The sequence below is a fragment of the Macaca fascicularis genome, chromosome 17, assembly GCF_037993035.2.
Source record: "Macaca fascicularis isolate 582-1 chromosome 17, T2T-MFA8v1.1".
Taxonomy (NCBI): Eukaryota; Metazoa; Chordata; class Mammalia; order Primates; family Cercopithecidae; genus Macaca; species Macaca fascicularis.
The window spans coordinates 70,036,277-70,180,455 of record NC_088391.1 but is presented as its reverse complement, the minus strand read 5'-3'; the positions used below and the strand labels follow the sequence as shown (position 1 = coordinate 70,180,455).

General features: G+C 37.4%; 1 long non-coding RNA gene and 2 pseudogenes across 1 annotated transcript; 2 read left to right on the top strand and 1 right to left on the bottom strand.

The window, feature by feature from the left end:
* Positions 1-30,120: 30,120 nt before the first annotated feature.
* On the bottom strand, positions 30,121-38,252 carry LOC102144997 (magnesium transporter NIPA2-like; annotated as a pseudogene).
* An 18,319-nt stretch (positions 38,253-56,571) lies between these two features.
* On the top strand, positions 56,572-57,468 carry LOC102135887 (large ribosomal subunit protein eL8 pseudogene; annotated as a pseudogene).
* An 860-nt stretch (positions 57,469-58,328) lies between these two features.
* Positions 58,329-123,669, top strand: LOC135968031 (uncharacterized). The gene is made up of 3 exons (XR_010582455.1): positions 58,329-58,418; positions 77,132-77,212; positions 123,534-123,669. It is a non-coding gene; the product is annotated as an uncharacterized lncRNA (long non-coding RNA).
* The last annotated feature ends 20,510 nt before the right edge of the window (positions 123,670-144,179 follow it).

Here is a 144,179-nt window from a genome sequence, read left to right as displayed (position 1 = left end):
ATACCCAACTTTTCTCCTGCACTCCAGGTAGCAGGAAAGAGGGTAGAAAACTGACGAGGGGAAAGGATTGAGAGTACCCTATACCTCTCTTGGTTTTGGTAGGAGGGATGATAACTTAGCTCTATCATTTCCTTTAAGACTTCTGTATATGCTAACTGTATTTTTGATTATTAGGACTGTCACACATTGTCACACATTCAATGAAGTGTCATATGCACACCAAGCCACCAGTATTACATCAAATCAGTGATTTTCTATGCTCTTTGAGAACAGTCTTAACTGTACTGCAGTCTCATATAACATGCATTAGTCAAATCAGAAAAATACATTGCAATAAATAAAAAGGCAAATTGCAAAAATGGTAGTGTAATGGCGTGAAAAAGGAGAGAACAGTTGCTCATTCAGGTGTGGCAACAAATTTCAGAGTCTACCAATTGGCTTTTCTATCTTAAAATAATTTTGTTGCCTGGAACATTGCCTAATGTATTCAGGTGCTCAGTACATATTTGTTAAGTGAATAAATGCATTTTCAGGCACTGCCAGTACTCATTCTACACCCTTGTTGAAATTATAATTACTTCCTTGGAGTAATAATGGATTTACAAAAATGAATCCCAAACTTTCAAACCTGGTTTTAGGGCAATATGAGGCTTTCTCTTTAGGGTTAAGTAAGTGTTATCCTCAGGATGTTCTTTATTTAATCTTATTTTTATTTGATGGCATTGTTTGAAATTAGTCTAGGTATAGGAGTAGTAAGTTTAAATCCATAATATCAAAAAAAGTTACTTGAATGCATATATCTGGGCCATTAAGAGAAGAAACTGGAATCAGCTACTTCTTTTTTCTTGATTTTGTTTTTGTTTTTTGTTCTTTTTGAGATAGAGTCTTGCTCAGTTGCCTAGGCTGGAGTGCAGTGGTGCAATCAAGGCTTACCGTAGTCTTGAATTCCTGGGCTCAACCAATCCTCTCACCTCAGCCTTCCGAGTAGCTGGGACTAAAGGTATGCACCACCACACTTGGTTAATTTTTAATTTAATTTTTACCCTTCCTTCCTTCCTCCCTCCCTGCCTCCCTCCCTCCCTCTCTTTCTTTTCTTTCTTTTATTTTTCTTTCTTTGTCATGTTGGTCTCAAACACCTGGGCTTTGTTTCAAACTCCTGGGCTCAAGCGATCTTCCCATCTTGACTTCCCAATTAACTGAGATTACTGGCATGAGCCACCACACCTGTCCTTGGAATCAGCTACTTCTGATCCTGAACTAAAAACTGGATGGATGGTCTCACACTTTAGGCAAATGTCAGGCTAATTGGGCCTCCTTAATCCATACCCATATCTAATTGTAGGTAATTTCTAGGGTTCTTGCATGACCCAGGAGGAGCGAGGTTAGCTAGACAGGAAGATTCCCCACAGCTTGTCTCCCTTGCTATGTCCCAAAGGGAAATTCTAGGTAGGTTAGGGAATTTTTGTTTCACTATGTTGATGTAAACCTATACAGCCTATCCCACTCGCTGAGTACAACTAAAAACTCTGGATAAAATACAAAAAATATCTATCAAAGGCTCAGATATTACAGTAAACAAAGGTAGGCAGATTGTGAAGAGGCGACTCATATGGGGAAGGGACAGTGAGCCCTCGTTTTCTTTTTTCTCTCCTAGCTTTGCCCTGAGAGTGAATCTCAGTGTGGAGTTACTTGGCAGAGGTAGCTGAAACTTTGGAAAAATCTTACTTCTCTGTCTGGGAGAACTAGGGAAAGAAGCATCTGTGGGCCAGAGAGTATGAGAAGAATTTTGGAAAGGAGAGCCTAGGGAAAAAGACCCCTATTTCTCTGAGTGAATCCACAAAAGTATCAGACTAACCCCTAAGCTATACATGTATGGCTCAGTCGCAAATGAGGTAGCACAGCTTGGGAGACCTAACCTGAGATTTTAACTGCTGCTCTCAGACGATGAACCTAAATGGCTTGAATGTGTGCTAAAACAAAAACAACGCTTCTCAGATAATTACAGTAGGACTCAGAGTCTACAGAACATCACATTCATCAATCTAAAATTACTCAGATCAAACAAACATAGCAGAAAAAGAACTAATTTTCAAGGGAAAGAAGAAAGAACAGATGCCAAACCCTAGATGACTCACATGTTGAATTAATAGACAAAGATATTAAAGAAGCTATAATGTCTATGATCTATGAGGTAAGGAAAAACATACATTTCAGCAGAGAAAAATTATAAAGGACAACCAAATGGAAATTTTAGAATTGAAAGTTAAATATCTGAAATAAATATGTCACTGAGTGGGTTCGATAGCAGAATGGAGATGACAGAAGAAAGAGTCAGTGAATTTGAAGACTGATCAATAGAAATTATTCAGTCTGGTACACTGTTGTTGGGAATGTAAATCAGTATAGCTACCATGAAGAACAGCATAAAGGTTCCTCAAAAAAAAAAAAAAAAAAAAAAAAAAAAAAAAAAACTAAAAATAGAACTACGATATGATCCAGCAACCCCACTACTAGCATTTACCCAAAGGAAAGAAAATCAGTATAGCAAAGAGACATCTGCACTCCCGTGTTTACTGCAACACCATTCACAATAGCAAAGATATGGAATATGCCTAGGTGTCCAACAATAGATGAGTGGATAAGGAAAATGTGATATATATACACAATGGAATACTATTCAGCCATAAAAAGAATGAAATCCTGTCATTCACAGCAACATGGGTGGAACTAGAGGACATTATGTTAATTGAAACAAGCCAGGGGCAGAAAGACAAATATTTCATAATCTTATTTCTATGTAGGAGCTAAAAAAATTTAACTCATTGAGATAGGGAGTAGAATTATGGTTACTAGAAACTAGGAAAGGTAGTGACGAGGGAGGATTAAAGTGATTACTAGAGATGGGAAGGATTAAAGAGGGGCTGATTAATGGGTGCAAAAATAGTTAGATAGAAGGAATAAGATCCAGTATTTGATAACACAACAGAGCACTGTAGCCAACAATAATTGATTGTGTGTATATATCTATATGTGTATATATATACATAGAGAAGAATTGAGGTATTCCTAACACAAAGAAATGATACATACTTGAGGTGATGAGTATTTAATTACTCTGATTTAATAATGAAAAATGAAATATTTACATAAAAATATATTTACCTCGTAAGTATGCATGACTATTTTTTTTTAAAAAAAGAAATTATTCAAAATGAAGAGAACAATGAACAAAGCAGATTGAAACAAACAACAAAAAAACACAGAAATTCAGGCACCTGTGGGACAATATAACAAGGTCTAACATGTGAAAATTGAGTTCTGGGGAGAGGAGAAAGATTGAAACAATAAATATATTTGAAGAAATAATAGCCAAGCCCAATTTGGCGAACAGTAAAAATGTACAAAACAAAGCTCAGTGAAGAGGAAATAAGATGTATTTTAAAAAATCGGGCTTTGACACATTATAATTGTATCACTGAAAATCAAAAATAAATAAGATGGCAAGATGGCCGAATAGGAAGAGCTCCAGTCTCCAACTCCCAGCGCGAGCGACACAGAAGACCGGTGATTTCTGCATTTTCAACTGAGGTACTGGGTTCATCTCACTGGGGAGTGCCGGACGATTGGTGCTGGTCAGCTGCTGCAGCCCGACCAGCGAGAGCTGAAGCAGGGCGAGGCATTGCCTCACCTGGGAAGCGCAAGGGGGAAGGGAATCCCTTTTCCTAGCCAGGGGAACTGAGACACACAACACCTGGAAAATCGGGTAACTCCCACCCCAATACTGCGCTTTAAGCAAACAGGCACACCAGGAGATCATATCCCACACCTGGCCGGGAAGGTCCCACACCCACAGAGCCTCCCTCATTGCTAGCACAGCAGTCTGTGATCTACCGGCAAGGCAGTAGCGAGGCTGGGGGAGGGGCGCCCGCCATTGCTGAGGCTTAAGTAGGTAAACAAAGCTGCTGGGAAGCTCGAACTGGGTGGAGCTCACAGCAGCTCAAGGAAACCTGCCTGTCTCTGTAGACTCCACCTCTGGGGACAGGGCAATAACAAACACAGCCGAACCCTCTGCAGACGCAAACGACTCTGTCTGACAGCTTTGAAGAGAAAAGTGGATCTCCCAACATGGAGGTTGAGATCTGAGAAGGGACAGTCTCCCTGCTCAAGTGGGTCCCTGACCCCTGAGTAGCCTAACTGGGAGACATCCCCCACTAGGGGCAGTCTGACACCCCACACCTCACAGGGTGGAGTACACCCCTGAGAGGAAGCTTCCAAAGCAAGAATCAGACAGGTACACTCGCTGTTCAGAAATATTCTATCTTCTGCAGCCTCTGCTGCTGATACCCAGGCAAACAGGGTCTGGAGTGGACCTCAAGCAATCTCCAGCAGACCTACAGCTGAGGGTCCTGACTGTTAGAAGGAAAACTATCAAATAGGAAGGACACCTACACCAAAACCCCATCAGTACATCACCATCATCAAAGACCAGAGGCAGATAAAACCACAAAGATGGGGAAAAAGCAGGGCAGAAAAGCTGGAAATTCAAAAAATAAGAGCGCATCTCCCCCGGCAAAGGAGTGCAGCTCATCGCCAGCAACGGTTCAAAGCTGGACGGAGAATGACTTTGATGAGATGAGAGAAGAAGGCTTCAGTCCATCAAATTTCTCAGAGCTGAAGGAGGAATTATGTACCCAGCGCAAAGAAACTAAAAATCTTGAAAAAAAAGTGGAAGAATTGATGGCTAGAGTAATTAACGCAGAGAAGGTCCTAAATGAAATGAAAGAGATGAAAACCATGACACGAGAAATACGTGACAAATGCACAAGCTTCAGTAACCGACTTGATCAACTGGAAGAAAGAGTATCAGCGATTGAGGATCAAATGAATGAAATGAAGCGAGAAGAGAAACCAAAAGAAAAAAGAAGAAAAAGAAATGAACAAAGCCTGCAAGAAGTATGGGATTATGTAAAAAGACCAAATCTACGTCTGATTGGGGTGCCTGAAAGTGAGGGGGAAAATGGAACCAAGTTGGAAAACACTCTTCAGGATATCATCCAGGAGAACTTCCCCAACCTAGTAGGGCAGGCCAACATTCAAATCCAGGAAATACAGAGAACGCCACAAAGATACTCCTCGAGAAGAGCAACTCCAAGACACATAATTGCCAGATTCACCAAAGTTGAAATGAAGGAAAAAATCTTAAGGGCAGCCAGAGAGAAAGGTCAGGTTACCCACAAAGGGAGGCCCATCAGACTAACAGCAGATCTCTCGGCAGAAACTCTCCAAGCCAGAAGAGAGTGGGGGCCAATATTCAACATTCTTAAAGAAAAGAATTTTAAACCCAGAATTTCATATCCAGCCAAACTAAGTTTCATAAGTGAAGGAGAAATAAAATCCTTTACAGATAAGCAAATGCTTAGAGATTTTGTCACCACTAGGCCTGCCTTACAAGAGACCCTGAAGGAAGCACTCAACATGGAAAGGAACAACCGGTACCAGCCATTGCAAAAACATGCCAAAATGTAAAGACCATCGAGGCTAGGAAGAAACTGCATCAACTAACGAGCAAAATAACCAGTTAATATCATAATGGCAGGATCAAGTTCACACATAACAATCTTAACCTTAAATGTAAATGGACTAAATGCTCCAATTAAAAGACACAGACTGGCAAACTGGATAAAGAGTCAAGACCCATCAGTCTGCTGTATTCAGGAGACCCATCTCACACGCAGAGACATACATAGGCTCACAATAAAGGGATGGAGGAAGATTTACCAAGCAAATGGAGAACAAAAAAAAGCGGGGGTTGCAATACTAGTCTCTGATAAAACAGACTTTAAACCATCAAAGATCAAAAGAGACAAAGAAGGCCATTACATAATGGTAAAGGGATCAATTCAACAGGAAGAGCTAACTATCCTAAATATATATGCACCCAATACAGGAGCACCCAGATTCATAAAGCAAGTCCTTAGAGACTTACAAAGAGACTTAGACTCCCATACAATAATAATGGGAGACTTCAACACTCCACTGTCAACATTAGACAGATCAACGAGACAGAAAGTTAACAAGGATATCCAGGAATTGAACTCATCTCTGCAGCAAGCAGACCTAATAGACATCTATAGAACTCTCCACCCCAAATCAACAGAATATACATTCTTCTCAGCACCACATCATACTTACTCCAAAATTGACCACGTAATTGGAAGTAAAGCACTCCTCAGCAAATGTACAAGAACAGAAATTATAACAAACTGTCTCTCAGACCACAGTGCAATCAAACTAGAACTCAGGACTAAGAAACTCAATCAAAACCGCTCAACTACATGGAAACTGAACAACCTGCTCCTGAATGACTACTGGGTACATCACGAAATGAAGGCAGAAATAAAGATGTTCTTTGAAACCAATGAGAACAAAGATACAACATACCAGAATCTCTGAGACACATTTAAAGCAGTGTGTAGAGGGAAATTTATAGCACTAAATGCCCACAAGAGAAAGCAGGAAAGATCTAAAATTGACACTCTAACATCACAATTAAAAGAACTAGAGAAGCAAGAGCAAACACATTCGAAAGCTAGCAGAAGGCAAGAAATAACTAAGATCAGAGCAGAACTGAAGGAGATAGAGACACAAAAAACCCTCCAAAAAATCAATGAATCCAGGAGTTGGTTTTTTGAAAAGATCAACAAAATTGACAGACCACTAGCAAGACTAATAAAGAAGAAAAGAGAGAAGAATCAAATCGACGCAATTAAAAATGATAAAGGGGATATCACCACCGACCCCACAGAAATACAAACTACCATCAGAGAATACTATAAACACCTCTATGCAAATAAACTGGAAAATCTAGAAGAAATGGATAATTTCCTGGACACTTACACTCTTCCAAGACTAAACCAGAAAGAAGTTGAATCCCTGAATAGACCAATAGCAGGCTCTGAAATTGAGGCAATAATTAATAGCCTACCAACCAAAAAAAGTCCAGGACCAGATGGATTCATAGCTGAATTCTACCAGAGGTACAAGGAGGAGTTGGTACCATTCCTTCTGAAACTATTCCAATCAATAGAAAAAGAGGGAATCCTCCCTAACTCATTTTATGAGGCCAACATCATCCTGATACCAAAGCCTGGCAGAGACACAACAAAAAAAGAGAATTTTAGACCAATATCCCTGATGAACATTGATGCAAAAATCCTCAATAAAATACTGGCAAACCGGATTCAGCAACACATCAAAAAGCTAATCCACCATGATCAAGTGGGCTTCATCCCTGGGATGCAAGGCTGGTTCAACATTCGCAAATCAATAAACATAATCCAGCATATAAACAGAACCAAAGACAAGAACCACATGATTATCTCAATAGATGCAGAAAAGGCTTTTGACAAAATTCAACAGCCCTTCATGCTAAAAACGCTCAATAAATTCGGTATTGATGGAACGTACCTCAAAATAATAAGAGCTATTTATGACCAACCCACAGCCAATATCACACTGAATGGGCAAAAACTGGAAAAATTCCCTTTGAAAACTGGCACAAGACAGGGATGCCCTCTCTCACCACTCCTATTCAACATAGTGTTGGAAGTTCTGGCTAGGGCAATCAGGCAAGAGAAAGAAATCAAGGGTATTCAGTTAGGAAAAGAAGAAGTCAAATTGTCCCTCTTTGCAGATGACATGATTGTATATTTAGAAAACCCCATTGTCTCAGCCCAAAATCTCCTTAAGCTGATAAGCAACTTCAGCAAAGTCTCAGGATACAAAATTAATGTGCAAAAATCACAAGCATTCTTATACACCAGTAACAGACAAACAGAGAGCCAAATCAGGAATGAACTTCCATTCACAATTTTTTCAAAGAGAATCAAATACCTAGGGATCCAACTTACAAAGGATGTAAAGGACCTCTTCAAGGAGCATTACAAACCACTGCTCAGTGAAATAAAAGAGGACACAAACAAATGGAAGAACATACCATGCTCATGGATAGGAAGAATCAATATCGTGAAAATGGCCATACTGCCCAAGGTAATTTATAGATTCAATGCCATCCCCATCAAGCTACCAATGAGTTTCTTCACAGAATTGGAAAAAACTGCTTTAAAGTTCATATGGAACCAAAAAAGAGCCCGCATCTCCAAGACAATCCTAAGTCAAAAGAACAAAGCTGGAGGCATCACGCTACCTGACTTCAAAGTATACTACAAGGCTACAGTAACCAAAACAGCACGGTACTGGTACCAAAACAGAGATATAGACCAATGGAACAGAACAGAGTCCTCAGAAATAATACCACACATCTACAGCCATCTGATCTTTGACAAACCTGAGAGAAACAAGAAATGGGGAAAGGATTCCCTATTTAATAAATGGTGCTGGGAAAATTGGCTAGGCAGAAGTAGGAAGCTGAAACTGGATCCTTTCCTTACTCCTTATACGAAAATTAATTCAAGATGGATTAGAGACTTAAATGTTAGACCTAATGCCATAAAAATCCTAGAGGAAAACCTAGGTAGTACCATTCAGGACATAGGCATGGGCAAAGACTTCATGTCTAAAACACCAAAAGCAACTGCAGCAAAAGCCAAAATTGACAAATGGGATCTCATTAAACTAAAGAGCTTCTGCACAGCAAAAGAAACTACCATCAGAGTGAACAGGCAACCTACAGAATGGGAGAAAATTTTTGCAATCTACTCATCTGACAAAGGGCTAATATCCAGAACCTACAAAGAACTCAAACAAATTTACAAGAAAAAAACAAACAACCCCATCCAAAAGTGGGCAAAGGATATGAACAGACATTTCTCAAAAGAAGACATTCATACAGCCAACAGACACATGAAAAAATGCTCATCCTCACTGGCCATCAGAGAAATGCAAATCAAAACCACAATGAGATACCATCTCACACCAGTTAGAATGGCGATCATTAAAAAGTCAGGAAACAACAGGTGCTGGAGAGGATGTGGAGAAATAGGAACACTTTTACACTGTTGGTGGGATTGTAAACTAGTTCAACCATTATGGAAAACAGTATGGCGATTCCTCAAGGATCTAGAACTAGATGTACCATATGACCCAGCCATCCCATTACTGGGTGTATACCCAAAGGATTATAAATTATGCTGCTATAAAGACACATGCACACGTATGTTTATTGCAGCACTATTCACAATAGCAAAGACTTGGAATCAACCCAAATGTCCATCAGTGACAGACTGGATTAAGAAAATGTGGCACATATACACCATCGAATACTATGCAGCCATCAAAAACGATGAGTTTGTGTCCTTTGTAGGGACATGGATGCAGCTGGAAACCATCATTCTTAGCAAACGATCATAAGAACAGAAAACCAAACACCGCATGTTCTCACTCATAGGTGGGAACTGAACAATGAGATCACTTGGACTCAGGAAGGGGAACATCACACACCGGGGCCTATCATGGGGAGGGGGGAGGGGGGAGGGATTGCGTTGGGAGTTATACCTGATGTAAATGACGAGTTGATGGGTGCAGCACACCAACATGGCACAAGTATACATATGTAACAAACCTGCACGTTATGCACATGTACCCTACAACTTAAAGTATAATAATAATAAATAAATTAAAAAAATAAATAAATAAGATGTCCTAAAAGCAGTTACATGAAACAAAAGCTTGCATATAGGTGCACAATGATTTGAATTACTGTGGATTTCTCATCGGAATCTATGGAGGCCAGGAGACAATGAGACATCTTTAAAGTACTAAAAGAAAAGGGCTGTTAATTTATTAACAAAATTCTAAGTCCTGTGAGATATCTTTTGGAACTTTAAAGATATTTTTGGATGAAGGAGACAAGAAAATTTGTTTCTAGCATACCTGCTTTATAAGAAATGCTAAAGGATGCTTTTAAAATGAAGGGGAAAATGGTACTAGGGGTAAACCTGTCTTTAGGAATGTGAAAAGAACAACATGATGGTATATAGTTGGATAATTATAAAATACTACCATTTTCCTTTTTCAGTACTTTAAAATACATATGACCGATTGAAGCAAACAGTATAACATTGTTGGGTAAGGTTTTCAATATATGTAGATGTAATTCATGTAGCAACTATAACATAGACTTCAGCCAGAGGGGGACTATTTGATTTCAAGACTATTCTATTTTACAGGAAGTAGTACAGTATTAACTCTATGAAGACTGTGAAAGATAAGATACATACATTATAATCCCTAGAGAAACCCCTAAATATAATAAGAGATAGCTAAGAAAGTAACAGATAAATTAAAATTGAATACTAAAAATATTCAAGTAACCAAAGAGAAGGCATGAAAGAAACAGAAACAAAACACAGAGGGAACAACAGAAAACAAATTAAAAATGGTAGACCTAAATCCAGCCATATCAATAATTATATTAAATATTAATGGCTGAAACACTAAAATTAAAAGGCAGAGATTGATATAGTGGATAAAAAAGCAAGAATCTGGGACGTACTCCCTGTAAGAAATGCACGCTAAATATGAGGACATAAATACATACTTGAGGTGATGAGTATCTTAATTATGTAAATGTAATGTAAATAGATGGAACAATATATGGCATAAAAATTATAAACATATCAAGGTTGGAGTGACTTTTTAAAATTTTAGGTTAAGATGATTTCAAGACTCAAAGTATTAGAGATAAAGAGAGATATTTTATAAGGATTAAAAAGACAATTCCTTAGGAAGACAAAACAATTATAAATGTCTATGCATCTAATCATAGCTTTTTAAGTGTAATTTAATTTTTATTTTACTTTAAGTTCTGGGATACAGGTGCAGAACATGCAGGTTTGTTACATAGATATACATGGGCCATGGTGGTTTGCTGCACCTCTTAACCCATCATCTAGGTTTTAAGCCCTGCATGCATTAAATATTTGTTCTAATGCTCTCCCTCCCCTTGTCCCCCACCACCCAACAGGCCCCAGTGTGTGATCTTTCCTTCCCTGTCTATGTGTTCTTGTTGTTCAGCTCCCACTTATGAGTGAGAACATGTGGTGTTTGGTTTTCTGTTCCTGTGTGTGTTTTAAGAATGATAGCTTCTACTTCATCCATGTCCCTGCAAAGGACATGAACTCATTCTCTTTTATGGTTGCATAGTATTCCATGGTGTATATGTGCCACATTTTCTTTATACTATCATTGATGGGCATTTGGGTTGGTTCCAAGTCTTTGCTATTGTAAATAGTGCTGCAATAAACATATGTGTGCATGTGTCTTTAGAGTAGAATGATTTATAATCCTTTGGGTGTATACCCAGTGATGGGATTGCTGGGTCAAATGTATTTCTGGTTCTAGATCCTTGAGGAGTTACCACACTGTCTTCCACAATGGTTGAACTAATTTATACTCCCACCAACAGTGTAAAAGCGCTCCTATGTTTCCATAGCCTCACCAGCATCTGTTGTTCTCTGACTTTGTAGTAATCACCATTCTAACTGGCATGAGATGGTATCTCATTGTAGTTTTGATTTGCATTTCTCTAATGACCGGTGATGATGAGCTTTTTTTCATATGTTTATTGGCCACATAAATGTCTTCTTTTGAGAAGTGTCTGTTCATATCCTCTGCCCACTTTTTGATGGGATTGTTTGTTTTTTTCTTGTAAATTCGTTTAACTTCCTTGTGGATTCTGGATGTTTGTTAGATGGGTAAGTTGCAAACATTTTCTCCCATTCTGTAGGTTGCCTGTTCACTCTGATGATAGTTTCTTTCACTGTGCAGAAGCTCTTTAGTTGACTGGATCCCATTTGCCAATTTTTAACCATAGAGTTTTAAAGGTACTGTTCAGATCACCTGGTCACCTTGGGAAAGTCAATGCCAAGTCTGCTTTGTCTCTGTGAGGTATCCTCACTAGCATGGCTTCAGTGATACCTGATATATATGGGTCCTGAGTCACAGTTGAGTCTGGCATAGTTACAAAGGCTATGTCCTCTCACCATTAGCTAAATAGTAGTCAACTTTTCATTTTTAATTGTTCAGGTATTTTAAAGTGATGATCACAAATATAATACAATTTTTCAGAGAAATTCAAACTAAAGATAAAATATAAATGAAAATCTTAGCTTTTGAGTTCAGTCTACATAGTCTTAAAAATTTAACAGGCTTTTCTTGTTGACAAAATACCCTGCCAAGTGATATAGAGGCAGATAATATAACTGTATGTAACTGAAAAATAATCTCCGGGTGTTATTGGCTGATTTCTGTTCCACCAAAACTCATATGGTGAAGTCCTAACCCCCAGTTCCTCAGAATGTGCCTGTATTTGGAGACAGGGTCTTTCAGTAGATAATTAAGTTAAAACAAGGTGAAACAAGGTCGTTAAGGTAAGGCTTTAATCCGATATGACTGATATGTTCGTAGAAAGAGGATGTTGGGACACAGACATTCATACGCAGAGGGAGACCCATGTGAAGACGAGGGAGAAGGTGGCTAACTGTAAGTCAAGGGGAGAAACCTCAGAAAAAAACAGTTTTCCTGATGGCTTGATCTCAGACTTCTTGCCTCCAGAATTGTGAGAAAACAAAATTGCGGTTGTTGAAGCCACCCAATCTTTGGTACTTTGTTACGGCAACTCTAGCAAACTAATACACTAGGCAAATGCCAGGGAAGGAGCAGGAGTAAAGTGAGATCCTTTAGGGATTAAGCAACACCTAAACTGTCTGCAAGGGAAAGCATTTCCTGCTTTGCAAAGGTGGTCACTCATATCCCAGGATTTTATTATTAATACGTGTGAAGTTTCTCAATATGTATAAGTATATATACATGATTTTCTTGTGTAATGAGAATAATGGAAGTAAGTTATTACTTCCATAAAATGTTGGAGTGGATGTAATTGTAGCTGAAAGGATGATTTTATTATATAAGAAAGATACTGTTGGCTAAAGCCAATTCATTAGAATGGTACACCAGTCTGTTGTTATTATTTTTATTTCTAGTCCTTACAAGATTTCATTCTTTTAGATAAAAACATGCATATCAGCTTTGGAGTTTGATTGCCTTATGGGCATAAAGCTTTGCATATTTACTGCCCATGAATCATACCGGTATGTGAAATCCAGAGAAGATTCAATTTTTTCCTGCTAGATGCACCTCCAGCCGTTTAATTAAAATATGTATTATTAATAAAACTATATTTAAGTCATATTTTTTACAGATATGACTGAAACATTAAGTGCAAATTGTTTCATACTTTCATGGTAATTTGCTTTTAACGTTTTGTGCCTTAATCAAGGTAGTACACTAGTCAAAGGTTTGTGGTACTGCAGACTTCTTGATGGCAAAATTGAGAAAAACAAGTGGAAAGTCGTGATTAATGAAAGGACACATTTACTTTTCAGAAAGACTCTGGTTTTATTGCAAAAGGGTTCTGCACTAAATTGGAAAGAGCAATAAAAGAAAGAGCAGAAAAGAATATTTAATCTCTTTTAGTGCATAGCAATGCCATTTGCCATGTGCATGATAGCTTTGTGCATGTTTCCAACACTGTGTTTCAGCCTGGCTGTCTGCCTTTAGATGTCACAGTTGTTCTGCCATTGAACTGAACTGACTTCGTCTCTGTTTTCACAATTCTTCCACTTTCCAGAAAGCTTGTATAATCAGTAAGACTGATTAGAGGCGTTATAGCTCACTTACATAATTCTTAGCATGGAATTGATTCACAATAGTTTTATTAAATAGGTGATGAAGGTGATGGCTGGGTGGCTTTGTTAGACACTACGTAGCTTGCTCTAAGAATGTAGCCATGGTGAATGGAGTTTGTTATTACAGATGACAAAATTTCCAAACTCTTGAATTTGGTACAAGTGACGACGGTGGGGAGTGGTGCAGAGTTAGCAGAAAGGAAGAAAGTATGTAATGACTTCCTACTATGTGCCAGGTCCTGTGCTAATCCATTTGCCAGTTGTTATTTCATCCTCATGACATAACTTCAAGGAAGAAATGTACATCTCATGGGGTTCACATGAGAAAATGTAGGCCCTAGGAAGTTAAGTAACTGCCCCAGTTTCGTAGCTGGAAAATGACTGAGTCTGGGATCAAACTTTTGGCTTTTTAACTCCAAAGCTCCAGTGGGATCACTGTATAGTCTCTTGCATGTTGTGCCTCTACGAATCTATGCATCTTTTATGTCTGTTTCTAACTAACTGTATGAACATCACCGCCAAGCCCTCGCCCCACCATGAGGTCCCCAAAAAATCAACACTGCTCCTTCCTGTGCACTTTCCTACTCCTGTCCTTTCGTAATCCTGCAATCCTTCCTACTCTCTCACTGCTTTTCTCTCTACCCACACAAGAATGTTCTACATTACGTTAAACGGAGCGATGATGATCTTCCTACTTTGACATATTCTTTACCATAAGAATCATATATCTTCATGTTATTTAGCATTTTCAATTAAATTCTATTATGATAGTTTTTTGCTAAGTGACCTGGCTGCTAAAATTTAATTTTTAGAAGTAATTTATTTGTGATTCTAGACCTGTAATTATAGAGTTCAAATTAATGAAGCCCCCTCCTTTACTTTAAAATGAGCTAGATGGGAAGCCATTAGCTCAGCTAAAATGAAGACAACATTTTAGCAAGTTTTCTTTCGATAGATAGATAGAGATTCTGACTTTATGACATCTACTTAAATGGCGTCGGATTGGATAATTCTCCTTCGAGAAGAAGAAACAGCGTGGAGCTGACATAGGTCATAGAACAAAAACCCTTACTGAAATGTGTTTGCTGTAATACAGACATCTCTTTTAATACTGAATTCCCATTGCAGAGATACTTAAATATGACTTTTTGCTTTCAATTTTCCCATTTCTTTATGCTAACTATAGAAATTGAACTTAGCATCATGTTGCCACCAGAAACATGGATGCTTCTGTCTTTTCCCTAACCAGTGGGAGAGTTTACCTGTGTTTAAAGTAACAATGATGGCTGTATTAGTCAGGGTTCTCTAGAGGGACAGAACTCTCTCTCTCCCTATATATATGTGTGTATATATATAAAATAATACTTAAAAATGTAATACTTATAATATTTAATAAACTCATATATATGAGTTTATATATATACATATATATACACATATATATGTGTGTGTGTATATATATATAAGTTTATTAAGTATTAACTCACACTCACAAGGTCCCACAATAGGCCATCTGCAGTGAGGAGCAAGGAGAGCCAGTCCAAGTTCCAAAACTGAAGAACTTGGGGTCTGATGTTCAAGGGAAGGAAGCATCCAGCGCGGGAGAAAGACGCAGGCTGGGAGGCTAGGCCTGTCTCTCTTTTCACATTTTTCTGCCTACTTATATTCTAGCCATGCTGGGCAGCTGATTAGATTGTGCCCAGCCAGGTTAAGGGTGGGACTCCCTTCCCCAGTCCCCTGACTCAAATGTTAATCTCCTTTGGCAACACCTTCACAGACACACTCAGGATCAATACTTTGTATCCTTCAGTCCAATCAAGTTGACACTCAGTATCAACCATCACAACGACCATGCTTGAAAACAAAGGGAAGCTAAGCAAAATTAGGTCTGATTTTCGTTAATAGTAGAAGAATGTTTAGGCAAAGAAACAGAAAGCCCCCATAGCCCAGGGCAGCCTAAATTCCAAGAAACAAGTGGCAAATCCCGAGTCTGGTTTTGCAGGTGCTGGTGAGTTTCTGTGTTCTGTATATTTTTAAATTTTATCTTTCACTGAGCATCCGTGAAGAGAGTTCCATTGGTTTCACAGTGGGCGTGCTGCTTCTTGACTCCACAGAACTCTTGGCATGGAAATTAACCAAACTTCAGAAGTTCTTTGTGTTCTAGAAAACAAACAAAACACACTCTGAGGGACTTATTTGCAACACTAAAACACATGCACATGCACACACATACTTACACATATTTCAAAATGTGATGACCTATCTTGAAAATTTTGTAACTACCCACCCCCTGCCAAAAGCAGCATGATCTCTCAAGCCAGTTCAACCCATACAAAGTAGAAAATACCTAAAATAAATACAATTAACTGGGCACCACAGTTGCACAAACACAAATCTTCAAAGAAGAAAAACTGGAGAGGAAATAAACTAGAGCAAGCCAGCAACTCTGGCAGGAGTGGGTAATGGAGAAACCCTTTACAGAGTGGCAGCTGTTAAAACACTCATCATACCAGACGGTCCAGTTGAGCAAGGCTTGGCCTCTGAAAATATTGCTGGGTTAGGTGGTATTTTTTTCTAAGGTGCCACATACATTTTTAGAACTGAAAGTGACCCAGGAGGACCTCATGACAGCAAAGTGACTGAGATCTGTTAAACAATGTGTTATCTGGTGCTTTATTTGTAAATTTTCATTCTGGTTTTAGAGTCAGGGGAGGTTTAGTAAGTCTCGTTTATGGGCAGATACGGATGAGACCAGACATGGAAATTTTACTTGAGCGAATTTAATCAGTTTTGCTTTTAAACTTGCACATGGTTAAATAAAACATTTCAAATGTGGCAATCACTTTCTTTAGGCCTTGTGACAGTCAACCTTGTGAGGTTGGACCATGATCTTCTGATCAATCTGTCTGCCCCGTGTAAGTACCTACTGTTGTGCTTACACCCAGAGGGCAAGCAGCAAACAGGCATCATAATGCTTACCTGCGTCCTTGTCCTCTCTCCAGTCTGGTTTTTGGAATGCTAATTTTAAGACTGAAACTTAAAAAATGTAATATTTTTGTGCTGTTATATATTGGTGCTTACCCTAAACAGCTGTTTCCAAAAACTCTACGAAGTTTTAGGAAGGGCCTTGCAGGAGATGCCCCAGTGGAGTCCTTATTTCTGCTGATGACTCCTGAAACAAGTAACTATTTTTTTTTTCTTTCCCCTTTTTGGAATTGTCTTGAGCAATGCACTCGAAGTTGATAAATTACTTGTGAACTTGTTCTAGCTACTTCAGAAAAAATTCAGAGACATTAAAAAAATTTAGTACATTTTGCTTGAATTGTGAGGGTTAGGTCATGTATAGGAAAAGTGATTTGATGCTTTAGGAAACCTGCATAGCCTTTTCTTTCAAGAGCCATTCTTGAACCCCATGCTGAACTAAGTGTCCATCCTCTGTGGTCCCACAACACATAGGGCAAAGCTTTGCACTCCTCACACTTGATTCAATCCATACATTTTTAGGTGTATCTCTCTCAGTAGTCTAAAATCTCCTCGAAGACAGGCACTGTGTCTGATTCATCTGTGTGTTCCTATTACCTATTTTGGTGTTTACACATCTTAGCCCTTACGTATTTATTTAACAGAACTGAAATGGGGACAGAGGATATAGGTAACTACATTTCCCTGTAAGAACCTACATTCATTTAGAAGCATTCTTTATTTAAAAGCTGAGATAGATTTGGCTGCAAATACTTGATAAGTTTTTGCCAGACTTCTCCTATCTCTGGGCATTTGCTGTATCTATTGATTTTTTAAAAAAATTATCTGGTTGGACAATTTGTTGTACAATAATGATCCATCATGAAAATTAACTTCTAAATCCTGAAACATAAATTTATAAAGGATTCTTCCACTTAGAAGCACCTCTACTGTGTTCCCTAGGTGGTCTCTACCATCTTTTGAATCCAAGTATACTTACTTGTCATATTCACTTCTAAGTATTTTCCAATTTCTATTATTTTTGTAACCAGTAAATTATTTAGCATATTTTTCACTCTTCAAATGATTGTTTATTTAAGCAATATTTTACTATTGATATTGCTATTTATATTGTTGTTAGAGAATATCATCCAAGTGACATGGATTCCTTTTTTAACAGACTTTTAAAATAATTTTTACTTTAAGCTCTGGGATACATGTGCAGAATGTGCAGGTTTGTTGCATAGGTATACATGTGCCATGGTGGTTTGCTGCACCTATCAATCCATCATCTAGGTTTTAAGTCCCACATGCATTGGGTATTTGTCTTAATGCTCTCCCTGCCCTTGACCACCACCCCGCCACAGGCCCCTGTGTGTGATGTTCCCCTCCCTGTGTCCATGCATTCTCATCATTCAACTTCCACTTGAGAGTGAGAACATGTGGTGTTTGATTTTCTATTCCGGTGTTAGTGTGCTGAGAATGATGGTTTCTAGCTTCATCCATGTCCTTGCAAAGGACATGAACTCATCCTTTTTTATGGATGCATAGTATTCCATGGTATATATGTGCCACATTTTCTTTATCTAGTCTATAAATGATGGGCATTTGGGTTGGTTACACATCTTTGCTATTGTAAATAGTGCTGCAGTAAACATATATGTGCATATGTCTTTATAGTAGAATGATATATAATCCTTTGGATAAATACCCAGTAATGGGATTGCTGGGTCAAATGATATTTCTGGCTGTAGATCCTTGAGGAATCGTCACACTGTCTTCCACAATGGTTGAACTAATGTACACCCCCACGAACAGTGTAAACGTGTTCCTATTTCTCCACAGCCTCTCCAGCCTCTGTTGTTTCCTGACTTTTTTAGTAATTGCCATTCTAACTGGTATAAGATGGTATCTCACTGTGGTTTCAATTTGCATTTCTCTAATGACCAGTGATGATGAGCTTTTTTTCACGTTTATTGGCTGCATAAATGTAGTAGACTATTATTTTTTAAACAATTTTAGGTTCACAGCAAAATGTAATGGAAAGTACAGAGATATCCCATATATCCCTGTCCCCCAACATGCATAGCCTCTCCCGTTATCAACAACCCTACTGGAGTGGTTCATTTGTTAAAATCGATGAACCACACTGACACATCATTATCATCCAAAGACCATAGTTTATGTTAAGTTTCACTCTAAATGTTGTGCATTCTGTGCATTTAGATAAATGTATAATAACATGTGTTCACCACTGTAGTATCATACAGAGCAGTTTCACTGCCCTAAAAATCCTCTGTGCTCTGCCTATCTATTCCCCCTTCCCCTCTAACCTCTGGAAACCATTAATCTTTATACTGACTCCACAGTTTTGCCTTTTCTAGAGTGCCATGGAGTTGGAATCATGTAGTAGATAGCCTTTTCAGACTGACTTCACTTAGCAATATGCACTTAAGTTTCCTTCATATATTTTTGTGACTTGATAGTTCATTTCTTTTTAGCACTAAATGAATTCCATTGTCTGGATGTGTCACAGTTTATCTATTTACCTACTGAAAGATAATTTAGTTGCTTCCAAGTTTTGGCAGTTATGAAGAAAGCTGCTATAAACATCTGTGTACAGATATTTGTGTGAATGTAAGTTTCCAACTCCTTTTGGGAAATACCATAGAGTAAGATTGCTAGATTGTATAGTGTGAGTACGCTTAACTTTGTATGAAACTACTAAACCAATTTCCAAAGTAGCTGTATCATTTTATGTTCTGCCCAGCAGTGAATGAGAATTCCTGTTGCTCCACATCCTCATCAGCATTTGGTGTTGCCAGTGTTCTGGGTATTGGCCATTTTAATATATGTGTAGCTTTATCTTATTGTTGCCTCAATGTGCATTTCCCTGATGACCTATTTCGCTGATTTTCAAGTTTATACGAAGGGGAAAAACTCCCAGAATAGCCAACACAATATTGAAAGAGAAGAACAAAGTTGGAGGACTGACATTACCTGATTTCAAGACTTAACTATAAAGCAATAGCAGCCAAGACAGTGTAGTATTGAAGAAAGAATAGATGAATAGATAAATGGAACAGAATAAAAAGTCCAGAAATAGACTTACACAGATATAGTCAATTAATCTTTGACAAAAGACCAAAGGCAATACAGTGAAGCAAAGATACTCTTGACATCTACATACCAATATTAAGATGTACCTAGACACCGACCTCACCCTCTTCACGAAAATTAACTCAAACTGGATCACAGACCTAACTGTAAAACACAAAACTATAAAACTCCTAGAAAATAACATAGGAGAAAATCTCAATGGCCTTGGGTTTGCAAGGAGTTTTTAGATGCAACACTAAAGGCGTAATCCATGAGAGAAAAAGAGTCACTATAATGGAAAGTTTCTCTTCTACAAAAGACACTGCAAAGATAAGAAAAAGATAAGCCACAGACTAGAAGAAAATGTTTTCAAAAGACATATCTGATGAAGGACTGTTATATAAAATATCAAAATAACTCTTAAAATTCAACATAACAAACAATTGACTGAAAAAATGATGAGAGACCTTTACAGACTCCCCATCAAAGAAAAGGCATAGATGGTAAATAAGCATGTGAAAAGATGCTATACATCGTATGTCATCAAGAAAATCGATTCTTTTTTATTTGCTGATACTTCATACATGCTCCAGAACATAGCTGTCCACTGATTGTGAGATATGAGGTTCCATATACATCTAGTGTTGTTCAAATCTTTTCCACCTTTGTTGTTAAAGTATCTTTATTTTTGTTCCTTTAAAAATTATAGCTTTGCTGGCTATAGACTTTTAATTTGACAGTTATTTTTACCAACTATTTGAAGTTATTATTTCAATGTCTTTTGGCTTCTATCAGTATAATTTCTTTTCTGGCCTTTTTAATGGGTAATTTCCTCCTCCCTCTTTCCAGCTTGCAAGATTTTCTTCTAGAAATTCTACTTCATTAGTCGTATTTCATCATGGTTTCTCTTTGTTACATGCTTATTATATTAAGCATATTTTAAATTTTTTTCTTCAAATTATTTTTTTATAGTGCCATTTCTCATTTGTTCCATCTGCTGACCCTCCCTGTTTCCTTGTGTTTTATTGTGTTTGGCAGATAATTTTTTCTCTTTGTTTTCTTGGAAAGTTTCATGTGCCTTGGGTTGAATATATTTTCCTATGTTGCAACCGCACAATTTTTGCCAAGATATTAGAGATTTTAATTTCTCAGTTTGGGATTCCAACACCACAGGGATAGCATTTAGCCTTCCATAACCGTGCAAAGTGTAAGGTTGGAATTTTCATTTTTATGCATATTTTTTTCTCAATCTGCAATGATGTCAACACTGAGACTGAACTATTCTTTAAAAGAGAAAAGAAAGTTTGTGCATAATATTTTATTCAACTATATTAAGAAAAAATATCTGATCATTTGCTTCTGATTCCTTTTTTTCTTGTTCTTTACCCTTTTATTAATGTAAGCTATAAGAACAAACTGTAGTAGCATAATGAAACTTATTTATTGGTTTAGGATAATGGCATTGCACAGTTATGCACAATACATTCTCATTCCAGACCTGGTGAAAAATGAATGATAAGTATCAATATAAATTATGTCCTATGGTTAGCAGAAATTAGGTGAGAGGGTTATAAGACAAACACACACATATGCAATTTGTCTTCAAATACAGTTTACTGTTTTTGTTTTTCTTATCATAACTTCATTGGTAATTAAACTAAAGAACTTCTGCACAGAAAAAGAAACTATCAACAGAGTAAACAGACAACCTAAAGAATGAGAGAAAATTTTTGCGAATTATGTATCCGACAAAGGTCTAATATTCAGCATCTATAAAGACATTAAAATGACAAGAAAAAAACCAAACAACTGCACAAAACAAATGGGCTAAGGACATGAACAGACACTTTTCAAACAAAGGCATACATGAGAAAATAAAAACTCAACATAAATGATCATTAGAGAAATGCAAATCAAAACCACAGTGAGATACCATCTAACACCAGTCAGAATGGCTATTATTAGAAAGTCAAAAAATAACAGATGCTGGTGAGGTTGTGGAGAAAAAGATTCTTTTTTTTTTTTTTTTTTTTTTTTTTGAGACAAAGTCTCACTCTGTCACCAGACTGGAGTGCAGTAGCACAATCTCAGCTCACTGCAACCTCTGCCTCCCAGGTTCAAGTGATTCTCCTGCCTCAGCCTCCTCAGTGGCTGGGACTACAGGCACCTTCCACCACATCCAGGTAATTTTTTGTATTTTTAGTAGAGACAGGGTTTCACCATGTTGGCCAGGATGGTCTCGATCTATTGACCTCATGATCCACCCAACTTGGTCTCCCAAAGTCCTGATCACAGGCACGAGCCACTGTGCCTGGCCCCCTTAAAAAAAAAAAAAAAATTCAAGAATTCACCAGAAACAGGGACGTAGAGCAGTCTTAACTACATCTACAAGCCAATAGTTAGAATTTTAAAAAATTTCTTTTCAGTGACTAGGTGAGCTTTTAAGGATATTGGCTTTATTAAATGATCTTCATCCCACTTCTTCTCCCACGATAACATTTCTTGTCTTTGCATTGTCATTAAAACTGCAATCCTACAATTCTTATGATCATACCTGGCTTTAAAATGCATCCAGCATTTTGAATGAAACCGCTACCCTGGCTTTAAGTTCCCTCTTCACTCCTGCTTCTAGAGGTCTTACCTTCCTTTTCACCTTGGCTACATATTTAAACATAATTTTTAATATCATTAATCTAGTGTCTGGAATTTTATCGCATCTATAAGTTGTAACTGGAGGGTGTGCCTACTAACCCAATCTGATGTAAGGTTAGCATTGAGGCTAAACTATTATTTAAAGGAAAAAAGTTTATGGAAAATATTAAAATATTATATTATATATATGTAATAAGCTTATTAAACATATTAAGAATATACAAGAATAAGTTATTAAACATATTCATAAAAAAGTCTAGTTCTGATTCCATTAAAGAAATCAATTCACCTTGCTTTGAATATTTGCTAAAGTTGTTTGCTTTTCTTCACTGAGAACAACTATCCTCCTCAAGTTCACTTGAGAGGCAAAAAATATTTACCGTTTTCGAGGGGTACAAAGGAACTAATTGGGAGAAATTTGCTGTTATGTTACATTCTACACAAGAAGGAAGAAATAAATACGTTATAATTTTATATTTGTTTTCTCATTTTAAAATTGCTATCTGAAATCCTCAGTAGTATTTGCCGACAGGAACCATTGGAAGAATCTGTTTTCCAGCTGAAGCCAGTGATGCTAAATACATGCCTAGACTCAGGTTGTGCCCATTTGTTTACCACTCTAATTGCATAGGTGGTACAGTTCTAGCACATGGTAACTTCGAGAAATCTGTCTTAAATAAATACCATTGCATGAATGGATGAATATACCCACAGCAATTCTCCAAGTACAATAGCAAAAATGTGGTACATACGCGAGTTATTGCCAGAGAATTGCTGCTTAAGAAACTGTCCCCACAACTCAGTAGTATAAAGTGATATTTATTTTTATATTAGTGTGATTTTGCTAATCTAGACTATGTTCAGCTGGGCACACTTGTGTATCTGTGTGTTGAGGATTAAAAAAAATCTTGGCTGGGCTCACTGAAGGCAGCTTGTATGAACATTAAGTGTCTTTCTTGGAGCTTCAGTGACGAATTGGCTAGTCCATACATTTCTTTTAAGGTCAATGGCAGAGGCTAGGAGAGCAAGCTAATTGCTGGACTGTTAAGAGACTCTGTTTGCCTCATGTTTGCCGACATCCCATTGGCTGAAACAAGTCACATGGTCAGGTCCAATGCCAATGAAATGGGAAATACGACCCTCCTCTGAAAGTAAGGTGGAGGAAGAGAAAATTTCTGAATGATAATCCAGTCTACCTCATGTGGGAAGAGTTGAAAATATACTGAAGTCTGTTTCACCCAAAGTGCATTTTCTGTTTAAGGGGTCCCTGCTCTTATAGACATCTGTTTGCAATTGCAGGAAGTTGTGAAACTCTCCTTTTATAAATTTGCACTATCTTCTCTTATTATGATGAATGGCTACTCTTTTCTGAGTGCCTACCATGTGCCAAGTGATTTATATATACTTTCAAATTAAATTCTTTAACATTCCAACAAATTAACTATTTTATTCATTGCCATTTTTCATGTTTTTTATTTTTTTTAAAGTGGCTCAGAATACTTAGTAACTGGTATTAACAAGTAAATGGTAGAATAGGCATTCAAATTCAATTCTCTTTGAAATCAAAATCCATAATTTTAATCCATGCCATATCTTAACTTTTATAATCCTAAAACTGCCTCAGAGGAATGAGTTTTGAGCTCTGAGTGATAATGATTAAAAAAAAAAAAAACTAACATAAAGACGAGATTTGTTTTTTTAGAGGGCTTTGTTTTCTTAGCTCCCAAAGTAAGAATTTTAAAAGTGAAATATCTCTGACATATTATTGGTTAGAATAGAATCAATTACTGGCCTTTTCTATGGATTGTTCAAAGTAATATCAATTTGTTGTTTTAGTTCCTTTTAGCAATACTGTCATCTTATTGAGTATTTCTACTTGATTACTTTTTTTTTCCTGGAATCTTGACTTGCACTTTTAAATACAAATCTATTTTGGTTCAGGATGTCCTGGAAACTCAGGCCTTCATATGTTTTCAGATGTCAAAAATACAGCTATAATTTTTAAAAGTAATTTTCTGACCATTAAAACATAACATTATAAGTTTTTACTATTTTTCTTGTTGAAAATGTCTGCAGTAAACAAATGTTGCCTGACAGTTTACAACTCCAGGAAAAAATGAATGTAGAATTACCAGTGGGGAGATATCTGTCTGTCTGTCTGTCTGTCTATCTATCTATCTATCTATCTATCTATCTATCTATCTATCTATCTATCATCTATCCATCATATATCCATCTATCTATCTATCTGGATATTTACCAGTTTTTAAACGGTGAAAATATTAACATTTAATTGTTAATGTTTGAATTGATGATGGAGTGTGAGTAGAGATGTGTGAACTGATGATTGAACAGAGAGGTGAGTATAGAGCAGTAATTCTAGCTATTTTGGTTCTGCTACCAGTTTTGCTTCCAACTAACTCTACAATCTTAGAAAAGCAATGTCATTCCTTCAGTGAACTATCAGTTTACAGCCTCCCCTGTGATCAAGCCATCCTGTCATTTATTTTGAACTTGCTACTAGTTCCTTGCATTACTATTTTTGATGTGGAAAAACTTTACATGGAAAGTTTATCTTTTCTTTAGGCAGAAGGAGATAGAAAGGTCTAAATCAACAACTTAATCTCACATGTAGAGGAACTAGAAAAATAAGAACAAACTAAAGCCAAAGCTAGCATAAGAAAATAAATAACTAAAATCAGAGCAGAACTAAATGAAACTGAGACCTCAAAAAAAAATACAAAAAATAAATGAAATGAAAAGTTTGTTATTTTAAAGGATAAACAAGATAGATAAACCGCTAGCTAGATTAACGAAGAAAAAGAGAGAAGATCCAAATAAGCACAATCAGAAATAACAATGGTGACATCACAGTGAACCCCATGGAAATACAAATGATTCTCGGAGACTACTATGAACATCTCTATGCACACAAGCTAGAAAATCTAAAGGAAAGAGATAAATTCCTGGAAATACACAGAAGGAACTAGGTTGATGGATGGGAAAATTCTATTGAGGTTTTTCAAAGAGCCACGTGGGTTAAGGGGTTGTAGTGTCAGACATGAGGAATTTATTGATTTCAAATGTATGTTTGTGAGAACACTTAGAGTGCAGAGTATCCCTAGCCCCTGTGAGTCCTACTTTATAAGAGCCATTCCCTCTTCTTTCTTGCTAATAGAATTCCAATTTTGTTTGTGTAGCAATATAATAATTCCAGGCTTTTGTCCCACTCAGATCACTGCTCTCTGAGTGTGAGATTCTTGGAGGTGAAGCCGCTCTCCTTTTCCTGCAAGTGCAAGCCCCATAGCATGGATGCGGGCCCAGCTTCCTGACTTCGTTGAGCTCTTGAGCCAGTTCTGGAACCACTCACCTCCAGACTTCTTGTTATGTGAGGTAATCAAATGCTTTCCTTTATTTTAGCTTCTATCAGTTGGGCTTTCTGATATTTGCAGCTAAGTGCATCCTAAAACAAACTGTATGTGGGAAATCTTAATTTCATTGCTGAAGAAGTTTATGTGCGCTCTGTCTGGCCTTTTGAATGCATCATGATTCTTTTCATTTAAGTTCACCTTCTTACTTGTCTGTGAATTGGTGTAGGCAGTGGAAAACATTTGATGAGCAGTTTTGACTCCCCTATTCACCTGGCACTGGGTAGAGTGAAAGATGCTATCATCGTATCATAGTCTTTTTATCAAATACCATAATCATATCAAGAACTTCCAGAATGCATTGAGGACCTGGAATGAAATAATTTGGATAAGAATAAACTAAATTTTTATTTTCTATTTATTTTTTATCTTTTTTATTATTTATTTATTGAGATGGAGTTTGGCTCTTGTTGCTCAGGCTGGAGTGCAGTGGTGCGATCTTGGCTCCCTGCAACCTCTGCCTCCTGGGTTCAAGCGATTCTCCTGCCTCAACCTCCTGAGTAGCTGGGATTACAGGCACCCACCATTACACCCAGCTAATTTTTTGTATTTTTAGGAAAGATGGGGTTTCCCCATGTTGGCCAGGCTAGTCTCGAACTCCTGACCTCAGGTGATCCACCCTCCTCGGCCTCCCAAAGTGCTAGGATTACAGGTGTGAGCCATCACGCCTGACTAAATTTTGGTTTTTAAAATCTCAGTTGAAGGTGAATTTATTCTGGATATCCTCTACTATTTATTTATCTATTTTTTACTTTAGAGGATGTGTGATTCTTTTTTCCCCTACTATTTTTAAATATTTTAAGTAAAACTAATTGTTAAAATACACCCTACTCCAGAGACACAATTTCCAATCAATTGGAAATTGAGGTGTAGGGAGAATGCAGTCAATACCAGTTTGCCTTTGAGGCAGTAAGCCTGTTCATTTAAATCTATGTGGACCAAATCCCTCTCTTGAAGAAACCTGATTAGATAGATGAGCAATTGTGTTTGTCTGACAGCCATCTTTTGCAGTTGACTTAATGTGCCACCCAGCAGGTGAGGTTTGTGGAAGAAGACTAGATCTGAAAACAGTGGGAACTGGAATGATCTTTGTATAATGACACTGTACTTATTGCTAGTGTGTTCTCTATGCCTATATAAATGGTAATATTTTAAAAAATCCATGGCTTGAATGACACTCAGCGTTATGTCTTGGCTTAGTTGTGTCACCCCATGCCACACGTTCAGTGAAAATCCCCTGTAGGTTATATATGACAGTTATCAAGTAGTGACTCGGTCTTCCCCTCTCCCGGCAAGTTACCATAATTACATTCACCTTAACGAAAACTGTTTCTCCATCAATCCAAAAGTATTCCTTAAGCCACAGGTTACAACATCATCCTTGAAAAATGTAGTCACATTTTCTGCATCTTGCATATTAAAAGAAGCCTGAAATTTGAAGGCAGTGTTTACCTCAAAGTTGTTCCACCCTGTACCATTCAACAATCAGGTATGAAAAGAGTACAGTTTTGCAGGTGTGCTTATATTTGATGGTTCGTAAAGTTGATCATTAGATCTTTCTTTTTAAGTTGTGATTGGATCACCTACCAATATTAGGCATGAAATGGCTTCATGATAAAAGCTATCTGGCTGGGCACAGTGGCTCACCTCTGTAACATCAGCACTTTGGGAGGCTGAGGTGGGCAGATCATGTGAGGTCAGGAGTTGAAGACCAGCCTGACCAACATGGCAAAACCCCGTCTCTACTAAAAATACAAAAATTAACAGGGCATGGTGATAGGTGCCTGTAATCCCAACTATCCGGGAGGCTGAGTCAGGAGGCAGGAGAATCACCTGAACCCAGGAGGTGAGATTGCAGTGAGCCGAGATCATGCCATTGCACTCCAGCCTGGGTGACAGATCGAGACTTCGTTTCAAAAAAAAAAAAAAAAAAAAAAGCTATCTACCAGCTACTGCTTTTACCAAGGACCCCTCATCAGAGGTCCAATGCCAAGGATTTCAGCTCAGATCGTAAGCAGGAAATTACTCTTTCCATCAAAAAAGGTGTTAAAATTTTTCCTGTTCTGTAAGAAAGAATGCTGCTGGTAACTAGGAGGATGCAGGCTGCGCTGCACGCTCAGTCAATGAACGTGGGTTTAGACAGATGACTAGATAGCTCTGGCACCGTAGGGCTGTTCTTTAGACCTAGTAAGGCAGGTGCCAGCATTTTGCAAAGCACATGGGAGAAAATCAAAACTTATTGAAGAGAAGAAATCCTTTCTTGGTATCTGATTGATATAGGCTAAGTACTTAATGACATTGATTTGAACAAATGCATTAGCAAAGACTAGGGAATTTCTATAGTTAGAAATGAAGAGGCCAAAAGTAGATATCCCAGTGTAAGTCAGTGTGAAGTGCAAGAAGCAGTTTAGTACCCACAGAAGAGCATCTATACAGAACTAACACTAAGGGTCATCAACTATTCCTTGTGAGAATGAATAGGAAACTGTCATCAGAGCCCACCATATGTGCTTCATGTTCCGTGTATATACATTGTAGGTGAATTGTAATTATCATTAAAGGATGTGGTTTTACTTTGTAGTAAGATGAATGGAATCGTGACTATGTAGTGTATGTTCCATCATCTTATCATTCTCACATAGTACTAAGTGAAAAGGCTATAGTTTAGAGAATTATCTGTATTGCAGGTGATTTACTGGGGAATGACATATTAAATTTTAACAGAAGTCTTAAGACTTATTTTAAGTCCTATTGTATTTGCCTATGCTACATTTCTAGTTGCCTGCTACTATGCAATGGCATATAACAGCTGAGGGAAGTCCATTCAGCTGGCCTTGAGAAATGGGTAAGATTTGGATGGGCAGTGATGGAGAATGGGCAATTCAGCACTTGTGGGGGTGCACAGTGCAGGAGTCTCCATTATTCAGGGCAAAGCACTGAGCAAGGACATGGTAAGGGAAAAGGTGTATGGAGATGTATGTTATATGTTACACATATAACAGTAGCATTCCCTGCTACTACGCAATGGCATATAACAGCACTATTTTATTTATGCAATTAAACTTCTCCCTACTCAGTGTTACTATCCATTGATTAATGTAGCATTTATTTTTACTGCTAATTCATTTAACAAACATTTTTTGAGGTCCAATTATGAGTCTGAAATTTGGTTGTGGCTGTACATCCAAAGGATTCTATGGTCCAGTGTGGAGATAAAAATTCACAAATAATTATGCTTCAGAGTCATATATGCTGATTAACATATGAGCAGGGGCAGAGACACTTCTAAGAGGAAATGATAGTTAAACTTTACTGTGAGTGATGATGAGTTTTAAGGGGGACAAGACAGAGAAGGGGCATAAAGGAAGATGGAACAATAGTGGAGACACAAAAGGGGAGTTAGAAGTTGCTTATTCTGGCTGAGATGTTGGTTGCCTGTGGAGGAGGTGACACTGGAAAAAGGAAGCTTACCCCAGGCTCCTAAAATGTCAATCAACTTGTAGATGAGGCTGTGAGATTTGGGCTTTCTGTTGCAGGTGGAGAGTCCCTGAAGGCATTTGTACAGGGAAGAGATATATTTTGATTTGTGTTTTAGAAAGCTGTCTCTGAGGGTAGGATGAAGAATCAGACTTCTAGCAAGCAGATAGGATGAGAACTTAAATTAAGATGATGGAAATAAGGCTGTCCTAGTTGCATTGTTAGAATATTAGGCTGCAAATAATAAGTACTAAGCATTGGTCCTCCACTGGAACAAAGACTTTTTTAAATATGAGGACTGTATTTTATTCATCTTTGTGTGACCAATAATGGGCGATCCATGGCATGATGAAAAGAGTACAGCAGTTTTGAATCAGACAGGCTCAGGTTCAAATGCCACCTCTACAACTTAGTAGAGTATATTGTCTTAGCTAAGTCATTTTGCCTTCTCATCTATAAAGTGAGGATAATAATACTTTTGCAGAGTAAGGACATTATGTAAAATATAATATGCCCATATGTCATTCTTATTATGGCCATAACTATGGTACACTCCACAAGTAAAGGAAAATATCAGGTTGGTACAAAATTAATTACTGTTTTTGCCATTAAAACTAATATTAGAGAATTTATAGGAAAGCCATTTCCCTTTGATATACTTTGCTATTCACTAGAGCGCTCTTGTGTCCAATTTTCTATACAGAAAATGCCTTTTCTCTCCATCTCCACCTGTCCAAAACCTTCCTATCCCTCGTGTTCTTTTTTCCCCACAGATTCATCTTTTAATTACCTATTTCTTAAAAAGCTGTCAGATTTCCATTTCCTTGGGAGATATTTTCACCGGTTTGTTTTTTGATTCCACGGGTTAAGCTTCTTAAGAATTTCATACATATTAGAGAGATTGCCTTCATTGCTTTCTTGTCTTTTCAAAAGGACACAGGCAGACTTACTAGACTAAAGCCAATGTCTTTAAAGGCATGCAACAAGAATATCCCCACAATGATTGTGAAGAAGCCACTCAAAGTACCAATAGCATCATCAACAGGCATAACTTGCCACTCCTTAGAAAGGATAGCTGAACAAGTTCAAACCGATGTTGTAAAGATTGCATAATACATTGGAGTCACAATGGAAGTGTTGAATACATCCAGGGCCCTATTTAGGTGATTAAGCTGTGTGCTCACACAGACGATGATGCTCAGCAGCAGAACCCAGGCCAGGGGATGCCGCAGCACAGGCTTTCCAGCAAAAAGCTCCTTGCCTATCCCTCATTTTCAAATGCAAATGTCGCCTCCACCTTAGTGGCTTTAGAGCTTTCTTTTTTTTTTTTTTTTTTTAATTATTATACTTTAAGTTCTAGGGTACATGTGCATAACGTGCAGGTTTGTTACATATGTATACTTGTGCCATGTTGCTGTGCTGCACCCATCAACTCGTCAGCACCCAACTACCCTTAAGCCTCCGTGACTCTCAGAGCTCTTATGGTGCTTCTCACTTCCTACCTAATACCAGAAAGATATTTAAGAACCTAACTTGTATACCTCTGTAACTTTAAGAGGCTTTTCCAACTCTTTCCTTTTCATCTTCACTTGGCACCAAAAGTGGTATCATTCACATGGTAGACATTATGTCAATGTTACATGAATGCAAAGATAATCATTTCTGCGAAGAGAGAGGAAAAAGCTGCAGGAGGGGAGTCCATTCAGCTGGACTTGAGAAATGGGTAAGATTTGGATGGGCAGTGATGGAGAGGGGGCAGTTCAGCACTTGTGGGGGTGCACAGTGCAGGAGTCTCCATTATTCAGGGCAAAGCACTAAGCAAGGATATGGTGAGGGAAAAGGTGTATGATGAGGGAAAAGGGGTCCTGTGGAGAAAACTGGGAGGAAAACACTTTTGGTCAGTTGGGAAAAATGAGAGTCAAACATGAGGGTCTGGAATAAAGTTTGTAATCTATAGTCAAGTTCAAATCTTGGAGGCATGTGCAGGATAGACTGTGTGGAAGGAGAAAAGATTGGAGACCTATCTTGGTATATTATGTTTTTACGAAGTAACGTGGGCTGAACCACATTGGTGTGATAAAAATTAAAATGATAGGAAATGGGCTAGTGCTCGTGTGACATTTAATAGGAGTTGGTAGGTGATTGCTTGGGGGAAGAGAAAAGGCTGGAGAAGTTGAAGTGAGGATGATCGTGCCATTAGGAGAAATAGGAAATTTTCTGGAAGACATTTGTTCTGTGGAAGGTGATTTCTGTCTCCAATAGGTTGATTTTGAAGTCATCGTGGTAGAAATCAAAAAGGTAATGGGATATTGGGAGAGAAATCAGTGCTCAGGTGAAAGTTTTGAAAATCTTTTGTATTGACCTTATGGTTGAATGGCAGATAGTCTCAATTCAGACACCTGACTCTCATGGTGGGTGTGCCTGCGAGTGGATTGCCAGTCGGTGGAATAAAGTGGGAGAAGCTTAAACCATTTGTGATTATTCTTGGATCTTGTTCAAGCCTTTCTGTATTTCTTTAGCACCTATATGCTGAGGGTGCTAAACCTGGACTTACACATCTTTATAAAGTCCACATGAAAAAAAAAATCAGGAAAAAAGTTTCTTTCAACTTGGATGGAACTAACAGGGCTACCGAGAGTCAGAAATTATCCTCAATTCCCTTAAGCCTTAGCTTCCAGAACTTACGTCTTCCACATTTGAGGAAGATGTATTACTTTTGGGGTATTAGTATTAAACATTTATAATATAACTCTCAATTTAAAAACAAATTCCCTTTCTCACTTTGGTTTTCTCCAGGAAAATACTCCTTAGGCATATTCATGGGTGAAGTTCTCTTGATAAGCTGTTAGCTTAACCAGAAATTTGCCTGAGCAGTCCCCAACTCTAATATTGAATAGTTAGTCCCCGCTGACTCTTATCAATTATGCCTTTAATGCATAAAACTGTTTTTGGTGGTTTTGTTTTAACTTTGTATTCATAAATGAAATAGCACTCAAAATAAAGTCTAATAATAAAGAATGTGAATTGGGAACTAATGCTTGACTTTTGAGCAAGTATTCTTTTTATTAACGATTGAGAGAATGCTTAGTGATTTTAGTTTACCAACATTGAGGACAGTCATTAAAAGAAAAAAATGAAATACTGAGTTCATATTGTCCCAATTATGTTACTATGTCATTTTTTTCTGTTTTTGTTTTTTTGATGCATTCAAAAATTTTATTTTTCTCTAAGAAATGCCCTAATCAAATCTTTTTCTAGGACAAAAATAATTTTTAGATACTACCAAACACAAGTAGAATTTACATTTATTTTATTTTGTTGTAGAAAGGTTTTTATTTGCTTATTTATTTTCTTCAAAGAATTTTAGGCTACTAGGTCAAATTTAAAGACTTCTTTTCTTTTCTCTCTTCTCTCTCTCTCCCTCCTTTCTTTTTCTTTATTTTTTCTGAAGACTTGGGAGTGTCTGGACTATCTATGTGAGAAGTAGGACCAGATGCTTTTGGAGTTGCTCATATGCTCTGAGGGGAAGAGGGAAAGTTCTTCATTTGAATAATTTGGTCCTTGCTCCTTTAATCAATTCAACGTGTAATTGTAGGCTCACTTGAGAACAGTAGATTATTTATTTTGACAAAACAGTGGTCTGTAGGAAGCATACAGTACTTCCTCTGCCTTTTTAACACTTTAGGTCAAGAGATCTACAGTTTGGTAAGGTCCTTGACCTGGGAGTTAGTGACCTGGGGTCAGTTCTGACCTAGACACATCTGAAGACCCCAAGGAGAAGATTCTCTTTCTCTGCTTCTGTTCCCTCTTCTGTAAGTTGAAGTGGTGGGATTCAATGATCTATGATCCTTTTTGTTTTTACTTTTAAAGATTCTTTGAAGGTATGGTTTCCAGGATAGCTGGAACTTTTCAACATGATCCTCTTCCTTCCTCCCTCCCTCTTTCCCTCCCTTCCTTCCTTCCCCTTCCTTCTTTCTTTTCTTTTCTCTTTTCTTTTCCTTTCCTTTTCTATTCTTTTCTTTTTGATTAAAGCAACAGCTCAGAGCTCATTCTGAGGAAAGAGGAAAGACCCTGGCTAGATATTCCCAGGGAAAGCAAGTTTCAAAGTGTACTCAGAAATCTGTATAGACAAAGCAGCTTGACCCATGTCATTGTAAACCTTGCTAAAATGTATTACGAGAGGAAAATGATCAGCCAGGAAGATCCTTCTAGATTTACTTCTTAGTGCTTACATTAAAATGTGCATTTTAAACTTGATATTAACATTTAGAATCTAGATTCGTACCTGATAGAATATTGCCACAATTAGCTAGTTATTTCCATATTAGAGAGATGGAAAATTTCTTCTCTTAGGGTTTGCTGTTTTTACAGATGCAGCTACTGGAAATTTGAAATGGGTCAAACTGCTTTTAACCTGGCTACCATTGCTCAATTTTATCAATTCTTCATTTTGTATTAGCAGAAAATCTGTTTCATGACCTCAATATATAAAAGAACACAAAGCAGCCTGAAGCAGATAAATATTGAACTAGTCAAACACACATGCTGCTGAGAATTAGAATAACTTGTATTTTTGCTCTGGGACTAGGCCGGGAGAATATTGAGGCTATTCATACCTAACTCACCTTTCTCGATCTATTTCACCTGCTTCCATTTTTTTTTTTGTTTGTTTAGTAAACATCTGCTTTCTATTAGATTGTTTTATCCCCTTAACCTTCATAAATGACAATTAAGTCCATCTAGTCTGTCAATAGCATGTCATTTATTTGTTGCTACAGCTGAGCCTGACCTTCATTGATTTTATTGGAGTAATTTGCTGGAAATGATTTTTTAATGTTAGATTTATTGCCCAGGCACTTCATTGTCAGATAATTGAAGTAAATTGTATTTTTTTTCAAACCAAATGCAAGAAGTGCAGGAAAGAAATATACGTTATTTTGAATAATTGTTTCCTATTGGAAATATTATTATTGGGGTAGAGAGACATTAAATGTGATGTCATACACTTTTCAAGTTTGCAAACATAGATTGTTTTTGAGTCATGTACATTTCTCTCCCTTTTTGGCTTTTCCTTAAGGATAGCTGAGGTAGAAATAAGAGTTGGTAATGAATTACAATCAAAAATGATGTTGCAAATTAGATTTGATATATACATAAATCTATCAAGTAGCTACAACACCACCTCTTACATAAAGTGCCTTGCTATTTTGATTTAACTGCAGGTTAAATTATAAATATGCTGATGTTGCATAGTTAATCTTAGCTTTTACAAGGTATCATCTTATTCCCTCAGTATCAGTGTTAACAAGGCTTTTTTATGTTGTGCGTTTGGTTCTCCAAAAATTTTGATTGTCTGCCCAGATGATAATTGTATTTCAGTCCCTAAATGAGACTGTATTGGTATTTGTTTATTCTAGTGGTGTTGTACTATGTTTATACAGTAAAGGAGATACTGAGCGATGTATTTTACATTTGGAAAAGTGTTGTGAATATATGACTTTTTCCTTGCTGTGCTGTTGTGTCCCGGTGTTAGTAGGGACATGTCAGGAAAGGTTTGACAGCAAAGCTGCTGCTCTTGTTATTCAGAAAATGGACTTGGTTTGACATAAAGGAGATCAACCTTTGAACTCCACTTTAGATACTAGCAAATGAAACATGCTACTATTCACACTCTAAATGATGATGCATTTTTGAGTAAGAAGTTTTCCAACATATTGAAACTAGTTAAGGAAAAGTGGATAGAACTTGAGTCATATTGTTTAAATGAACTTGTTGGTTTTTCTTTTTTTCTCCCGTGTGAGCAGAATCAAAGAAAGTCATCGTGTAATCAAAAGCAGAAAGAACACTGGATCAAAATTCTCTAGAAATCTGTTCTAATGGCTGCAATTTCTCCATGTATTCATAATTGTTTTGAAGCCCCAAAAAAGTAAAAACTATAATTTTTAAGGGTTTAAAAAAACATTTTATATAGTTAAAAGATTTTTGGAAATAATAGCCCTGTTGTCAGTTTATAAGCTAAACTATAACAATATGAATGGACATTGGTGATGCAGTGGTTCTCACTCATGTTGCCAATAACTTCCTCTCCCGCTGTATTCTTTAACGTGAACTTCATATCAGTTTTAATGAAGAACAGATAGATTATCACATTCCCAGGTTTTTTAAAATTCAAACTTGCTGCATCTGGAAAGGCAGTTATACATAGGCTTAGGAATGATTGTTCCAAATAATATTCCTGGAATAAAGTTCAGTAAAAGTAGAATCTGCTTACAAATTAGGAGTCTGATGTAGTAATTTCAGAGTAAAGACAGTAAGCAGCCAACAGTGTCCTTCTCAATAGAGTGGACCCTGAGATTCAATTTGAACAGAAATTGTGGGGAGAAAGGGCTGCAAAGACTTGAGGGAAAAACTTCTTGCTTTTAAATTGTCACGTCTCTTTTCTGTCTCTGTTCCTGTCACTATTATTGATATAAAGAAGCCATCAACACATTTTTATGGGGTGATTAAGAAAGGCTGACCTTTCTTTTGCAGGTACAAATAGGTAGTTCTTCAGAGGCTGTTACTGAATGACAAGATAATTCTATCCATTTAATATTGAAGTGATGTTGATAGTATCATTCTTCTGGAGTTGGAAACAGGACAGTGTAGAGGCTTTTTCTGCTCCAGCCTGTTCTGCCCTGGGTGATGGATTTTTCCACTGACTAATCGCTGTCACATTAACCCGCACTATTTCATCCTTCAGAGCTGTCAAGATAATGACGATAATCCAAGTGGCTCATTGTAGGTAAAGGAAATTATATGAGCAAAGTAATATCATAAAACAGTGTTTAAATATTTTAATTTCATTTGTCAGGGCTGCCCCAACACTTCATTACACATATAACCATCTCTCATCAGTGGAATTAGTGCATTATTCATTACTGTTAATTATTTTCACATAATGGCTGCCCTGATATATTTAACCTCCACATTATATCTCAGATAATGGGTCTGTAAAATTGAATTGTGTGAAGAGTGGAGTTCTAAAGCTCATTTGCAGAACATCAAAGAACAAAGAAGTGGAAAAGAATTTTAAATGGGACGTTTTGCCCAGCTGGGGCCAAACATTTGTTTCTGTCTGATTTGCATACAGAAAATAGGTGGTGTAGAAGTAGCTTAACACTATATAGGCTGTCTGCTCCTATTACGCAACCAATTAGGATTTGTTAATATCACACATGTCAGAAGCAACTCGAGAATTATAATATGGAAAATGAAATAGTTCAGAGGATACATAATATATACAAAATGTAATTTCCTTTTTGAGACAATTGTAATGGGCAAAAAAGAAGAGAGAAAGAGAGAGAAGGAAAGGATACTATCAAATTTTAGATTAATTATTTATTTTTATGAATGACTTTAATAATAGACACTAAGTTTTGAAAAGTAGTAAAACCTAAGAATAACCGTAAAAGTCCATTTAGCTTTTAGTCACTCATTCTTATCATGGCTAGTACAAAATTTGCTGCTCATATTTATGATGATACTTTCTCAGTAACTTAAAGCCTTTCAACATTCATGCAAACAAAGCATCACTTAAGAATTACCAGCATCCTGTGCATACAGGCCAGGTTTTTGCAATTTAATTCTTCATGATTTTGGATTGCTATTCTTTTATAGAGCATTTGACAAGCTTAATGATCCGGTTAGCAATGTCTAAATATATCTGTATCCAGGTGTATTTTCCTTACAGTTTTAAGTGTAATTAAGTGAACCAAAACCAACTGAAATTGGTAGAATCTGAGTCAGAATCTCCTGAGGGTGAGACTTAGACATGCATATATTTTGAAAGCGCTGCAAGAAATTCTGAGGGACTTCCTACGTGCAGACTTTTGGTTTTAGAGGTTAGGGGAGTGTGAAGCTCATCGCAGGCTCGGAGCCTCCCTTTATTGTTTTTGAATGACTCCCTAATTTTTGTATTTTTAATAATCTTTTCCTTTAAATTTTTTAAAAAAATTATTTAATGTTTGTGGGTACATAGTACATGTATATATTTATGAGGTACATGAGATATTTTGATACAGTCATGCAATGTATAATAATCACATCAGGGAGAATGGGATATCCATTCCCTCAAGCATGTACCCTCTGGGTTACAAACAACTTTTGTGTTTTTAAAACATGCTTTAAAATTAGTTTTTAAAATAATAAATTTTATTATGCATATTTGAGGTTTATAACACGATACTATTGGATACATATAGGTAGTAAAATGTTCACTATAATGAAACAAAATAACATACTTCTCATCTCATACAGTTTTTTTGGCAAGAGCAGCTAAAATCTACTTATTTAACAAAAATTATTAATCCAATCCAATTTTATTTGATTATTCATAACTATAGTCTTCATGTTGTGTGTTAGATGGCTAGACTTGTTCATCCTACATATCTGCTACTTCATATACTTTGACTTACATCACCATCTCTGCTCCCCAACCTCCTAGCCCTGATTACCACCATTTTATTTTCTACCTTTATACATTTGACCTTTTTGTTTATTTGTTTGTTTCCACTGCTAAGTGAGATCATGCAATACTTTTGTTTCTTGCTTGGCTTATTTCACTTAGCATAATGTCTTACAGGTTCATCTGTGTTGTGGCAAATGGCAGGATCTTATTCTTTTAAAAGCTGACAGACTCTTAGTTTGTTTTCACATCTTGGCTATTGTGAATAATGCTGAAGTAAACAGGGCAGTGCAGCTGTCTTTACAAGGGAGTGATTTCATCTCCTTTGGATGTATACCTAGAAGAGGGATTGCTGGATCATATAGTAATTCTATTTAAAATTTCTTTAGGAACCTCCATACTGTTTACTATAATGGCAGCACCAATCTGCATTCCCAACAACAGTGTGCTAGGGTCCCGTTTTCTCCACACCCTTGCGGACATTTATCTCTTGTCTTTTTGATAATAGCTATCCTAATGGGTGTGAGGTGATATCTCACTGTGATTTTAACTTTCAGTTCTCTTAGTGATTAGTGATGTTGAACACCTTTTCATATACCTATCGGCTACTTTTATGTGTTCTTTATAGAAATGCCCATTCAGGTCCTTTGGCTATTTTTTTTTTTCTATTTTTCTTTTAATTTTTTTTTATATTTCCATTGGTTATTGGGAAACAGGTGGTGTTTCGTTACATGAGTAAGTTCTTTAGTGGTGATTTGTGAGATTTGGGTGCACCCGTCACCTGAGCAGTATACACTGTATTCAATTTGTAGTCTTTTATCCCTTACCCCCTTCCCACCCTTTCCCCCTGAGTCACCAAAGTCCATTGTGTCATTCTTATGCCTTTGCATCCTCATAGTTTAGCTCCCACTTATGAGTGAGAACATATGATGTTTGGTTTTCCATTCCTGAGTTACTTCACTTAGAGTAATAGTCTCCAATCTCATCCAGGTTGCTGTGAATGCCATTAATACATTCCTTTTTGTGGCTGAGTAGTATTGCATTTTATATGTATGTATACATACACACACACACATACACCACAGTTTCTTTATCCACTCATTGATTTGTGGGCATTTGGTTCCACATTTTTGCAATTGTGAATTGTGATGCTATAAACATGCATGTGCAAGTATCTTTTATGCATAATGACTTATTTTACTCTGGGTAGATACCCAGTAGTGGCATTGCTGTATCAAATGGTAGTTCCACTTTTAGTTCTTTAAGGAATCCCACACTGTTTTCCATAGTGGATGTACTGGTTTACATTCCCACCAGCAGTGTAAAAGTGTTCCCTGTTCATGACACTCATGCCAACATCTATTTATTTTTATTTATTTTTTATTATGGTCATTCTAGTAGGAGTAAGGTAGTATTGCATTGTGGTTGTGATTTGTGTTTCCCTAATCATTAGTGATGTTGAACATTTTTTCATATGTTTGTTAGCCATTTGTATATCTTTTTTTGAGACTTGTCTATTCATGTTCTTAGCCCACTTTTAATGGGATTGTTTGTTTTTCTCTTGCTAATTTGTTTGAGTTAGTTATAGATTCTGGATGTTAGTCATTTGTCAGATGTAAAGATTGTGAAGATTTCCTCCCATTCTGTGGGTTGTCTGTTTACTTTGCTGACTGTTCCCTTTGCTGTGCAAAAGCTCTTTAGTTTAATTAAGTCCCAGCTCTTTGTCTTCGTTTTATTTTATTTGCTTTTGGGTTCTTGATCATGAAATCCTTGCCTAAGCCAATGCCCAGAAAGGTTTTTTGAATGTTATCTTTTAGAATTTTTTTTTTTTTTTTTTGACATGGAGTTTTGCTCTGTTGCCCAGGCTGGAGTGCAGTCATGTGATCTTGGCTCACTGCAACCTCCACCTCTCATGCTCAAGCAATTCTTGTGCCTCAGCCTCCCAAGTAGCTGAGATTACAGGCTCAAGCCACCATGCTGGGCTAATTTTTGTATTTTTAGTACAGACGGGTTTCACCATGTTGGTCAGGCTGATCTGGAACTCCTGACCTCAAGTGATCCACCTGCCTCGGCCTCCCAAAGTTCTGGGATTACAGACGTGAGCCACTGTGCCCGGCCATCTTCTATAATTTTTATAGTTCTAGGTCTTAGATTTAAGTCTTTGATGAATCTTGAGTTGATTTTTGTATAAGGTGAGAGACAAGGATCCAATTTCATTCTCCTACATGTGGCTTTCCAATTATCCCAGCACCATTTGTTTAATAGGGTGTCCTTTCCCCACTTTATGTTTTTGTTTGCTTTGTCAAAGACCAGTTGGCTGTAAGTATTTGGGTTTATTTCTGCGTTTTCTATACTGTTCCATTGGTCTATGTGCCTATTTTTATAGCAGTTCTATGCTGTTTTGGTGACTATCGCCTTATAGTGTAGTTTGAAATCAGGTAATGTGATGCCTCCAGATTTGTTCTTTTTGCTTAGTCTTGCTTTGGCTATGTGGGCTCTTTTTTGGTTCCATATGAATTTTAGGATTTTTTTTTCTAGTTCTGTGATGACTGATGATGATATTTTTATGAGAATTGTGTTGAATTTATACATTGCTTTTGGTAGTTCGGTCATGTTCACAATATTGTTTCTACCCATCCATGAGCATCGGATGTGTTTCCATTTGTTTGTGTCATCTATGGTTTCTTTCAAAAGTGTTTTGAGTTTTCCTTGCAGAGGTATTTCACCTCCTTGGTTAGGTATATTCATAAGTATTTTATTTCATTTTTTGTAAATATTGTAAAACTATTGGGTTGAGTTCTTGATTTGATTCTCAGCTTGGTCGCTGTTGGTGTATAGCAGACCTACTGCTTTGTATACATATCCAAAAATTTAGCTGAATTATTTTATCAATTCTAGGAGTTTTTTGGAGGACTTTTTAGGGCTTACTGGGTATACAATTATATCATCAGCAAACAGCAACAGTTTGACTTCCTTTTCACTGATTTGGATGCCCTTTATTTCTTTCTCTTGTCTTATTGCTCTGGTTAGGACTTCCAGTACTATGTCGAAGAGAAGTGGTGAGAGTGGGCATGCTTGTCTTGTTCTAGTTCTGAGTAGGAAGGCTTTCAACTTTTCCACATTCAGTATAATGTTGGCTGTGGGTTAGTCATAGATGGCTTTTATTACATTGAGATATGTCCCTCGTATGCTGATTTTGCTGGGAGTTGTAATCATAAAGGGATACTGAATTTTGTTGAATGCTTTTTCTGTGTCTATTGAGATGATCATGTACTTTTTGTTTTTAATTCTGTTTATGTGGTGTATCACATTTATTGACTTGCATATGTTAAACCATCCCTGCATCCCTGGTATGAAACCCACTTGATCATGGTGGATTACATTTTGGATATGTTATTGGATTTGGTTGGCTAGTATTTTGTTAAGAATTTTTTCATCTATATTCATTAGGGATATTTGTTGGTTATTTATTTATTTATTTATTTTGGTTATGCACTTTCCTGGAGGGTGATACTGGCTTCTGTGGATAATTTAGGGAGGATTTCCTCTTTCTGTATCTTGTAGAATAGTGTGAGTAGGGTTGGTACCAATTCTTCTTTGAATATCTGGTAGAATTCATCTGTGAATCCGTCTGGTCTTGGACTTTTTTTTATTGGTAATTTTTAAATTACCATTTCAATCTCACTGCTTGTTATTGGTCTATTTGTGGTATCTAATTCTTCCTGATTTAAGCTAGCAGGGTTGTATCTTTTCAGGAGTTTAGTAATCTCTAGGTTTTCTAGTTTATGTATGTAAAGGTGTTCATAGTAGCCTTGAAAAATCTTTTGTATTTTTGTGATATCTGTTGTAATATCTCCCATTTTATTTCTAATTGAGCTTGTCTGGATTTTCTCTCTTCTTTTCTTGGTTGATCTTGCTAATGGTCTATCAATTTTATGTATCTTTTCAAAGAACCAGCTTTTTGTTTCCTTTATCTTTTGTATTTTTTTGTTTCAATTTCATTTATCCTGCTCTAATCTTGGTTATTACTTTCTTATGCTGGATTTGGGTTTGGTTTATTCTTGTTTCTCTAGTTTCTTCAGGTGTGACCTTAGGTTGTCTGTTTGTGCTATTTCGGTCTTTTTGATGTAGGCATTTGGGACTATGAACTTTCCTTTTAGCATCACCTTTGCTGTATCTCAGAAGTTTTGATAGGTTGTGTCACTATCGTCATTCAGTTCAAAGAATTTTTAAATTTTCATCTTGATTTCATTATTGACCCAATGATCATTCAGGAGCAGGTTATTTAATTTCCATGTATATGTTGGTTTTGAAGGTTCTTTTGGAGTTGATTTCCAGTTTTATTCTGCTGTGGTCTAAGAGAGTGCTTGATATAATTTCAATTTTCTTAAATATATTGAGGCTTATTTGTGGCCTATCATATGGCCTATTCTTGGAGAAAGTTCCATGCACTGATGAATAGAATGTATATTCTGTGGTTGTTGGGTAGAATGTTCTGTAAATATCTGTTAAGTCTGTTTGTTCTAGGGTGTAGTTTAAATCCATTGTTTCTTTGTTGACTTTCTGTCTTGATGACCTGTCTAGTACTGTCAGGGGAGTATTGAAGTCCCCCAGTATTATCTTGGTGCTGTCTATCTCATTGATTAGTTCTATTAGTAATTGTTTTATAAATTTGAGAGTTCCAGTGTTAGGTGCATATATATTTAGGATTGTGATATTTTCCTGTTGGACAAGGACTTTTATCATTATATAATGTCCCTCTTTGCCTCTTTTAATTGCTGTTGCTTTAAAGTTTGTTTTGTCTGATATAAGAATAGCTATTCTTGCTTGCTTTTGGTGTTCATTTGCATGGAATGTCTTTTCCCATCTTGCCTTAAGTTTATGTGAGTCCTTATGTGTTAGGCGAGTCTTTTGAAGGCAGCAGATAGTTGGTTGGTGAATTCCTATCCATTCTGTGATTCTGTATCTTTGAAGTGGAAGATTTATACCATTTACATTCAACATTAGTATTAAGATGTGAGGTACTATTCCATTCATCATGCTATTTGTTGCCTGCATATCTTTTTTATTTAATTTGTATTTTTGTTTTATGGGTCCTGCATGATTTATTCTTTAAAGAGTTTCTGTTTTGATGTGTTTCTAGGATTTAGAACTCCTTTTAGCAGTTCTTGCAGTGCTGACTTGGTAGTAGTGAACTCTCTCAGTATATGTTTGTCCGTAAAAGACTGTATCTTTCCTTCATTTATGAAGCTTAGTTTCACTGGATACAAAATTCTTGCCTGATAACGGTTTTATTTGAGGAGGCTGAAGATAGAGCCCCAATTCCTTCTAGCTTATAAAGTTTCTGCTGGGAAATCTGCTGTTAATCTGATAGGTCTTCCTTTATAGGTTACCTGGTGCATTTGTCTCATAGCTCTTAAGATTCTTTCCTTTGTCTTAACTTTAGATAACATGATGACAATGTGCCTAAGTGACAATCTTTTTGCAATGAATTTCCCAGGTGTTCTTTGAGCTTCTTGTATTTGGATGTCTAGTTTTCTAGCCAGGCCGGGGAAGTTTTCGTCAATTATTCCCCAAATATATCTTCCAAACTTTTAGACTTGTCTTCTTCCTCAGAAACACTGATTGCTCTTAGGTTTGGTAGTTTAACGCAATCCCAGACTTCTTGGAGGCTTTGTTTATATTTTCTTATTCTTTTTTCTTTGTCTTTGTAGGATTGGGTTAATTCAAAAATCTTGTCTTCAGGCTCTGAAATTCTTTCTTCTGTTTGTTTTATTCTATTGGTGAGACTTTCCAGAGCATTTTGTATTTCTATAAGTGCATCCCTTGTTTCCTGAAGTTTTGATTGTTTTTTACTTATGTTATCTATTTCACTGAAGATTTCACTCCTCATTTCTTGTATCATTTTTTATTTCCTTAAATTTCCTTTCTTTGGTGCCTTCCTGATTAGTTTAATAACTGACCTTCTGAAATCTTTTTTGGGTAAATCAGGGATTTCTTCCTGGCTTGGATCAATTTCTGGTGAGTTAGTGTGATTTTTTTTTCTTTTTCTTTTTTTGAATGTTAAAGAACCTTGTTTTTTCACATTACCAGAGTTGGTTTTCTGGTTCGTTTTCATTTGGGTAGGCTCTGTCAGAGGGAAGGTTTAGGGCTCAAGGCTGTTGTTCAGATCCTTTTGTCCCATGGGGTGTTCCCTTGATATGGTACTCTTCCCCTTTTCCTAGGGATGTGGCTTCCTGAGAGCTGAGCTATAGTGATTGTTATCTGTTTTCAGAATCTAGCCACCTATCAGGTCTCCCAGGCTCCAGGCTGTACTGGGGGTTGTCTGCACACAGTCCTGTGAGGCAAACTGTCTGTGGATCTCTTAGCCGTGGATACCAGCACCTGCTCCAATGGAGGTGGCAGGAGGGTGAAATGGACTCTGTGAGGGTCCTTAGTTTTGGTTGTTTAATGCACTATTTTTGTGCCAGTTGGCCTCCTGCCAGAAGGTGGCACTTTCAACAGAGCATCAGCTGTGGTAGTACGGGTAGAATCAGGTGGTGGACTGTGCTCTAGAACTCCCAAGAGGGTATGTCCTTTGTCTTCAGCTACCAGGGATGGTAGGGAAGGACCGTCAGATGGGGGCAGGGCTAGGCATATCTGAGCTCAATCTTGCCTTGGGTGGGTCTTCCTGTGGCTGCTCTGGTGGATGCAGGTGTGGTTCCAAGGTCAATGGAGTTACGTTCCTAAGAGGATTATGGCTGCCTCTGCTGTGTCATGCAGGTGTCAGGGAAGTGGGGGAAAGTTGGCAGTTACAGGCCTCACCCAGCTTCCACAAAACCCAGAAGGCAGTTATCACTCTCACCATGCCCCCTACAACAGGACTGAGTCTGTTTCCAGGCAGTGGGTGAGCAGGACTGAGAACTTGCCCCAGGCAACCAGCCTCCCAGCTGCAAAAGCAAGTGGGGCTTTTGTGCTTCCCCACCTGTGGAGTCTGCACACAAGATTTACAGCTTCCCCCGAGTTCTGGCCAGGAGACTTCTCATTCAGTTGGAATTGTTACAAAGCTCAGCTGGAAGTTTTCTTCTCTCTGTGTCCTTTTCCCAGTTCCACTGACAGCCCCCTCCAGGTAGCCCTGTAAGACAAGTCAGAAATGGTTTCCCTGGGAACCCAGAGATCCCACAGGACTTTTCCCACTGCTTCCTCTACTCCTGTATCTCACTCAGCTCTCTAAATTGACTCAGCTCCAGGTAAGGTCAGAATCCTCTCCCATGATCTAGACCTTGAAGTTCCCAAGTGAGGGTGTGTGTTTGGGGGCAGACAATCCCCCTTTCCCACTTCCACAGTTTGGGCACTCACAGTATTTGGCATGTCTCCCAGGTCCTGCAGGAGCAATCTTGTCTGTGGGTTCTCGGCTTTCCTGAATTATTCCTGCAGCAGTTCTGGAGCAAAAGTTCATGATGTGAGACTCCACGTGCTGCTCTCTCCATCTGAGTGGGAGCTGAAATCTAGTCCTGCCTGATCCTCCTTGTCTATTTTTTAATCGGGTTATTTGTTTTTCTGCTATTGAGTTGTAAGTGTTCTTCATAATATTTGCAAACCCCTCATTAGATATGTGGTTTGCAAATATTTTTTCCAGTTCATAGGTTGCCTTTTCATTTTGCTGATTGTTTCCTTTGTTATGCAGAAGTGTTTTAGTTTGATGTAGTCCCATTCATTTATTTTTTTCTTTTGTCACCTGAGCTTTTGTTGTAATAACCAAAAAATTATTGTCAAGGCCAATGTTAAGGAGTTTTCTCTCTGTTCCCTACTAGGAATTTTGTGGTTTCAGGTCTTACATTTAAGTCTTTTACCCATTTTGAGTTGATTTTTGTTTATAAGGTATGATAAGGGACCAATTTTATTATTTTGCATGCAGAAAAAGAATTTTTCTCCCAACACCATAGTTATGAAAGTGTCTATTCTCCATTGTGTCCTACTGGTGCTCTTGTCAAAAATTAGTTGACTGTATATGTTTGGACTTATATTGGGGCTCTCTATTCTGTTCCATTCATCCATGTTTCCATTTTTATGCCAGCATCAAACTGTTCTGATTATTATAGCTTTGTAGTATAATTTTAAATCAGGAAATGTGATGCCTTCAATTTTATCTTTCTCAGTATTGACTTCAGCTATTCCAGGTTTTTTGTGATTCCATATAAAGTTTAGGATTTTTTTCTATTTCTGTGAAAAATGCATTAGAGTTTTTAATGGTAAAGGATCATGGTTTACAATTTTTTAATTTAATTTTTAAATTGACAAATAATAATTGTGTATATTTGTGGGGTACAATGTGATGTTTTGATCTACATATACATTATAGAAACATTCAATCAAACAAATTAACATATCCATCATCTCACCAACTTATCGTTTTTGTGGTGAGAATATTAAAAATCTAGTCTTTTAATTATTTTGAAATATGTAATACATTATTATTAACTGTGGTCACCATGCAGTGCAATAGTTCCCCAAAATTTATTCCTCTAGTGTAACTGAAGCTTTGTCCCCTTTCATCAAGATCATCCCTTTGCCTTTCCTTTTGCCTCCTTCCACAAACCTCTGGTAACCACCTTCTATTCTCTGTTTCTATGAGGGCAACTGTTTTAGATTCCACACATAAGTGGCTAATACAATATTTGTCTTTCTGTACCTGGCTTATTTTACTTAGCATAATGTTTGCTGTATTCATCCATGTTGTTGTGAGTGACAGAATTTCCTTTTCTTTTTTTTTAAGACTGTGTAGTATCCCAAACACTATATATACATATATAGTATCCCAAACACTATATACACATATGTAAAATATTTTTTAGCCATTCATTTGTTTCTGAACACTTAGAATGCTTCCATAGCTCTGCTACTGTGAATAATGCTGAAATGAACACAGGAGTGCAGCTATCTCTTTTACATACTCATTTTAATTTCTTTGGATATATACCAAGAGGTGGAATTGCTGTATCACCCGGTAGTTCTATTTGTTTTCTGAGGAACTTTCATACTGTTTTTCATAATGGTTATACTAATTTACATTTCCACCAACAGTGTACAAGGGTTCCCTTTTTTCCGCATTCTTATCAACATTTGTTATTATTCATTTTTTTGTAACAGCCATTCTAACAGGTGTGAGGTGACATCTCATTGTGGTTTTAATTTACATTTCCCTGGTAGTTAGAGATGTTGAGCATTTTTTCATATATCTGTTGTCCATTTGTATTTCTTCTTTTGAGAAATGTCTGTTCAGATTCTTTGCCCATTTTTAAATTACGTTGTTTTCTTCCTGTTGAGTTGTTTGAGTTCTTTATTTATTTTGGATATGCCAGATATATGGTTTGGAAATATTTTCTCTCCTTTTGTGAGCTATCTCTTCACTTTATTGTTTTCTTTGTGATGCAGAAGCTTTTCAGTTTGATATAATTAGATATGGCTATTTTGCTTTTGTTGCCTGTGCTTTTGGAATCCTATTTGGAAAGTCATTACCGAGACAAATGTTGGGGAGATTTTCCCCTAAGTTTTCTTTTAGCAGCTGTAGTCTTAAGTCTTACACTTAAGTCTTTTATCCATTTTGAGTTGAGTTTTTATATGGTATTAGTTAAGGGTCTGGTTTTATTCTTTTGCATGTAGATGTCCAGTTTTCCAAACATTATTGAAGAGACTGTCTTTCCCCATTTTGTACTCTTGTTTTTCAAAAAATCAATGGACTGTAAATAGTTATGTTTAGTTTCCTGCTTTCCCTACTGTTTTGTTGGTTGAGATATGTGTGTTCTTATGCCAGTATTATGCTGTTGTGATTACAATAGATTTATAATCTATTTTAAATCCAGGTAGTGTGATGCTTCCCAGCTTTGTTCTTTTTGTTCAGGATTATTTTCGGCATTAAGGATCTCTTCTGGTTCCATATTACTTTTAGGATTTTCTTTTTCTATTTCTGTGAAAAATGCCATTGGAATTTTGATTCAAATTGTATTGAATTTTTAGATTGTGTTAGGTAATATGAACATCTTAACAATATTAATTATTTCAGTCCATAAACATGGAATATCTTTTTTTTATGTTTTTCAATTTTTTTCATTAATGTTTTATAGCTTTCAGTGTACAGATCTTTCAACTCCTTGGTTAACTTTACTCCTAGTACTTTATTTTATCTTTTTTTTTTTTTTTGATGCTATTGTAAATGGGATTGTTTTTCATTAATGTTTTATAGCTTTCAGTGTACAGATCTTTCAACTCCTTGGTTAACTTTACTCCTAGTGTTTTATTTTATTTTTTGATGCTATTGTAAATAGGATTGTTTTCTTAATTTATTTTTTTGGATTGTTCATTTTTGGTGTATAGAAATGTTACTGATTTTTGTATGTTGTTTTTATAACCTACAACTTTATTGAATTTATCTATCAATCTTAACTTTTTTGGGGGATGGAGTTTTTAGAATTTTCTGTATATAAGATGATATCATCAGCATCAAAGACAATTTTGCTTTTTTCATTTCCTACATGGATGTCTTTTATATTTTTTTCTTGCCTAATTCCTCTGGCTGGTACTTTCAGTACTATGCTGAATAAATGTGGTAAGAGTGGGCATCCCTACCTTGTAGTGGGTCTTAGTGGAAAAGCTTTCAGTTGTTTCCCGTTTGTTTGGATTTAAGCTGTATTTCAAAAATGAACTTCATTATGTTGGGAAATTTTCCTTCTATATGTGAACTGTTAAGTTTTTTTTTTAATCAAGAAAGGAGATTGAACTTTGTCCAATGCTTTTTCTGTGTCAGTTGAGATGATCCTGTGAATTTTATGTTATTCTCTTAATGTGACATATCACATTGATTGATCTACATATGTTAAATCAGACTTGCATACCTGGGATAAATCCCAGTTGGTCATGATATATACTATTTTTGATGTATTATTAAATTTGGTTTCATAGTATTTCATTGAGGATTTTTGCACCAATTTTCATCAGACATACTGGTCTGTAGTTTTCTCTTCTTGCAGTGTCTTAGTCTGGCTTAGGTGTTATCAAGGTGATCTTGGCCTTGTAAAACATGTTTATATATGTTCCCTTTAGCTCTATTTTTTAAGTAAAAGTTTATAAAGTATTGGTGATACTTCTTTTTAAATGTTTGGTAGAATTCAGCTATGAAGCCATCTAATATTGGGCTTTTCTTCTTTGGTAGGTTATTAATTACTACTTCAGTGCCTTTATTTTTTAATTGGTCTGTTCAAGCTTTCTATTTCTTCCTGATTCAATCTTTGTAGGTTATATTTTTCTAACAATGTATTCATTTCTTTTAGATTATTCATTTTTTTTGCTATATAATTGTTTATAACAGTCCTTTATGATCTTTTTAATTTCTGAGATATCTCTATTGTAATATCTCTACTTTTACTTCTGATTTTATTTGAGTCTTCATTATGTTTTATTTAGTCTAGCTGGAGGTTTGTCAATTTTGTTTATGTTTTAAAAAATAATCTCGCTTTTATTATGTTTTCTATTTTTTTGTTCTTTATTTTTGTTCTGACTTTTATTATTTTATTCCTTCTGCTACTCTGAATTTAGTTTGTTCTTATTATTTGAAAATGTCCTTGAGGCATAATTTTAGGATATTTACTTGGAAACATTCTTCTTTTTTAATGTAGGCATTTATTGCTATAAACTTCCTTTTTAGAAATGCTTTTGCTACATCCCATAGGTTTTGCTAAGTTGTGATTCCATTGTTATGTGTCTCAAGATATTTTTAAATTTCCCTTTTGATTTATTCCTTGACCAGTTGGTTGTTCAGGAGCATATTTAATTTCCACATATTTGTAAATTTTCTTAGATTCCTCCTGTGGTTATTGATTTCTAGTTTTATATCATTGTGATCAGAAACAATACCAGATGTGATTTGAATCTTTTTGAATTTTTAAAGACTAGTCTTATGATCTAACATATGGTATATCCTAGGGAATGTTCCATGTGAGGCAGAGAAGAATGTATATCCTACTGCTATCAGATGGCAAGTTCTATATATGTCCATTAGGTTCATTTAGTGTAAAATGCAGTTAATGTAAATATTTTGTTGTTAACTTTCTGTCTGGTTGATCTATCCATTTTTGAAAGTGGGGAAGTTTCATGCTACAATTATATTTGCTATCTATCTCTCCCCTTGTGTTCATTAATGTTTCCTTCTTATATTTAGTTGTTCTGATGTTGGATGCATATATATTTACAATTATTATGTCCTGTTGATAAGTTGACCCCTTTATCATTAAATAATGTCCTTCTTTGTCTCTTTTGCCAATTTTTGACTTAAAGTCTATTTTACCTGATATAACTACTCTTGCTCTTTTCGTTGCTATTTGCTTGGATTATCTTCTTCCATCCCTTCACTTATAGCCTATGTGTGTCCTTAAAGCTAAGCTAGATCTCTTGTAGGCAGTACATAGTTGGATATTATTATTTTTTTTCTTTATTCATTCCGTTTTGGTTGCAGAGTTTAATCTTTATGTGCTTTGGTTGCAGAGTTTAACCCATTTCCATTTAAGGTTATTATTTGTAGGTAAGAATTTACTCCTAACATTTTGTTGATTGTTTTCTAGTTGTTTTGTAAATCTTTTTATTCCTTTCTTTCTTTGTTATGCACATTTTGTGTTTGGTGTTTTGCTACAGTGCGAAGCTTTTGTTTCTTTCTCTTTCTTGTTCATGTATCCATTGTGGCTTTTTCTTTGTGATTACCATAAGGTTTATATGATGCTTAGTTTTGAACAAGAATAATAAGTGCTGCCTGATGGCAGTAGCTATGTATTCTTGGCTTCCTTTACTGCTATCATGCAGGGCAATATAGAAGGTCACCCGGTAACTGCTTGTTAAATCTACTTTGCCTTTTTCAGGTATTCACTGTTATAATTATATTGAAATTAATTTCAAATCTATACATTTTCTTTCTTTTGTATTAAAAAATTTTTTTGAGACAGGGTCTTGCCCTGTCACCCAGGCTGGAGGACAGTGGTGTGATCATAGTTCACTGCAGCCTCAACCTCCCAAGCTCAAGAAAATCTCCCACCTCAGCCTCCCAAGTAGCTGGGACCACAGGCACACACTACCATGCCCAACTAATTTATTGTTTTAGTTTTGATAGAGATGGGGTCTTGTTATGTTGCCCATGCTGGTCTCAAACTCCTGGGCTCAAGTGATCCTCCTGCCTCAGCCTCCCAAAGTGCTGGGATTACAGTCATGAGCCTTTATGCCCAGCCTGGATTTTTTTTGGTTTTGTTTTGTAGATAAAGTTCCATGAGTGGGATTTACCATTTTTATGACTCTTGGTACATTTCGTTAAGTAGATTTCTAAGAGTTGCATCACTACTCTAATAACAATGTATAAATATAATAATTTTATTGCACTCTTGGCAGAATTGGCTATTGACATTAAAGCATAGTTTTTGTTAGTTTAACACTGTCTGTAGAAAATGGCATTTTACTGTTTTAACATGTATTTTTTTTTTCTTACTACCCTGGTTTAACACTTCTCTTTTTTATTTATAATTTGTTTTCTGTGAATCATCTCTTAGTTATCTAAGACTTTTGGGTATTTATCTAATGATTTCTTAGTATTTTTCTTTTTTCTTTTTTTTTTTTTTTTTTGAGCTGGAGTCTTGCTCTGTCACCTAGGCTAGAGTGCAGTGGCATGATCTCGGCTCACTGCAAGCTCTGCCTCCTGGGTTCACACCATTCTCCTGCCTCAGCCTCCCGAGTAGCTGTGACCACAGGCACCCACCACCACACCCAGCTGATTTTTTTTTTTTTTTTTTTTTTTTTTTAGTAGAGACGGGGTTTCACCGTGTTAGACAGGATGGTCTCGGTCTCCTGACCTCATGATCTGCCCCCCTCAGCCTCCCAAAGTGCTGGGATTATAGGTGTGAGCCACTGCTCCCAGCCTCTTAGTATTTTTCTTAACAAGTTGAATGATTTCTTCGTATAATAAATGTAGTATAGGTTTTATTGCTCTTATTTACTACAAACATCTTTTACTGTATGTTGTTTGCATTCTTATTTAGCCTTTGTTTACTTGCATCAAAGTTTTCTCATTTTGTATATAGCCAAATACATTGATGTTTTTTCTAGTAAGTTTTGTCCCCATCTGTCTTCAAGACTTAAGACATAATCACAATCAGCTATTTTTAAAAATAAATTAGATTGAGTCCAGAGATGTTTGAAAATATAGTGGAGAAAGTCTAACAACATAGCTGAAAATTAAATTATGATAATTTACCTTTGTACATTACACCGTTCTTTTATTTTAATGAATTAGGTAAACTCCCTTCCTGAATACCCACTGTGAGGATAGACCGAGTTGGTGGGATATAAACAGAAGAGAAGTTCATCTCTTCCACTAACTTCCCTCTTGTTCTCATTCATTTTGTACCATATGGTTAAGTTGTCCTATAGTATCAATCTATCACATCATCACATAAAATAATATCTGAAATTTTGGCCTGGTCATTGAAATATTTCTTTTATTTGTTGCCTCTATGTGGTGTTTTAATTGTGTATCCATTGCCTAATGCCAAGTGAACATTGTCCAATATTTATTTATTAAACATTTATTGAGCTTTTACCATGAACCAGAAGTGTTGAAAATAAGCAAAAGCAATCCCTACCTTCAGGGAACTCGTAGTGCATTCAGCTCATTCCTCCTAGAATATTCTCTGTATTCTGCTTCTGGAAACTTGCTCCATTTTCTTAGTATACTTAAATATTCCTATACCTTAAATATTCCTTCACAGCAGTACCTATTTTTTTAAGGCTCCCATTCAAATCCTATTTTATCTAGTAAACTTTCTATGTTAACTACACCCATGTTGGCAAGAATGATGTTTTATCTACATTATAACATTTCATTTTTATGAGCTTCATAATAAAGTTACAGATATATACCTCTGTCTCCTCTGTAAGACTTTGACATTTATGACAATAGCAGTTTGATCTTATTCAACTTTGTATACCTCCTAATGCATAGCAAGGCTTGTGCTCATGGTAGGAAATGAGTAAATATTTGTAGTTTTTTTTTTTCTGTTCATTGAAAGGTCAAAATCCAAGATTATAATCAACTCCTCCAATATTGAGTCACAACGACCGCGATTTTTGCCATTCTTCAATTTGTGTGTTTATTGACACTGTAGAGATGCTGTGCTTTCCACAGGACTCAGATTTAGTATCCAGTAAGTGTTCAATAAGTTTTCTTGACTGACAAGCTGAAAGGGTGGCATTAAGTCTGTGTACAGAATCTGTAATAACATTTGCTATCCACTTATTTCTGTATTCTTGCAATTTAAAAAAAAAAGGGGCACAAAATTTAGTCAATGGATGTTTGATAAACCAGTTTTTTTTTTTTTGGTTGAAAATCTTGCTTTAGTACCATGCCAAGTGTTAATTTACATAACTTCCTGTTTTTGTCATTTGCTAAAAAGGTTTCTTTCACAACTGCCAAGTGGCAAAGGGGTTTCGGCTCTTTCCATTAAGTTTTAATAAAACATCCTGGAGTACAGATCCCCTTTACCTGGCTCATCTGGGAATTGTTTGGAAGAGATCCATTTATTTTACTTAAAGTTTGTTATATCCTTCCATTTCGGTAGCAAATCCCAGGGTGCTGTTATAGCCCAGAAAGGTTGGTGTTCATTTGTTTAGAGACTTATGAAAGATTACTCTTTGCGGTCAGTGTCAGAATGTGTCATAACAGGGGTCCTCCTTTTATTTTTACTTGGTAAACCCTGTGAATGAAGACAATCTGATGTTTCTAATGAAAGTGACTTTTATAAACAAGTCATCCCCCACCGATTGCTTGACAAAATACCAAGGCCAATCCTAGGGAAAATTGGGAAGCTGAGAAAGTTTGCTTTTATTCCTTGCCTGTCATTGTTCTCAGAGCTACTGGGTCCTTTTATCCAGACTTTATCTCTGACATTTATTCTAGAGACATCTCTCTATCCTCTCCCACTTTCCTCAGCTCCTGCCACCTTAATAGGAAGGTAAATAGGAAGTGTTTCTGATCTCTTACTATGACTCTGGCACTGCACTAAGCACCTGATATGTACTATCTCATCAATCCTTAAAGCTATCCCATGAGTTGACTATTATTATCACCATCATTTTTCAAATGAAATAACTGAATCTTAGTTTAAAAGATTTGCCCAAGGTGACACAGCTAGTGTGGCAGATAGTAATTTTTACAGATGACCACAGCACCATCTCTCATCCTGCATGTTCTTCCATAATGTGACCTTGCCACTCTGCCCATTAAGGGTTTGGGTCTGTGTCCTTTCCTTCTTTTGAATCTAGGTGAGTTTATGATGACTCCACCTAAAGGAATCTGGCTGATGTGATGTGGACTTCTGCACCTGGAAGATAAAAGGCACAGTAGCTTCTGCCTTGGTCACTGAAACACTCGTGCTTGAAGCTCTGAGCTGCAAAGTGAGAACTCTAATTACCCTGAGATGGCTACATCATTGTGACGAAGTCGAATCACATGGGGATGTCACATGTAGATGCTCTGACTGGCAATCCTAGCCTTTGAGTCATTTCATCGCCAGTGCCAAACATTGACCATGAATGAAGCTGTCTTGGACCTTCCATATCAGCTCACCTACCAGCTGAGAATCACCAAGTGACCTTAATCAGTGCTACAAAGGGCAAAAGTATCAATGAGATGAACACTTCCACAAATTCCTAACTCACAGAATCTGCAAGAAAACAAAAACAAACAAACAAAAAATCATTGAGTTTTGGAGTATTCTGTTACATAGCAAAAGTAACTGGAACAGCTAGTAAGTGGTAGAACCTGAATGGGAGCTGGGCATTCTGACTCCAGAGTTCTCACACTTCATCCCTAAAGATGAACAGTCCCACAATAATCTGTGACACCAATGTTTGCATATAACAGGATCTTGCTTTAACTGCAAGGGTTAAATTTCTAATGGCAAAATTTTTGGCACCAATGGAAAGGTTGGTGGTGTCCTCACATCAAATCAAGGTGCTCATTATCTATTTCACACTAGAAAGACAGTAGCCCTGATCATTGAATACGTAGTATAATTTATTTTATTTCCTACTTATTAGAAAACACATTTTCCAACTTTTTATTGGAATGTAACACACATATAGAAAAAAGCACAAATCATAGGCGTATCATTTAATAAATTATCATAAAGTTAATTCTCCCATGTAATCACCACCCAAGCAATAAATAGAAGGGAATAAGGAGTTGTCTCTTCATTGCTATAAGGGTTCCTGTATATAGCACCTTATTTGTTGCTTTACACTACCATGAATTTAGAAAATGAGTAACAAAATGTCATAGACATTTTTAGGTAAGAAACAAATGGACTATTATAGATTTAGCTTTGGCTTTGGTGACGTCTATTTGGCTCTGCCGGGACTTTTGTTCTTATTTCCAAGTTTACAGACATGTTGGCCCCCACTTAGTCCCCCTACCTATTTGGCTACTGGCTCTCCACAAAATGGTGTGCTCAAATAGAGCTAAGTTTGCACATACACCTTGTGTGTTTATGACCATCTGTGTCAATCATGATTTTCTGTCTTAGAACACCTTACTCCCCCTTCTTGGTCCTTGTAAGGCTACTCCTCCATTCCTACCTCTGGAAGATCTTCCCTGACCTTTCACTGCTCCCCACCCTAACCTTCACAGCTCCCAAGGACTCCGGGGTGATGTAGTACTGCTCTCCTCAGGACTTCTTGACCATATATGATTATCTCAGTTATGATGTTTTTCTCACTGTCTTGCAATTATTTGTACACATTTCTACCTGCCAAAGAAATTATGAGCTCCTAAAAGGCAGGACTTACGTAGCATATTTCTTGCCACATTGCAGGAATCAATACATATTTACTGAGCCACCTGGAAAACTATAGACGATTATATCCTTTAAATAAATAAACTACAGATTAAAGGATAAACATTAGGTAATGAGAACCTCAACTCAAGCAATTTTTTAAAGCTATTTTACAACTTTAAAGTCTGCTCAATCTAATCAATTAAAATATCAGACTAAATGTAACTTACAACACATAAATGCAAAACGACCATATATTTTCTTCTAACACAGGTCAAATATTAATTTGGTAAAAAGCTCTGTAACAATGAGAATATATTTTCCTTTGATATGTACCAGTGTATGTCTCAGTTTCATCAACTCTTCAGAATAAAAAATATATCTAAATGAGGTTATATTTCTTTTGGTATTGAAATTATAATGATTTTGAGTCTCCATTTCCCAGTATAGATAGCCAAGATATTTCTCCATGTCTCACAGTCTCCTCTGAAAACAATTCTTCCTTCAACCTTGGGCCCACAGATACAGATTTCCTGTCAGCTACTGATTCCCTCTTATTCTCCCTCTACCTCTATCTCTGTCTGTCTCTCTCTCTCTAACTCTCTGTCTCCCTCTATCTGTCTCTGTTTACCTCTGTCTCTCTGTTTTCTTCTGTTTCTCTCTGTCCCTGTCTGTCTGTCTGTCTGTCTGTCTTCCTTGCTCCCTTTCTTTCCCTATTGCTCCTTCCTTCCATTGCTACCTCCATCCCTCCCAGACTCCCAGAACAGGCACAGAGAAGACTCAATCCATAATGAGAAAAATAACATTTCTCTGAAGAAAGCATAACTTGCAGAGATCCAATGTTGTCTACACCAGAGGCAACTTTATATATAACACCCAGAGCAGTTTAGCTCTTTGTAACTGCTAGCCTCAAATAGTTCTACTTCAGAAGAGGGTCTTTATATTTAAAAACTCAAAGGGCTGCTCTCTCCTCCCGCCGCCCAAGATGCCGAAAGGAAAGAAGGCCAAGGGAAAGAAGGTGGCTCCGGACCCTGCTGTCGTGAAAAAGCAGGAGGCCAAGAAAGTGGTGAATCCCCTGTTTGAGAAAAGACCTAAGAATTTTGGCATTGGACAGGACATCCAGCCCAAAAGAGACCTCACCCGCTTTGTGAAATGGCCTCGCTATATCAGGTTGCAGCGGCAGAGAGCCATCCTCTATAAGCAGCTGAAAGTGCCTCCTGCTATTAACCAGTTCACCCAGGCCCTGGACCGCCAAACAGCTACTCAGCTGCTTAAGCTGGCCCACAAGTACAGACCAGAGACAAAGCAAGTGAAGAAGCAGAGGCTGTTGGCCCGGGCCGAGAAGAAAGCTGCTGGCAAAGGGGATGTCCCCACTAAGAGACCACCTGTCCTTCGAGCAGGAGTTAACACCGTCACCACCTTGGTGGAGAACAAGAAGGCTCAGCTGGTGGTGATTGCACATGACGTGGATCCCCTCGAGCTGGTTGTCTTCTTGCCTGCCCTGTGTCCTAAAATGGGGGTCCCTTACTGCATTATCAAGGGTAAGGCCAGACTGGGCCGTCTAGTCCACAGGAAGACCTGCACCACTGTCGCCTTCACACAGGTGAACTTGGAAGACAAAGGCGCTTTGGCTAAGCTGGTGGAAGCTATCAGGACCAATTACAACGACAGATACGATGAGATCCGCCGTCACTGGGGCGGCAATGTCCTGGGTCCCAAGTCTGTGGCTCTTATCGCCAAGCTCGAAAAGGCAAAGGCTAAAGAACTTGCCACTAAACTGGGTTAAATGTACACTGTTGAGTTTTCTGTACATAAAAATAATTAAAATACAAATTTTCCTTCAAAAAAAAAAAAAAAGGGCTATTAGGTTGATTTTCCCAGAACACAAGGAAAACTCTGCTCTCAAAACAGCATTCAAAGAGTATTAAATGTTGCTTTTAAAAGCAAAAATTTTCCAGATATTTTAATATTTAAACATCTTTTAGGGCTTAGTTTTAACAATAGCCCCCCAATTCCATGTGGGAGAAGAGTGAAATAGTGTATAACATGTCCATTCCTACGAGACTGTCTTCTCTTGTATAAAATTCTCTCTAGACTATCACCAGGACATATTAAAGGAAGAATATAAACAAATCCCTTTGATTTTTATCAGAAACCTGCATTGAATTAAAATTTTAGTAAATCCATTTTTTTTCTTGGCATGGAGAAGAAATTTCATCTACATGAAAAATGAAACATCAATCTACTGGGGAAATGTACATTACAAAATCAAATTAAGATCAAGAAGTTGTAAGACAGGTTCAGTGTCAACGCCCAGATCCCTGAGTGCATTTTGCCTGGACAGAAAACTTCTCAGAGTGGATCTTAGGATTCTTTCCAAATAAGCAGCCTTCTCCTCCCTAAATCTCTACATATGGTTGAGGATCAAAGTCAATGCTCAGCGGAGACTTGTGATCTGAATACCACCATTTTCTGGTAATAAATAATTCCTTATTTAGATCAGAAATATAATAGAACAAAAAGGTTAGAACTGCTGAGCTCTATAATCCGACACAAAGGAAAACCTCATTCTTCAAATTGTTGCTCACCCGTCTTTTAGATGAAGCTTGAAAGATTTTGTTTGCAAAAAGCTGTTGAGAGGTTAGAAGGTCATCCTTAGCTACAAAGCTCCTTAGGGTTTTCAAAGTACTTAACCATTCCCTGAAGGTGCCCTTTCCCTGGGCAGTGTTCAAAGCCTCTCTAGAAGATTCTTCAATATTTCTCTTTCCACAGTCAAACTAGGCTCATTGTTTAGAAGAAATGGATTCAGGTGAGTGTCTTTGAACTGCATTTTGAATGGACTATGAAGTCAAGTGGCCTTAAACAAACACATATGAGCAACTTGCGGCTAAAAAAAGGATTTTTAAAATGTTACCTATTTCTACGAGGGAAAGGTGGTTGAGGGAGAGGTGTTTTATGTCAGTTAAAAAGCAAACATGCCTTCTTAGTAGATCTGAATTTCAAGGTTCTATCTTGTATTTTTCATGTATAGTTTGATTTTGAGATATAGGCCAACACTGCCTTTTTGAAGTATTGCTATTTAATTTGTGGGAGATCTTTCATTCGAATAGCTACATGGACAGAGTAGAGGTTTAAAGCAGTATCAAGATTAATCAGGCCAAAAGATCCACTGCTATAAAGTAACTAATTAGTAAGTAATTAGTGAGCACAAACTATGTGTAAGGCAATAGTGTATTTTGTGACCTTGTTTCTCTAGATCAAAGTTTAATTCTATACTTTCCAAGGCTTGTTCTAAGAAACATATGCCTCATTTCTATAATTAGAAATGAATAAATGGTCCAATTTATTCATGAGTCAGTTTTCACAGGGTTGAGGCAGAGTCATGATTAGTGCTTATCCTGCAGCTCTTGTAGGTCACAAGGAATGCCTCTTCTGTGAAATGATATAATTCAGAAAAGCTTTGTCCTTCCCTCTGTTGCTCTAATTACAGTTGTCACATACACTTTAGAGTCTTAGGTGTTAGAAGTTAAAGGGATATATGTAATTGACAAAAAGTGAATTTTAAGTGAATTCCTATTTGTACTTTTAGCAATTGCAGAAAATGAAGGAAATTCTTTTACCATCCCAAGAGACCCAGATTATCATCTAAAAGTGCTTATTTAACTGTTTTCAACTTTTCCCATATTTCCAAGCAGATTTTACTTCACATATATAAAGTATGGGCAACATGTGTGCACACACACACGTTTGCACACACAAACACACATACACGCTTATTCTCAACGCTTGTCTTGGAGGCAGGAGATGGCAGGAAACATCAGGGACTGGTTGTAGACTTATCAAGTCAGAGATCATTTGTTTCAACTGTCATTTTGTTTAGGAAACTCAAGACTGATTTGTGCAAAAGCAGTTAGTTACCTCGGACAGAACTAAAACCAGAACCCAGATGCCCTGACTCCCTATTAAATTTTATTTTTCTCTACTTCTCATTAAAATCCAATTCACACAAAAGGTAAAGATCAAAGGCAAAGAAAAGCAAGAGTCTATTTATAGTTTTCTCCAACTTGAGATTTCAGCAGTACAATTTTGGATAAATTTACAAAAAATATTGATTCCACTTACCCTTCTTACCTGCTGGAAGCCAAAAGACTGATAAGCAACGTATTAACAGGTTGCACAGCTGAGCACTAACCAATCAGAATGAATGCTGACAGCTGGGAGGGAAGTCTTGGCAACCATTTAATCTGCAGATCCCATTATTCTTTACCTCCTACCATGTTGCTTTATATTCCTTGCCTAGAGTTCCAGATGACCTCTGGAGAGTTGCACTGAACCTGTAGCCTCTAGGACAAGGGCTATGAAATCCTTTCTCACTTTCCCTAGATCAACTTCCCCATGGTACTGGAGTTGGAAGTCACTGCCCCACACCTGAAGTTTCTGGTGTGGGTCTTATACTAAACTGCCCATCACACAGAACCATGGCACTGTCTTATCATAATACTATCTTGAGGACTTTGCTGTCTTATCACAATACTATCTATCATGAGTACTTCACTGAAGACTTTTTTCCATCTGTTTCATTGAACTTAATTTTCCCCACCTTCACCATGGCTACAAATCTACCTGTGACTGCAGCTCTTGAACCACCCTAGTACCCTCATGGGGACCTGCCGCTATCCCTCCCACTGTCAATCCTTCACCTGACAACCCTCATATTTCCCTCATGCCAAATCTTAGCGTCCTTCCGTCAGAATCTGCCTATGTTCCAACTCAGTGTGTAAGGACTTCATGTGCCTTTATTCTCATTTGTCTGTGAGAGATAAATGAGTGGACATTATATTTCATTTGGTGGTTATTCCTTACATGTTATGTCCATTCTGTATTTGTACCTTGACAGGAAAAAACTTTAAAAAACAATGTTGATATCTAACTCAAATGTCTATTATTTGCAGACTGGGTAAACAAAAAGTTAATTGTTACATATTTCTTCATGGAATACTATTAACAATAACCTAAGAATAAATGAGTTACAGCTGCCTGTAACAACAGGGATCAATTTCACAAACATAATAATGCTGGGTAGAAGAAGCCAGACTCAAGATAATACCCATTATGTTTTCACTTAAAGTTAAAAAGCAGACAAAACTAATCTATGGTGTTAGAAGTAAAGATAGTGGTTACCTTTCCAGGGAAGAGAAAAGGGATTAGGTGGTTGCTTAAGGGGGGATTCTTGGGGCTGGCAATGTTCTTTCTTGCCCTGGATAGTGATCACATGGGGGAGTTCACTTTATGATACTTTATCAAGTCAAACACTTAGGATTTATGCATTTTTGAATGTGATTTACACTTCCACAAAAAGTTGAGAAATGTGTATTTTCTAGTCAATGGGAAGTAAAAACAAAATGAATTATATTCATTATTCAGTGACCAGGGCTAATGTTTCTTAATTGTGAGACAAGTAATGAGTACTTTGATTTAATTTGAGGAACCTATCAGCACTTTCACTGGTGTTAGAAATTTCACTATTAGAAAGTTGTCCTCATGGTTAAAGCAAAATCCTGGTATATGCAAATAGTGGTAGAAAGCGTGTCACAGGTTATTGTGGGTTTGTTCATCCTTATAGTGTAGGGATGAAGTGTGAGAGCTCTGGAGTCAGAATGCCCAGTTCACATTTAGGTTCTACCACGTACTAGCTGTTCCAGTAGTTCCGACACACACTCTCTGATGATCCTTTGAGGAAGAGCCAATAAGATCGGATTTGTTCTTTGTCTGAAAATTTCCCCACATAAGCAAAATATCTGGGAGTAAGACCTATATTTTTGTTGTAGATGAGAAAAGAACCGTGATTTTATCTCACCTCCTTTTCCTGGTGGTTTGAGAAACCCTGTCAGTGAATTTTCATCATAACAATATGTACAAAAGTTCAATATTTATGTGGTTGAAGCTATAGTCAATAATCTGTCCATTTGTCCTGTGTCAAGTAGCAAGTATGACAAGGCAGAAACACCATTAAGTGCACCTCAGTTTTATAAAGAGACAAATTTCACCATGTCATGCATAATTTAAATAATAATAGTAACTAATCAAGGGTCACAAAATTGCACAGAGACTATCAACCCTGTATGAATTTTCCATGTGATAAAATACCTTCACGTATTTCTATTTAAAGCCTTTGCTCACTTTTTAAACTTAATGCCATGTTAAAACATGCGCAGGGATTTTGAAATATGCTTGGCTGGGCGTGATAGCTCACGCCTGTAATCCCAGCACTTTGGGAGGCCAAAGCGGGCGGATCACGAGGTCAGGAGATGGACACCATCCTGGTCAACATGGTGAAACCCCGTCTCTACTAAAATACAAAAAAATTAGCCAGGCCTGGTGGTACATGCCTGTAGCCCCAGCTACTCAGGAGGCCAAGGCAGGGGAATCGCTTGAACCCGGGAGGTGGAGGTTGTAGTCAGCCGAGATCGTACCACTGCACTCCAGCCTGGTGACAGAGTGAGACTCCATAAAGAAAAAATAGAAAAAGAAAAAGAAAAAGAAAAAAAAAAAGGAAAAGAAATATGCTTGAGTTTGTAGCTTGCTTTCTCTCAAAACAAAAACAAATCAAACCAAGTTTGTTAAAGTTATTGCTTAGAAATTGTCTTCTAAAACTTCCTCATGGTAAAAACAAAGGGTAGTACAATTTGTATCTGAAAGCAGTTTTTATAATTTTTTATTTCTATTTCATTTGTTTTTGCTATAGGTTAGATAGTACAGAAATGTTGGGAGCAAAGAATGATAGAAATGCCATTTTTCCACTCCCCTCCAGAGGCAGTCAAGATCGTGTAAGAATGAGAGCTATGGGAATGGGAATGACTTCAGATTAATGAACTGAGAGAAAATAAGGAGAAAACACGACTGAGAATCATACTAGTCAAAAAAACAGTTAAAATATATCATAAAAAGATATTTATTTAAAATAGCTTTTGCTAATTTAAAAAATAATACATGTTCATCTTAAACTTATTTATAAAATGCAGGGAACTGTAAAGAAGAAAGTAAAAGTCACTGACAGTCCTATTGAGTTAACCATTGGTGACATTTTGTGGTATTTTCTTTTCAGTTTTTTCTCCACTTCTGTATACAAAATATATGTGTGTCCTTTACTGAAATAAAGTCAGTCTATATATAATTTTTTAAATTTTGCTATTTTCACTACACATATCATGAGCATTTTCTCCCTTTGTTTAAACATTTTTAAATTTTTTTTTGCTATATTTTACTCAGTTCTATGGCATTTTAGAATTTGATCTTTTCCTATATATATAACTTATCAACTAAAAGGAGTCTTCCATTTATAATACATTGCTTAGTCAATGGCATCTAGTTAATAAACGTACTTCACTGAAGTAATGTTTTTCTATGGCAGAACTCATGGGGTTTCTATAGACCCGTTCGGAGAGGGGATTGATGGCAGGGATGCAAGTGACTCCATAGGCTGTGGATGAAACTAATTGAACCCACACGGTGGTGACCCAGACCTTAATTCTCTCTGATGGGATGGATAAGTCTTATCTGCCCCATTTCAAATCTAAAATCTTTCTTCAGAGCACCCTGGATTATCTATATTCCAATTGTTTCTTTTCAAACTCCCATGATGAAATAAACCCTACACCTGCATTGTAAGTTTTTTAGTTTACTTTCTTCCCTCATTCAAACAAACTCTCCAAATCCTACCTCAATCTAAACAGTTTCTCAAATCCCAGAAATCACGTGAATTTTGCTAGAATGAAGATCTTAAACCTTTCTTTCCCATCACACAAATTCAGTTTCCTCTTGATGTTTACAGTGCAAATGTTTGCTAGCTTTATATATTTCTCTGGGCTTTTCCTTTGTGTGCTTTTAAATCTTCTGCCTTTGCTGAATCAACAAAGTCAGGGTCTGCATAACATAGTGGACAGATCTGTGCTAGAATTAACACACTGCTCCGCATTGGGGGGGGTGTGTGTGTGTGACTGCGTGTGTGTGTGTTCACACGTGCCATGCCAAAAGCGTCTCTTTAGTTTCTTTCCTCCATATTTTTTCTCAAATACTCTTTACAGCTATAGTTTCACACATTATCTTTGGGCTCAAATGCATTCTGGGAAGTCCTCTTTTTGTTGGACTAAGCAGGGGTGAAGCTGGAGGTAAGAATGGGCATTGACCTAGGAGCTAAGTTTGTTTGTTATTGTTATGTATTTATTTTTTTTTGTTTCAATAGTTTTAGTGGTACAAGTGATTTTTGTTTACATAGATGAATTGTATAGTGGTTAAGTCTGGACATTTAGTGTACCAGTCACCAAAATAGTGTACATTGTATGCAACAGGCAAGTTTTCAGACTTGGCTTCCATTCCATTCTCCCTGCTTCTTAGTCTCCAGTGTCCATTATACCACTCTGTATGCCATTGCATACCCATAGCTTAGCTCCCACTTATAAGTGAGAACATACGGTTTTTGGTTTTCTATTCCTGAGTTGCTTCACTTAAGGTAATGTCCTCCAGTTACATGCAAGTTGCTGCAAAAGACATTATTTCGTTCCATTTTATGGCTGAGTAGTAGTCCATGGTGTATGTGTGTGTGTGTATATATATCACATTTTCTTTATCCACTAATCAATTGATGGGCACTTAGGCCTTTGCAATTGCAAATTGTGCTGTGATGAACATGAGCATGCAGGTGTCTATTTGACATAATGACTTCTTTTCCTTTGGGTAGGATCCCAAAGTAGCGGGATCGCTGGATCAAATGATAGATCTATTTTTAGTTCTTTGAGAAACTTCCATACTGTTTTCCATAGTGGTTGTAATAATTTACATTCCCACCAGTAGGATATAAGTATTTAACCTGAGAGCTAAGTTTGGACTAAAAAGAAATTGCCTCACTTAATCCAGTAGTCATTTTAGGATATTAAATGTTCTACTCTACAATGATTAGTTGCATGGTTAGTCTAGCCATATGGCCAAATATAATTGATTGATGTTGGTTGAAGTTGTTAAATAAAGGTATTAAATCTCAATGGATACATTATTATATGCTATGCCTGGGTCGCTAGCAAAAAGGGATTGGGAGGCAGGTTCTAAGAGGCAGTAATTGGCCAAAAGGAATTTAGAAAATATGAAATACCAGATTTATCTGGGAGAACAATATATGTATCATTTATGAATGAAAAATATTCCTAATATACAAAGAACTCCTAAACATTAAACATAAAAAATGGCAAAATGAAAGGCAATTCCTAAAGAAGATATGCAAATACACAATGGATTGACTTAATTTCATTAGCAGGCAGAGAAATGCAAAACAAAACAACTGTGAGATACCATTTTTTGCTTGAATCCTAATCCTAATTCTAAACCTTTTCTGTTGGTAAATATTAAAAGGATTGGTGATGTCCATTATTGTCAAGAGTGTAGAGCAACAGAAATACAAATATATTAATAGTAGGAGGATGACCTACCAAATATTTTGGGAAAGTAAACTAGAGGTATCTTTAATGATTAAATTATGCAAAATTACCTTTAACTATGGAGTCCTACTGTGGGAATCTAAAATAAATTAAACTATGACTATGAAAGGACATAGATAAATGTATCTGTTGTAATATTGGTTATCACATTGTAGTAAATGGTATCAAGAAAAATACCTATCAATGGAGAAATGACAACAGGCATACCAGACCACCACAATAAAGTGAATATCACAATAAAGCAAGTCACACAAGTTTTTTTTTTGTTTCCCAGAGTTTGTAAAAGTTATGTTTACACTCTACTGTAGTCTATCAAGTGTACAATAGCATTATGTCTAAAAATTTACATATTCTAATTTTAAAATATTTTATTGGCCGGGCATGCTGGCTCACGCCTGTAATCCCAGCACTTTGGGAGGCTGAGATGGGTAGATCGCCTGAGGTCAGGAGTTCAAGACCAGCCTGGCCAACATGGCAAAACCCTGTCCCTACTAAAAATACAAAAAATTAGCTGGGTGTGGGGGTGCATGCCTGTAATTCCAGTTACTCGGGAGGCTTAAGCAGGACAATCACTTGAACCCGGGAGGTGGAGGCTATAGTGAGCCAAGATCACGCCACTATACTCCAGCCTGGGCAGTAAAGCAAGACTCAAAAAATAAAAAACAATTAAATAAAATAAAATAAAGTGCTTTATTGCTTTAAAAAAAAATCCTAACAATCATCTGAGTCCTTAGTGAGTCATAATCTGATTACTACTGGAGGATCTTGCCTCAACGTTGATAACTGCTGACTGATCAGGGTGGTGGTTGCTGAAGGTTGGGGTGGCTGTGGTAATTACTTAAAATAAGACAACAATGAAGTTTGTAACAAAGATGGACTCTTCCTTTCACAAAAGATTTATCTGTAGTGTATGATGTTTGATAGCATTTTACTTACCGCAGACCTTCTTTGAAAATTGGAGTCAATTCTCTCAAACCTTGCTGCTGCTTTAGCAACTAAGTTATTGTAATACTATCCATCCTTTTGTTGTTTCAACACTTCACAGCATCTTCACCAGAAGTAGATTATATCTCAAGAAACCACTTTCTTTGATCATTCATAAGAACCAATTCTCATGCATTTGAATTTTATCAGGAAATCACAGCAACACAGTCACATCTTCAGGCTCTACCTCTAATTCTAGCTATCTTGTTATTTCTACTACATCTGCAGTTATTTCCACCACTGAAGTCTTGAACTCCTCAGACTCACCCAAGAAGTTTGGAATCAAGTACTAACTCTTGCTAATGTTGATATTTTGACCACCTCTTATGAATCATGAATGTTCTCATTGGCATCTGGTAGGCTGAATTTTTTCCAGAAGGTTTTCAATTTACTTTGCCCAGATCCATTAGCAAAATCACTGTCTATGGCAGCTACGGTCTTATGAAATACAGTTCTTTTTTTTTGTTTGTTTGTTTTTTGTTTTGTTTTTTGAGACGGAGTCTCGTTCTGTCGCCCAGGCTGGAGTGCAGTGGCCGGATCTCAGCTCACTGCAAGCTCCGCCTCCCGGGTTTACGCCATTCTCCTGCCTCAGCCTCCCAAGTAGCTGGGACTACAGGTGCCCACCACCTCGCCCAGCTAGTTTTTTGTATTTCTTAGTAGAGATGGGGTTTCACCGTGTTAGCCAGGATGGTCTGGATCTCCAGACCTCATGATCCGCCCGTCTCGGCCTCCCAAAGTGCTGGGATTATAGGCTTGAGCCACCGTGCCCAGCCTGAAATACAGTTCTTAAATAATGAGACTTGAAAGTAAAAATGACTCCTTGATCTATGGGAATAGATGTTCTATTAGCAGGAATGAAACAATGTTTATTTCCTTTACATCTCCATCAGGGCTCTCGGGTGACCAGGTGCCTTGTCAGTGAGCAGTAATATTTAGAAAGAGTATTATTTTTTTTCTGATCAGTAAGTGTCAACAATGGGCTTAAGTGATTCAGTTATCTCTGCTGTAAACTAAGACACTGTCATCCAGGTTGTGTTGTTCCATTTATATAGCATAGGCAGAATAGATTTAGCATAATTCTTAAGGGCCCTTGGATTTCTGGAATGGCAAATAAACATTGGCTTCAACTTAAAGCCATCAGCTACATTAGCCCCTAACAAGAGTCAGTTTGCCCTTTGAAGCTTTGAAGCGAGTGTTGACTTCTCCTCTCTAGCTATGAAAAGTCCTAGATGGCATCTCCTTCCAATAGAAGGCTGTTTTGTCTACATTAAATAGCTGTTATTTAGCGTAGCTACCGTCATCAATGATCTTAGCCAGATTTTCTGGATAACTTGCTGCAGCTTTTACATCAGCACGTGCTGGTTCACTTTGCAATTTTTTGTTACGGAGATGGCTTCTTTACTTAAACGTCATGAACCAACTTCTCCTAGCCTTCAACTTGTCTTCTGCAGCTTCCTCATCTCTCTCAGTCTTCAGAGAACTGAAAAAACTTAGGGTCTTCCTCTGAATTAGCCTCTGGTTTAAGGGAATGTTGTAACTGGTTTGATCTATCCAGACCACTGTAACTTTCTCTACATAAGCAATACGGTTGTTTCACTTTTTTTTTTTTTTCTTTTGAGACAGAGTCTTGCTCTGTCACCCAGGCTGGAGTGCAGTGGCATGATCTCAGCTCACTGCAACCTCTGCCTCCCAGGTTCAAGCAATTCTCCTCCTTCAGCCTCCTGAGTAGCTGGAACTACAGGTGCATGCCACCATGCCTGGCTAATTTTTGTATTTTTAGTAGAGGCAGGGCTTCACCATGTTGGCCAGGCTGCTCTCGAACTCCTGACCTCAGGTGATCTGCCTGCCTCGGCCTCCCAAAATGCTGGGATTACAGGCGTGAGCCACCACTTCTGGCCCACTTTCTTATCATTTGTGTATTCACTGGAGTAGCACTTTTAATCTTTTTCTTTGCATTCACAACTTGGCTGTTTGACTTGAGGCCTAGTTTTCAGCCTGTCTTACCCAAACACACCTCCCTTGCTAAGCAGAATCAGTTCTAGCTTTGATTTCAAGTGACAGATGTGCAACTTTTTCTTTCACTTGAACACCTAGAGGCCATTGAAGGGTTATTAATTGTCCTAATTTAATATTGTGGTGTCTCAGGGAATAGGAAAGCCTGAAGAGAGGGAGAGAGAAGGGGGGATGGCCGGTAGGTGGAGCAGTCAGATCACACACAACGTTTATCAATTAGGTTTGCTGTCTTGTATGGGCACAATTCATGGCACCTCAAAATAAGTACAATAATAACATCAAGGATCACCAATCACAAATCACAAATAAGATCATAATGAAAAAGTTTGATAGTGTGAGGATTACCAAAATATGACACAGAGACACAATGTGAGCACGAGCTGTTGGAAAAATGGCACTGATAAACTTGCTTGACACAAGGTTGCCACAAATATTTAATTTATTTTAAAAAATGCGTTATCTGTACAATAAAGCACAATAAAGCAAAATGCAACCAAATGAGGTATGCCTATACTTAAATTGTGATGGAGCCACACCATAGAATTTTATGTAGTTATCAGAAAAATTAGTTGGTTCTGCATGTATGGTTGTATTAAAAAGTTACAGAAAAAAGTATAGAATAAATAGAAACGTACCCTCATGTATTTTAGAGTATGTGTTTATATGCTTTGTAGGAACATTGGAACAGATATGTAGACTCGACATGATGGAGGAAAAATGGATGGAGCTTGTTATCAATCCTTGCTTGAGGCCAAAAATCGCTTTTAGCTCAACCAATGAGCAATTACTGAAAATTTAATGTACATAAAGCTGTGCTAGACCCTGGAGAAAACACAGATATGTGAGATATAGTTACTGAACTCTAAACAATTAAATTGAGTTAGGATAAAACAAACATATACGTGTACATGATTACATGCTAGGTGATACGATATGAATTCCAGGTGCTGTGGAAATTCGAAGGAGAAGTTGATCCGGGTGGACAGGGAGCAGGTTTTGGAGAAAAAGAACTCAAATTGTGTTTAGAGAGCCCACTGCTTGCATTCTTTTTGCTTCTTTTTGCTCCACTTTCCTTTATTTAGACTTTCATTACTGTGTACCTGACCTTATCATTTGCCCTTGGTTGTCCACCTTTGTTAACACTTGCTTAGTATTTTGGACTCTTGAGTAACTTGGGCCCCAGTTTGTCCTCAAGTGTACCTTTGAGCCCATTTCCCTGTCTTAGTCCCTCGGAATAAGAATTAGATGGACTTCAGCCAACCTACCCAAGCTCAGTCGGTCTCCACCTTTGTTGACATGGGTCAACATGACAAGCACCATAACAGTTGGTTGTCATGATTAATCTCCATGTTGGAAATCCAGGTCAGGACACAAAAGAACTTGCTCAATTCTTTCCTCTTAGGCTGTTGAAATAAATGAGGGTAAACCATGCTGGTCGAGTTTTGCCGCTCTATGTCTAGTTCATTATGATTACACAGACCTAGCCTCAATTAAGTAATATTCTCTGCAGTGGGAGGGGGCCATTTTGTGAGTGAATTTGAATGTCTGCATAGATCAGCATTATTGTTCATCACATCTGCACTTACATATATTTGTATGCACACTCACAAGTGCAAAGATGCAGTTTCAAACTTAATTAAAAATAGGAAGCAACCTAAAGTGTGCTAGTATTTCCCCTGACTTCAGCATGATCTACCACTTTGACAAAATTTCATAAATCTCCTGCAATAGGAAATTCTACTGCATAGAACCATTTTATGTAGCAATATAGGTATTTAAAATATTCAACAACTTTCATCATGTTTTGCCTCATGGTACATAGGATTTTTATGTATTTAATAGTTACATATGTTATATATTTTAAACAGTATTTTTTACTAATGGTCCCCAACAGTACATTTTTCTGAAACTCTAACATCTGTGTTTTGTTCTTGTAGCTTATGATAATAATCTTGAATTGAGCACGTCCAACCATAGAGGATGAATTAGTAGCTAGCTTTCAAAGGTGGCTGGATCCAGCAACCAAAGCATCAAAACTTATCAGGTCCTGGTGACAGAAAGGCCTCCTTCTTCACTTTTTGAAGGGCAATTCCGGATCTGGCATCTGAGTGGCTCCTGCTGTTGCCAGGCCTGCAGCAGGTACACAGAAACTCAGAGGAGAGGAACCGTGGGGAATGTTCATTTGTTATTTATTTATAAACTTGCCGTGGCACATCATGTAAAATTAACACCTTTAATGGACTCCTGCCTCAGTTGCTTGAAGGACGAGCTTTCACCAGCCAAGGCCACCCACTGGCTTCCAGGAAGTATTGCTGTGTGTTTGCTTTGGGCTTCGAGTTCCATGGAGTTTACCTGCTGAAGTCGTGCCTGTGCCCAGCCGGTCAGCAAAGGTCTGTCCCATTAGAGAGAATGTTCAGGAAGTGGAATCTTTGGGGTTTTTGTGCTGAAGAGATGAGTGATTACTCTGGAGCATAAATTCCTTTCTCCATCTAGTTAATGAAGAGATTTACTTCAACATTCATTTATTATAAATTGGAGGGGGGGATGGCTTCTCCCATGTGCCAGCATCGAGAGGGTCCCTTTCCTGTAAGAGTTCATAAATAATCAACGTTTACAATGAAAAGGTTTTGTAAGCATTATCTTTTCCTGTCACAAAAATCCCCTCATGTTTCTAAGGGAAGACCAATATAGTTTGCAGACAATGATTCTGGAACAAAAATGGCTTTATACATAGGGAATGAATGTAAGCATTTGGGGATTTCTAAGGAAGAGCTCACCTTCTATACACACCGCATTGCTCCAGCTTCAGTGCCTAAAGTTCCAGTCTAATTCTGTAACATTATCGAAACGCAAATAATGTCTGTGAGAGTGGAGGAACAGGTTAGGTTATTCAACAAACATTTGTCAGCTTACCATGTGCTGAGTATTGCACTTGATAGATATAAAGGCTGTAGAAGAGATCATGGTCTAATGGTAGCAAGAAAAAAAGTGACAGATAATTAAAATCCAACTTTAAGTATTATAGTTGAGGCCAGTGCTGAGCGGTAGGGAAATAGAGAGGAAGGAGGATTAATATTGCCCAAAGAGATTGGAGAAGGCTTCAGAAAGAAGACACTTTCTGAGCTTGAAGAATGGATAAACTTATATCCAGATGGGAAGAAAAAAACAATTCCAGTTAATTTTTGAGGGAGCACTGACAATATGTATTTGAATCCTTGCTGGATGCCAATTGTTGTGCGAAGGGTCAGGCCCCGTGTGAAGTGCTTTAGACCCATCATCCAGTCCAATTCTTACAAGGGAGGAGCATTGTCAGTGCCTTATGTGTCAGAACACAGAGAAGGCCCCCAGAGGTTAACTAACCTGCCCAGTGTTGGAATTCGAACATAGGGCTATATACTCCCCAGCCAGTGCTCTTATTGTGGCCCTGCAGCATTCACCGCTGCCTTTTTCCAGAGCCATGGGGAAGTATGACCTGTTGGGAGATGGCAGAACCATGGGGAAGTATGACTTGTTGGGAAATGGGTGAGATCTAACATGGCTGTGAGTTGAGAGAGAGAGGGTGCTGGGAAGTCAGGTTGTGACCAGATTGTGAAGAGCTTTGAAGGCTGTAAGACGTTTGAACTTTGTACTGTATCCTATAGGCAATGGGAAGCCAGCCATTGGAGGTCTTTGAGTATGTGTGCTTGCATGAGGGAAAGAGAGAGAGAGAGAGAGACAAAGACGGGGTGAGATTAAGAGAGAGAGAGGGAGGGAGGGGGTTATGTTTATCTTTTAGAAGGACAACTATGGGCTGGCGCGGTGGCTCATGCCTGTAATCCCAGCACTTTGGGAGGCCAATACTGGCGGATCATGAGGTCAGGAGATCGAGACCATCCTAGCTAACACAGTGAAACCCCATCTCTACTAAAAATATAAAAAAATTAGCCGGGTATGGTGGCGGGCGCCTGTAGTCCCAGCTACTTGGGAGGCTGAGGCAGGAGAATGGCGTGAACTGGGGAGGCAGAGCTTGCAATGAGTCAAAATGGTGCCACTGCACTCCAGCCTGGGCAACTGAGCAGCAAGACTCAGACTAAAAAAAAAAAAAAAAAAGGACAACTATGGCAATGTGTGGCAGATGAACTTCAGAGAAGGGTAGTAGTGGTGGGTGGGGTAGTGAGATGACGAGTGAGTTATGTTATATCTTCTGTGAGATACAGCATAGGTTCGAATGTAGGCCTTCCATTCATTGTGGTACAGAAAAGTTGACCAATTTTCGGTTTAAGAACATGTAGATTTGAAAGGTGGACAGGTCTGTAAATGACTAGCTGTGGCATCCTAAGCAAATTAGGTAAGCTCCTTTTACATAGTCACAATGCCAGCCTCAGTCTCTTCACCTGTAAAAAGGGGATAATAATAGTATTTTCCTCACTAGACTGTTGTGAAGATTAAATAAGATAGTGATCTATGGTCCAATGCCTGGCTCATTGCACATTTCCTATTATTGATAGCTATTACTCTATGAGCACTTTCCAAGGAGAGTTATTTTATCAGACTACTCAGTGAGCCACCCATGAAGGCCATGAGGAAATGGAATTTGAACACTCATTGATGTGTACAGTGGGTGGCAGGTAGAGTAGAAATGAAGGAGAGTAACAAAGTTCTAGAGCATTCTCCCAGAGTGAGAGCTGGGCCTGGAAGCTGTGCAATGATGTCTACAGTTAGATGGGAAAGAGGAAACCAAGAGAAAATTGAAGGCAAGCATTCCTTCCCAAAGTGGCACTGGAGATGAACTTAGGTAGTGCACAGATGAATATCGACCTTGTGATGATGTTATATTTATTCTAGTTATTGCCAATAATTACTTCTGTGTCTTTTCCTCCATTCACTGTGATGTTATGAAGTGGGTCTGTCTGAAGATAAATATTAAACAAATAATAGTGCATGTGATGTGTGGATATAGCAAAAATTGTGAATATGGTCTGAGGTTGGGGACATGTGGTGCTAGAGAATGTGGCCTTCTCCAGGACAGAGAACTTACCTGATGCACGACTCTCTCTCACCCTGGTATGTAGCACCACAAGCCTGGCAGAATGGATGCTTGGTAGATGTTTGTTCCACCAAATCATGTTCCCTGCTGGTACTCTGGGAGCACTGTGAGTTTTTAGTATCAGCTTCATGCACTGCTACTGTCATCCTTTCTTAGAGGTCATCTCTTGCCTTCTCTATCTCTCAACAAGGGGATTTCCACTAACAATACAGATTCTAAATTCTATGGTGCATAACACATACACGCTGAATTTACACCAAATAAATGAAGGAGGTGTGCGATGCTCTCTGTAGCCTTCAGCAGGGAACATAATAAAATGATTAGGAGCAAGGGCTTAAGGTCACACAGACCTGGTTTCAAGTTCCTATTCTACTGTTCATAGCCACTTAACCTAGGGTAATTCATTTAATTACTCTAAGACTCAGATTTCTCATCTGTAAAGCAGTGATCTGATAATAAAAGTACTGAACTCATCAGGCAATTATGAACAGTAGATTATATAAATGATGGAAAGTACTTGCACAGGACTTGTTAGAAATACTTAGTAAATATTTATTATTATCATAGTAATATCATGCTAGCTATGGGGACTGTAAGTTTCTGGTTTCTGCAGGTACAGTGTCCAGTTTATGTCTGTTTTGGAAGATAGTACATGCTTCATCTGTTGCCTACCACAAGACCTGGCACATAAATGTTTACTAAATAAAGGGGGTAATGAATAAACATTAAAAGAGGAAGTGGAATGAGATGATTTTAGGTGATTTGAAGACATTTTGCATACATGGTTTAGTAAGCTTTGTTATTAAACACAAGGCAAGATGACTTGTGTTTGCTGACACAAAAGTAAATGGCCACTCTCCTTTTAAAGAGTGATAATCTGTCAATATACGCATCAGCCAATATCACCTTTGCTTCTCTGCTTTTCCCACTCCCAGAGATATCATAGGTGAAACTAGCATAGGAGTTAGATACCTTTTAAGCAAAAAGCACTTGGGGCAATACAGGACTTGGCAAGTATAGCATAGCTCATGCAGTGTTATAACTCTGGAGTCTGAGAGGCTGAATTTTTTTATTCACCTAAGAAATGGAATAATCCCTTCTGAATATACTGCCTCAAGCATAACACTGCTCATAAGATAAGAAGTGCATTTTGACCAAGATGGCCAAAAGGTCCCCCTCAGCTTGACTCAACTTTAGCCAGGCAACTCTCGGGCCCTGACCTCCCTTTTCTTAGAATATTTTACTTTAGAAAATTTGCAATTGTAAATTCTTTCTCTGCCTTTATGAGATGTAAATCTCTTACAACCTAGCAATGTGTTTCTCCCTGAGCTGGGATCTCTCTCTCTGAAATGTAACCATTGAAGGTGATAGCACCCCTCTCGTGGTCTCTGCGGGAGGATAGGAGCCTAACTTCTACAAAGGACAATTAGCAAATACAGATGGCCTAATCACATTGACTACCCTCCCCCTAATGTCTTGTGGTACTTTTCCATCAGCTTACCTCAGGGTTAAAGTACTCCTGCCTTTTGTTTCAGCGAAGTTGAGTTCAGCCTCTCTCCCCATTGCAGTAGTCTTGATTGAATAAAGTCTCCCTTGCTATTTTTAGCAAGTGTACAGTGCAATTTTTATTTTATAGTTCTTTGAATTAAAAAGGGGGGAGGTGAAGACTCACCCTGTGAATTTACTGACTGTTGTTAAAATCAGCATGTTGTCCATCACCATCAATCAGACAAGTCCCACAATATCCAAAGCCTTCTGATAGTGAGTTTCACAATTAATAAATGAGACAGAATAGGGTGTGGATTGCATGATTTTAATCTTCCCAGAAGAGGGTGCTGAAAAGTCTCAGGTTGAAGACCCAGCACTCTGAGGTCAGCCAATACAGAAGGAATGCTGCTCAACTTTCCAAGCCAGGGTTTGACTAATATGCTAATGTCTTTAAAAACCACACTGCTTTAAAAAAGTAAAGAATGAGGTTCAGTGGATCTGAGATGGGATGAAAGACAAAGAATTTGAAATATCTTTGCCAAGGTGGGCTCAGTGAATTCCAAAAATTAGTCAGATAATTGATTTTATCAATTTGTTTTTATCAAAATATTCAGATCCAACTTCTTGTTGAAATAACAAGTTTTGAGGGGCACATCACTCCTTTCCCTAAAACTTTTTCCTGGTTTATGTTGGACTTAAGGATATCATTCAGCCTTCTTGAAGTGGCTCGTGGTCTTGTCTCTATCTCTCTCTCCTCCTTTCTTACTGACCCCCTCTCATGCCTTGTGGTCCAACCATTCTGACCTGCCTAAAGTCCTCTGGATGGGCCATGTACTCTGCTCCTATGACTGCTATTAGCTCTGTCTTAAAGACTTTTCTACCATTTTTCACCTGTCAAACCTAGCCAATCCTCTTGGAAGCCTCCAGCAGCCTCACAGGGTTAGGGTCTCCTTCTTGATACCCTTAACCATCCAGTTCATAGCCCCATGGTGTGAGAGTCATAAGATGTATCAATGTTGCTTTTCTATGTGTCTAAATTCTCCACTAGGGTGAGGACTCTTCCTTGTCCATTCTATGTGTTCCCAGCGGAGTTGCTAGACCCAAGAGAAGTACTAGATAATACTTTTTGAAATAACTTACAGGTGCATAGTATCAAGAGTTCAGGCTGAGTCTACAAAGTGAAGGGAAAGACGGGTCTGCGTCTAGTGCTAGCAGTGACTATCAAATGCTAGCAGCAGCTGTAATAAGAGCAATAATTTCCCAGGTCTTCTTGACTTTAGCCAAGTTTTAGTAAATCTGTTTTTACTCTAAATATCAAAAAGTAGTAGCTTTAAAGGGACAGACTCTTTATTGACCTTAGGGACACTGAATGTTCCTCAAAAACATACTTAGAGGGCATGATTTGAGCGTACAGATTAATCAGTGTGATGCTTGCCTGATAAAGAGACCCATTTCACTGAAATAGAAAGATCTACTTTTGGGTCTTGATGTTTTACTTGGCTGGTCTCTGAGCCAGTCCTAACCATTACACCCCATGTGGGCCATGCCTGTTGGCCTTAAGTCTCATGAGGGATTGGAGTTCAGCTACCTGCAGCATTCTTTACTTTGCTCTTCTGGTTCCTTTCCTGTCATCACTGGCACCCTTAGTTCTATAACACCTACCCTTTCTCCCATTCTTTTCTTCCTGTAAATTCTGGTGATCTTATGTCATTACATTGAAAAAGAACTACTCTGCTCACCATAAATTAGCCATTCCTGCTGAGACAGAACAGAGACATTTCAGATGCCGTGGATGTCTTTTCCCTGCAATGTACAGGTCAGCTTTGCTGCAGTTATGCGTGTCTGGTTGAAATTCTTCATGCCTGGGCAAAAGGAGAAAGGAAATTTTGTTGAGTGTCAGCCCAAAAGTGATGCTTGAAGTGCTCTCAATATTCCAACATCTTATGGCACTTTCTCAGTTCAGTTTGCTTGGTAGTCATTAGATGTCTTCAACTTGATGACTGGGTGGTAAAAAGAAGTCTTAATAAGTCAGCATTTTTATTGTATAAAATAAGAGTTTACCAGTAAATACTAAATTTTTTAAATAAACAATATGATTGATGCCCTAAGTTCTAAGTGTTATTTTGGATCAAACTCTACGTGTACTGATGAAAATGCGCTTGAGGAATGACAACCTGTGCGCTTCTCTATTAGAGGTAGGCAGTAATTCCAGGCATAGAGCTAGTAAGGATTAGGGAGTCTGATGGATTGGCAGCCTCCTCAGTCAATACCTGATGCCTAAGTGCAGAGAGGATTCAGTCCTTGGCATGATGTGAAAGGCCTTTTATGATGTGGTGCTTGCCTGCTTCTCCAGCCTCATTGGTGAATGTTCCCCTCCTTTATCTCACCTTCTTCTGAGTCTCAGCTGTGTGTCCTCTCCCTAAAGATTTGTTGTATATGCACCCACAGAACCCTGTGAGTATCGCCATCCTAGAACTGAGAATAGCATATTGTAATTATATATTTACTTTCCTTTTTTCACAGGATTGTGAACTTTCTTGAGACTAGAGGCTGTATCTTATTTATCTTTGGATCTTCAGAAACTAGCACAGTCCCTCTTTCAAGGTTAGCACTGACATAATCTAATTTTTTAAGATTCATCAATAGAAATATATTATTATTATTTTTAGTTCAAGATTTGTATATATTAAGACTTTGGTACTATTTTGGATATTTACTTATCAAATATTCACAAATTAAAATTTTTACTATAAATTTCTTTTAAAAATCACAGAAACGTTTGTAAAATAGAGAATGGAGAAAAATCACCCATATTCACATTTTTTTCTGCTTCTTTTAGCAATATTTTAAAAATACTTTCTCAAATGAATTTCAGAATAGTTTCATCAAATTTGCATTCTAGAAATTCTTACTGGGACTAGAAATGCATTACATCTATAATAGATTTGGAAAGAACTGTTCATAGTTTTTAGTCTTCCCATTAGACACATCATTGCTCCTGCCAGTTTTGCAAACCTCATTCTTTTAGAATGTTTGGAAGTTTTCTTCACTAAGATTATTTTAAGGTATATTGCTTTTCATAGCTTTAGATTCTGATTAAAAGTACACTGGCCTCAGGCGGGTGCGGTAGCTCACGCCTGTAATCCCAGCAGTTTGAGAGGCTGAGGTGGTCGGATTACCTGTGGTCAGGAGTTCGAGACCAGCCTGGCCAACGCAGAGAAACCCTGTCTCTACTAAAAAAAAAAAAATATATACATATATATATATATATATATATATATATATATATATATACACACACACACAAAAATTAGCTGGGCAAGGTGGTGGGCGCCTGTAATCCCAGTTACTCAGGAGGCTGAGGCAGGGAGAATCCCTTGAATCCGGGAGGTGGAGGTTGCAGTGAGTGGAGATCATACCATTGTACTCCAGCCTGGGTGACAGAGCGAGACTCACAGAGTGAGACTATCTTTAAAAAAAAAAAAAAAAATCACTGGCATCAAATATTCAGCACGCTGTTTTCACCAATCCACCCACTGAAGTGCAAAGTCCTGAGCCTCCCTTCCTCCAAATCTCCAGTCTACTTGTGGAAGTACCAGGACTCCGGTGGGAATCCATACCTTGTGGGGCTCCTGTTCCTGCATCACCACTCTATTTAATATAAGTTGGAGATCAGTATCAGTTTGTGAGATTTCTTTACCCTGCTTCTGGATTGTTGTCCTAGTGAGTGAGAAAGAGGTCTCTAGTGGGAGACTCTTAGGGTATGAGGAATAGCTCATCCCTTCTCTATATACAGTTAGGAAATAACAATGGATAGAGTGAGCAGAAAATTGGTGTCCCAACTCTGATAGTCTGTTCTATTGATTTCCCCCCTAAAGATTTCTACAATGCATAGATTTTTGGGGTTTTTTTCTTCCTTTCTTTCTTAAAAAAAAAAAAAAAAAAAACAGTTCATGGTTCACTCTACTAAACAGGTTCAATTTTGCAGGCAAGTGCTGTGTCATCATTATCAAATCTCACTTTTTTCAAATATCTTAACAGGTCATTCTGTGACTCAGACCTGCTTTTCTCATGAAACTTCTAAAGCCAGCCTAAACTGCCAATCTGTGGAACCCATGAGCAAATAAATAGCTGTGGTTTTAAGTCACTTGAATTGGGTGGTAGCTTTTTGTACAGCAATAACTAACTGATACACTCTTATTTCCAATCACCTTTCATAGTTTATGAGAAGGAAAATAAGATAATACTTGAAAATAGTAGTCACTGAATGAATAGTTGTTGAATAAATAATTAAATGAATGTACAAATGAATGAATGAAACAGTATAATTTTTTTCTTAAATTTCAGGTTTAAAACAATTCATCTTGATACCTTGAATGTTGGTTTTCCCCTCCACTGCTATATCACCTGGTGCACACATTTCTAGTAGCAGCAATTACACTGAATTGCAGTTATTTATGCATGTGTTTCTTTATATTATGAGGAATTTGAGGACCAGGACTATTTTCTAGCTATTTTTGTATTTTTAGTGCTCATATACTCAGTGCTCCCAAAAGGTTGATTCTCTGGGGATTTTAGAAATTGGAAGTTTTGACCTTCGGAAGCTGAACAGCAGCTCTATAGGCTGCAGTGATTCTAGACTATGGCTGAAAATTAAAATAATCTGAAGCTTTAAAAATATATCAGGGCCCAGTATCATTTCAGCAGTCAATTCAGAATCTCTAGGGGTAGGACTAGGCAATGCCAATTTGCAACCAGGACTGAGAACCTCCAGGTTTAAGTGTCCTTAAGGTTTATTAGTATTAGCACCAAACAAATGATTCTCTCCAGCAACAAGGAAGACATATTAGGAAATAATTTGGGATCACTAAATATTCTTACTTTCCAAGTTGAAACATTAATGATAATTGAAGTACTAAATATTATGCTATACATATGAATATATGAGTCTATGGATTACATAGGAAAATTCATTAAAAATTATGTTTAATATTTGACATAAAATTGTCTTTTATTTTTCCTTTAATATTTTATCAAAGCTATAAAAGTTTCTACAGTTTTAAACATTTTTTTGAAAAATGTCAATTTTATTTTTCCATTTTCTTTTCAATCAAGAATTTTATGATATTTTAGTGTTTATTCCTTGGTGTTGATTTTGAATATTTGAAAATGGGTCATTAAAATTTTTTTTTTGTTCAACAATAGCTCATTTAGAACAAATCACTCAAGATATTCTCTCACATGAATAGTTATGCTGCAAGGTTTCAATTTGACAACATTAAGCTCTATATTCTTATTTCTTAAACAACGAAAACATATCTATAGATTGATTTTAGTGCACTTTTTTTTAAAATTTATTTATTATTATTATACTTTAAGTTGTAGGGTACATGTGCCTAATGTGCAGGTTTGTTACATATGTATACTTGTGCCATGTTGGTGTGCTGCACCCATCAACTCGTCATTTACATCAGGTATAACTCCCAATGCAATCCCTCCCCCCTCCCCCTTCCCCATGATAGGCCCTTGTGTGTGATGTTCCCCTTCCTGAGTCCAAGTGATCTCATTGTTCAGTTCCCACCTATGAGTGAGAACATGCGGTGTTTGGTTTTCTGTTCTTGTGATAGTTTGCTAAGAATGATGGTTTCCAGCTGCATCCATGTCCCTACAAAGGACATAAACTCATCCTTTTGATGGCTGCATAGTATTCCATGGTGTATATGTGCCACATTTTCTTAATCCAATCTGTCACTGATGGACATTTGGGTTGATTCCAAGTCTTTGCTATTGTGAATAGTGCTGCAATAAACATACGTGTGCATGTGTCTTTATAGCAGCATAATTTATAATCCAGCTCATTTAGAACAAATCACTCAAGATATTCTCTCACATGAATAGTTATGCTGCAAGGTTTCAATTTGACAACATTAAGCTCTATATTCTTATTTCTTAAACAACGAAAACATATCTATAGATTGATTTTAGTGCACCTTTTTTCCCCACTTGAATTCACTATGATTGAAAGTTCACAGCCTTGGTAACAATATATAATTTGAGAAATAACCAACAATGTCTCTAGTGATTAAATATTCAAGTTTGCAATTATTTTGTAACTTTTGTTCTGCTCTTTGCTCACTCTAAAAATTATCATAAAATTTTGAAAGATGTCCTCAGTGTAGAATATGTCCATAAAATATTAAATATTCAATTTTCCTCTATCATGGCTTGAAAAATTCATAATTACATGATGATCCACATAATAACTCATTCTGAAAAGTCATATATGGCACTCCCTCTGTGACTGAGTTAATAATTTACTGCTGTGTGGGATTTTCACTCTGCACTGTTAGTCTTGGGAACATTTATTAAGCAAATGTTCATTTTCAAAGATCAGGATGTGAATGAAGAGGGTAAGAATTTAATGAGGAGTGACAGACAGGTGAACTGATTCCATATAGAACTTTAGTACAAGGGAAAGCAGAGAGCTTTTTCTTTCGTTGCCTCAATAGACACCTAAAATGAAATATAGAAGACAGAGGGCAGAGAAAAAAAATGATGCTCTCCTGCAGGGGCCAACTGAGGGATAAATCAAGGGAAGTGAGGAATACAATTCAGGTCATTTGAAAAGATGCCACTGAATGTGGCTCTTTAAGCTTATAGAATAGAGGGGATGCTCACTTTTTATTTTAAAGTCACCAAATCCTGCCAAAAGAGAATATTTCGTGTCTTATTTTTTTCCCTTTGGTATCCCAGATTTTCACTGCCAAAAGCTTGAGTGACCAAAGCATGTGATTGAATAAGCAAAGAAGTTTCCACAGAACTGGTTACTTTAAGGGCTTGCAATTGCTTAGAGAGGCTTTTAGGAAACCCATGTTATTTAAATGAAGACCTAAAATACAGCATCTAGAAATAAATCTTACAATGAATAATCTTTATTCTCTTATTTGGGTCAGTTCTGTGAAAATACAAGCAGCATGAATGAAGCAAGAAGTTTGTGTTTGATTTATTAGATAATTACATTATGTGGGTAACTGTGACCTCACTTTTCCGTGTTGCCTTGGGCAGATCTTAGATATTCAGAGAAGTGATGGGTCACCAGGAGTCATCAGATGGAACCAAGAAGGAAAACTGTTCAGTTACCTTATTATTATATTAATTTTTGATTGACAAATGTTGAGACTCAATAAAAGGGTACCATGATAGGTTACTTCTATGCCCTTTTAAGTGATTTTTGGAATATGATGCAGGTTAAACAAATATATAAATAAATAAAACTAAAAGAAATGACAATAAAAGAGGCCACACTACACACATATTATTTGAAATTTATTGAAGATTTATCTGTAGTCACCAGTTTTCATATCTCCACACTTCAATTTTTTTTTTTTTTTTTTTTTTTTTTTTGCGACGGAGTCTCGCTCTGTCACCCAGGCTGGAGTGCAGTGGCGCGATCTCTGCTCACTGCAAGCTCAGCCTCCCGGGTTCACACCATTCTCCTGCCTCAGCCTCCCGAGTACCTGGGACTACAGGCACCAGCCACCTCGCCCGGCTAATTTTTTTGTATTTTTAGTAGAGATGGGGTTTCACCATGTTAGCCAGGATGGTCTGGATCTCCTGACCTCATGATCCGCCTGCCTCGGCCTCCCAAAGTGCTGGGATTACAGAGGTGAGTCACCGCGCCTGGCCTGCACTTCAATTTTTTTTTTGGTGAGGATAAGTTATGAAAACCAGAGTGGGGCACCAGGAAGGATGTTAAAGAAGAATCAAATTTTGTTGATTGAAAATAACTTTGCTTTGTTTTGTTTACCCTTAAAAGCAAAGTTTATATTTGAGGTCCTGGATCATCATTATTGAACTTTGCCTGAGCCCTGTGCTTCTGTAAAACAGCGAAGTTGAAAATATATGTAGATATAAGTAGACCCGATTCAAGTCCCAGCTTTGCCATAAGTTGGCTGTGTGACCTTAAACATGTCACAATTCTGAGTTTGTAATCTCAACTGTGAAAATGTGCATCGTAAACAAGAATATCATTTCGGAATTCACACAGCTCTGAAAGCCCATGGTTAGAGAGTGATGCTGGTGTTTCCATACAATTTGATAATCCTAAAATTTTTTTTTCTCTCTTTACTGTCCCAATTATTATTTTAGGGACATATAAAATAAGTCCCTATAGTTCTTCAGGTTTAACTTATTTTAAAAATCAACCTTGTTGAAGTATGCGTAATACGGAAAACTGTACATATTTAATATATACAACTTGGTAAGTTTGTAGATAAATATATACCAGTGAAACCATCACCACAATCTATGCCATAAACATATACATTATCTCTAAAAATTTCCTTCTACCCTCTTTATTATTAATATGTGTGTGTGGTAAGAACACTTAACATACAGCACAGTGCCTAGAGTAAACAATACTGTATTGCAGGGGTCCCCAATCCCCAGGCCCAGTCAGTCCATGGCCTGTTAGGAACTGGGCTGCAAGCAGGAGGTGAGCGGTCGGTGACCGAGCCTTACCGCCTGAGCTCTGCTTCCTGTCAGATCAGCAGCAGCATGAGATTCTCCTAGGAGTGCGAACCCTATTGTGAACTGTGCATGCGAGGGATTTTAGCTGGCGTGCTCCTTATGAGAATCTAATGCTTGATGATCTGTCACTGTCTCCCATTGCCCCCAGATCACACTGACTATTTGCGGGAAAATAAGCTCAGGGCTCCCACTGATTATACATTATAATGAATTATATAATTGTTTCATTATATATTACAATATTACAATAACAGAAATAAAATGCACATAAACGTAATGCACCTGAATCACCCCGAAACCATCCCCCACGCCACCCCGTCTGTGGAAAAATTGTCTTCCATGAAACCAGTCCCTGGTGCCAAACAGATTGGGGACCACTGCTGTATTGTATACTTACACATTTGCTAATAGGGAGGATCTTGTGTTAAGTAATGTTAGCACATCTAATGTTTTGTTTAAACTGGTTTTTAATCCATATTAAGAGGTTGTGGATTCTTAGATTTGAACATATATTCTTAGGGTTGGCCAGAAATATTTGTGCTAAAAATGTATCTTTGGACTTCCATTTTATTGCCTGGAGATGTTTACCATTTCGACCAATAATAAATGCCTGAGATTTCCCTCCTATGCATTTGTGTAAATCTGGGCTTCAAATTTATCTAAAGATTTGGGTAAATGCCAAGGCTATGTTTTCAAATAGCCAGGTACTTTGAAGAGCTCTGTCTTCATTGTTCTCCTCTTGATGGCGATGTTAATGGAAGCTGACCTTGACTGGCACTCAGTGAGAAATCAATGAGATATTTTTTTCAAGGTGTTTGAAAAGGTGTAAAAAAGGTTTGGCAACTGTTTTTAACCCAGGCCCAGATTTTAAAACCAAGTTGCTCATGTTTTATTAATAGATAATAATAATTTTTGTAGTATTATATTTTACAGATAGTTTGAATGAAAGAGAAAGCCTGTGTTCCATTTTGATCAATGTCCTAGATGGGTGAAATATGTCAATTACTCTATTCTACATGTGTTTATTAAAGAAAGCATTTAACATTAATGTTTATTTAAAAGTCCAAATGGGCCTAGTCTTCCCTTTTAGTCTCTTGGTTTTGTCCTCATTCTTTCCAGTTTTCACTTTCAAATAATATATAATGTAAATTCTAGCTTATTCTTGCTGAAACCTATACTGTACCAGTGGTCAGTTTGCTTATATTCATTACAACAAGTCACCATCCTAAGAAAGCCTCAATTTTCAAGACTGATAGGGACTGGGAGAGGATTTATCACCAATTTCTTTGCATCAGAATAAGTCAATTTCCTCATCAAAAATATTAGTTACCAAGGTCTAAATGAGGTCACTTTTAAATGCCAAGTGGAAATAGAATACTCAATAGTTTACCCTAAGTAATTTCTCTGACTATAAATTTCAAGATGAATGAAGGCAGAATTTTAATCATTGCACTGAAAAAACTCAAACTGATTATGTTTCTACTATAAGAATTTGTCAAAACAATAGTAACGGTAACAGTGAACATTGGAAACATATTTTTCTCAGATATCAAATACAAGTTCATCATTAATATGTGTTCTTCTATGGTAATACCAAAAAGCATGAATACATACGTAAAATACACACTACTCACATACAGATCATTAAAAGTGGTGAACAATACAAAGTATAAATTTTCTAACTGCAATAACAATATTTTGTAGAATATGTAAACTAGAGGCTCCACTGAGTTGCTCAAAAATTATTTGGTTAAAGGGTAAATACACCTTGTACATCATAATGAAAGTCTTATAGGTAGGAGTGGAGATTAACACTTCAGGCTGTCTACAGAATATTAATAAAATTCAATATATTTTCTAAAAGGTATAATTTATATTTTGTGGAAATGAGACCCTTTTCTAATAAAATTCTTCTGTCCTTCATTCTGTTCATATAATTTTGCTATAAATCATCCTGTAGGAATTTTTCCCCTAAATATTCATCTCAGGGAGAACCTATTTAAATAAGCCCTCTTAGCAAGATCTTTCAGAATTAAAATTACACCACAAGCAATACTTCATCTAATATGTTTCCTTCTATAGAATTTTCTTATGCTAAAATGATGTTTTTACTGAATTCCATTAGGATAAAATTGTTGATTTGAGGTGACTTTGATAGTAAAGAAACTCCATGTTAAAAGATCATCAAATTATCCTTAGTCTTTTTAATTGTAGTGTCTCTGAATTTGTACCATTGCAGCTCCTTGCTGCTTCCCATCTACATACATAGTGAGAAAAACCTAAGGGCATTATTCTCAGCTTCACTGCAAAGAAAGAATAAGAAAGAAGAAAAATTGCTGCTGGATATACTAGGTTTCCTAGGCTTCTAGTAAACTAGAACATTATGCTCTTTCTTAGTCATTTAAAGCATATTTTACTCTACTATCTGGTAGCCATTAGAAAAAAATTCTTTTATTTCTGATATAATAAGTAATTTGATTTTTTAAGATGTGAAGTACAATGTGGCAAATAGACATATCAGGCATTCACAGGTACACATACACACACACACACACACACTACATTAGTGTCAGGTCTTTGGAAGGTCTCAAATACTGGGAGTGTCTCTTGAGGGTATTACAGGAGGGTTCCATAGGAAACTCTTGCTGCAGAGCTCAGAGAAGATTTTGGATAATGTAGTTAGCAAAACTCTCGCTTTACAAATTATCAGGTGCTTTACAAGTGAACATTCAGATACTTTAATTCACCTGTTTCTTGTATCTGCTCATTGAGGTAGGTGAAATGGGCTTTACTGCCTTCTTTTTCCATATGGAAACGGGTTCAGTCAGGTTACCTGACCTCAATACAGCTCACAGCATTGTTTTCTGATGCAGAGGCCAGGATTCTTTTACATGACTTTTACATGATGTAACAGAAAGTTGACTTTCAGTCAACTAATACTTTTTGCTCTTGGGCTCTCACGAGGCCTTCACATCATTTCAGTCCCAAGGATCAAGCAGGAGATGAGCTTGGGGATCAGATTAAATGTATACATTTATGGTTTGCTGTGGGATATATGTGGGAAGCGGTAATGTGCATAGGCTCCACAGTTGTTGCAAACATTAAGCACCTGATAAACCCTCTGTATGGGCCATGGGGCATCACAGACTATAGCATCAATGTGTTGGGGAATATCTCTCTGCTCCACCATCCTCAGTGTCATCTGTCTCCCATACCTGTAGATCCCTTCATGGTCTCAAGTTGGCTGCCACATCCCAGGAGTCATTGGCAGACAGACAATATCAGCAAACTTATCAGAGAGGAGTTGAGCCTCTTCTAATGCACATGTCTGCATGATACAAAATAAGGGTTCTTGTGGCAAGATATGACAGGAAGCATTTGAAGAGGCAATAACAAGTGTTGCCCAGAATGCATAGAGAAATAAGGTAATATTTAGCTTCTTACATTTAAAAAATAGGATTTTTACAGCAAGAACGGAGACTTGTTATCTAAATTCCTTCATCTGCTCTTCTGGCATGCCATTAAGCAGGTTTAGCAGGTGGGAGTTTGATGTAAAAGAGGTCTTCAGACTGGAGAAGGGGGAAGACATAGTCTTCTTTGGCTCCAAAAGATTGTGGAGAGAAAGAGAGGAGGAGAGTGAGATGTTGTCCTGTTTTCCCTTCTTGGGGTTGGTCTGGGGACGTGCCTGCGAGAGAGGGGCACTGACATTAAGTAGGTGTTAGGGAGCAGTGAAAGCACAATGCCCGTGCCCCACTCTCACATTTGGAATTCTGGAAAAATGCTAATTTGCCAAGAATCTTATTAGGAGGGACTAGCATTGCAGTCAGCACAAATAACTTGCTGGCACTTTTTTTTTTTTTTTTTTTGAGACAGAGTCTCACTCTGTCTCCCAAGTTGGAGTGCAGTGGCATGATCTCGGCTCACTGCAAGCTCCGCCTTCTGGGTTCACGCCATTCTCCTGCCTCAGCCTCCCGAGTAGCTGGGACTACAGGCACCCGCCACCGCGCTCAGCTAATTCTTTTTTTTTTTTATTTTATTTTATTTTATTTTTTTATTTTTTATTTTTTTTTTTTATTTATTTATTTTTTTTGTTTGTTTTTTTTTTTAATTTATTTATTATTATTATACTTTAAGTTGTAGGGTACATGTGCATAACGTGCAGGTTTGTTACATATGTATACTTGTGCCATGTTGCTGTGCTGCACCCATCAACTCGTCATTTACATCAGGTATAACTCCCAATGCAATCCCTCCCCCCTCCCCCCTCCCCATGATAGGCCCCGGTGTGTGATGTTCCCCTTCCTGAGTCCGAGTGATCTCATTGTTCAGTTCCCACCTATGAGTGAGAACATGCGGTGTTTGGTTTTCTGTTCTTGTGATAGTTTGCTAAGAATGATGGATTCCAGCTGCATCCAAGTCCCTACAAAGGACTCAAACTCATCCTTTTTTATGGCTGCATAGTATTCCATGGTGTATATGTGCCACATTTTCTTAATCCAATCTGTCACTGATGGACATTTGGGTTGATTCCAAGTCTTTGCTATTGTGAATAGTGCTGCAATAAACATACGTGTGCATGTGTCTTTATAGCAGCATAATTTATAATCCTTTGGGTATATACCCAGTAATGGGATGGCTGGGTCATATGGTACATCTAGTTCTAGATCCTTGAGGAATCGCCATACTGTTTTCCATAATGGTTGAACTAGTTTACAATCCCACCAACAGTGTAAAAGTGTTCCTATTTCTCCACATCCTCTCCAGCACCTGTTGTTTCCTGACTTTTTAATGATCGCCATTCTAACTGGTGTGAGATGGTATCTCATGGTGGTTTTGATTTGCATTTCTCTGATGGCCAGTGATGATGAGCATTTTTTCATGTGTCTGTTGGCTGTATGAATGTCTTCTTTTGAGAAATGTCTGTTCATGTCCTTTGCCCACTTTTTGATGGGGTTGTTTGTTTTTTTCTTGTAAATTTGTTTGAGTTCTTTGTAGGTTCTGGATATTAGCCCTTTGTCAGATGAGTAGATTGCAAAAATTTTCTCCCATTCTGTAGGTTGCCTGTTCACTCTGATGGTAGTGTCTTTTGCTGTGCAGAAGCTCTTTAGTTTAATGAGATCCCATTTGTCAATTTTGGCTTTTGCTGCCGTTGCTTATACCATGCTCATGGATAGGAAGAATCAATATTGTGAAAATGGCCATACTGCCCAAGGTAATTTATAGATTCAATGCCATCCCCATCAAGCTACCAATGAGTTTCTTCACAGAATTGGAAAAAACTGCTTTAAAGTTCATATGGAACCAAAAAAGAGCCCGCATCTCCAAGACAATCCTAAGTCAAAAGAACAAAGCTGGAGGCATCACGCTACCTGACTTCAAACTATACTACAAGGCTACAGTAACCAAAACAGCATGGTACTGGTACCAAAACAGAGATATAGACCAATGGAACAGAACAGAGTCCTCAGAAATAATACCACACATCTACAGCCATTTGATCTTTGACAAACCTGAGAGAAACAAGAAATGGGGAAAGGATTCCCTATTTAATAAATGGTGCTGGGAAAATTGGCTAGCCATAAGTAGAAAGCTGAAACTGGATCCTTTCCTTACTCCTTATACGAAAATTAATTCAAGATGGATTAGAGACTTAAATGTTAGACCTAATACCATAAAAATCCTAGAGGAAAACCTAGGTAGTACCATTCAGGACATAGGCATGGGCAAAGATTTCATGTCTAAAGCGCTCAGCTAATTCTTTGTATGGTCTCGATCTGCTGACCTCGTGATCCGCTCGCCTTGGCCTCCCAAAGTGCTGGGATTACAGGCGTGAGCCACCGCGTCCGGGCGGCACTCTTGAGGCTTTCTCAGGTTCTCTGCGCAGTAGAAACTGAGTGGACACATAGCCGACCCGTCTTCAGGACAGCACAGCGGAGGACTGAGTTCCATGAGCAAAGGAACTGGCTAGTGGACATGGTGGAGATGCAGAATTTTCCCAGGAGCCAAAAGAATAACCCCAAGTTCATCACCTACAGGACTCACAGCCGACAGGTAACTCAGGACTTCTCATCAGAGGTGTGCAGTTGCTAGCCATGGCATACCAAGAAATAGCATATCAGCTAGTGCCAGTCTCCATCCTCCGCCAGAATCGTGAAGCCACTTACTCTTTCCTCTTTATATGTGGAAGCTCTATCTGGGATAGAAGCAAGGAAGATATTGGGCTATCTGAGAGCCTGCACCAACCAAGATGAAGTGAGTCAATATTTCACCCCCTTATGGTCTGAATGTTTATGTTGCTCAAAAATTCATATGTTGAAATCCTAACCCCCAAAGTCATGGTATTAGGAGGTAGGGCCTTGGGATGTGATTAGTTTATGGGGCAGAGCTCTCAGGTATAGGATTAGTGCCCTTACAAAAAAGGCACAGCGGAGACCCCTCACTCCTTCTATTATGTGAAGTTACAGTGAAAAGACGGCCGTCTGTGAACCAGCATGCTGGCCTTCGCCAGATTCCAAATCTGCTGGCACCTTGATGTTGGACCGTTCAGCTTCTGAAACTGTGAAAAATAAATTTCTGTTGTTATAAGTTATACCTGGTTTATGGTATTTTGTTGTAGCGGCCTGAGCAGACTAAGACACACTCCCTCCATGTTGTCTATGGACACGGGGTGGAGTTTGGAGACAGTTCAGGATTTCATAGCATGGTTCCTTTTTCACTGAAGTATTGGTTCCTCTAGTGTGGTATGACATGAAAAATATCAACATACTTATGACATACCTGTTTAGGAAAAGGAGGAAAATGTTTAACACGCCTGTATGATCCCTCCTCCATATTATAGGAATATTTTGTTTGTTCTTATGTGTAAGAATAAAGTACTTATTACTAACATAGCATATTAATGTAACGAAAATAAGTGTTTATACTAAGGAAATCTTTACTGGGAGGTATTTTTGAGATAAAGCCTAATTCTTTAATTGCCATTAATTTGTACCCAATTAAATAGTAGGCACTAAAAACTGTAGTTGAGTATAAATGTGGGGAGTCAAGGGGATGATAAATCTGAAAACGCTGGGGGAGTTTCACCTGTGGAAGATAAGACGAAGTTAAGTCTTGGTATGAGTGAGGATAAATTGCCAGCTATGGATCTATAAAAGGTTCTGTTGATAAAATCACAATCAATGTAAAATTGCTTTATAAGTTCTAAAGCATTATGAAGGTATTATCTCTTTATGTTTTATTTTATTCTCTAGTTCCAGACAGCATGAGTAGACCCAATGGGTAAAAAGTAAGAGGAAGCAGCTTGTTAGAAGTTCACCAGCAGAATGTACTACCTTAACCATGATAAATCAAGATAAATCAAGGGCAGAGTGGAGCTCTCTCTTTCAGGGTGAAGGTGGATGTGCTTTAAGACCTCTGTAAGGCTCTAGGTCTCCACTGTTCCAAGACACAATTTCTTTTATTTATTTTTAGATACTTTTATTTTTTATAATTTAAATAATATTTTATTATACTTTAAGTTCTAGGGTACGTGTGCACAATGCACAGGTTTGATACATAGGTATACATGTGCCATGTTGGTTTGCTGCACCCATCAACTTGTCATTTACATTAGGTATTTCTCCTAATGCTATCCCTCCCCCAGCCCCTGACCTTCGACAGGCCCCGGGGTGTGATGTTCCCCGCCCTGTGTCCAAGTGATCTGATTGTTCAGTTCCCACCTATGAGTGAGAACATGCGGTGTTTGGTTTTCTGTCCTTGTGATAGTGTGCTGAGAATGATGGTTTCCAGCTTTATCCATGTCCCTGCAACTTTCTAGTAGAACATTTGTCCATTTATGGGTTCCTTCCCCTGAAATTGAAGAGGCTAAGTGATATACTCAAGGCATAGATCAGGTAAATGGTGGGTTTTTACACCTGTGAGGATACCTGAGCCAGATGCTTGCTACTGAGAGTGTGGGGCTGGAGCCAGGATTAACAGCATCACCTGGGAGCAGGTTAGAAAGGCAGACTCCTAGCCCCACCCCCTGGGATTCTCAGGCCAGCACGCCAACAGGATCTTCAAGGTATTCCTGCACACACGGAGCTGGACACTTAAAGAACTCCTGTAAATGTTAGACTCCCAAGTGGACCCAGAGAGCTCCTACCTGGGAGGCAGTTGCGTTCTCTGATCCAAAGCACCTGCAGCTGAGACTCCTCCTCCTCCTCCTCACCCTCCTATACAGACAAGTAGCTAAAATCACAGTGAACCCAATGTGTTATTTTGGGTTAAAATCGGTGGTGCCCATTGTAAGAACAAATGCAAATTAAAAAGCTTAATTTCCCCTGTTGAAATGAGGAAAGAGATTCCCCTAATTGCCTGTACTTTCTTATCTCTTTGAAATGTATACAAATCCTTTTGAAAACTAAATAGGCCTTTTGTCAGCTTTATGACCCAGGAATGCTTTTTCTAGAACCTGGGAGACATCTCTTTGAAACGTAATTGTACAGGGAGCCAGCGTTGCTGTCTCCCAGCTTCTGTGAGAAGGAAGAATCCTAACTTAGGTGTGCACCGTGTTCCAAGCTGCAAACCTTCTATTTTTAAGACATTAGAAGTTCGTTTTGCTCTGGATAAAGTCACTTAGCCAACACAGATGGTAACCCTAATTACCAGATAAAGTTAGAATGAACAGTATGACAAAATATGGTCCTCTTACTTCAGGACTAGTTATTGCTTATCTCCAGAACATTGTATCTGCTTAGCTTTATAAAAGGGTGTAATTCCTTACTATTGTTGCAATCTCTTAGTGGATTACCTATAATGTGCTGATGCACATTCTGGTTTAATACTTAGTCAACAATGAAACTGTTTTCTCTACTACCTTTGTGGAGAGGTGTTCTGGGTGGAAGATTTTCATTTTTAAATTATATTTCCTCAACGACATACTATTATACTAATAAATAATTAAAGTATCCTATTTATTATTCTTATATTCCTGCACTGCCATAGTCCCTGCCTCCCTCCCTCCTTCCCTTTTTTCTCTTTCTTTCTTTCTTCCTTTTCTTGTCTTTTTATTTTTTATTTTTTGGACAGTCTCACTCTTTCACCCAGGCTGGAGTGCAGTGGCACAATCTCGACTCACTGAAACCTTTGCCTCCTGGGTTCAAGTGATTCTCGTGCCTCAGCCTCCTGAGTAGCTAAGATTACAGGCATGCGCCATCATGCCCCTCTTGTTTTTGTATTTTTAGTAGTGGGGGGGGGGGGTTTCACCATGTTGGCCAGGCTCGTCTCGAACTCCTGACCTCAAGTGACCCGCCCACCTTGGCCTCCCAAAGTGCTGAGATTACAGGCGTAAGCCACCATGCCCAGCTCGTCTTTCTATCCTTCCTTCCTTCCCGCTATCTCCCTTCCCTCCTTCCTCCATCCCTCACCAGCTGTCTTTCCTCTTTTCTTTCTTTTCTTTTTTCTTTTTCTTTTTTCTAAATTGGCCTTAAACCAATTCCTCTCCAGCCAAATTATTCAGTAGAGATGAGATCATAGATTTTATGAGTGAATATCTATCCCAAATGTTCTGGGAAAAAGGTAATAGCATGGACTCAAACAATTAAAACACTGGTTTAATCCAAAGTTTGTTTTTCCTTTGCAGTGAGGAAGTTTTAGGACTGAGCTCTTTGGTGTTTAAACTTGAGAAGTTAGAACAAAGGGAGTTCCTTATTATCACGGAGGATGGTAACTCACAGACATTAAAAAAAATATGGACTTCTAATTTTGAGAGGTATTAGGTTGGCAGTTGTAAGATGTCATTATTATATTATAACTGGTCAACTGTGTGTGTGTGTGTATGTGTATATGTATGTATGTGTATATACCTATATCCAACTATTATCTACTTATATGTCAGGAGTCATTTTACTAGTACTTTTTGAGATTAAAGAAACATTCATTTGAAATATATGAAAAATTCCATGTGCTAGCCGACAAGGGAAATGCAAATTATCACCATTGTTCATTTCTAAGGCACCATTCTTTGCTTATAATACCTATCCAAAGAGCATGTTAGCAAAATAGTGTATTCAAATTACTATTTGTACAAAAACACAGAAGCTCTATAATAATTTAAGCAAGTGATATTATAATTTTATTTCTGTTGATACCATATAGGAATTGATGAGCTAATGTTGTCCCCCAAATCTGTGGTGGCAAGGAAGTTCCTAGGGGGAATACAAGAACTACCTAGCTTAACCTAAAATCTACACAGCATTTGTGCCCCTGAGCTTTTTAATAAGCAATAGCAGTGGGGTTTCTGATTGAATACTCTCCTTGGTCAGTATCAATAAATACTTAACCTTTTGGAGCCAAAACATGCATGTGAAATAAACAATGAAATATCTGATTCTCTAAGAAGGCTTGGACTCTGAAATTGTTTTACATACTGTGACTTAATTTCTGACCGTTACCTTTTTCACCCCTGATATTTTGATCCTGTCCTTGCCAGAGAGCCACAAAGCACCTTCTGACTAAAAAAAATACAAATAAAAGCTTCACATTCTGCAAAACCACAGATATAATTCTACATTGGACAGCACTATTTAGTATCATCCTAGGTTTACTGAAGCATTCTATTTTTTTTTTTTAACCACAAATTCAAAGCTATCCAGTGTTACTTTTCTTAATTAAGCTAGGCTGCTCTCACAATTCAAACAGCTTCATTTTTTTTCTTGCTTAAATTAAACTCCCTGTGCAATGCAGTGACCAAAACAAATAATCTATGACCTACAAACAAGACACTTGCATTCCCTGAAGAATTACGTTCTTGTTTCCTCTAGGTTATACATCTTTGAACCTCTCTTTGCTGTAACGACCTTCTGGTGCTCATTAGCATGCTGATTACCATTAACACAGCTATAATGCAGCAATTTTCTTGGTGTATGTCGAGGAGAAATGCTCATCTGAATGCAGTCAGGGGACAAAATTAACTGCATAAATCTACAGCGCAAACTGGATCTCGTCCAACTTTGCATGAGTCGTCTCTCCTCTCCTGGTTGTGACATCATCATCTAGATTCCCACTGACGGCTTAATAAGTATCTCAGGGTTTCATATTTAATTTCCTTTCTTCTCTGTATATTACATTTCAACTTAATTTCAGGAATGCCTGACCACCTTATTACTATGTCTCATAATATATATTTACCTTTAATCTTTTAGCTATATCCCTTAATGGCTCTGTTATGAGATTCCTATCAACTCTACTTTTTACATCTTTTTTTTCAACATTTATATCTTTAACAAATATTGACTGATAGAGTAGAATTTAAGCACACGAACACACACACATTAATACATTTATGGAACTAAGAATGAGATTGAGATCTATAAGTCGTCTGTATGTTTGGAGGCATGCATACATATTACTCTTTTGCAAGAGAGAATTCAATGAATAGTCAGGAAAGGAAGAAATTTTAATGGAGAGAACAATAGATGTATGAGATCGGATTTTCTTCTTGCTGCTGTCATGGGCATTTGATGATATTTTGATGATGTTGGTCTCCAAATGTAAACTGAGGGCTGCTGACTCTCAGCTTGCGGGTTCTGAAGCTGACAGGAAAGCTCCTGTTCCCCTCTAAAATTCCTATCCTGGGTCATTCTTCAAGGGTGGCATTGCAAATATTATAGCTAATTAAATGAACAAATGGCACCAAGAGTATTTTGAAAGGTGGTTCTCTTAATGCTTATATAAGTGGAATTATAGAAAATGTGGCAGAATAAGAATCACTTTTAAAAAAAAAAACATTTGATGTGATTACAAACTACATCATAGTATAAATAACCACTTCAAATAAGAAAGGTTATGCATTTTCTAATCAAGAGTGGGCTGACGTTTGCATTTATAATCTTTAAAAATGCTAAGCTCTGGCCATTTTAAATTTTAAAGACATAAAAAAACTTCTGCCCCATACTTTAAGAAAAGGACAGATTAAGAACACAGGCTGTGAACCACTCAATTGCTACCTCAGGATGATTAAATCTGATGGAGAGTGGTCTCCTGGTAACTTCCTAGCACTTCCCGCACGGAGGGAGACTGGGAAAGGGTGGAGCGAGGAGAAATAAATGTCACTAGAATGCCACTTCTCTTAACACACTGTGATTCACTCCATATTAGCAATGTGAACAAAGAGCTTGTGGATGCTTATGGAAAAGGAAAGTTAATTCTGATTCTTCTCTGTGGGCAGAGAGTCGAGGGACATAATGGAGAAGATGTGGGGGAGCATTGGATTGAGTTTTGAAGATGGGATAGAATTTCATGACCCTGAGAAGGGTGAGAGAGAGAGTCTTTTTTTCTGACTTTGATCATTGCAGCTATAGAAACAGAATCATTGGATGGGACAGCTGGGAGGAGGTTCAATGATCTCTTCTGTCCTACTCACCAACTTACAGATGATAGGAAGCACTACTTTCTTATAACCCTGACCTGTTGATGGGAGAAATGATCGATCATTAGGTTCGCAACTATATCACTAATACAAAGGATGATAGGATACTTTTTAATATTCTCATTTTCACTTTTATATGCAAATTAAATATTGTAAAAATGATGAAAAAAAGAATAAACTCATAATTGTCATTACTCTCACACAAAATGCTTGCATTTAGTATATATCCACATACTTTCTGAAAGTCACCTCAGTAAGGCTCAAGCTCTAGTTTGAATAAAATTCTTTAAGTAAATATTATAATCGTCGTTGCCGTAAAAATGACTGCTTAATCAAGCCTAAATCTCTTTGTATGACCCATCTCTCCTATGTCTACATTCTAAAAGCATGATTTCTTTTATAAAAGCAGTGACCTCTAAAGGTTAATGTGTCTTTCCAACGTTCCCAACTGATTCTCAAGGAAAAACTCATCTTCTTGAGCAAATGCTCGTGATATTCTATACACCATCCAGATCACACAGGTAAATTTTCTGCAACTTGGAAAGTTGCACAGATTTGCTAGATGGATATAGGTATAGATAGATATCAGAAATGATTTGCCCCAAATTAAAAATCTGTAAACTTGAGTATATCTGAATTGTAAAATTCAGTTTGAAGTGTTTATCTTTCATTCTTTCTTCAGTCGTTTAATTATTCACTCATCCAACACTCAATGCCAATCTGTTAGATTTCTGTCTACTATATTCCAGTGACTCTGCTACAAACTGGAGTTATAAAGACAACTGATGAACAGTTCACATTGCAAGACATCACAGTATTACAGGGGAAAAAATAGTCAGGCTGTAAGTGATTGGTCAACAGGCTGCATTAGTCTGTTTGGGCTGCCATAAAAAAAAACTTGCCACAGACTGGGTGGCTTATCAACAAGAGAAATTTGTTTTCTCACACTTCCAGTGGCTGGCAGTCTGAGATCAGGGTGCTGGTGTAGTTGGGTTCTGGTGAGGACTCTTTCTAGCTGCCTTCTGCACGTGTCCTCATGCAGTAGGGAGAGAAAGAGAAAGAGCCAGAATGCTGGTGTTTCCTTTTATAGGGGCATTGATCCCATCATGAAGTACCACCCTCATGACCTTATCTAAACCTGAATTCTTCCTAAAAGTTCCATCTCCAAATACTATTACACTGAGGGTATAGGGCTTCAACATATGAACTTTGGGAAGATAAAATTCAGTTCATTGCAACAGCTGTGCTACTTTGATAAAATTGTATAACCTCTCCGGGAGTCCAATTCTTCCACTATAAAGTGAAAATAATACTGCACACATTTGAGATTATTGGGATAGTAACATAAGGTAGTATAAGTAAAAGCATTTATTAAAGATGGTGCCTGATAAATAGTAGGGACTAAATAATTAGTGTCACAGTCCTCTTCTACCTGCCCTTTCTCTGCTAAAAGCTCCCAATGGTAGGAATAGATTGGATAGTGGGACAAGGAAAAATAAACTGTAAAGGCACCTCTCATGAGGCATTATGATATGTTCTGTATTGGCAATACTTTATCATAGAAGGGAGACATTAATTCCGATTCTGACTTCTTGGAGTAGTGAGCGGCATGGCAGAGGGCTGCAGGGGAGTGACTAGGAAGGAGGAGATATTTGAATTGGGTTTTGAAAACGAGGTGGAATTGCCCTAGGCTGAGACCCTCTCTGCTGATGGACACAGTGCATCTGGGGAATCTGGTTGGCATGACTGTGAGCACCTATCTGAGGAATTTCAGCACACTCTAAGGTGATTTGCTTTTTTTCCTTTGAAAGCTCCTTTACCACCTCATCTTCTCATCTTAGTAGTCTATCATTTCCAGGTAAGAAAAACATATGCCATGTATTACTGAGTGCAAATTGGAAAGATTACAGCACTCTGGGTTTTGGAGTTGCAGATATAAATCTCTTCGCAGGGACTCCCAGACACAAGGAGGCACATGTGGCAAGTCTCAGCCTTCCACGGGGCCTGACTGAGCCTCTCAGCAGCTGCTATTTTATTTCCTTGAAAGCATGTCTGTTAGAGAAAATCCTTTTGCACACAGTCTCTAATGCTAACAGTTTCTTTCCTAGATAAAAAAAAAAAAAAAATATTTTATTTCACATACAGAAAACAAAGTAATAGAACCATTTAAATGCACAACTTTTAGGGTATCTGATTTTTCTTCTTAAATATTAATGCCCTTTTTTCTTATTACAGTGGTAGTTCATGTTCAGTTTAAAAACTACAAAATACAGATAAACAGGAAAAAAAAACCAAACATAAGTCACCCGAATTCCTACTACTTAATGATAGTTAATGTTTAAATTCTAGGGGAACTTAAACTCTTTAATTTGTATTTTATGCATATAATATTTTACTTTTCTATATGGTTTTTAATGTTTTATCAAATATTTTTGGAAATAAGGTATTTTTCTAATATAATTATAGTAGCTGTTTAATATTTTAGTATAATGTTGTGCCATAATTTGTTTTCACCAACCTTATATTCTTGTTTATTTAGCTTGTTTTTTTTGTGAAATTCTCTGATATCACATTTATAGCTTGTAAATTTTGCATAAGTTAATACTTCTTACGATAAAGTTCTAGAAGTGGAATATTTTAAGTTACAGGTATACATATTTTACATGCAGTTGATAAAGTGTTACCAGTTTCTGACCACAAAGAATATGCTAATATAAAAATTTACCAAAATTTTGTGAGAAAATAGATGTCTTTCTGCTTTTTCCAACACTGGACATTAGTATTTTTAAAAAATATTGCCCATTAGATATCTTTTTCTTTTTAAGAATAAGCTTTAATAGGGAGGTACTACTTGAGCTTTAAAAGGGAGAGACCTGGGGAGAATAAAACCCGAACTAGAACAAAGGACTTGAGAGTCCAAGGATAGAGCTTCCCTAGCTTACGTTTTTGCCTGGGGTTAGCCCTGAGTTGCAAGACATATTGTTGCATTTTGTCTGAGATGCCATGACATACTTATTTGGAATTCTAAAAAGACCACAAAACCACCTTTCTTTTTTCTCCATTTCTTTTTTTTTTTTTTTTTTTTTCTTTTCTTTTCTCCGAATATACCCTTTCTTTCTCACTGGAGTTGCCTCCACTATTGCAGGAATGACAAGCAAGTGGTAGAGATTAGACTTTGGCTTCTCTACGAAGGGTGTCTATACTTTCTTCAAAGACTACTATGGAAGGGGGCCGCAAAGATGCCTACTCTGCAGGCAGGATTACCTGGTGGAATACTTCAGTTCATTGTTTATTTATTCAATGACACACAGAAATGGAAATTTCTACCCGATACACTGTTGAAGTGATCATGGAAATAAAACCAACAAAAGAGAACTTTTAAAAATAATGTTTTTAGGGAATGTCATTTTCCTCACTCAAAATTTACTAAATCACAAACCTGGACCTGACTATGAAGTGCATGTTCCAGCCTTGGGGTTGACTTAAATTGTAAATACGTAGTTGCAGTGTGGCCAAGAGGACTGTGTCTGGCCTAGTGCCGTGTGGGAAGAGGACTGATTAAGGGTAGAATGAAGTAGTTAGAGGACTGGCTGTGAGACTGAGACCTGAGTTAGAATTCACTTCCATCATTCACTGACTGTGTAACTTTGGTAAGTGGCTTAAATTTCTAACACCTCAGTATCTTATCTGTAAAATAGAGATTATAAAAGCCCCCTCAAAGGATGTGAGGGTTAAATGACATACTTGTAAAGTATTTAGCAAAACATCTGGCTCATTGTAAGTGGTCAACAAGTAGTAAATATGTAGATACAGTTGTATCTACTACTAAGAACCCAAAAGTCTCATTACTTCACACTGTAGCCCCTTGTGTTAACATTGTGTGAAATGAAGAGGCCACATTCTGTTAAGTGTTAGTTTTAAAATGTTCACAAAGGATGAAAGCAAGAGGAGGAGGAGACCCATACGAAACTGTGAAATTCTCCCATAGAGGGAAAGATACGATGTAGATCATAATCCTGCTACTTTACTGAGATTGTTCAAACTCATTTCAACTGGAAAATTGATCTTGGCTGGGGCATAATTTGCAGATAGTATTTTTATTCTTTAGGACAGGCCTCAGTTCCTATAGTCTTCTTGGACTGAGATGAGAGCTGATTTTTCCCCCCAGGAAACAGGTAAGGCAATATTAGTTAAACAATAAATTTATAAACAGGCTTTATCTATTGGTCTCAAGAAAGTGAGAATTCTGGTCAAGTGACAAATCAGATTCTTGAAAATGAATTTGGATGTGAAGACCATTTAACAAGAGGCTGGAAATAACTGATGAATGATTCAATCATATCTATCTCTAGATTGAAAAGTCAAGGATACTGAAGCTGGTGTAATGAATGGCTAGATACCAAAGTGCTTGTTTATCCTTTTTATCCTCCCCAAGTATTTAGCAGGGCTCACACACGTAGGTGTTCAAGAGCTACTCATTTTTAATTAAATCAAATGCATATTTCATTATCATGTTTTTACTATTATATAATACTTCAGTGTAGAGAAAGTAGAGTATTAGTATTCTGTATGTGCCAACTGGTTTAATGTTTAGTTCCAGAAACAATCAGTTGTTTTTATAAAGAATCCATTCTCCAAAGATGGTGGGCTAACATTTTATCAGACGGGCCACACTCCAGAGATGGCTACTCCAAGATGTATAGCAAACTATCCATATTGCAACTAACATGTTAGGTGATGTTAGTTAACACAGTGAATGTCAAAAATGGGTTATTATTGGTGAAATTGGTGGCTTGTTATTTAGTATGTTTAATATCAGAGATGAGTTTTCACTGTGATGTTAAAGTATACAAAACATGTGAATTGGCCAAAATATTTTTAAAAATCCTACCCCCTTTTCCTCCTCCTTGCATGAACGAGGATTAAGAATCCAGTATTGTTGGTAGCCAGTGCCTTTAGGCACAGGAAATGAAGCCCCAAATGGCCCTGAGCTCAGCTATTGGTTTAAGAAGCTTAGTGGCCTGGTACCAACTATAAGGGTAATAAAAATCTGCTTCTAAAATATGGGTCACATCTCAGAATTGCCTAAAAGGACACTGAGTTCACTGAACAGATTGTATGAAGTGTGTTGAGGGTTACTTGCTAATGAATGCTGAATGTGTGAAAGAATTGGGCTTGAAGTAGTTTTCATTGGCAAAGCTGTATTGTGCAGAGGTAGGAATGGAATCCTCTCACCCACCTCAAATTTCTTCAGGAACTACCATAAAGAACCTAAGAAATGTGCTTGTCCAAAATGGGTTATGTATAATTTGCAACATGCTTACTTGCTCTATACAGAATTCCTTTTTTAAGATCCTCTGATTTTTCGGAGGAGCTCCTATTTGTTCAGAAATGTTCAGAGCAGATTATGTAGACTATTCTACCATCCCTAATTAACATCATTATTCTATTTAATTTTTTAAAAAATTTGATATTGTGTTCTCTTTCTTTCCTCTGAGTGTACTAGACTCAATGACATTTGGTTATATGGATAATATATTGCCTTCAATTTTTCCCAAAGGAAATGTTGGTAAAAGGAGAGAAAGGGCTTCCTCTCTATGCACAAATACAGTGGTGCAGGGATAGAACTTGCCATATGGCCCCAAATGGGAAGAGGGCCAAAGGAAGGAGCAGAGGAATGGGTGCATTGTTGGCCATGACAGGAGTCTGGAGGGGTTAGAAGCAAAACTCTTCTCTAAGAATAGCAATTTTGTTTTTGTTTTTGTTTTTGTTTTTTTTGGGGCGGGGAGTGGAGGGGACGGAGTCTCGCTCTGTCGCCCAGGCTGGAGTTTAGTGGTTGCGATCTCGGCTCACTGCAAGCTCTGCCTCCCAGGTTCATGCCATTCTCCTGCCTCAGCCTCCCAAATAGCTGGGAATACAGGTGCCCGCCACCACGCCCTGCTAATTTTTTGTATTTTTAGTAGAGAGGGGGTTTTACCATGTTAACCAGGATGGTCTTGATCTCCTGACCTCGTGATCCGCCCACCTCGGCCTCCCAAAGTGCTGGGATTACAGGCGTGAGCCACTACGCCCAGCAGAATAGCAATTATTTTTATGGTGACTATTTACTGAGGATTTAATATGTGTAAGGCAATGTGATAAACTCTTTTTAGTACAGAGTCTGCTTTTACTTAAAGTCTCTATGAGGTAGTTACTATTATCCTCATTGTTACTATTATCCTCATTTTACAGAAGAGAAAAATGGGACTCAGAGATGTTAAGCAACCTGCTCATAAGTGTTAGGGACAGAAATCAAACCAGCTGACCAGCAACACTCTTTCAAGCTCTCCTTTCTTCTTCTTTTTAAAAGAAACATTTTTAAGAATAGAAGTTTTTGTATACTTTTGAGACAATTCTACACAATTTCACACACCCTTTTACATTTCATAATCTTTCAGAAATTTGGTTACTGAATCCTATACTTGCTTCTGCTAGCACTTGTGAAGATTCTATAACCAGGGAAAGAAAGGGAAGCAAGTCTCCATTTTTTCTGTGACCTCCATTATAGCAGGGATCCCCACACCCTGGATCATAGACTGGTAGTGGTCTGTGGCCTGTTAGGAACCAGGCTGCACAGCGGGAGCTGAGTGATCGGGCAGTGAGCATTACTGCCGGAGCTCCTACTCCTGTCAGATCGGCAGCAGCCTTACAGTCTTATGAGAGCACGAACCCTATTGCAAACTGCGCATGTGAGGGATCTAGGTCTGGTGCTCCTTAGGAGAATCTAATGCCTGATGATCTGTTGCTGTCTCCCATCACCCCCAGATGGGACCATCTAGTTGCAGGAAAACAAGCTCAGGACTTTCACTGATTCTATAATGATTCTACAATTCTATATAGTGAATTATATAATTATTAATATTTTATTATATATTACAGTGTAATAATAATAGAAATAGAGTGCACAATAAATGTAATGCACTTGAATTATCCTGAAACCATCCACCGATCCCAGTCTGTGGAAGAATTGTCTTCCACAAAACCGGTCCCTGGTGCCAAAAAGGTTGGGGACCATTGTATTATACCGTTCTAGCACAATTCTAAGTGTTTTAGAGGAGCTCTAACTGAATAATACTATCACTCAGAGAACACTGCTATTAAATTTTTGAATATTTGTCTTTTAGGTATTTTCCCCCAATGCACATGGAGCAAAATGGAATCACATTATATTATGTTATAACTTGTCTCTTATTAACAACACATTATAAACACCTTTTGGTGTCACTAAATATAAACATGGAATATGTAGTCTTAAGAATTATATAATTGGTTTCAACAACACATCCCCCCATCCAGGAACTCTTAAAATCTCCTTACTGTAACTCTATTGAGAGGATGCATATGACATTATTAGCCAAGAGGAAATCAAAGTTATCAAATGCATCTGTACTATTCTCCCACAGCATTGTTTTGACAGGAATTGCAGTATTTTCAACCAATGTTTTGGCACAGTCTGAAAATTCAACTTCTCTTTGATGATCACAGATGGCATAACTGAAGCAACTTGATGCTGCTGTTGTATAAATTTTGTTACATTTTGTTCTGGGAATGGGGTCAATATGGTCATAGATCGAAGCTGGGCACTTTGGCAGCAGTGAAATCAATGCTGTTTTGCATTTCCTCTATTGATAGGCTCTAAAGGACCACACTTAGACCAATTCTGAATTCACATTTTGGTAAACACTCATCCAAAAAGTAGATGTTAATGATTTGACATCTGATAGGGTAGATAGCAAAGTATCCCTCCTTCAAAGTGAAAGAAGTACAAACTATCAACAAAAAAATTTCCTTATTTCTTAGATTGCTGTGATATTCTACCCACTTCCCTCTCTTTGCATACCTGATGGTTATGATTGTTAATCTTAAGTAATTGATATGCATATATATATATATCTCCACATTACAGTTTTTAAAAATCGCAGTTCTTTACCGACAACACCCAAATATGGCAGATAATCTTACAAAGAAAAAAAAATCAGAAACAAACCTCAGATGAAACAAGAATACCAAAAAGAATTCAAGATTTTTATCTACCAACTTAAGAGGAAGGCAAGGCACTTAGTCGATCTTGCCTTTTGCTGGTGTTTAGTCTCTCAGGCCCTCCTCAGTTTTATGAACCAAGAGCCACCAGAGGGAAATAGAAAGTTGAAACATATGAATATGTCAAAGTGTGGAAAGGTGAGTCTCAGCATTTCCCATGTGGGTGTGTTTTGATTTCATGTTAATTTGCTTATTTCTTCTCTTACCTGGAGCTTCAGAGGCTAAAATTGAAAGTGCAGGAGATCCTGACTGAAATGCTAAATTACTCTTCCGGAGGCTATGATTCCACATAGCCTAGTACCCCAGCATTCAAAGAATCCATGGAGGAAGTCATTTTCATTATTAATCTGTTCATTTTTAAACCTTAATCTATTATAGACTAATATTTTGGTAAAATACAAAATCTTGCTCTTGGCTGTCATGGCAATGCCAAATTGTTATAAAAGGTTTTAATCATGTATTCTCAATCTCTGTGCCAGTAACAAACAATTTGAGTAGTACTGGTCTACTGAACTAAACATTAGTTTGACAGTTTAGAGATTGGGACTAATCTTGATTTGAATGCTAAAAGTCCAAACAACTCAGATCATTTAGCTTTCCTAGGACTCTGGCTTTTTTAAGCTTTAAGTTTCTATATCATAGGAGATGTTAGATGTTAACCAGCTTTGATTAAAAATGTTTAAGCATGACACACAAGCTGGTGGGAGAATTTGATACCAGCTCATTTGGTAACTGGGAACAACTTCAGTGCATCTGATTTCAACATTTTCTGTGGAAATTGGTTTCTTAACTGAACTGCTGGAAAGAATCATTAATAATAGATAACATAAAATTAAACACCCACATACACACATACATACAGACATCCATGTAATACAGCCATTGTAGATATGTGTGACTCTTGCAAGAATTGGTCCAAGAAGCCCAAATGGATCTAAAGTACATGAGATTAAATGTGTCTTCTTTTAAATTATTTTAGGCTTTTTCAAAGAAATGTAAATTTTCTTACACAGAAAGTGGGTTGCATAATGCTGATTATGCTTACCTTAGGTACATTTTTTTTCCTCCTTATTTTGAGGCAGAAGCTATTGGAGGAAAAAGGTGTGGCTTGGATGAACTTAGTTTATTATAATTTGCAATGGGAAACATGGTGTTTCTGAGAAAACATTATATTTTAATTATAGTTGACACGCATAGAAAAGTGCATAAACTGTAAGAGAACAGCTCAATGAATTTTTATAAAATGCATAAACCCACCAAACCAGCACTCAGTGACTGAAGAATATGAACAACCTAGAACCTCTCCCTCCCTTAATCTCCCTTTCAATCACCAATCCCCCATGGGTAATTATATCCTGGCTTCTTATGCAATAGATGAATTTTGCCTGTACTTGAACTTTATATAAATGGACTTATACACTAAGTTCTCATTTTTGGCTGACTTCTTTTGCTCAACATTGTTTGTGAGATTCATTTCTGTTGTTGCCTGTAGTTGTGGTTTGCCTATACTCATTGCTCTACAATGTCCATTATATGAACATACTCATTTTTTTTTTTTAATTGGGGAAAACTTGAATGTATTTGAAAACGTTTTGAACCCATCTACAAGACAGAATTATAAATCCGTGAAATGTTTATAAAGACGTTGCTCCTGGGGTGTTAGACTTCTGTGTGCCATCCCATTTTCTCTTCCCAATTTTCATTCTACAAATAGGCCGGAAGTTTGCCTAAGCTGAGTCAGAAGAAAAAAGGTGAGCAGATCCCATCCAAAAGCATCAGCAGCCAAACAGATGTGGTAAGAGTGATGGGTCTGATGTTAGAAGGCACCTGGCTACTGCCTCCCTGATTCGGGAAAACAGTACCCAGAGAGTTGCTTTGGAAATGAGTCAACTGATCCATGATAGGAGAAGCTGATTTATTTGTCGAAATATAGGCAGGAGGTATTGAAACTAGCCTCACTCATCAAGGTTTATGCAAGGCCATTATAGTATTTCCACATTATCTCTGCCTTTATTAATTCATCCAAGCAGACTATTTGCTTTTTGGCCCAATGTAGCCCATTGAGCAGACATCTTTCTGAGTTGTTCATAATGACGCCTAGATCTTTTTCGTGAGAGGTGCCAGCTAATTCAGAGCCCATCAGACCCATTAGTGTGTGGGAACTTTAAACGATCTTTTTCAATATGCATTACTTTGCAATGAACTATTTGGGAGTGTGTTTTCATGCATAACCTAATCAATTTCTGTTTTAGTTTCTTTGGGAATGCCACAGAATCTCTCAATGTTTCAATGAGGCTTAAAAGTGTTGTTGAGATCTCATAGTTAAATGGGTCAAGTTTCAATTCTTTTTTCTTTCAGGATTTACATTTTGAGAATTTATTTGCCTAGCAAAACCCTAAGGTTTTTATTTCGAGCTGAAGTTATAGTTGAAATATTTTTTGTTTGTTTCAAAAAATATCTACTTGAAAAAAGCCTTGGGCATTACAAAGCTCCAAAGAATGAAAGAAATCAGAATGTGTACCTCATAATGAAATCCTACACAGAGAAAATGAATTTAAAATTCAACTATAATAAAGGAAACCACACCTAATAATTCTGCATATATTTGAATCGAGCAAAGCACTATTTTGTTTATATTCTATGATTTGAAATTAATTGAAATGAGCTGGAGGTTTTTTTTTATTTTGAAAAATAGTCTCTCAATAATCTTAATAATTTAAGACTGGAAGCAATCTGTAGGATCCATCCTTTTTTTTTTTTTTTTAAGAGATTGACTTAATTTAACTTTCTCTGAGGAGTTGGGCATCTAATGTATTATAAAAGAGGCAGAATTATGCTCTATGATATGATGACTCTTTATTTCATCTGTAGTTTTACAAATATAAAGGGAAAATCAATCATATTTTATCTCTATAATGTAGAATATTTAGACTGGTTATAAGGCTAACCTACAATTAAGCCTATTACTCTTTCAACTTTGACTTGAGACAATTTCAAAGCTATATAGGAAATAATTTGGGAATTTTCTTAAAATAGAGATAAATTCTTACTCTGTGTGGGAAAATAGATTTTGGCTGCAGCTCTGCTGACCACCACCCTCACCACCCATAGGTCGGGTTCTTGTTCTTTACATTTTTATAAAACAATATATAATGATGAAAGTACATACTGATCATATGATGTCTTTGATTTACTTAATTCTAATTGACTTAGGATCTTAATATTAAAGCAGTAGTAGCAATAATATGCATTATAATCCATAATGATATTGTCATGCACATCCATGTGAAGAGACCACCAAACAGGCTTTGTGTGAGCAACATGGCTGTTTATTTCACCCGGGTGCAGGCGGGCTGAGTCTGAAAAGAGAGTCAGCGAAGGGAGATAGGGTGGGGCCGTTTTATAGGATTTGAGTAGGTAAAGGAAAATTACAGTCAAAACGGGGTTGTTCTCTGGGGGGCAGGAACGGAGGTCACAAGTTGCTCAGTGGAGGAGCTTTTTGAGCCAGGATGAGCCAGGAAAAGGAATTTCACAAGATAATATCATCGTTTAAGACAAGGACTGGACATTTCCACTTCTTTTGTGATGGAATGTCATCGGTTAAGGCGAGGCAGGGCATTTGCACTTCTTTTGTGATTCTTCGGTTACTTCAGGCCATCTGGGCGTATATGTGCAAGTCACAGGGGATGCGATGGCTTGGCTTGAACTCAGAGGCCTGACAGATATAAAACAACAAATATATCTGTATTTTGAGAGTAATTTTTTCCCAGGTGGTAAGTGAAGGTCAGGAGGAATCAGTTGATTTTTCAGCTCCAGACTCTTAAGTATAATTTCACCTTGAAAATGGCAAAACAAAATATTTAGTATTGCATGAGTCAATGACAAAGAATGCCAGGAGCCCAAATATACTTCATCAAATTCAGATATCCCTCTGGAACCACTGGCGGATTTTGATCACCAAGGATGATCATGTGAGAAGTTATTTATTGACAAGGTTTTTCCTGGTTGATAGAAGCCAAACATCATGCTCAATTGGCTGTTTAGTAAATGATTGTGCTGATAATGATATCAATTTTACATGTGTGTGTTACCCTTTATTTACTCCTTTATTTTTAAAAAATTATTATTTTCATTTGTAGAGATGGGGTCTCACTATGTTGTCTGAGTTGATTTTGAACTCCTGACCTCAAGTGATCCTCCCACCCTGGTCTCTCAAAATGCTGGGGTGAGCCACCACTCCTGGCCAATGTCACCATTTTTTTAAACTTTTATTTTAAGTTCAGTGTTACATGTACAGGTTTGTTATATAGGTAAACTTGTGTCGTGAAGATTTGTTGTGCAGATTATTTCATTACCCAGGTGTTAAACCTAGTGCCTATTAGTTATTTTTTCCTCATCTTCTCCCTCCTCCCACCCTCCACTCTCAGGTAGGCCTCAGTGTCTGTTGTTTCTCTCTGTGTCTGTGTTCTCATCCTTTAGCTCCCACTTATAAGTGAGAACATGTGGTATTTACTTTTCTATTCTTGCATTAGTTTGCTAAGAATAATGGCCTCCAGCTCCATCCATGCTCCTGCAAAGGACATGATTTTGTTCTTTATTTATGGCTGCATAGTATTCCATTGTGTATATGTACCACATTTTCTTTATCCAGTCAACTGCTGATGGACATTTAGGTTGATTCCTTGTCTTTGCTGTTGTGAATTGTGCTGCAATGAACATATGCATGCATGTGTCTTGATAATATTTACAGAATATTTATATTCTATATTATATTATATTATTTACATTCATTTGGGTATATACCCAGTAATGGGATTGCTGGGTCGAATGGTAGTTCTGTTTTTAGCTCTTTGAGGAATTGCCACAGTGCTTTCCACAATGGTTGAACTCATTTACTCTCTCACCAACAGTGAATTGTCATTATTTTAAAAGTCAGCTTTGTCAATTTGCCTCCTTACATCTTTCTGGTGTTATCAATTACTTCCAGATCCCTGGATCCACTCAAACATTCTGGAGAATGATTGACATTTACTGGTAACCAGTGTCATTAAAAAGGATGTAGCAACAAAGAAGTTATATTAATAATACGACTTTCTAATGATTTGAATCTGAAGAAATATCTATGCCTTTTTATGTATAATATTGATGTATTGAGAACTCACAAAATTTTATGTGAGAAGGAAATATAATACTTTTCCGTGATGATACTTTGGTCCACTTTTTCTCAACTCAAAACTGTGGAATTAAAAATACAGCAGGACCTAAAAATTCATCATTTCAATAGTGAGCACAAATAGATACTCAATACTTCATCTTTGACAAACCAGAAATATAGAACTCAATTTATATTTCATGTTCTTAGCAGTTATTTGAGGACAAAAATTATTTTTTAATGTGTTTTGTGAACAACTCTTGCAGGAATGTGGGTTATTAATAAATTTCAGTTGGGGAAGATGATGATGGATCACACATGAGATTGGATGGACCCTTAATGGTGGATTAGATTCTTTTAGCATGCCTCAGCCACTTGGAAATAGCAACATAATACATAAAGATCAGCTTTGTAAGTTCTAATGCAAGAAGAAAAATGGCAATACACTGGAACCATGAAAGATACCCCAAATCCTAGCAGGAGGATGCCAGCAAACAGCCTCTGTGACAGTATCTGGCTGAAAAAACTGAGTGAAGCCCCAGTACCTGAGAGAGGCAGAGTGCCTCCCCCTGTGACTCACCTTTCCACCTGGAATTCAAGCAACTCAAGCCAGAAAAGAGCACTTTGTTTATCCCAAGCTCTGGAGTTAACTTGGGGAGAGGTTTGGAGGCTCTGAGAGGGAAAGACACTGGAAAAAGCTACAGGCATTTTCACAGACCCAGCACCTAGAAGAGGATGCCATTTTTAATCCAGGTGCATACAAAATCAGCCATTCTTTGGGGACCCAGCAATGTGGCTGCACAGACACGTTAGTCCCGGGTCAGAGATTGGAGCATCTCTCGGGCCATAGATTGCAGTGGGGTAGAGGCCTCCACAGCCAGGACTGTGGAAAGTGCCTCAGCAGTAGGCACTGGAATTGTGCTCTCCCCTGTTGTAAGCCTAGGGCAGGAGGAGAGCTGCTACAGCTGCAGTTTCTCCTGGATGGCAAGACTTGTAGCCAGAACCAAGTTGGTACTAAGAACCGGTCTGCATGTGCCATGGCTGGGTGCTCCAGCATGCTGCCCTGAGTTCATGGTGCAGAAAGGCCATCTCTGCTCCATCCCCAGGCAGATATGTGGGCATTTGGTGCACATGCTTGCCTGAACCAGCAGCCTTGAGCTTCCCCATCCTTCCTGAACATAGGTCATGGAGCAGCAGGGCTCTATCCACTCCACACCCAGACAGATCTCCAGGCATTCAGAACACCCATTCACCTGGTTCAGCAGCCTGAGCCACTCTACCCTTTCTGACATAGATTGTGGTGCAGTGAGGACCTCCTCATTCCATGCCCAGGCAGATTTTCAGGTATTCAGAGCACCTGTTTGCCCAGTTCAGCAGCCTGACTCACCCCACCCTGCCTGTACAGAGATCTTAGTGTAAGGGGACCCACTCTGCTACATACCTAGGGAGACCTCCAGGCATCAGGAACACCCAATCTCCTGGTTTAGGAGTTTAGTCCACCCTCATCCCCATATATAGAACTTAGGACAGAATACAATGGGTGGCCACCAGTGCCCGGAGGTGTGCCTAGGCATGGAGCTAGGAAACCATGGAGCTGCTATCCCAGTTCCATGCCAAGGCACACCTCTGGGCACTTGGTGACCACCCATTGCATTCTCCCTCAGTACTGGTGCATGTGCTTGTCATTGGGTGACCTGTAGGTGGACCTTCCTGGTCTGGCCCTGCTCATTGTGGCCCCCACTCACCCTGACCTGAACAGGAAGTTCAGACCACGGTGCATGCCACAATCAGCCCACTTCCTGAGGCAACAGAGAACCTCTCCCACTAAACAGGGATCAAGCATATACCCAGCCACATTGTACACAGCTGGTTCTTACCTGTAACTGCCATCTACTGGCTTGCAAAACAAACTGCACAGCCCAATATAAAACCTGCAGACATAGGGCTATAGGAAGCAAAACCAAAAGACCCTACCTAGCATTCTCTATAGTCTCACCCCTAAGGAGCAAGGGGGAGGAAAAGGGAAAGAAAAAACCCAATATTATGGGGGTAAAAAGGGGAAAACCCTGTATACACACAAATTACAAACATTGGAAGTGCTATTATCTCAGATGAGAAGGAACCAACTCAAGAATTTTGGTACCCTAAAAAATCTGAATGTAGCGACACTACAAGAGGATCATACTAGCTCTCCAGCAATGGTCACTAAGCAAAATAGAAACTCAGAAAAGATGGATAAAGAATTCAAAGCATGGATTGCAAGAAAGCTCAATAAGATCCAAAACAAGGTTGACAATCAACACAAATAAACTTCTAAGGCAATCCAGAAAATAAAGGAAGAGATAAACATCTTAAAAGGAAATCAATTAGAGATTCTGGAATTGAAAAACTCACTTAAAAAGTTTTAAAATACAATTGAAAGGTCTATAAATAGATTGGACCAAGCAGAATGAAGAGTTTCAGAGTTTGAAAACTGCTCTTTCAAACTAACATAGATAGAAATTTTTTAAAAGATTATAAAAAGTGAAAAAAGTCTTTGAGAAATATGGCATTGTGGAGAGTGACCAAGCCTAAAATTATTGACATTACTGAGGGAGAAAGAAAAAAGTAAACAACATGGAAAACATATTTGAGGGAATAATTCAAGAAAATTGTCCTAATCTTGCTATAGACATAGACAACCAGATATAAGAAATCTAGAGAACTACTGTGAGATACTATAAAAAAGTCAATAACGCTAAGGTATATAGTCAATAGAGTGTCAAAGGTCAATGCCAAATAAAGTATTTTAAATGCAACTAGAGAAAATTATTACATCACATGTATAAGGCAGCCCAGCTTGCCAAAAGTGGACTTCTCATCAGAAACCTTATAAGTCAAGAGAAACTGGGATCCTATTTTCAGCATTCTTAAATAAAAATAAATTCTAACCAAGAATTTCACATCCCACCAAACTAAGCTTCATTAGTGAAAGTGAAATAAAATCTTTTCCCAACAAGCAAGTGCTAGGGGAATTTGTTACCACTAGACTAGATTTACAAGAGATCCTAATGAATGTTCTAAACATGAAATGAAAGAATAATACCTGCTGCTACAAAAACATATGTAAGTACATAGCCCACAGACCCTATTAAACAACCACACAATAAAAACAACAAAGCCACCAGCTAACAACTTCATGATAGGATCAAAACCTCACATATCAATATTAATCTTGAATATAAATGGTCTAAATGCCCTACTTAAAAGACACAGTGTGCAAGTTGGATAGAGGCAAGACCCATCTGTTTGCTGTTATCAAGAGACTCATCCCACATGTAATGATGCTCATAGGCTCAAAGTAAGAGGTTGAAGAAATAGCTACCATGCAAACAGAAAAAAAAAAAGAGCAGAAGTCACTATTCTTATATAGGATAAAACAGACTTTAAACCAATAACAGTAAAAAAAAAAGGACAAAAAAGAACATTACATTATAATAAAGGGTTTAATTCAATAAGAAGACTTAAATATTCGAAATATATACCCACCCAACATTGGAACACCCAGATTCATGAAACGAATTTGTCTAAACATATGAAAAAGACTTAAACATCCACATAATAGTAATGGGGGGCTTCAACACCCCACTTCAACACCCCACCCCAATAATAGCATTAGTAGATTATTGAGGCGGAAAACTAACAAAAAAATTCTGGACTTAAGCTTAACACTTAACCAACTGAACCTAGTAGACAAGTATTGAACACTCCACCCATCAACTAGGGTATATACATCCTTCTCATTTGCACACTATATTAGTCAGGGTTCTCTAGAGGGACAGGACTAATACAAAGGGGAGTTTATTAAGTATTCACTTACATGATCACAAGATTCCATAAAAGGCTATCAGAAAGCTGAGGAGCAAGGAGATCCAGTCTGAGTCCCCAGACTGAAGAACTTGGAATCTGATGTTCAAGGACAGGAAGTATCCAGCCCAGGAGAAAGATCCTCAGATTATTAGGAACATCTCTATGCACACAAACTAGAAAATCTAGAGGAAATGGATAAATTCCCGGAAACACACAACTTCCAAATATTAAGTTGGGAAGAAATGAAAACCCTGAACAGACCAATATTGAGTTCCAAAAATCAATGAATAATTGAAAACTAATCAACCAAAATAAAGCCCCAGACCAGATGGATTCACAGATGATTCTACCAGATGTACAAAGAAGAGCTGGTATTAATTCTACATTCCAAAAAATTGAGGATGAGGGGCTCCTCCCTAACTCATTCTGTGAAGCCAGCATCACCCTGATACCAAAACCTGCCAAAGACACAACAGAAAAGAAAACTACAGGTCAATACCTGTGATGAACATAGATACAGAGATCCTCAAAGAAATGCTAGTTAGCTGAATCCAGCAGTGCATCAAAAAGTTAATTCACCACAATCAAATAGACTTCATTCCTGAGACTGAAGGTTGCTTCAACATAAACAAATTAATAAATGTGGTTCACCACATAAACAGAATTACAAACAAAAACCATATGCTCATCTCAACAAATGTGCAAAAGCTTTTGATAAAATCCAACAATCCTTCATGATTAGAAACCCTGAATAAACTAGGAACTGAAGAAACATACCTCAAAATAGTAACAGCCATCTATGACAAACCCGCTGTCAACATCATACTGAATGGACAAAAACTGGAAGCATTCCCACTGAGAATTAGAACAAGATAAGAATGCCTACTCTCACCACTCCTATGCAACATAGTACTGGAGGTGCTAGCAAGTCTCATCGGGCAGGAGAAAGAAATCAAAGGCATCCAAATAGGAAAAGAAAAAGTCAAATTATCTCTCATATCATGGATGATATGATTCTATACCCAGAAAACCTTAAAGACTGACAGAAGGCTCCTGGAAATGATAAACAACTTCAGTAAAGTTTCAGGATCCAAAATCAATGTACAAAAAATCAGCAGCATTTCTATACACCTATAACATTCAATCTGAGAGCCAAATCAAGAAAATAATCCCACTTACGATAGCCACAAAAAGTACCTAGGAATACATCTAATCAAGAAGATGAAAGATCTCTACGAGGAAAACTATAAAGCCCTGCTGAAAGAAATCAGAAATGACACAAATGGAAAAACATTTTATACTCATGGATTGGAAGAATCAATAGCGTTAAAATGGCCATACTGCCCAAAGCAATCTGCAGCTTTAACACTCTTCCTATCAGACTACCAACATCATTCTTCACAGAACTAGAAAAAGCTATTTTAAAATTCATATGGAACCAGAAAAGAGCCTAAATAGTCAAAGTAATTATAAACAAAAGAACAAAGCTGAAGGTGTTACATTACCTGATTTTAAACCATACTATAAGGATCCAATAGCCAAAACAGCATGATACTGGTACCAAAACAGAGACATAGACCAATGGAACAGAATAGAGAACCCAGAAATAAAGTTGCACACCTACAGCCATCTGATCTTTGACAAAGTTGACAAAAATGAGCAATGGGGAAAGGGCTTCCTATTCAATAAATGGTGCTGGCATAGCTGGGTAGCCATATGCAGAAGAATAAACTGGACCCCCTAGCTTTCACTATATGCAAAGATTAACTCAAGATGGATTAAAGATTTAAATGTAAGACCTCAAACTATAAGAATCCTAGAAGTAAACTTAGGAAACATCATTCTGGATGTTAGCCCTGGGAAAAAAGTTTATGACTAAGTTCTGAAAAGCAATTGCAACAAAAACAAAAATTGACAATTAGGACCTAACTAAACTAAAGAACTTCTGTAAGGCAACAGAAACTATCAGCAGAGTAAACTGACAACCTACAGAATGGGAGAAAATATTAAGACATTATGCATCTTACAAAGGTTTGATATCCATAATCTGTAAGGAACTTAAACAACTGAACAAGCAAATAAATAAATAAATTTATTTTCTTAATAATTAAGAAATGGGCAAAAGACATGAACAAGAACATAAACTTATTTTTCCAAAGAAGACATACAAGTGGCCAGCAAACATATGAAAAAATGCTCCACGTCACTAATCATCAGAGAAATGCAAATCAAAACCACAGTTAGATACCATCTCACATCAGTCAAAATGGTGATTATTAGAAGGTGAAAAGACAACAGATGCTGGAGAGGCTGTGGAGAAAAGGAAATGCTTATACATTGTTGGGTGGATTGCAAATTGATTCAGCCACTGTGGAAAGCTCTGTGGTGATTCCTTAAAGAACTAAAAGCAGAGGTGCCATTTGACTCAGAAATCTCATTACTGGGTATATATCCAAAAGAAATGGATATTCATCGCAGCACTATTCACAATAGGAAAGACAGGGAATCAATCCAGGTGCCCATCAACAGTGGACTGGATAAAGAAAATGTGGTACATATACAGTATGGAATATCACCTGGCCATGAAAGAGAATATCATGTCCTTTGAAGCAACTTAGATGCAACTGAAGGACATTATCCTAAGTGAATTAATGTAGGAATAGAAAACCAAATACTGCATATTCTCCCTTAGAAGCGGAAGCTAAACATTGGGTACTCATGGACATAAGGATGGTAACAATAGAAACTGGAGACTACTAGATAGGGAAGGAGGAAGCGGGCAAAGATTGAAAAACTGACTGTTGGGTACTATGCTCAGTACCTGGGTGAAAGGATCAAATATACCCAGGTAAAAAACCTGCATGTGCATCTCCAAATCTAAAATAAAAGTTAAAAATAACAAAGACAAAACAAGAGCAAAATAAAATTTGATTGGGAAAAAGAGGCACCAATATGGAAAGACAGCCACTGCCATAGAAAATTTAATATCTGATGCCTACATGGGGGTTAGACAGAGAGATGTAGCTGTATAATTGCATTTTTCTTTGGTCCAAGGATCTTAATTATTACATTTGGAATATTTCAGTAGTTTCCAGAGTACACTGTCATTTACCTAGCTCAACACAAATGTCTATGGAATAAGCTATAACAACATATATTTTATACCCAGAACAGAAAGAAACTAATATAAACTAATATAATCAAAATTGTGGAAAGAAAAAAAAATGAGTAAATTTGATGTGGTTCTAAAGTGAAAAAACAAATCAAGATTAAAGGAATGCCATAAGAAAAAAAATGTTCAAGTTGTAAAAGGCCTATTCCAATGTTGCAGTAGCTAGGATTTGCTGATTAGGAAAGAAGGAAAAGTTGATCAGATAAGTGTAATGGGAATAATATTTTAATGGCCTCTTATGTGTGACTATGTGTATGTGTGTGCATGCATGCATGAATTTGGCTGAATATTTTAAATCAACTTGAGGCTGAATATTTTAAATCAACTTGAGTGACAAAAAACTTACAAATAAGAAAATGTACATACGTTAAGTATGGAGTTCAATGAGATTTGAGGATACATGTACCTATGTAATCCTCACAATCAAGATGTAGACTATTTCTTTTTAACTAAGAACCTTTTTCTCTCATTGCAGGCAGCATCTGAAGCAGACATAGAAACTGCATTGAGAAAAGTAGGAACAAAATATAAACTCTAAATAGAGTTTTTTAAATCTTAACTGAGGATATTGGTTTTGGAAGAGAGTTTAGGTTCAGAAGTTTGGGCATTGGAGTATGAGAGCCAAAGCTCCAATTAGCCATCCAAAAGGCTTGTGAAAAATGCTGAATGAGCTTTCTATAGGAATCTTTTCCTCTCTTAGTCTTGCTTAAAGAATTTCTTGGGCTGTAGAGAAGAAGCTGAATCAGAAATACTAAGAATTAGCCAGTTTGCGCCAGTATTATGGAGTAGGAGGATGGTAGAAAAAGTGATATGGTGTTTTTCAGTACAGATGATCAGTTTCTCAAACCTCTGGTTGTCTTAGGAGTGGTACGTGAGAGCATCCCAAAATATCTCATCACCCCAAAAGAGGAAAGGGTACCAAAGAGACAGCCTGTGGGCCCAGGGTGAGGAATGCAGGGTGCACTATCAGCTGGAGGCTGATGAAAACTCAGACATCAGCAGTGAGTGGCTAAACCAAAGAGTAATGTGAGCCAAAAACCAGAACTCTCTCCTGCCCTCACTCCCGGCAGCCTAGCTGTGATACAAGTTTCCCAGAACTTAAATTAACTCTGGGGAGAATGGTGAAGGGGAAATCCTGGAATGTCAGAAAGCACCAGTTTGACAAAAATTAAGTTCTCTGCTACTAGGTAAAATGAGGCTTAATGTAGAGATTAGGTTGAATAGTAGAAAAATAAAATTACATTTTCTTTTTTTGCATATCTAAATTCTGAGAAATATGTACCCACTACATGAGCAGAATAAATAAATCCAATGTCATATTAGAAACTAAAATTAGTAATGAATGAACATTATTCAACCATATTGAGTAACTATGTTTGTATGGCACTTGAGAGTTGACAAGTGGTTTTATGTACTTAATCTTATTTGGTCCACTCAATAGCCTGCAAGGTAAGCAAGTCAAAGACCTTTCCTTTACATGAAAATATAGACAGCTATGAAATACCATCCCTGAATATTCATTGATTCAATTCATCCAAGAAGTCAGTGAAATGCCACATACTTGCCACCTACTTGACATTTCATTTTCCCTGGAGTGCATTTCCAAGAGGCTGTGAGGGATATAGAGCAGGGTCACAAAAGCATCATGAAAGGTAGGAATGTAGTAAGACCAAGGGGTGGCTATGCCCATAAACAGAAATGGGCATAGAGGTAATAAGTATAAAACAATGAGTTCTTGACATTTTATGTTACTGTTGCAGAAATGAAAGTGATATGGTTTGGCTGTGTCCCTACTCAAAATCTCATCTTGAATTGTAACTTGAATTATAATCCCCATGTGTTGGGGAAGGAACCTCATGAGAGGTTATTAGATCATAGGCATAGTTCCCCCATGCTATTCTCATGATTCTCAAGATAGTGAGTGAGTTTTCACAAGATTTGATGGTTTTATAAGAGGTTTTTCCCTGCTTCGCTCTGTACTTCTCCTCCCTGCCATCATATGAAGGACATATTTACTTCCCTGTCTGCCACGGTTTTAAGTTTCCTGAGGCATCCCCAGCCATGCAGAACTGTGAGTCAATTAAACCTCTTTCCTTTATAAATTACCCAGTCTTGGGCAGTTCTTTACAACACCATGAGAACGGACTAATACAGAATGGGAACTCTAGTGATATCCTCATATCTGCTGGTGGTGATTTAGATGGTGCAGAGAAGAAGCAAAAAGTTCACAGGAGAATAGTCTTAGTCATCTGACTGATGAGCCAGTGGAGGCATCAGTAACCCTGCTGGGTGGTGAGGAAGATGCTGGATAAGGTAAGAAAAGGGCTTGGAGAAATAAAACTAGTTTCAGAGACTGGTCTTTCCATACAAGATGCAAAGGGGTGTGGTGTTCTTGAGCTTGCCCTGTATCTGAATAAGTCTAGACATGCAGATCTGCACTTATTATCCAGGGAGCAGGTGATATCAAAGCCTGGCAGGTGGCTGGTCAGTTCCTTCACAGCCAGGACCCAGCCACTGGCCAGGATATGGAAATTCATTCAAACAGCTCAGAGATTAGAACAGAGTTTCAATTCCAGCTGCAACTGGAGTCCTGGAGGGAAATCAAGTTTGTAATCCTGTCTGCGGTCTAGTGCAAAAGAGAGGGGAGCAGAGAAAGAAATAGTGGAGATGAAGTCAGTGGCAGCAGGGCCCCTTTCCTGCCACTGTGGGCTGAACTGCTGCTGACCTTCCGACAGGGTCAGGATGAACGTGAACTCAAGGGACCTAGACTATAGATGAAGGTCATCCATAGTGCCAGTGGTGTATAGAGAAGACAGAGATTGAATATCACAGCACCCATACAGGGTAGCTTTTGAGCCAGACTGGAAATCCCAGTCTGACAAAGTACACTAGTCATCGATTTGGCGCACTGCTGAGATGTGAAACAGGTAGCTGGAAAACAATGCCTGATTGGTAGGCCATTTATTTAAAGAAAATCAAAAATAATTTTAACTAGATGGCTAAATAATTTTGATAATAATTTGTAATTTTTACAGGGTTTAGGACATAGGAAAATTTTCCTAGATAAGTAGGAAGAAATGTTCCAAGCTGGACTCAAGAATTAAATGAACAATAAAATAATTCCTGATTACTTCTGTCATATATAGAAGCTCATTCGACTTGACTGTTCATCTGACCAGCCTAGTCATGTAGAAAACCGGCCAGGCCAGGCCAGTCCCATGATTTCAATTTCTCCCTTAAGTCCTTTTGTCCTGTCAGTCAATTTTGGCAGGATCCTGAGAGAGGCATTTAAGAATACCTAGGTTTTTTGTTGGTTGGTTGGTTGGTTTTTGCTTTTTTTGTTGTTTTTCTCTATTTCTGTTTACTTGAAGAGCTTCCATTCTCCATGCACACAGACAAAAAAAAAGTATAAATTCTGGAATAATAGGAGCAAGGTCTTATACACCTGTAACACGTACACTATCTAGTCGAGTTACTACATGACATTAGAAGCTCCCAATGCACCAGGTAATTGATCTTTAATTTTATTTATTCCATTTTGTTAGAGAATTTTGAACCAGGTTTTCTGTATAAGTGCCTAGTTTTTCCTATGTAGCAGAAATAATAAAGATGATAAGAGAAGAATGAACACCTATAGAATGTGTACTGTGTACCCTGTCCTAGGTATCCTTTGAGTTGCTTTTCACAGATTATCTTATCTGTCTTCACAAACTTATGAGGTAGGTACTGTTATTATCTCTGTCTTCCTGGAATCCACAGGATTTTAGATCTGAATGACGTGTTAGCAAACATGTTGCCCTGTTTTCCAGTTAGCTCTTATGCCATACCAGTGTCTCACACAAATGAGAATGAATTAGACACCAGTGTCTTGCACAAATAAGACACTGAGGTCCAGACCACTTATGTCAGTTGCCTAAGGGCTTGCTTTTGTTATATGACAGGCCTGGAATAAATGTAGGTCATTTCATGTTCATTTATCTTTCAACAATACCATGCCTTCTCTTAATTATAATTAAAAAAAAATCTTCTCTTAGAAATATAAGTGTATGAAACAGATGAGGTCTGGTACAGTCACCAGAAGTAAATAAATAAAATTCTATGTGAGCTGATTATATATATATATTTATATATAATGCCGCCTTTAACAAAATATCAGCAAAGGAAATAAAAGAATACATAGAGATTTCAAATCTTTGAAAGCTCATCAGACTTCCTGATAACCAAGTTTGTGTCAATGGTTTGGAGCCACTTTCATCTGAGCTTCTACAAAAGATCCGAAGAAGGCACCTATTAAAATTTCATAGGTCATAATTAATGATCCTGCTCATAAAATTGCTGCTATTATCTCTGACTCTAGATAGACGGTTTACCTGCAGGGAGAATTTTCTTTGCAGCAACACGTGGAAGACCATAAATTGGCCTGGTTCATTAATTTAGTGGGTCTTGGAAAGCTAAACCATCTTTCTTTCTAAATGATTTCAAAATAAGTTTACTGCAACAAGACATGGAGAGATTGCTATATACCCACTTTCTAAATCTACTACCATGGCCTGAGGTTGTGAAAATTTGAGAAAACTTTTGATTTTCAACTCTTATTGTGGTTTCCCCATGTTCATGTCCTTGTGTTTGCAGGGCATGCCTCCACAGCTCTATGGTACACATTGGGAGCACAAGAAAAATCTGTGTCTTTTGTGATCTCTGCTGCATGCAATACAGTGTGAGGGACAAGGTGTAATTCCACATTTGTTGAGCCATTGAGACTTTTCCTTTTACCTACTTTGTCCTCTTCCTCTACTGTTTCTTCCTCTCTTTCTTTTCTCCCATCTCAACCATTACACCTCTGAAAGATTCTCCCTAAAACAATTTCTTAATTGTCAGTGTACAATTGAGCCAAGAAAGCATTTTGTTACCACACTCGCTTCCTCCAACCTCCCCACCAGAGTGTTCTTTGGTTTCTCCTCCACTGTTAGAGGAAATGAGCTATAGGGATATTACCTTGACGTGAGTGTGCTTCACAAATACTTATCAAATTTAATACTTGTTCTTTTGTTGAATTAAAAAAAAATGTAGAGATGGGGTTTTGCCGTATTGACTGGTCTCAAATTCTTGGGCCCAAGTAATCCACCCACCTTGGCCTCTCAAAGTGCTGGGATTACAGGTGTGAGCCACTGCACCCTAATATTTGTTCTTGAAATGTATAATTATAAAGATAAATCTACCAGGGGTAAAAATATATTACACTTTAATTTAAACAGTATGGCCAATTGTTCCATTTGGCATTTTGGATTATCTGCACCTTCAGGGATTACTGTCTGAACCTAGCATTTTATCTGCAACAGTTTTACATCCTGCACAGACTTTCTGATGGAAATGCAATAAAAGTTATTAGTTGACAGGAAAGAGTGCTGTTAAATTTGCTTTAAATAATAGACCCAAGTGACATATCAAAAATGTTGACTTGGTTTTCTAGACCTCATGGAAACAGACTAAACGGGAAGGGAGTAAGGGTGTTAAGTACAAGGGTGAAGATATAATTTACACTTGGTTATTAACTTAACCAATGTTGTCAATAGTGTATTTCCTTTTGCCTTGGGGCTAGCTGGAAATGGCAAAATTATCTCCAGTCCAGTCAACTGGCATCTGCCATTCACGGTGTGAATAATACCACACTTAAAACTTGATAGAACAACCCATCTCATGTAGACTTTGAAACATCACCACTTGGAAATTGCATCTCAAGAAACCAGAATCAAATATGACACATCGACCTAAAGTGAGGAGGGTCAATAGCCCATTAGCACTTCCCCAGAGAGTTTGTGTTATAAGTGACCTTCCCTTTCTGCTGCCACTCTCATCCAACTGCATCAAAGCTGCGTGGGGAAGAGACAAACTAATCACTTGCATATACTAAACTTGCTGCAGGCCATTGTATGATAAATTGTCCAATTTCACTAAGCAAGGTAGCTTTGAAAAAGAAAGAAAATTCAGTCTCACAGAATATAACATCATTGTGTGGTCAGGTCTTCAGCTGTAATGCAGGACTAAAAATATCTACATTTTCTGTCAACTTCTCCCATCTTGCTGGGTGTGTGTGTGGTGCATAGAGGGTGTCACTATTATAAAACAGTCACCAGAGGAGTCTCCTTGGCTAGAAGAACTTGATTTTTTAAAAAATATGTCACCTCATTGATTTGAAGGTTGCATTTTTATAATTTTGTTCTTGTAAGAAACTAAAGCATGAAGTATGAACCCTAAGAGTCAGGTCAATTTGGAGTAAACTTACATGACGAATCAACTTGACAGCCTCTGAAACAACTTTCAATGGCTTTAAAAATATGAATAATAATTTGAGTTATAGCAGTTTGGGTATTGAGAATGATGATATAAATTCTACTGCCTGATTTAAGGATTAGGTAGCTTGGGGGAATTTTGTTTTGCTGCAAAACACACTTATGTTTAACTGTTGTTGCTAATCTTGTCCCAACATTTCTAGGCAGTAATGTTAGGAATACCAATTTTTCTGTTGGCCAATTCTGGGCAGGTGGTAGGTGGGACGTTAAGTGGGGTTAAAAAATGGGTGGCCATATCTACTGTCTCCACAAATTGTTCTTGGTCCTTGTTTACTGCACTGTTCTATCTCAAATGTTAGTTTCTTTCATTTATGGAGTACCTCAGATGGGATTTGCCAAAGGGTATGCCTCACAAAACTGGTTACACAGCAAGAAAATAGATGCTACTCCAAAAATGATAAGTTATCATTTAAACTTACTAATAAGTTTAATTGTTTAAATTTATTTAAACAATAAAATAGGTGCTTTTCTCAGAGCTTTAATTACTAATGTGCATTGTGGCTAACCAAAAGAGATAGAAAATCGGTGGCATTTACCAACCTTATTTGTCCAACTATTTACTTTAATCTAGGGGAATTTTGTGGGAGTGATGTTCTATGGAGCATACTTGGCCAAACATTTAAATTGCTCAATTTCAAATGAAAGCAGTCCTTAAAAATGATCTGCAATACCTACCATTTGAACCTACTATAAAAGAGAACCATAATAGAGATGGCAGCAATATAGAAAAATAAAAATTCAATGTGAACTGACACTATGAATAGTTTTGAAAAACTCTCAGACTAGCGTACAGAAATTCAAGGGAGAACAGAGGTTAACTGCCTCCACCTGCGCTCTTGCAGGTTGCCTGGTCAGTTTTCAAGGGTGATGAGAGATTAAGAGATGCTCCCACATTGTGAAAATTGTGAGGAGCATGAAGGCCTTAGAAGTTTTATTCTCGTGTGACAAAGCAGCTTTGGGAATTGTGACTTGCCTTGGAAGGGCAGTTCACTAGGGAAGAAATGTGGCCACGGAGGCATCCATCCTGCTTAGATGGCATGTTACCCTGCAGGAGAGCACAGACCTCTTCTCTCTGGGGCATGCTTAACAAGACTCCCTTTCCCTCCAGAACCAGATACATCCATTACCAATCAGAATTCTCATTAAAGTGGTTTATCTTGGTATAGGAAACATGCCTATAAATTGTACTTCTTTATCATTTGTAGATTAACCTGAATAACTTGAAAAGCCATGTAATTAAAATGCTTAATAGAACAATAGAACCTATTTTATTCATTTATTTAAATATTTATAATTTTATTTATTTTTGAAACCTCTATTAACAATTACTGTATCAGCTGTCTTCTAAGCCTTGACCCCTTTCTTTCCACATTGTCTCTTCCTAGACTTTCCCTGATTTTCCTGCTCCTGCTTCCAGCTCCTGAAACATAGCATCAATGGATTTGTAACAATTGTATCTAATATCGTCACATGAACAAAAATGCAAATAAACCTCCAACCAAAAAAAAAAAAAAAAAGAAATGAATGAATAGAACTTCATTCAAGGCAATGAATGAATGAACTTGTAGATCTTCTTTGCCCCCAATTTAAGAGTCTGTCTATATAATCTGCCACATCAAAACATCCAATGTTTTTAAAGCCAGAAGCATTTTGTGTATTCATCATTTCTCACCAAATATAAGAACTGCCACAGAAATGCCTAGCTTTTAAAATTCTATAGCAGAATTAAACAATCTCAAGACTAAGCAGAAAATCAGAATGCCGAAGCTAGAAGAAGAAAAATGAATGTAGCTTAGTTTGTTTCTGCTGACAAGCCAATTTGTAGTTCTCTCTTTAGGTCAGTGTTCCTACGAAGCTGGAGGCTTCCAGCGGTTGCACTGGAATCTCCATACTCAGTCGCTGAACTGTTGCAGAGCTGAGCACCCCCGCCTTGTTTAAATCATGAGGGAAATCTCAGCTGTCCTTCTCTTTGAACAACTGAGGTGGCTCATGGGTCATCATGGCGAATAGCCAATAAACCAAAGCCAATACCTCGTCATTCCATGACAGAGGGCAATGAAGCCAGGTTGTGGGGATGATTGCCTAAGGTTGCAGAATCACAATTTGTCTTCAGGTCCCTGACATCTAGATTAATAGTTATGTTCAGGCTTCTTTGTGATGGTGCCTCTCAAAACTCTGTAGAAGGTACTAATCCTGCTGATTTTCAGAAGACAGTTCTTGCTATCTCTATTCAAAATACCTGACCTAAGGATCTTAACATGCTTCATGAAGAAATTGCCTCAAAATGTTTAGAATATGGGTGATGAGAGGAAGCATGGAGAAGTTGTCTCTTGCCTTATAACAGAGGAGCTGGGAATAGTGCCCAAGCCTGAAAAAGATCTCCACTGCAGCAGGGCTTGCTAAGGCTTGCAAAGGTCTTAGGGAGGTGAACGATGTTTCAAGAACAACAGTTATTTCCAAAGGCAACTTCCTTAAGAAGTACAGCTTTTTGACAACTCTTTCTGATAAAGCCATCTTAGATTTAGAGACTACCACCCAAGTTCCAGATGGTCTAGATTAAGCTTTGGATATCAGTTTAAGAAGAAACTAGTCAAGAATAAAGAATTTTTCTGAAGGAAAAAAAAAAAAAACCTTACTAGCTAAATTTAGAATGTTCATTATATGTTGGTAATTTTTAAATAATTTCTCTTTGATGCCATTCTGCTAATGTTCTTGGTGTCTAGAAAGAAAACAAGCACAATTTTATTAGATCCAATATGTGAGTAGTTTTGGCCGCTTTGACACCTAAAAAATTCTCATCATTATTATAATTATTATTTAGAGATGGCAACTTATTTTAATATGATTGCTTTCTACCATTCTGTGAAGAAACCTCTGGAGCCATGATCCTTTTGAGCAGAAGAAAATGAGGTCTGATGAGCTCAGTGATTTATCCTTAGAATCAAAATTGAGTCCTTGACTGGGCTGGGATAAACCGCAGGTTCTTACTCACATGAAGTATTTATACTTTTTAAAGATTTTAAATAAAATTTTTTGCTTCTCTCCACAATATTCATTAGTTCTAATCATATTATGGTCCCAATGTAGCTATTTTAAAGTGAAATTAAAAGGCAGCCCAGCTTTGGAGGGTAAGAGTTATTGAAAGAGGTGTCTGGAGAGCCATTTAAAATTTTCAAGTAAAAAAAGAGAGTATGTGTGTGTATGTGTGTGAGAGTGAGCTGTTCTTTTCCTTTTAAAAATTAAGAAATCAAATATAGAAATAGTCTAATTTACATTAATGGTCTGCAATCCATGAGACAATTTTTAACCATTTTAAAGTGAAAGGCTAGTGATTATGTGGGTGAGTAGATGGCGATAATAACCATAAATCTTTGAAAATATGTGCTAGGTAATAGTATATAAAAATGAGATTGGTTGGGTTTCTGGCCTGTGTGAGAACTTTCTTTTACTTTTCTTTTCTTTCTTTTTTTTTTTTTTTTTGAGACGGAGTTTTGCTCTTGTTGCCCAGGCTGGAGAGTGCAATGGCACAGTCTCAGCTCACTGCAACCTCTGCCTTCAGGGTTCAAGTGATTCTCCTGCCTTAGCCTCCCAAGTAGCTGGGATTACAGTCACTTGCTGCCATGCCTGACTAATTTTTGTATTTTTAGTAGAGTTGGGGTTTCACCATGTTAGCCAAGCTGGTCTCGAACTCCTGACCACAGGTGATCCGCTCACCTCGGACTCCCAAAGTGTTGGGATTACAGGTGTGAGCCACCATAAGGAAAATCTAAGCCATTATTCTGAGCCCTTGAGAGGTTGAAACTTACTATTTCTTCTTGTCCTTATACTTGAAGGGTTAGTCTTTTCCTTTCTGGCATCTTCTCCACCGCTATGGACACTGTGTAGGATACAGTTAGGTCTGCAAGTGAGTACTGGCTCTTCTTAACCCCCCTCTCAGGGAGAGTGGGGCTAAGAGCAGTTCAGAAAGTGGGAATACTGGCTGTGAAAATAAAATCCCTGCAGAATGGCAGCTGGCCCAGGTGGACTCCAAGGAATTCCCCACTGGTGTTGCTGGGAATCAGCATTCTTTCCTCCTAACTTGTATCATGAAAGCACGGTGTGTGTCGACTGCTGAAATTGTATTCTCCTTACTGCTACGCCCAGTCCCTCTTAGAGAAATAAACATTATTGCTTCATAGTGGGGTGGGTGTGGATAAGGGACTGAGGATGGAGGGTGAAGACACAAAAGATGGAGGTGAAAGGCAGATTTGTCTGAACCTATCAATGAGATGAATGAACCTCAGCTCATATGCAAAGGGAAGATGAGTGTCCACCAGATGGTTCTACTAGGAAAGAGGCAGTCATGACATGCGCAAACTGCCCAGATGTGCAAATTGAACCGGAGACTTGTTTGAAAATAGAGTCTACTTGCCCTGTTTCCCAGTTCTAGGCTCCACATCATCATTGGGAAAGAACACATCATGGAAATCCACATGTAAAGCATAGTCAGAAACAAACTGTGCATTTATGTGGGTATGATTTTAAACATACTCAGTGATACTCTCAAATATGTCATGAACACACTTTTAAAGAATTCTCCTTTACCACTTAAAACATGTAAGTGCAATGAAAAGTATGCTTGACTGCACTGCAATAAATAGTATGTTTCTTAACAATTTTAATATCTCAACTATACCCCAAGTCTCTTAAGATAAATAGTTAATGGTAATTCTTTGTAAATGTTATACTTTAAGGGAAGTCTATCGCATGAATTCGGTTTTATATGACAGGCCAATACTATGAAAAGAATTTCAAAATTTAACCTTATTTTTAGAGACAAAAATGGATTTTTAAAAAATGCCTGTGGAGAATTGGCTCTAGCAATGCCATTATGTGTTATACATATTAGAGAAGGGGGCATGGCATGGACTCAGAGAGTTTTAGAGGAAATTAGAATGCTACAAATGATTCCCTTTCTTGAACCCTAAAAAATTCTACTTTGATTTAGCACTGGTGGAATTGTTAATAAAAACTTCTTTGCACATGGTGTATAAACAGCACAGCCCAGCCTGTATCAACTTTATGCTCCAATAAACAAGACAATAATGACAAATTATCAAAGCAGGCCTCAGATGTGACCCTCAATTGGGAGAGCAGCAATTTAATGAAGACAAAAGCTAGGTGAAAGCTGCTAATATCATTTACTGATAAACAGATTTTCTCGAGAGGCTCCTAGCTGAATCCCCCAAGGACCCATAAACCTGCATAATTCCATTTAAAATATTGTGCAATTCACTAAATTAGTCTTTGAACATCCTTACTATCCAATTACGAAGCCCCAGCATGGACAGAATAATGAAATTTTTCAAACTGTGGAATGCATGTGGTCTTAACAAACTTATGACAAACACCAAAATTAGCTTTCAATTTTGAGGCCAATGTAGCTCCCTTTAATACCTCAAGTCAGAGAGTGGCAACAATAAAACACTATTGCAAGGCTAAGCAGAACAGAAGAAAAATAAATCTTGACTTACTCAGAATTCTGAACACGGTCTACCTTCAGGAAAAAAAAAATCATATGAAGTTGAATGATGTTTTGCATTTGCAAGCTATTTGGTCGCTTAAAATCTAGTAAAAGCTTTACTGAATAAAGGGGACAAAATACCTCCTGGACAGTTCTATCTTCCAGGCAGGCAGAAAAAGGCGAGAGTTTGAGGAAGTGAAATTTATTTCTGTTCAAGCATTGCAAGCTGCATTATTAAAGTCATTTGTCATGGTTTGAATATTTCTGCCTGATTCACCATTAAATTGGCCTTCTAATTACCAACTTTGTCATGAAAAGTGGTCTGGCTGTTTCATTCACCAGAAAACTTTAATTCTTTAATCATCACTTGCTGCATGAAAATAAAATAAGAATTAAAAAAAAAAAAGCCCAGAAAACAACAAACCATATATTTTATCCTAAAATCTTAAAAGAAATGATGTCATCAAAATTATGCTTAAATTATCACATAGCTACCCATTTAAAAGATGGTGATAAGTATTTAGGAAGTTAGTTCTTTCATCTTTGTAAAGAAACTTTGCCAGCATAAACTCATCATCTGGTTATGTAACTCAGTTTGCTGTTTGACCACATAACCTCATGTGATGGTTTCAAAACCAACACATACCAACTATAATCATAGTGTGCCAGGTGAGTTATTTCTCCTCCTCACATTTTCTAGGTTCTTGGCTTTTTGGTTGCTATATTTAACTCTATCAACAGGGAAGTACCTGGAATCCATGGCTTCTCTCAGCAGCCTGGCGAGGTCATCAAGTTAACTGCTTGTTCACCCTGTAAGGGAGGCGGGGGTAGGGAAGTGTGGCGACAATCACAGTATCTTTCATTTTATATTAATTACTGCTCGGTTGTGATCATATTACAACATGCACTAATATTTTAAACTATGCAGCATAGTTTCTTTCAACGTTGGGGGAAAGAAGATGAACCTATCAACATGACTCCAGTAAAGGCTTAGTAATATAACCATATTTGGGAAATATTGATATATATCAAAACAGATTGGCAAAAAAATGTAAAACACCAAATTGTGAGAAATTGTAGATAGAGAAACTAAAACATAGAGGGTTTTGTAAATTTCCCAGAGGTCACGCAGCTAATAAGAGGCATAATCATAATTTGAATCACTGTCAACCAGACCTTCTGGAGTTCATGAATGAAACCATCTATCTCCCTGGGTGTACGGAAAGCACTTAACACAGTGGCTGGGATGGGTGCATGCCTCAGATCTCTGAATGAGCTAATTTTTATGTTTAGGCTATCTTTAAAAAGAAATAAATGCTTTAGACATTTTCCTTTTTAGACTCCAAATAAAGGGATCAATATTTTAGCTACTGCAAAGGCAACTGGCAATAAAACCAAAGAACTTAAAAGTTACATCATTGGGATTGACATATTAGCATCTTATGATCACCCTCAAATTATGTATTATGAGAGGAATCTTTGGATAAGCATTTTCTGTTGACCTATATGAGAAGCAAAAATGAGTAGAATATCTGAAGAAAGTTTATGAATGTTGAAAACATATTTTTATATATTTTTGTCTTATTTCATTACTAACTTTACTTGAAGGAAACTTGCATCTGCTAGTGAGAGGTTTACTCCCAGCATAATTATCTTGTAGTTACAAGATAATCATGCATATTTTCTAATTCATTTCCCAGAATTTATATAAATTGAGTCATTGGTTTCATCATGTTTTTTCACATTGAACCAAAATGAGGAAATCTGATTAAAAATCTTGAACATCATAAAATATGAGATTAGTATACACCTTTTAGAAATAAGTAGGACACTTTTGAGAATAAAAGGAGTGCTACTAACAATTACGTCCAAACACTAGTGCTAAACCAAGACTGTTCAAATAAACCGAGACATCTTTTCACTCTAACATTAGAGTATTTATATTCTATATTTATATTCTCTCTTGATTTCCTACTTTTTCTGAATTATATAGCCTGCAGTGGGTTCCAAAAAAAATGTGATGGTAGGTAACATTTTTGGAGTCCTAATATGTTTAAATATATATTTATTCTACTCTCAGACTCAATTGAGAATACTAATAATATAAAATTTAGGGTTTATGTCATTTTGCCTTAGAATTTTGGAAGCAATTTTTCCTCTTCTTCTAGTTTCCAGTGTTGCTTTTGGGAAATTCAATGCCATTCTAATTCTTTATTCTCTATATGCAATCTATTGTTTTGTCTTAGGTTCTTTTCTTATCCCATTTTTTTCTTTCTTTCTTTCTTGACGTATTTAAGATACTGTGTTTATCCTCCATGTTCTGAAAATTCATGATAATGTGCCTTGATAGTGCATTGGTTTGGTCTCTCTTTTTTATTAACTGGGCTGGGTATTTGAAATATTCTTATAACCAGGAGACAAATGTCTTTCAGTTCTCAATGTTTTTCCTCTTTTATTTCTTAGGTAATTTCATTTGCTCTATTTCCCTTATTCTCTCTAGACCTTCTATTAATAAAATGTTGTGTCTTCTCAATTGACTAATTTTTAAAATTTGTACACTTTCCATGTCTTTGTGGGTTTTTTTTTAATATACTTTGAAGACTTTTTCTTACCTTTATCAACCTTTCTGTCAAATTGTCATTTTTGCCTTTCTTTTTCTTAATTTATAATAGCTCTTTGTGGTTCTCTGATAGTTTCTTTTCACAGCACCCTGTTCTTGTTTTATGAACACAATATCTGTTCTTGACTCTCCAAAGATATTTTTGATTCTTCTGTTCTCTGTATTGTCTTTCTGCTCTGAATTCTTTTCTTGTATTATTGTTTTATAATATTTTCACAATGGAAGCTTCAACCCAATGCCCTATGATCCCTTGTTGCTTGTTAAGGTTTATGAATGAGGCATTAAAAGCAGATTGGAGGCTCCAAATGTGTGGATGGGACTTGTGCACGGAAGGGCTTGACTGTGGGCTCAACAGGAAGCAAGATGACCCTTTCACTGGAAGATCGCTAAAAGACCAGTTCCTCCACAGAAGACTCCTTCAGCTTTCTGCTGGTTGGTGGGAGTATTCTATAAGCCTGCTTTCTCTTAAAGGAATTATTCTGTTATCAGCTCCATACCCCAATCCTGACCGCCTTTGTTTCTGTTGTACCTGAATCTGGGAACACTCTGCCCAATTTCTCCCAAAAAATAAAATTCTAGTCTCCTTGGGAGATTCAATGACTATACATACAATTTTAGCCCAAGCATGTCTTCTTGGCTTTGTACCCATCAGATGCCTGATGTTTCCAAGTGCAGAACCTCTTAGGGGTTTATTGGACAATGTAGCTCATCTGTGTTGCTGCCCCACCTGTGCCAGCAGGTATGTTCTACTTCTACTCTGCTCTACCCTACTCTACTTCCACTCTGGTAAGTCTGTTACCCCGTGGGTTAAATCCATCACCCTTCATCTACTTCCTATCTTAAAAAAATCTGATAAAATCTCTCTTCACATTTTTATAATTTCAATATCAGTGGGTAATATGCTCTAAAAATCAGGTCTTGCTCTGATTACTAAATTCAATGAATAAACAATGCAATGGATTGGATATCTGCTGATGGCCAAATTTCAGCCATTGTTTCAAGACAACTGAAAACTCAGAGTTCAGGCAAAAATTCAGATCTGAGATCTGAAACAAAATACTTTTAACTTCACAAGATCCCTGCTGACGTATCAAAGCAGGCAGCTCCGGCACACAGGATGTTGCGTATCTTGAATCAGAAAAAAAAATTGGAAAAGAGGTGGTGAGTTTGCAGAGAAAAAAAATTAAGTAAAATACAGACCTGCAGTGTTAGCAACTGACATTAAAAAAAAAAAAAATTAAATGATGAGCTTGTAGTTTTAATATCACTGCTCTATCCAACCCTCTGAATCTTTTTTATCATACCTAAAGAATTGTTCATTCAGCTTTCAGGAATACATTAGGGTAGGAGACTTTTCCCATAGGCAAAACCATTATACATATTTGCAAATGTCTTACATAATGATGCAAATACTATGCACAGAGATGTTTTGATGAAAGGTAGAAACAATGCAGCAATTTTCATTTCGTTTCATTAGCTATCTTAGCTCCAAGTAAAGAGAGTTTTCTTTGTTTTTTATGCTTTTTCAAAAGTTAAAAATGCAGATATTTAGAATTTATGGTACTGCCTGTAAAGAGAAAATCAAGTTTTCTGATGGAAAATATTTGTTTCTGATCTGATGCAAAATAGATGTTTCATCTCATAACCATATTTCTGGTCACTATTTTTATAACTTTATTTGAAATATCTGCTTATTCAGAAATTATGGCCAGGTTTTTCTTGGATTTAAAAATTATTTCCAATATATTGTAGAGAGAAAAATATGTATATATCAGCTGCAGATACAAAATAAAAGGTTGTCTTCTTATTTTGCTTGTTTTGGTCAACTCGGGTTTAAAATTTTATTTTTGCAGCAGAAGCTTAAATACAACTACTTACATTAGACCTTAGCTGTCAATGTGAAAAAAATAAACAAAAGTCCCAACCATTTAGTGCCTGCTTTGCATCTACATAAGAATTCCCCTTTCAATACACCCCTGCTCCTGGCAGCTTATTATGGCCATTGTTTAATTTGTGCTCTGTTTTTACAGATGACACTTGTACAGGTCTCTTGGGGCAGCTGATAGAAGTCAGGCTCCTCTCTTTCCCTTGTGTCAATGCTTTTGTGAACCTTTGTAATTAGCCACTTAACAAATTGAGGGAAATGAACCTTCAGCTGCAAAGTGCATTCTGAAGTTAAGTCAACCATATGACAGGCAAAACTGATACACGAAAATCTCCTTAACTCAATTGTTGAGTTGCCTCAAGGGTTAAGAGGGATTCTACCAGTAATAGCCTAAAAGAGAAGCATTAGGAGTGATGTTTTTGATGGTTCTCTACCTAAATGCCTCTTAGCCTTCTCAAGAAATAGCACATATCAGAAAAAGGGACATATTTGAAAGCATGTTGGCTACTTCTTTTTTAAATCTTTTGTCTTGCAGGAGAAAAATGTCAAAACCTGATTTTTGAAAGAAACAAGGTCCCTAGGCTTCAGCCTTACAGGTTAAATGTAGATAAATAAAGTTTACATCTTCTGGGCTGAAGTATTTGAGTATTGAAAATGATATAATGTAGATTAAGATATTAATGAATTTGTTTTCAGAATCTGTAATAAGGACCCTAAGAGCAGGGTGCTATCAGTACAAACTCTTCCCTTTTTATTACTAATTAGACTTCTAAATGTGAGTGTAAATGTACCTCAGAGAGTATGTATTAAAAAGTTGCATATGCATAAGAGATCATTTCAAATTCATTTTCCAACAAAAACTTCAACTTTGATATTTTCTCATGTTCCCATTTATATCACATTAACATAATCTTTTGTATTTAATTTATAAATTCCATTGTGATCATTCAATCAAGGTATTTACTTTGGGGAACTGTCTGATATCTTAATCCCCAGTTCAACAACCAACAGTCAAATATTATCTATTTAATGTATCCTATTATTCATCAGTGATTCTTTTTCAAGTTATACATGTATTTTCTCTAAAGTGTATAATAAATCTGGTTTAGTGGCATATCCAAATCAAAAATATATATGGAAGCTTTTATGCAGAGCTGGGGAGACATAAGTGAGGGTTTAGAATATTAGAAGATAAAAAATGTTAATATGCTATGTAACATTAAGATACTAGAATCCTTTTTATCTTGAGAATAATAAAATGGAGCACAATAGCACAGTAACATTTTTGTATTAGTCAGCGAGATTAAGAAAAAAAGACAAAGTTTCACTTCACATAAGCTCGAAGTGTTACTGTAAACAAAACCTTTATTTTTATTATGATATAGATCTCAAATATCTTAATTATAGCTTATAGCAACCTGTCATTTGTTTTGTAGACTATTAAATTGGCTGTAGTCTATTGAAGTTATGTTTGGCATTGCTCAATGAAGGCTGCATCTATAGTAGGACTGTTAATTTATGCATGTCTATCTTTTTAATTGATAATGTAGTGAGAAGAACCCCTTATTATATGATTGACAGTATGTCAGGCACTGTTCTAGGCACTTTACACATATTAATTCATGTAATCCTCATTGAAACCCTATTGAGGGTATGTGATATGGTTTAACTGTGTCCCCATCCACATCTCATCTTGAATTCCCATGTGTTGTCGGATGGACCCAGTGGGAAGTAATTGAATCACGGGGCAAGTCTTTCTCATGCTGTTCTTGTGATAGTGAATAAGTCTCACAAGATCTGATGGTTTTAAAAGGAGGAGATCTCCCGTGCAAGCTCTCTCCCTTTGACTGCTGCCATCCATGTAAGACATAACTGGCTCTTCCTTGCCTTCCACCATGATTGTGAGGCTTCCCCAGCCACGTGGAACTTTAAGTCCAATTAAACCTCTTCCTCTTGTAAATTGCCCAGTATGTCTTCATCAGCAGCGTGAAAACAGAGTAATACAGTGAATTGGTACTGAGAGTGGGGCATTGCTGAAAAGATACCGGAGAATGTGAAAGCAACTTTTGAACTGGGTAACAGGCAGAGGCTGGAACAGTTTGGAGGCTCAGAAGAAGACAGAAAAATGTGGGAAAGTTTGGAACTTACTACAGACTTGTTAAAGGGCTTTGACAAAATTGCTGATAGTGATGTGAACAGTAAGGTCCCAGCTAAGGTGGTCCCAGATGGAGATGAGGAACTTGTTGGGAACTGGAGCAAAGGTGACTCTTGTTATATTTTAGCAAAGAGATTTGTGGCATTTTGCCCCTGCCGTGGAGATTTGTGGACCTTTGAACTTGAGAGAGATGATTTAGGGTATCTGGTGAAAGAAATTTCTAAGCAGCAAAGCACTCAAGAGGTGACTTGGATGCTGTTAAAAGTATTCAATTTTATAAGGAAAACAGCATAAATATTTGGAAAGTTTGAAGCCTGAAAATGCGATAGAAAAGAAAATCTCTTTCTGTGAGGAGAATTCAAGACAGCAGCAGATATTTACTAAGTAATGAGGAGTCGAATGTTGATCCCCAAGACAACAGGGAAAATGTCTCTAGGTCATGTCAGAGGTTTTCGTGGCAGCCCCTCCCATCACAGGCCCAAGGCCTAGGAGGAAAAAGTGGTTTCATGGTCTGGGTACAGGGTCCTTGGACCTTGGTGCCCTGCATCCCAGCTGCTCTGGCTGTGGCTGAAAGGGGCCAATGTAGAGCCCAGGCTGTGGCTTCAAGGGGTGCAAGCCTCAAGGCTTGGCAACTTCCACATGGTTTTGAGTCTGCCAGTGCACAGAAGTCAAGAATTGAGGTTTGGGAACCTATGCCTAGATTTCAGAAGATGTATGGAAACACCTGGATGTCCAGGAAGAAGTATGTTACAAGGGCAGGACTCTCATGGAGAGCCTCTGCTAGGGCAATACAGAAGGGAAATGTGGGCTCAGAGCCCCCAACACAGAGTCCCTACTGGGGCATTGCCTAGTGGAGCTGTGAGAAAAGGGCCACAGTCTTCCAGACACCAGAATGGCATATCCACTGACAGCTTGCACTGTGTGCCTGGAAAAGTTGCAGATACTCAATGCTAACCCATGAAAGCAGCCAGGAGGTAGGCTGAACCCTGAAAAGTCACAGGGGTGGAGCTGCCCAAGACCATGGGAACCCACCTCTTGCATCAGCATCACGTGGATATAAGACCTGGAGTCAAAGGAGATCATTTTGGAACTTTAAGATTTCACTGCTCTGCTGGACTTTGGACTTGCATGGGGCCTGTAGCCCCTTTGTTTTGGCCAATTTCTCCCATTTGGAATGTCTGAATTTACCCAATGCCTGTACTCCCACTGTTATCTAGGAAGTAACGAACCTGCTTTTGATTTTACAGGATCATAGGTGGAAGGGACTTGCCTTGTCTCAGATGAGACCTTGGACTGTTTACTTTTGTGTTAATGCTGAAATGAGTTAAGACTTTGGGGGACTGTTAGGAAGGCATGATTGGTTTTGAAATGTAAGGATGTGAGATTTGGGAGGGGTCAGGGGCAGAATGATATGGTTTGGCTGTATCCCCACCCAAATATCATCTTGAATTCCCACATGTTGTGGGAAGGACCTGGTGTGAGGTAATTGAGTCATGGGGGCAAGTCTTTTCCATGCTGTTTTTATGATAGTGAATAAGTCTCATGAGATCCAATGGTTTTAAAAAGAGGAGTTCCCCTGCACAAGTTCTCTCTCTTTGCCTGCTGCCATCCATGTAAGACGTGACTTGCTCTTCCTTGCCTTCTGCAATGATTGTGAGGCTTCCCCAGCCACATGGAACTGCAAGTCCAATTAAACGTCTTCTTTTGTAAGTTTCTCAGTTTTGGGTATGTCTTTATCAGCAGTGTGAAAATGTACTGGTACAGTATGAGATAGGTACTCTTATCATTCCCACTTTACAGATGAGGAAACTGAGACTAGGGAGGACAAGGTCACAAAGAGCAGAAAGTGGCAGCACTGGAATGTGAACCTGACAGCCTGGCCCTAGAGTCTGTGCTCTTGACCACTGGGCTATGGTAATTCATTTCCCTGATTTATTAATAGCTCTGCCAATCAAACTGTGTTTAGTATCACATAATTAGCTCCAGAAACCCTTATAGCAGTTCTCCTCAGTTAGAAGCATTTTAACCTATCAGAAGTCTTCTTTCCAAAATAGTTGATAAGATTAGATAGCTATTATCCAAGGGTGAAGTCAGCTAGTATTAATGTGACTATATAATTTATTGTGTCAGTGGGGCACTTTTAAGAAGAAAGTAAGGTGCTATTAATAATTATACACCTGGGCAACTGACAAAAACTGGGACTGTCTTGGTCAAATCTGGGCATATAATCAGCCTAGTAGTGTACCTCAAAATCAGAAGCTCGGCTTTCTTATAGTGCAGACAGAAGGGCAGGTGGCAATCCTGCTGATTCTCCTGATGCCCTTACAAAATAAGTACAAATACTATGAAGATAGAGTCACCTCGCTGACCTTCTACTTTGTACATCAGAATTCTATTTTAAATTTAGTTTGAGAGTCCTAGGTAGGCCTACCTCTTAGAAATTGTCAAAATGAGTCAGCACTCTGGCCCCCCTTAAAAGAAGTCTTAGTTTTTCATATTACCAATGGGAAAATATTTAACAATCTTTGCAGGGTAAGGGGCTCAGGAGGGGGTAGTTATTTGGTTAGTGAATGTACCCTGCTGTCTCCTTGTTACTATCATCTACCACTCATTGGTTATAGCCTTGGATGATTACCTTAGTCCATTAACTATCATCATAGTTACTAGGTGATAAGGGATACCAAGTACCATTCCCCTCCACTCATTGGAGCTGCTGATGGTTTAGCATAAAGCCGGATACCTCATACCTGTTTAACCCTGATTCCTGGTTACACATGCATAAATGAATGAATAAACATGAGGAAAAGACTATTGCCTCCTCAGCATTATTAGTAGCAGGAACACACTGAGCTGCTAACAGGATTATAGGTGGTGCTTTCATAGCCCTTCATGTTTAAGGAAATAGGTTATAAAATATTTGAACTGAAAGTCAAGTTGCCCATATAAGATAGAAAATCTACAATATTTATGCCTGTGTGGCCTATTAGAATAAATTAATTTTGGTGGTATGGCTGCTAAGACACCTATAATTTGATAATAATATTCCTTATGTTCAAAATGTTGTTCCAACTTTGATGGCTTGAAGAAGGAAAAGTCCAATTCCACAAACAGTGAGTGTGCCTAAAGTGTTTTCACCTCTGGACTTTTGTTTGTTCCTCCCTGCTTAGAATGTCTTTGCTGACTTTCTTTGGGACTCAGGTTCAAGTTTAACTTCTTTTGTGGTTGTTTTCTCCATTACCACAACTGTTCCACAGCAAAAGATACAATATGTACTGCTTGAATTGGTAGACACATATTTATTTGTATAATAAGTTCTATAATGAGGTTTTCACAGAACAGATTGTGTGTGTGTTTGTTCCTGCTTACTGATAGATATTGAGAAGTGTTGCAAGATTAATTATTGCTTCCATTGTAAAAAATCATCAGATAGCAATGTTGAGGGAGAAAAATTTTAGCTTGCACCTACCTCTAACTATTAGAAGCTTTGTGTATCTACTCAGAAGAACTAAGTAATTGCAAATGCCTAAATGGGCTCAGATCAGTAACAAGACTATTACTAAAAGGCACAGGGACTTAGTGTTATAATTTTTATTCATAATGCTATGTGATTGCTCAGTTTGTATGTGAGTGCTAGATTTATATAGTTTATTTCTATTAATGGCTGACAGAACATATGCATAAATTATATATATTTACAGCATTTATTATATAAATAAGTGCAATCTTTTGTAGTAATTCAAAGTATTATATAAATAAATGCAATCTTTTGCAGCATATGTGTTGTTAATCAGAACGACATGGATAACAGGTAATATAGGAGTTCAGATAAGGAGTTCAGATAGATTACTATGAATTTTAAAGTTCTTTTCTGCTACTAAAGCAACCTCTAAGGATATAAGAATACCCACTTAATATGAGGGTGAATAATTAATTATGGGTGAATAATTAGTATGAAAGTGAATAATTTTATACTAATTATAGTGCTAAATATAGCCCTCCTGCTCTAAAAGGATTAAAGCATCCATATGTGAGTTCAATATACACCAGTACTCAAGTGAAATAATCTGTTGGGTTTTTTTTTTTCCCCTTGGCTTTCCAGTTATACTAAGAAAGAATAAAAGGATAAACTGAGGCATGAGGATATGTGTTACTTTCACAAGGGAAACAGAGAGGGTTCCTGATTCCCAAGGCAGTGTTTTTTGTTTTGTTTTGTTTTGTTTTTTTTGAGGATGTTGCATAACGCATTTAAATGTTTTAATGGGCAAAGTTCATAGAGGACATTGGCAGGAGGATGTACCTCCATGTTTTCCCCTTGGGCCCCTCTATGCTAACCATCCATGAGGGGTGATAGTTGAATTTAAAATAGTATAATGATATTGGGTGTTATTAGCTTTTATCATAACAGCTCCACAATACTTTTCACATACAGATACTCAATAAATATTTTCTGGTGCTGCTTATGAAGAATTCATATTCAAAAGGGAAGTGATTTGGTGAGGCGTGAATGAAAACCATTCTCCTCTAATAACTTCTTTTCTGAATGGTGCTGTAGGGGACAGTGAGACATTTTTCAGCCTAGGCACAGAGACAGTCTCTTTTGTGTTGGTAAATACAGAACATAGTGTGCAGGTGTGCTGTTCCAACAAATTGATACAAATGAATAATACATCCAAGGTATTACATGTCCATGGTAAACCAGGAGGCAAGAACATGGATCTTTTACAAATCTTATGCCCGTATAGCAATTTTAGAAATTCTTTTGTCAATTTTACATATCATTCTTCACAGTGACAAGTTGAGATTTTAAGCATATTGTTCTTAACTATGTGATCATGATGAATAGAAACAAATGACACATATTACTCTATGTAGCAGGCAGTATTGACCTATTCTAAAATGCATTATTGAACCAATTTTAAAACAGAAGAATCAAAGTAATTGATTGATGGTGGTGGGATTGTCCTCCCATCAATATTTACATGTATTTTGAATTCTCTATATACAGTTAAGCAAACCTAATTGAAGACACCTACACATGATTGTTGATGCAATGAAAATAGGAAAATATTCTGAAGGAAAAAGTTTAAAGCTACATCTCTTTAATATTTTATTCAAATAAAAATGAAAAGTCCTTGCTGACATTAGTATAAAATAATTTTTTATCTTTGAAAATAATTTGTAAAGTAGGCTATTTCTCACCTTGAGAAAATATATTTTAGAAAAGTTTCTGAAGTGAGTTTTGAATAAGAAATACAAATATGTAAGACCAATTTTAGACTGCCAGAACTTTAAGAATGTAAAAGAAGAATGTAAGAATGCAAAATTTAAGGATGTAGAATTTTGAGTGATAATTTTGTTAATCTCTACAAGAATCACTACTTTAATTCCAGGTTTTATATAAAATATGCTAAATACATATTTATTGTTTCTACTGCTTTTTCATTTAGCATATCTTGACATATTATGGTATCTATACCTTAATTTCTTTATAATGTTCAAGTTGCTTTTGCTAAAAGTGTCACAAAGAGCAAGCAAATGATTTATTTTCATTCAGTTGAAACTAACCAAAGGGAAAATCAAGACACAGCTACTTGCACGTGTCCAGTCCTTTATGCCCTTGCATATAAAACAGCCATGAGGCAGATTGAGAAATGAAATCAAGCTTCACATTAATTGCATGGAAAATTCTCCTTTAATGAAAATTCACTGATTACTGTCATGGATGCCTTAGTTTTCAATTGCCCCTTGTATTGCTTTCATGGTTGAGAGATACTCATTTTTCTTAAGCAAATTTGGGGGTCTACTAAGCACATAGCAACACAATTCACTAATATAAGTCTATTTGTTGATCTCTTAAAGCTCAGTGCACTCTGATGGAAGTAATGCAAACTATTTTCCGCCACCCTTCACTTAACAAGCATAATAATAAATGAATATTTAAAGTAGCAGCAAATATATTAACGGGAAACAAATAGCTTGTATTTGTAACAAGTGCACACAGGTTAATTAGCAAGAAGGAGGTTTTGTGTTGAAACAAGGCTCCCTGATGCTGTTCGAGCAGGTGCCGTTAAGGGCCAATTGAGCTCTATAGGATAATTATGAAGTACCAGTGTGTTCTTCCGTTTGTTAACAAAGTGCTGCCCACAATTTGCCTAAACCTATAAACCATCATCTGTGATCCTCGGTAGCAATTAAATGACAAATATCTCCTCATCAGAGACTCGGGGAAACAAAAAAAGACATGATAGCATTTAAGTAGCCAGATGGATTTTTTTGAACTTTTTGAAGACCTCTTTTCAATAAGAGAATATTAGATGAAAACATATTTGGTACTATGTGAAAGAGGAAACACCGTGGTATTTTTTTATGGGAAATTAAAGCAGGCATATTGAATAATTGAAGCAGTGCATATTTGAACAGCTTTGGTTTTAAAATCTTGGGGTGTTCAGCAAACTTAATAGTAGATGGAAACCTAACTCATCTCCTCAAAGCGCCATTGAAACACTTCGCTCTTACTATTCTAGCTACTCACTTATATTTGAGGAGGGGCTATGAAGAGCATAGTAAAAGTTCTCAGGCAGCATGATGGTGAAAGTCTAACCAGTCTCACGTACTTTCTCTAGGGTATGAGTTACTAATTAGTTCCTTTTTATTAAAAAAAAAAAAAAAAAAAAGCTTATTACTGAAATCCTATATCAGCACAAAAAAAGTAATTTTAGACCTAAAGATTGCCTTCTATCACAAACTAATTGATCTAGAAGTTTTAAGGATGTAACATTTAAAATGCTTCTGTAAGCATAGCAATAGTTCCAGGAGCTATAAACCTTATAAAGCCTTCGCTGAGTTAGTTAAATTAATTGTCTGATTGGAAGAATCTCCGAAACTTGCAGTAGCTCTTGTTTTTATAGTTAAGGATCTTCCGGGCATTTAGTTGCTTACATTAAACAATGTTGTCTAACTGGTTTGCATAATTGGTAGAGCTAAAAGGCTATTCCGTAACATTAAAAAATAAAATTATAAATGTATGAATTTCCGTCAGTCAGAAGGTGCTGATTTTTTTTTTCCAGTGCCAAAATAACAGTATTTACAAATGTTTTCACGAACCATGAGAAGCTACTGCTCAGTGTGTTTTAATGTAGTAGTAGGTCAACAGCTCTCTTGAAAGAACAAAACCAACCTAGGGCCAAACAGGCAGACAGGCCTAATTAAGCACTCCAGAGTAAGAAAACCTCTCAGAGAACTACAACTGACTCGACCCCTGCTTTGTACTTCACCGCGTTTCTCTATACCTTTGCCACTTTCCTCTGGATTTATTTTTTATGAATTATTTAAACATGGCCATTTCACATCCACAATTAATTTTCAAAGAAAAGGCAACAAGAGAAAATAATCACAAGTTAAACAGCTTGAGAACGACTCTAGTTTTGGCAGAATGTAAGAGGCCTGAGTCTCTGTTTCAGAGCCTGCCTTTGGAGGTGGCTTCCCAAATCCTCGTTTGTTTAAGTCCCTTAGATTCAGTCTACCTGACAGCCCAAACCCCTATCTCCACCAGGGAAGAAAAGCAAATTCAAGAGTCGCTTTTCTAGGTTACCTGCCTGTGTTTCTTTTATTTAAATGAATGAGAATTAATGATTATAATTTGAATAGTGGAAAAAAGTAGCCTACAAAGAATGATAAATTTTTCATTATCATTAAGGAGTAACAATCCATTGAAAAATGGAAGTCTTTGCACCGCTAACCATTTGCAAAAATGAAAGTGCTTGACAATTGTTTTATTCTAGTTATCCTTTCCCATCAGCACATGATACTCTGTCCTGTTATAGCAGGGAATGGCCTCCAAAAATGATGGTATCTTGAAACCTTATTCTCCATTACAGAACCATTCAATTGGAATAGAAATCAAGGGATCATTAAATTCATCCTTCTGCCTTAGGTGTGGCTACACTCCGCTGGAACTCATCATACTAAAATATAATATAAATATGACATGATATGATATAATATAGAAGAATTTCATCTAAAAACTTGTCCACTGTAGGACCTGAGGCTCAGTCATTTGCTATTACCAGAATACCCCTAACACGATATATCCCCCTAAAATGTCTGTACAGAAAGAAATTATATCTCTAGACATGCAAAATATATATTTCTTTTGGGGAAAAGAAAAATCTTTGAGACAAAAAACCAGACTTTAAAAATTCACTTGCCAATTTTTTCTGACCATTTTGATGTTTCATGATACCTGCTCTGGCAGGTATTATGTTTTCCATGAAGAGGGCTCAACAGGACCCTCTCTCTTCATTGCCTCAGGAATGACTTTACAGCCCCCCCCCCCCAAAAAAAGCATCAGTTTCCACTTTATTGTTATAGGCCAGTGAAGAAATTATCTTGAAAATAAATTTTTCTAAAATGTTAATGGACTCAATAGTGCCGCTTATATTTATGGCTTAAAACCAAATTGCTAAAATACACGACTAGAAATAGTTCTATTTGATATAACCTGAAAACTATTTAAGATTATAAGTGGCATTTATTAAAGAGCCAACATTTGTCAGGTCCTCAGTAAAAGATTATTCCTAAAACTCACCACTATTACAAAGTAAGTTTTGTCATTCCCAACTGACAAGTGTGGAAGCCAAAACTCAGGGAGGCTAGGTAACTGTCCCACGGTCACGCAGCGAGAAAGGAGAGGAGTAGAGGGGCCAGCATCCTGAGGCTACACCACGTGCTGGTTGTCTGACTCGAGGTTGGACCACTGTAACCAATTTCTTTTCTGTGACTGAGTAAACCCTGAATTAGAGATTGGACTTTTCTTCTCTAACTTAGAGGCCCATATCCACAAGTAGTCAATGACCATGGCCAAGTTAACTGGAATGGGAAGAGTAGCACCAGTCCAAAAGTGGCTCACACCATTTCACCTGTAATACAGTAGCATGCCATGCACACTATGTCAGGGTACCAGAAACACCAATATGACATGCACAAGATGCCGGGATACTTTGTGTTTTCCATGAAGAGGTCTCAACAGGACCCTCTCTCTTCATTGCCTCGGGAATGACTTGCAACCATGGCAAGAAAGATGGTGTCCTGTTCCCACCATCTGCCAACATGGAGCCAGCACATGAGGCAGTGCTGTTCCTCCTCCAACTTTTTCCTCCTGCTGACAAATCTTTAGTCAACCCTCTCTCAATAGTATTTACATGAGATGAGGTAACAGGAGAGGAGAAAAAAATCCAAATAGGCACAATTTAAAGTTTTTTTATTTGCTAGTAAAGCATCTCTGATGAAAGTGATGTAGCCGAAACTTGGATTTTAAAACCAATTGCTTATTTAAAAATTTAACGGAATACTAGTTGTAACATAAATGTCATTATTTTATGCACTGACAATTGGGGCAGAAATCTGATATGTTAGCAGAAGCTATTTTAAAGTGATTGCTAGAATATCTACAATTCTAAATGAGATTTCAAGAAGACCAGAAGCTTCTGGGTTTTGGATTAAAGGGGAAGGAAAAATCCATGGACTGCCACACTCACAAGGAGCCAGAGCTGCAACAAGGACAGTGTATACCCTTTTCTTCAGCTTTTAAAATCTTTGTTGTTTTCTGAGCCTAGGAGTGAACAGAAGAAGATCAAGAGGCAGTGATGTATCATTATGATCTCCATTTCATACACAAAGAATGGAGCTTCACAGTAGTTAAGTAACTTGGCCGAACTTACACCAGCATGAAGATTCAAATTCCAGTCCAAAACTTGTGGAAATATCTATTAGAGAAACCTGTATTAGTTCTCTAATTACCAAATATATTTTCCTAGGGAAGCCACCTTTGTTCTTACCTCCCTCTGTCTAATTCTCTTTCTTCAGTGTC